The sequence below is a fragment of the Pituophis catenifer genome, unplaced genomic scaffold (genome assembly GCF_029215685.1).
Source record: "Pituophis catenifer annectens isolate HBS135680 unplaced genomic scaffold, rPitCat1.0.hap2 SCAF_1, whole genome shotgun sequence".
Classification (NCBI taxonomy): domain Eukaryota; kingdom Metazoa; phylum Chordata; class Lepidosauria; order Squamata; family Colubridae; genus Pituophis; species Pituophis catenifer.
In genome coordinates this window covers 344,172,909-344,282,360 of record NW_027256881.1, presented here as the reverse complement: position 1 = coordinate 344,282,360, position 109,452 = coordinate 344,172,909, and the positions used below count along the sequence as shown (strand labels likewise).

The following is a 109,452-nucleotide window of genomic DNA, read 5'->3' as shown; positions in this document are numbered from 1 at the left end:
AAGGAAGGTGGAAGGAGAAAAGGAAGGAAGGAAAGGAGGAAGGAAGGAAAAAGTAAGGGAGGGAGGAAGAGACAAAAAAAGAGGGATGGAGAGATGGAGGGCGGGAGGGTGGAAGAGACAGAAAAGAGAAGGAGGGAGGGAGGAAAGGAAGGAAGGAAAAATGAGGGAAGTGGGAAGAAAGGAAAAGGAACAAGGACGAGGGAGGGAGGGAGGAGGGAGGAGAAAAAGAAGGCAGGAAAGGAAGAACAAAGTAAGGGAGGGAGGAAGAGACAAAAAAAGAAAGAAAGGGCAGGAGGGAAAAAGGAAGAGACGAAAAAGAGAAGGCGGGAGGGAAGAAAGGAAGGAAGGAAGGAAAAATGAAGGAAGTGGGAAGAAAGGAAAAGGAACATGTAAGGACGGAGGGAGGGAGGAAAGAAAGAAGGAAGAAGGAAGGAGGGCTTAGAAAACTTAGAACTACAACTATTGATCTAAATTTTGGCCCTTGGAAATGGGAGGCAGGAAGGAAATGAATTAATTTTTTCGGAATGCAGCAAAATTCCTGAATCTTGTTTGGCCCTTGAAGGTTGCAAGGAAGAAACTGGCCAGCAGAGGGCACTGTTTGCCCGGCTATACAGGTAGTCCTCGACTTACGTCCATAGTTGAGCCCAAAGTTTCTTGCTAAGTGAGACATTGTTCAGTGAGTTTTGTCCTATTTTACGACCTTCCTTCCCACAGTTGTTAAGGGAGTCACTGCAGTTGATAAATTAACTTGGTTGTTAAGTGAAGTGGGCTTCCCCGTGGACTTTGCTTGTCAGAAGGTTGCAAAAGAGGATCACATAACTCTGGGACGCTGCAACCGTCATAAGTATGAACCAGTTGCCAAGTGTCTGAATTTTGATTATGTCATCATGGGAGGCTGCAACGGTCGTGAGTGTGAAAAATGGTCATAAGTCACATTTTTCAGGGCTGTTGTCACTTTGAACGGTCACTAAATGAACTGTTGTAAGTTGAGGACTACCTGTATAGCATTGTAATTAAACTACTTTTGTGCCCAAGTATGGCGGTAGAATCCTAGAATTCCGAATGTCCTGCAGTGAGTTGGCCATGGTGAGTTAGTCATGTTAAGTTAGCCATGATGAGTTGGCCATGACAAGATGGCCATGATGAGTTGGCCATGGCAAGTTGGCCATGAGGAGTTCGCCATTGCAAGTTGGCCATGAGGAGTTAAACATGACAAGTTGGCCATGATGAGTTGGCCATGTCAAGTTGGCCATGAGCTGGCCATGTCAAGTTGGCCATGATGAGTTAGCCATGTCAAGTTGGCCATGATGAGTTAGCCATGTCAAGTTGGCCATGGTGAGTTAGACATGGCAAGTTGGCCATGAGAAGTTAGCCATGGCAAGGCGAGTTAGACGTGGCAAGTTGGCCATGAGGAGTTAGCCATGGCAAGTTGACCATGAGGAGTTGGCCATGGCGAGTTAATCATGGCAAGTTGGCCATGATGAGTTGGCCATGTCAAGTTGGCCATGATGAGTTAGCCATGTCAAGTTGGCCATGGTGAGTTAGACATGGCAAGTTGGCCATGAGAAGTTAGCCATGGCAAGGCGAGTTAGACGTGGCAAGTTGGCCATGAGGAGTTAGCCATGACTAGTTGGCCATGGCGAGTTAATCATGGCAAGTTGGCCATGATGAGTTGGTCATGGCAAGTTGGCCATGAGGAGTTAGACATGGCGAGTTGACCATGAGGAGTTGGCCATGACTAGTTGGCCATGACGAGTTAACCATGGCAAGTTGGCCATGATGAGTTGGCCATGACAAGATGGCCATGATGAGTTGGCCATGGCAAGTTGGCCATGAGGAGTTAGCCATGGCAAGTTGGCCGTGGCATGTTGGCCATGTCAATTTGGCTGTGTCAAGTTCTCCCATTCCCAAGAAGAAGAACCTCTTCTCCAAAGCACCTGAAGGCAGAACAAGAAGCAAAACGGATGGAAACCAATCGAGGAGAGAAGCAACCTAGAAATAAGGAGAAACTTCCTAACAGTGAGGACCATTAACCAGCAGAACAGCTTGCCACCAGAAATTGCGACTGCTCCATCACTGGAGGTTTTTTAAAAAAACCTGGACAGCCACTTGCCTGAAATGATCTAGGGTCTCCTGCTTGAGCCAGAAGACCTCCAAGAAGACCTCCAAGGTCCCAACTCCGTTATTCTATTACACCAAATGAATGGTTTGGGAGGTAAAGACTTTGAAATCCCCTAAAGACAAGCAGAGGAGGAAAAACAGCTGTATCTGCAGCAGGGTGGATTTGATTTAAATCGAGTCGAGTAAAAAGACTTGATTTAAATCAACTCGATTTAAATCATAATTTTTAAAGACCAACTGTCAACTCTGCTACTCCTTTGACCCGCTGTTGACTCACCGATAGTCCCAGTGTTGCAGAATATACAGCCTCATGCTACATAACTTGGTAGTAGAGCCTTGGTAGTACAGTGGTCCAAAGCACCCTGTTATTAAGACAAGCTGCCTGCAATTACTGCAGGTTCGAATCTCGCCAGGCTCAAGGTTGACTCAGCCTTCCATCCTTTCTAAGGTAGGTAAATTGAGGACCCAGTTGTGGGGGCAATAAGCTGACTTTGTATAAATATACAAAAGGATGAAGGCTATTGCTTAGCGCATTGTAAGCCCCCCTGAGTCTTCGGAGAAGGGCGACATATAAATCAAAATAAATAAATAAATAAATAAATAACTAAGCTCCATTTCATGCTGAATAAACTCAATTATTTATGTATCTTAAATAGAAAACTATCTTACGATAGATTTTTACCCCAAAAGTTTTTTTTATTAAAATAAATTTGATAAAAATCAAAAAAATCTGATTTAAATCAAAAAAATCTGATTTAAATAAAAAAAATCCGATTTAAATTAAAAAAATCCAATTTTTTTTTATTTTTTTTTAAAAAAACATTGATTTTTATCCACCCTGATCTGCAGCCATTCTCTCCTGCCCCTGTTACACCGGCCTCTTCCCATCAACCTTCCAAAAAAAAAAAGAAAGAAAGAAAAGAAAAGAAAACCAGAATATTTATTGAAGTTGCAAAGGGCAGAGCTGCTGGAATGTGGAAAGACAAATAGCTGATTGACGGTGATGATTTACCAAAAAAAAAGAAAAAAAGAGATTTAACCTTCTAGGTTTGCCAGCCAGCTAGGAAAAGTTGGCTCTGCCCTGTTTTTCTGGGTAGATAAACAAGATATTTCTGGGCTCCAGTTCAAAAAGGAATCCCTGCCAACTTTGGGCAGGTTGCATTCCTCTTAAAGGGACAGCGCCCAGAAGTTGGCAGAGATGGCGGCTTCAATTCAAGCAGAAGAATTGTCTCCTGCTTTGGGGGGGGGGGGGTTGGACTAGATGACCTTCAAGGTCCCTTCCGTTAAATCTGTTAAATCGCTTTAGAAACCAGTTCTGGGTCTTGGATTTGAAAATGAAAGAAAAACACCCCCCAAATTCTCATTTTTCGGTTTGTGTGAACAGAGGGATCTGAAGATGGGGGTCACCTTTGGCTTAACCCAATAGCCGTCGGCTGGTTTGGTTTTTTTGTTTTTTTTAATACAGGTAGTCCTCGAGAGTTTGTTTAGTGGCTGTTCAAAGTTACGACGGCATTGAAAAAAAGGGACTTCGGACCGTTTTTTCATACTTAACGACCATGGCAGCCTCCCGAAGGTCACGAGATCAAAACTCAGGGGCTTGGCAACTGAAATGTACTTGTGACATTTGCCTCTCCTGCTCTTTCTCTCCCTCCCTCCCTCTCACTCTTTCTCTTTTCTCCCTCCCTCCCTCTCTCTCTTTTCCTCTTTCTCTCTTTCTCTTTTTCTCTCCTTCCCTCCCTCTCTCGCTCTTTCTCTCCCTCCCTCTCTCTCTTTCTCTCTCTCTCTCCCTCCCTCCCTCTCTTGTTCTTTCTCTCCCTCCCTCTCCCTCCCTCTCTCTCCCTCTTTCTCTCTCTCCCTCCCTTTCTCTTTCTCTCCCTCTCTCTCCCTCCTTCTCTCTTTCTCTTCCTCCCCCTCTCTCCTTCTTTCTCTCTTTCTCTCTCTCCCTCCCTCCCATTCTCTCACTCTTTCTCTCTCTCTCTCCCTCCCTCTTTCTCTCTTTTCTCTCTCTCCCTCCTTCCCATTCTCTTGTTCTTTTGCTTTCCCTCTCTCCCTCCCTCCCTCTCTTGCTCTTTCTCTTTCTCTCCTTCCTTCTCTCTCGCTCTTTCTATCTTTCTCTCCTTCCCTCTCTCCCTCTTTCTCTTTCTCTACCTCCCTCCCATTCTCTCTCTCTCCCTCCCTCCCTCTCTCTCTCTTTTCTCTCTCTCTCTCTGTCCCTCCTTCCCATTCTCTTGCTCTTTTTCTCTTACGCTTTCTCTCTCTCTCTCCCTCTCCCTCTCGCTCTTTCTCTTTCTCTCCTTCCCTCCCTCTGTCTCCCTCTTTCTCTCTTTTATTCTCTCACTCTTTCTCTCTTTGCTTTCTCTCTCTCTCTCTCTCTCCCTCCCTCTCTCTTCCTCTTCCTCTCTCTCTCTCTCTCTCTCTCCCTCTCACTCTTGCTCTTTCTCTTTCTCTCCTTCCCTCCCTCTGTCTCCCTCTTTCTCTCTTTTATTCTCTCACTCTTTCTCTCTTTGCTTTCTCTCTCTCTCTCTCTCCCTCCCTTCCTCCCTCTCTCTTCCTCTTCCTCTCTCTCTCTCTACCTCTCTCTCTCTCTCTCTCTCTCTCTCTCTCTCTCTCTCTCTCTCTGCTGCCCCCTGGTGGTCATCAGGAGCTCAGCCTCATCAGCAACAAGCTGGATTTGAACTCCATCCAGGACTTCAAACGTGTCGCACCCCTGCTTTGCCCAAAATCACCAAAAGGAGACTTCTCGAAAGCCGCTTTCTGCACTTTCTCAGAAAACCCTGCTCCTCTTCTCCCCTTTTTTTCTCCTCCGTTCGGAAAAAAGCTGAACCTGCTGGCTGGTTGGGGAAGAGCCAGATACAGATCGCGACAGCCGGCTGGGACCAACCAGCGAGTCTGAAATCATTTTGTGCCTCTGAAACAAAAGCCGGCCGCCTCCTTTTCTTCGTGTCAGCTCAAGCGAGGAGGAACCAGCTGGCAAAACCTCTGGGCCCCTTTTCCCCTGTCCAAGGTCCAAGTGTCCAAGGACACTGGCCAAGGGGACGGCCCCCCCGGAGAAATTTACAGGTGCCTGCAAAAAAAAAAAAAACACCCAGGAAGAAGAAGAAAAAAAATCTGTGCCGCTGAATTTATTGCATGTTTGCTTCCTGGTGTAGATTCCTCAACTCTGCAGAGAGAGAGAGAGAGAGTTCTTCAACCACTGGCTTCTCTGGCCAGAGTGGCAGGAAGCGATGGCCGCACCAGGCCAGCGGACAGCCAAAGCCAAGGCCGCTCTGCCCCCCCATTACTACGAGGGCTTCTTGGAGAAAAAGAACCCGTGGGACCAGGTACCTTTCTCTGGCTTGCTTCGGGAGAAGAAACGGGGGGACCAAAGAGCATGGGAAAACCAGAACGGAGGCTCTTTGGAAGCTCTTCACATCTGGGGGAGGGAAATACAGCTGTTTTTCCTCCCGGGGAGATAAGGGTAGGGGCTGAATTTTAATCGCGGGTGGTGGTGGTAGTTTCAAACACCCTTGTCTGGCATATCAGGAAGTGTAAGAGTATGTGAGAAAGACTTTGAGAGACTGACGAAGGATTGATTCCTAGGAATGGACAGATAAGAGGCGGCGTAGCCCTCAGCTGTACAGGTAGTCCTCGACTTAACAACAGTCGGTTTAGTGACGTTTGAAGCTACTACGGCACTGAAAAAAGGTGACCGATGACCGTTTTTCACACTTAACGACCGTTGCAGCATCCCTGCAGTCACGTGATTTACATTCGGATGCTTGACCGCTGGTTCCTATTTATGACGGTTGCAGTGTCCCGGGGTCACGTGATCCCCTTCTGACAAAGCAAAGTTGTTAAGATTCCCTTAACAACTGTGTTGTTACTAATTTAACAACCACAGTGATTCACTTAACACGTGCGGCAAGAAAAGACGTAAAACGGGGGGGCAAAACTCACTTAACAAACGTCTCACTTTTGCAACATAAATTCTGGGCTCAGTTATGGTCATAGGTCAAGGACTACCTGTATAATGGATAGAGAAAGAGACTCAGAAGGGACCCTCCCTAGTTTCTCAGGCTTTAATGGAGACAGGCTGGGTGGGGAAGGTGAATGGTGCCTAGGGAACAGTCAGATAAGAGGCAGCATAGCCTGAAGCTGCATAACAGATGGAGAAAGAAGCTCAGAAGAAACCCTCCCTAGTTTCTTTGGATGTAAAGGAAACTCGGGAAGAAACGCTGCCTTGGGAACAGTCAGGTAAGAGATAGCCTAGCCCTCAACTGCATAACAGACGGAGAAAGAGATTAGAAGGGACTCTCCTTAGTTTCTCAAACTGTAAAGGAGATGTGGGGGGGGGAGATGCTGCCTAGTGAACGGTCATATAAGAGGCAGCATAGCCTGAAGCTGCATAACAGATGGAGAAAGAGATTAGAAGGGACTCTCCCTAGTTTCTCCAGCTGTAAAGGAGATGGGGGGGGAGAGATGCTGCCTAGCAAATGGTCACATAAGAGGCAGCATAGCCTGAAGCTGCATAATAAATGGAGAAAGAGATTTAGAAGGGACCCTCCATAGTTTCTTGGGCTCTAAAGGGTGGGGGAATGCTGCCTAGGGAACAGATAAGAGGCAACATTGCCTCAGCTACATAACAGGTGGAGAAAAAGACATAGAAGGGACCCTCCATAGTTTCTTGGGCTCTAAAGGGTGGGGGAATGCTGCCTAGGGAACAGATAAGAGGCAACATTGCCTCAGCTACATAACAGGTGGAGAAAAAGACATAGAAGGGACCCTCCATAGTTTCTTGGGCTCTAAAGGGTGGGGGAATGCTGTCTAGGGAACAGATAAGAGGCAACATTGCCTCAGCTACATAACAGGTGGAGAAAAAGACATAGAAGGGACCCTCCATAGTTTCTTGGGCTCTAAAGGGTGGGGGAATGCTGTCTAGGGAACAGATAAGAGGCAACATTGCCTCAGCTACATAACAGGTGGAGAAAAAGACATAGAAGGGACCCTCCATAGTTTCTTGGGCTCTAAAGGGTGGGGGAATGCTGCCTAGGGAACAGATAAGAGGCAACATTGCCTCAGCTACATAACAGGTGGAGAAAAAGACATAGAAGGGACCCTCCATAGTTTCTTGGGCTCTAAAGGGTGGGGGAATGCTGCCTAGGGAACAGATAAGAGGCAACATTGCCTCAGCTACATAACAGGTGGAGAAAAAGACATAGAAGGGACCCTCCATAGTTTCTTGGGCTCTAAAGGGTGGGGGAATGCTGCCTAGGGAACAGATAAGAGGCAACATTGCCTCAGCTACATAACAGGTGGAGAAAAAGACATAGAAGAGACCCTCCATAGTTTCTTGGGCTCTAAAGGGTGGGGGAATGCTGTCTAGGGAACAGATAAGAGGCAACATTGCCTCAGCTACATAACAGGTGGAGAAAAAGACATAGAAGGGACCCTCCATAGTTTCTTGGGCTCTAAAGGGTGGGGGAATGCTGCCTAGGGAACAGATAAGAGGCAACATTGCCTCAGCTACATAACAGGTGGAGAAAAAGACATAGAAGGGACCCTCCATAGTTTCTTGGGCTCTAAAGGGTGGGGGAATGCTGTCTAGGGAACAGATAAGAGGCAACATTGCCTCAGCTACATAACAGGTGGAGAAAAAGACATAGAAGGGACCCTCCATAGTTTCTTGGGCTCTAAAGGGTGGGAGAATGCTGCCTAGGGAACAGATAAGAGGCAACATTGCCTCAGCTGCATAACAGGTGGAGAAAAAGACGTAGAAGGGACCCTCCTTAGTTTCTCAGGAGATGGGGAATACATTTTAGCTAGGGAACAGTCAGATAAGAGGCCGCATAGCCCTCTGCTGTATAACGGGTGGAGAAGGAGGTTCAGAAGGGACCCTCCCTAGTTTCTCAGGCTGTAAAGGAGAATGAAATAGGGACAAAATTGTACTTTATTTATTTATTTACTTTGTCAAGCATGTATTAGATAACAGATACAAGTATAAACATGGTTATGAATACATGAGATGGATACGAATAAAAGAGAACATTAGGACAGGGACGGTAGGCACATTGGTGCATTTATGCACGCCCCCTTACAGACCTCTTAGGAATGGGGTGAGGTCGACAGTAGGCAATCTAAGGTTAAAGTTTTGGGGGTTTGGGGATGAAACCACAGAGTCAGGTAGTGCATTCCAGGCATTGACCACTCTGTTGCTGAAGTCGTATTTCCTGCAGTCTAGTTTGGAGCGGTTTATCTTAAGTTTGTTTCTATTGTGTGCTCGTGTATTGTTGCGGTTGAAGCCGAAGAAGTCATCGACAGGTAGGACATCGTAGCAGTTAATTTTGTGTACTACGCTTAGGTCAAACCGAAGGCGGCGTAGTTCTAAGTTGTCTAAGTCCAGAATTTCAAGTCTGGTGGCATAAGGTATCCTGTTGCGAGCGGAGGAGTGGAGGACTCTTCTCGTGAAATATCTCTGGACTCGTTCGATTGTATTAATGTCCGATATGCAGTGCGGGATCCAGACAGATGAGCTGTATTCGAGAAATGGTCTAGCAAAGGTTTTGTATGACCTAGTTCGCAGTACGATATTACCGGAGAAGAAGCTACGCAAGTTTAGGTTAACAAATCTTAATGTCTTTTTGGCAATGTTGTTACAGTGAATCCTGGTGCTTAGATCATTAGAGATGAGTCCTCCAAGGTCTTTGACAGAGTGAGGGTACTTGCAAGTTTCTGTCGCTTTATTATAAAGTAGAATGAGCCATTCTGGTCAACTTTCGTGACGTGAAAAGAATCTAATGCGAGAAAATTGAGAAACTGTGACAAACTCTTCGGCCTGGCTGTCACGTGCCTCAGTGGCCGATCGGTGTCATTCAATTGGACTTTGCATTTTGTACGTCTCGGGTTTGTCCTGATTTTATGGTGGGTTTTTAAAATTTGAAATTGGTTTTAAATTGAAATGTTTTAAATTATGGGCCAAACTTATTTAATTATTTTAAATCTCTTTTAACTTTTGTGTACAAATGTTTTACTTTGGCTGCTCACCGCCCTGAGTCCGAAAGGAGAAGGGCGGTATAGAAATTTGATAAAATAAATAAATAAATAAATAAAATAAATAACCGCACGTTTTGGTAACTTACAAAAATATCAGATCGTGACGGAACGGAAACGTGAGCCCATTATGCGTAATGGTTAAAGTGCTGGCCTCGAAAGCAGGAGGCTGTGAGTTCTAGTCCCACCTTAGGCATAATAGCTAATTGACAGCTGTGGCAAGTACAAATAAGGTCATAAAATGGGGCCAAACTCACAACAAATGTCTCACTTAGCAACATAAACTTTTTTATGGCCCAATTGTGGTCGTAAGTTGAAGGCTACCTGTAAAACATGGAACTTCAATGGAATGTTTTCTCTCTGGAAATCCCAGAAATTGTGCGCGCGCATACACACACCAATGTCCAATCTATTGTTGACTTCAGGGGGAGGGCAAAAAAGTCAAGATGGCAGGCGTGACTGTGAGATCAAAGCCCTTACCGTTTCAAGAGAATCCCACTCCTCTGTTCTCTTTTTATTTTAATAGGATTATAAGAAGTACTGGGCTGGCCTTTGGGGCTCCACACTGTATTTCTACCACACCAACAGAGAAAGTCAGGTAAGTACAGGGTGGTGTTGCGTAGTGTGTGTAAAGTGCCATGAAATGTATGCTCCAGGCATCAAGAAGACGAGCTGTGAGAGCCAAGGCCACTTTTGCAAGTGTTTGCCAAATCCAAAGACTTTTTCTCATAACAATACAAAAAGACTCCATTGGACAATGTGACCTGCTCTAATAGGGGGAGGGAGAATCCAATATTTTAACTATGTGGCTTTGCGCGGGAATTAGCTAGATCTGGTTTTGCCCTCATCGGTGCCGAAACGATGTACTCAATAAAGTTTTGCATTCGGAGATTGGATCGTCTAGTGTCTTAAGACCTTCCTATGTTTGAATCTTGAAAAAAGTTGTTGGGCCAAATAAGAAACCGTTAGACTGGGTAGAACAGGGGTGGGCAACTGTGGCCCTTTTACAACCTGTGGACTTCAACTCCCAGAATTCCTGAGCCAGCCGTCCACAGGTCATAAAGGGACCATATTTGCCCACCCCTGGAGTAGAAGGAAAAAGGCTAGCTTTGGCAGCTGACTTGGATAAACTGCAACCTTGAGGACTAGAAGCTTGGAAACCAACTTTTTTACTCGTTCTTCCTCACCTCCAGTATATTGAGAAAATTGATCTGACTGACTTGGTCTCCCTGGCCGAAGACAACTGTCCAAGAAGCATGAGTCCCATGTCTACAGAAAAACCAGGGCTAACTCTCAGGATGTGGAACCAAGAAGTAAAGTTGAGGGTAATGTATTTTATTTATTTCTCTCTTTTTTTGTTAAAAAGGGATTATTCCACCTATCATCTTCTTCTTTTTTTTTTAACTTTAAATCCCGGTCAGTATTTTTATCGTGCTAGAAAAAAACTGGATTAATCTAGATCCAGGGGACCCCCGGATCTAGAATCTAAATCACAACAAAACAAAATTAATTCTAGAATTTTGCAGGCTCCGTCACTGGAAGATCTTCAGCTAAGATTGGACATCGGATTTGTCCGAGATAGTTTGATGAGTCTTGTGTGGGCTGGAGGTTGAACTAGATTACTAGAAGATCTCAAGGTCTTTTAACAACTCTACGGCTCTAAGATTTCATGATCTCCAGGGTTGCTTCCAACCTTGTGACTCTATGATTACAAGATGGCCAAGGTCCGTTTCTTCCCTGTGACTCTATGATTCCATGACTTCCGTTGCAACCCTATTACTCCATGATCCCATGATCTTCAAAGTGGCTTCCAACCCTCTGACCCTGTGATACCATAGCCTCACTTCCAACCCTGTGCTGTGACTCTATGATGCCAAAACCTCCATTGGAACCCCTAGAACTGTGATTCCATGACCCCCAAGGTCCTTCCAACCCTGTGACTCTGTGATTCCATGACCTCCAAGGTCCCTTCCAACCCTTGGACTCTATGATTTCACAACCACTGTTGCAACCCCCCATAACTGTGATTCCATGACCTCCAAGGTCCCTTCCAACCCTTGGACTCTATGATTTCACAACCACTGTTGCAACCTCCATAACTGTCATTCCATGACCTCCAAGGTCCCTTCCAACCCTTGTACTCTATGATTTCATGACCTCTGTTGCAACCTCCATAACTGTCATTCCATAACCTCCAAGGTCCCTTCCAACCCTTGGACTCTATGATTTCATGACCTCTGTTGCAACCTCCATAACTGTGATTCCATGACCTCCAAGGTCCCTTCCAACCCTTGGACTCTATGATTTCATGACCTCTGTTGCAACCTCCATAACTGTGATTCCATGACCTCCAAGGTCCCTTCCAACCCTTGGACTCTATGATTTCATGACCTCTGATGCAACCTCCATAACTGTGATTCCATGACCTCCAAGGTCCCTTCCAACCCTTGGACTCTATGATTTCATGACCTCAGTTGCAACCTCCATAACTGTGATTCCATGACCTCCAAGGTCCCTTCCAACCCTTGGACTCTATGATTTCATGAGCTCTGTTGCAACCTCCATAACTGTGATTCCATGATCTCCCTTCCAACCCTGTGACTCTGTGATTCCAGGACCTCCAAGGTCCTTTCGAACCCTGTGACTCTATGATCCCACAATTCCAATTCTGACATCATGCGTACCTTACATGGGCTTTGTATTCCCTTTACAGATGGAGAGCCTGGAACAGCAGGAAATGTGGAAAGGTTTTATACTCACCATGGTGGAGGTAGGGGGGGTCATTTATTCTCTGCCAGCCTTCTTAAGCAAGAAATCATTTTCTGGAAGGTCTTGTACTTATTTATTTTAAATTCAGACAAGAGTAGCAGGGTGTCAATACTTAAAATGGAGTGACTCGTATTTATGACGGTTGCAGTGTCCCAAGGTCACGTGATCCCCTTTTTGCGACCTTCTGACAAGCAAAGTCAATGAGGGGAAGCCAGATTCACTTAGCGACCGCCTCGTTCACTTAACAACGGCAGCAATTCGCATAACAACGGTGGTAAGACAGGTTGTAAATGGGAGCAAAGCTCCTTTTTAACAACTGTCGGGCTTAGCTACAGAAATGTTGGGCTCAGTCGTGGTCGTAAGTCGAGGACGACCTGTAATTATGTGATTTTTTTTTCCATCCAAATTAAATAGCCCTGGAACAAACGTTAAGGTGATTTGCGCAGGCAGTCCTCGACTTACAGCAGGTCATTTAGTGACCATTCAAAGTTACAACGGCACTGAAAAAAAGTGAATGACAACCGGTACCTTCTATATAGGTAGGACCGTTTTTCACACTTACGACCTTTCTGGCATCTCCATGACCCACATTCAGACGCTTGGCCACCGACTCATACTTACGACCGTTGCTGTGTTTCCGAGGTCATGCGATCCCCACTGACCAGCAATGGGGTCAGTCAATGGGGAAGCCAGATTCATTTAACAACCACCTGACTAACTTAATCAAACGGCGGCGATTCACTTAACGACCTGCGGCAAGAAAAGTGGTAAAACGGGGCAAAACTCACTTCACAAATGTCTCGCTCAGCGATAGAAATTTTGGCCTCAATTTTGGGCATCGTAAGCCGAGGACGACCTCTGAATGTTTTTAAAAACGTAGATTTTTTTTATGTTGGGCACCAGCTCAGCCTGTCTTCTGTGATCCTTAGATGAAGATCCCGGAATCCGTGTCGTTGTTGCCGGGACACCTGTACAGGTTGTCTGAAGCCTTGGAGAAGGAGCAAGAGAGGCGATCCAACCTCAGCGTGACCCTCAAAAGGGAAGAGAAACTGCCCAAGTGAGTAAGTTGTGAGCTGCTGGCGGCGTTTGTTCACACAAACTTCTGATGAAGATCGGGAGATGCCTTCTTCGTGCGTTTCTTTCAAAACCCGCGAATTGCATTACTGTCACATCAAGCCAGTTTGGTGTAGTGGTGAAAGGGCCAGTCTAGAAACCAGGAGACAGTGAGTTCTAGTCCCGCCTTAGCTGTGAAAGCCGGCTGGGTGACTTTGGGCCAATCACCAGGAGACAGTGAGTTCTAGTCCCGCCTTAGGCATGAAAGCCGGCTGGGTGACTTTCGGCCAGTCACTAGGAGAATGAGAGTTCTAGTTTCACCTTAGGCATGAAAGCTGCTGGATGACATTGAACCAGTCACCAGGAGACGGTGAGTTTTAGTTCTGCCTTAGGCAGGCTGAATGACTTTGGGCCAATCACCAGGAGACTGGGAGTTCTAGTTCCACCTTAGGCATGAAAACTGGTGGGGGATATTGAACCAGTCACCAGGAGACGGTGAGTTCTAGTTCTGCCTTAGGCAGGCTGAATGACTTTGGGCCAATCACCAGGATGTTGTAGACAAAATAACGGACTAGGCCAAGCTCTCCAATGCAGGAAAAAGTTTATTGTGCACGGTTCAAACAGTCCAAAGACAAGAAAAGGGTCTGAACGCTGATGGCTTCTTCTGGCCATGTATTTATACAGTTTAAAGGCAAAAGTATTACAGAGAGTGATGCATTTTACACGTAGAAGCTACCCTTTAATCTATCTCTAGGAAAGACATAACAGCCCCGTTCCCACAGGCTCAGGTTTTCAGCTCCGGAGCTCAAGACATAATAAAAAAGGAGATAAGGGGCTAGGAGATGCCACAAGGGCAATAAGGAAGCCGCACCCCTTATCCAGGGATATGCATGACATTTGGGATGCAATAAACATTAAACAACAGGATGTATCTGTTTAGGGTCAGTTTGCCCTTTTACAATTCTGTACCTACGTCAAATACCGTTTGTCATCTCAGCACCTTGGCACGGAAGAGGCACTTCTGTCTTGACCAAAGATTTGGACTTCTAATATTTGAGTTTTGTCCCAATATCGAATCTTAGCCTGGCTCATACCCCCCTTTGTGACTCATCTGAGATAACCAGACGAGTCACACCTCTAAGTCCTCTTCCTGCTGGAGCCTTCTATAATCCCACATAGCCATCACCTGAGCAGTAGTCTTACGTTCCACCAGCAAGGATAGACTTTTAGAGATAGTTTTAACAAACAGAGGTAAAATACATGGGAGAAAAATACACCCTGCAGCTACTAACCCCACCAGGCCAAAAATAGCCTGCAGGCCAGGTAACTTTGGCCACCATCCTGAAAACATGTCCTGTAAATTAAGACCTTTCCAAGTCTGGACTGGCACATGAGCTATTTCAACCATTTTGTCTGTTATTTTCTTAATAACCTTTCCGCTTTCATCAACTTCTATACAACAGTTAGTCAAATTAAACTTTCCACATACCCCTCCTTCCTTGGCTAACAAATAGTCTAAGGCTAACGTATTCTGCATAAGATATGTCCTTGATTTGACACTCTCCCTAGCTAATTGAGTAAGACCTTTTACAGTTTCGTTGGTAATGATTTCAACCACCGCTTGCAGACGAATTAAACGGTTCAGAATGTATATAGGGGTCCGATAGCCATACATGCCATCTTCCGCCCATGTAGCTGGTCCATAAACCTCAATAATTCGCTCTGCAGGCCATTCTTCACTCCCCCAACTACGTTGGTTACCTCCAACCTTAACCTTTCCTATTGCCGATGTATCTACATGCCTTCTTTGTCTTAAGTTTCCCACCTCATCATACACCGGGACACCTAACACCTGTCGGGTTTTAAGGGGAAGCAAAAAGAATCCTGGTCCAATTATTCCCAGGACACAAGCTCCACACCAAGATTTTGGTAGAACCCCATATGCCATTTTACCACATATCCAGTATAGTCCATCAGGAGCCAGCCATTCAAGGGTCTGATTATCTGGATCCTTTAAAAAAAGATAGCCCGTTTACCTTAAACAGGGCCATTTCATCAGTTCCCTCCGTGGCATTACCTCCTGACCACCATACCTTACTTTCCCATTTTCCTGTACATATGAGGTTTCCTACCTGATGACAGCCTGCCACAATTTTTCTCTGGAAACAAACATTCCCTACCAAACTAGCAGTCAAAGTCCAGTCTCCATCCTTACCCTTATTATATGACAGATTACCCTTATAATCCATTTCTAAAACTTTGGAATAATTTAATTCCTGGGCTTCCCATGGCCATTTTTCTCCCATGTTAGTTCCTCCACATACAAAACAATTCGATATATTCAGAGTGTGGGCTATGTCTTCTGCCAATTTGACAAAGGTATTTGTTACATAGCTAGGGATTTCGGGTATATTCAGCTTTTCCCTTTTCAGATAATATTACAAGGGGACTTCAGGATTTATTACCAAATAATGTACTAGCACCTCCTCTATAATTTTCACGTCACACTCTACCTTACAGCTTATACATAAAACACAATCAATACAGTGAGTGCAACAACAACACTCACACCCACAATTACAAAACCAACACATTTAAAGAAAATTCTCTTTTCTGTTCTTTTGCATCAAAAGGTAGCTTCCAGGGTATCCTAAGCAGGGACTTCTTTCATCTATAAGAGGTTCACACTCCGCAGCCGGTTGGGAAATATTAGGGATCGGAACGACTGAGAAATCAAATGGGCCCTGGTTGTCCACAAAACCATTGCTTATATCTGTAAAACACAATAATCAATAAAGCTACTACCCCAATTACTCAAAGTGCCCACACCCAATTTTCCTCCCACATGAATCCACAATGATCTTCAATCTTTCGTCAGGATCCAAGTTCCGGACTAATTCAAGAGAGCAGGTGCTCCATCCTCTTTTTAGCTTACAGCGGGTTACATCAGCAGATATACATCAAGGTAACCTATATATAAAATACAAAAGCTTTCTTTAAGCACATTCAAATGTCAGTTTTGTTGGATGTTGTTTGTCCACGGACACTTTCCAGCCGGTGTCAGCTGCTGCCTTGACTCGTGTCCGATGAATCCATGATTTTGATTCTGCAATCTTAATAGCAAGTGGAGAAGTCATAATACCAATAAAAGATCCCTTCCATCTTCCATTTGGTCCCCAGGTTCAAATGAGTGACAATAAGTTCATGTACCATCCCCATATTCCAACCCCCCCCCTTTATGACCTAACTCAGGCCACCTAACATACATATTTACCTTAATTTACCATATTTACATGGTCGGGTGGAATAAACCTCCAATACCTGTAAACAATCATGCTCAGAAACAGACTCCGTAGGCAACAAAGTTGCTGGATTTAATCGGTTAGACACCACCAGACACACCTGTGGATTCTCACTCCTAATTACCTGATATTTTGTCAGCCTTTGCCCACTAATCCACAAATGTCCCTTAGTATCCAACACAGACTGCTCCTCATGAGGGGAGTGCATGAGTATAGGACAAGAAAAAGTAAGTTTATTACAATTCCGAATCAATTCTGCACTTGCAGCCAGCACCTTCAAACAGTGGGGCCAGCTTTTTGCCCCCCCATCCAATTACAGCAAAAGCTAGCTAGTCCTAAAAAGCTTCTCAGTTGTCTTTTTGTTCGGGGTTCTGCCAGCATTAGGACCGCCCTTTTCTGCTCTGGTCCTAAAGCTCGATGACCCTTATATTGTATCCCAAATATCTAACTTTCCTTTTCACCAATTGAGCTTTCTTTTTTGATACCCAATAACCACACTCTAGTGACAAATCTAACATCATCGTGCATTCATCTTAGTATTATCCCATCATAAATCCTCTGTCAGTCCTGTTGATCCAAACATCATCAACATATTACAGTATTGTGTCTCCTGGTTGTTGAGGCACATAATACTGTAAGTCTCTAGCTACCGCTATTCCAAACAATGTGGGGGAGGTCTTAAATCCCTGAGACAGCCGAATCCCAGTATATTGCATTTTCATTCCTGTATAAGGATTCTCCCACTCAACATGCAAACAGTGGCTGGCTTACGGGGTAAATGGGAATTGTAAAGAATGCATCCCTTAAATCAATAACAGAAAACCACTCAGCCCGGGGTGGAATTAAACTTAACAGGGTATATAGATTCAACACGGCCGGGTGTAAAGTTACCGTGCCCCGGGCTGTAAGACCCATCTAACTATTTAATTGGGATAATTGGAGTATTCCAGGAGGACTAAATAGGCACCAGAAACCCCGCTTCCAAATCTCTGAATGCTTTCATAAATAGCACAAATAACTTCCCAAGAAACGGGACGCTGCCTTATACTCACAGACTCCACTCCAGGTTTTAGTTCCACCCCCACTGGAGGGTGGCGAGCTGCAAAACCCGGCAGGTTATCCTCAGCGCACATCAAACAACCTCCAAATCTCCTCCGGAGAATGCCTTATGGTCATTCTCTAACTATCTTCATCAAAAGAAATTGTTGCCCCTAATTTGCTCAGCATATCCCTGCCTAACAATGGAATAGGGCACTCAGGAATGTACAAAAATTCATGCTGGATTTCAGCTTCTTTAAAATCACACATCTCTGATTTCAAGACCTGCCGCCCCATGGCTTGCCCTGATACCCCCTGGACCAGAATTTTATGGGATCCGGGGGGCTGCAATCTGCTTATTTACAACTAATCTTCCTGCTCCCATATTTACCAGAAACGTTCTGTACTGACCCCCTAGTTTCATTGTAACTAATGGCTCAGGCGGGGGTTCTTCCAAGCCTGGTCCCCCTCAATCTGACCAAGTCATGTCTGCCAATCCAATACTTTCTGCTCAAACCTCTCCTCTGTCCTCGCTCTCCCCTTCTCCCAGAGAGCTGCCCACACATCCCTGACCCAAAATCCGCTCTTCTCATCCCTCTACTTCTCACCATCTGTCTTGGGCATTCCTTTTCCCAAGTAATTCCTTTTCCCAAATAATTTTATTTCTATACCACCCTTCTCCCGAAGGACTCAGGGCGGTGTACAGCCTATTTTGTTAAAAAAACCAGACAAACACCAGAAAGGAGAAAAAAAGTTTTAAAAGCATCTCTTTTCCTCTTTCTCCCCTCCAGAGGAAGGGGGGGGGGAGAAAAAACCCCTTGCATCCCACTTCGCAGTGCCCCTGCCAACAAACCAGCCTCTTTATTCATCCGTGCCTCCTGCTCTTTCTTCTCCACCTACAGCCCCCACAGCCTCCAAATCATCATCATCATCATCCCCCTCTCCCTCACTCTGACTGCTACCTCTAGGCGAATGACTCCCCTTGACTTCACGCCAGGATCACTCATACGCCTCTGATTTCCTCCTCCGCTCCCTCCAGCAGCCCCCTTACTTTTCCTGCCTGCTCAGATACACATAACCCGACTGTTTCAGCCCTACATTGCAATAAATCCTCAGCTTTTTTCAACAGGGCTCTCACCCATTGATCAATATATTGAAATTGATCAGGATATTTATCCTGATTCACTACAATCACTCCCCACAACTTATCCACTGTTCCTTCCCTTAACCATCCCTGAGGAGGAGGGGGTCAGCCCATCTCCCTTTGTGGCCACACATGTTTACATAAGAATTTTAATTGATCCTTTGATCCTTTCGGATAGGAAGGGTTGCTAAAATACTTGTCAAAACCTTTTAACATGCATGCCAATGGAGTATTTGGCACGCTCTGAACCCCATCCCTTCTACCACACTGCCATCGACTCATAGCCCCGGAAACTCACGGCGACTAATGAGAAATGCGATGGCTTAACCACCCACACAACCTGACATGGACTTCATTAGGGTAGCCACCCCGAGTCCGAGGGAGTGATCAGGTCCCTCCGTCTGCCTTCAAATGAGGCAGGTACAATTCTTTTACAATATACTCACTTAAAACGCTCCCACTCCGTAGATTCCTGGCCAGGAATTTGTTCAGACCACCTTTCCTGCACCGCAGGGTTCTTGGACTCGATCAGAGCACCGTTGGGGCCATGGGGGTATCGCTGCTGTCTCCCGGAGACGTATCTCCGTGGCGCCTGGAGAATGTTCAGGAGCGACCTCCCGATGGTCCCAAGGGGTCGAAACGGTCCTCAGCGAAATATCGCCTTGCACCCAGTCCCGGCGGAGTCGCCAGCTGTTGTAGACAAAATAACGGACTAGGCCAAGCTCTCCAATGCAGGAAAAAGTTTATTGTGCACGGTTCAAACAGTCCAAAGACAAGAAAAGGGTCTGAACGCTGATGGCTTCTTCTGGCCATGTATTTATACAGTTTAAAGGCAAAAGTATTACAGAGAGTGATGCATTTTACACGTAGAAGCTACCCTTTAATCTATCTCTAGGAAAGACATAACAGCCCCGTTCCCACAGGCTCAGGTTTTCAGCTCCGGAGCTCAAGACATAATAAAAAAGGAGATAAGGGGCTAGGAGATGCCACAAGGGCAATAAGGAAGCCGCACCCCTTATCCAGGGATATGCATGACATTTGGGATGCAATAAACATTAAACAACAGGATGTATCTGTTTAGGGTCAGTTTGCCCTTTTACAATTCTGTACCTACGTCAAATACCGTTTGTCATCTCAGCACCTTGGCACGGAAGAGGCACTTCTGTCTTGACCAAAGATTTGGACTTCTAATATTTGAGTTTTGTCCCAATATCGAATCTTAGCCTGGCTCAAGGAGACTGGGAGTTCTAGTTCCACCTTAGGCATGAAAGCTGCTGGGTGACATTGAACCAGTCACCAGGAGACGGTGAGTTCTAGTTCTGCCTTCGGCATGAAAGCAGGCTGAATGACTTTGGGCCAATCACCAGGAGACTGGGAGTTCTAGTCCCGCCTTAAGCATGAAAGCCAGCTGGGTGACTTTGGGCCAATCACCAGGAGATGGTGAGTTCTAGTCCTGCCTTAGGTGTGAAAGCTGGCTGGGTGACTTTGGGCCAGTCACTAGGAGACTGAGAGTTCTAGTTTCACTTTAGGCATGAAAGCTGGTGGGTGACATTGAACCAGTCACCAGGAGACGGTGAGTTCTAGTTCTGTCTTCGGCATGAAAGATGGCTGGGTGACTTTGGGCAATCACTAGGAGACTGAGAGTTCTAGACCCGTCTTGGTGACTTTGAGCCAACCCACCTCAGGAGTGGGTTGTTGTTGTAGTAGGAAAAATAGGAGGAGGAAGTTGGGTACCTTGAGTTACTTATAAAATAATAAAGGCTGGATCAACATCCAATAAATAAATATAAGAAGGGGCAGATAGAGCAGCTATGGAACCAAGTGCTTTCTGTTGACCAAAAACCTTGCAGTGTCGCACACTCTTAAGGTTGGTTGGTTCTTCCTTCCTTCCTTCCTTCCTTCCTTCCTTCCTTCCTTCCTTCCTTCCTTCCTTCCTTCCTTCCTTCCTTCCTTCCTTCCTTCCTTCCTTCCTTTTTCTTTCTTTCTTTCTCTGTCTTTCTCTTTCTCTCTCTCTTTCTTTCTCCTTCCTTCTTTCCTTCCTTCCTCCATCCCTCCTTCTCTCTCTCTTCCTTGCTTCCTTCCTTCTTCCTCCCTATTTTTTATTTATTTTCCTTCGTCTTTCTTTCTTTTTTCTTTCTTTCTTTCTCTTTCTTTCTCCTTCCTTCTTTCCTTCCTCCCTCTACTTTCCTTCCTTCCTTCCCTCCTTCCCTCCCTCCCTCCCTCCCTCCCTCCTTCCTTCCTTCCTTCCTTTCTTTCTCTCTCTCTTTCTTTCTCCTTCCTTCCTTCCTTCCTCCCTCCCTCCTTCTCTCTCTCTTCCTTGCTTCCTTCCTTCTTCCTCCCTATTTTTTATTTATTTTCCTTCGTCTTTCTTTTTTCTTTCTCTTTCTTTCTCCTTCCTTCTTTCCTTCCTGCCTCTACTTTCCTTCCTTCCTTCCTTCCTTCCTTCCTTCCTTCCTTCCTTCCTTCCTTCCTTCCTTCCTTCCTTCCTTTCTTTCTTTCTTTTTTTCTTTCTTTCTTTCTTTCTTTCTTTCTTCTCCCAGCTGTTTCTTCCAGGTCTCCAGAATGGAAGCTGTGGCCCTTCTGGAGCAGAATGAAAATTACGGCAACATGTTGCTGCGTCCCGGACAGGATGGGAAGAGTTTCTCGTTGACCGTTCGGCAGAAGTTGCATGGGTGAGTTTTCTGTTTTTTTTTTTAATTTACACACACACACACAGAGTCCCAGCAATCCTAGGATCCCAGTTCACGAATAAAAATGCTCAGAACAATGAAACATTAAAATGCCCAAAATAAAGAATGTTCAGTCTTTCAAGATCTGGTTACCGGCAGTTCTCGACTTACGACTTACTTCCTGCCTTTCGGACATCTGTCTACAGAGAACAATGAGCTTAACCTACTACAGGTAGTCCTCAGCTTACAACAGTTTGTTTAGTGACCGTTTGAAGTTACAACGGCACTGAAACAAGTGACTTCCGACCGTTTTTCACACTTAACGACTGTTGTGGCAGCCCCATGGTCATGTGATTTGCCTTCAGAACGCTTGACATCTGACTCACATTTATGACGGTTGCAGTGTCCCGGGGTCACATGATCCCCCTTTTGCAACTTTCTGACAAGCAAAGTCCACGGGGAATCCGAATTCACTTAACAACGGTGTCACTAATGTCACAATTGCAGTGATTCACTTAACAAATGCATCAGGAAAAGTTGTAAAATGGGGCAAAACCCCCTTAACCAATTTCTCACTTAACAACATAAATGTTGGGCTCAGTGGCAGTCGTAAGTCGAGGACTACCTGTATTTTGCCTTCTGACCTTGGAAATGGCCTAAATGAAATTTACGCCCCAGGGTGAAATTTAAGAAGGGACAGAATTCGAATTCCGTTTTGTGTTCTTTGCAGAGCCGTGAGTGTCAAGCACTATAAAATCAACGTCGTCGGTGGGGAATACATCATCGTTATGGAAAAGCCGGTAAGGGGACCAGGAGGGTTACGGGGGGGTGGGGGGGTGATGGAAGGGTTTTTAGAAAAGAAAGGAGTGGAGAATAGAACTTGCTCAGATACCTTTTTCAAGTTATTTGTTTAAAATATACACTTTTTAAAATGGACAAGCTCCCCAGGTTACTAGATCTCATGCAAGTGGGGAAATATGTGAAAAGCTTGCATGTTCTCAGCTGAACTCTTGCAGCATATGGCAACCTCATGGTTATAGGTGGGTTTTTTCTTTCCTTCCTTCCTTCCTTCCTTCCTTCCTTCCTTCCTTCCTTCCTTCCTTCCTCTTCTCCTCCTTTATTTCCATCCTTCCTTCCTCCTTTGTATCCTTCCTTCCTCTTCTCCTTCCTTCCTTCCTTCCTCTCTATTTCCATCTTTCCTTCCTTTCTTCCTCACCTACCTCTCCTTCCCCTTCCTTCTTCCCTCCTTTCTTCCCTCCCTCCCTCCCTTCTTTCTTTCCTTCCTTCCTTCCCTATTTCCTTCCTTCCTCCTCCTTCCCCTTCCTTTCCTCCCATCTTCCCTCCCTCCCTCCCTCCCTCCTTTTCTTCCTTCCTTCCTCCCTTCCTTCTCTATTTCCTTCCTTACTTCTTCCCTTACTTCTCCTTCTCCTTCCTTCCTTTCTTCTTTCCTCTCTCCCTCCTTCCTTCCTCCCTTCTTCCCTTCCTTCCTTCTCTATTTCCTCCCTCCCTCCCTTCCTTCTTTATTTCCTTCCTTTCTTCCTCCCCTACTTCTGCTTCCCCTTCCTTCTATCCTCCCTTCTTTCCTCCCTCCCTCCTTTTCTTCCTTTCTTTCTCCCTTCCTTCTCTATTTCCTTCTCTCCTTCTTTCCTTCCTTCTCCTTCTCCTTCCTTCCTTCCTCCCTCCCTTCTCTATTTCCACCCTCCCTCCCTGCCTTCTCTATTTCCTTCCTTTCTTCCTCCCCTACTTCTGCTTCCCTTCCTTCTATCCTCCCTTCCTTCCTTCCTCCCTCCCTCCCTCCTTTTCTTCCTTCCTCCTTCCCTCCCTGCCTTCTCTATTTCCTTCCTTTCTTCCTCCCCTACTTCTGCTTCCCCTTCCTTCTATCCTCCCTTTCTTCCTCCCTCCCTCCTTTTCTTCCTTTCTTTCTCCCTTCCTTCTCTATTTCCTTCTCTCCTTCTTCCCTTCCTTCTCCTTCTCCTTCCTTCCTTCCTCCCTCCCTCCCTTCCTCCCTCCCTCCCTTCCTTCTCTATTTCCTTCCCTCCTTCTTCCCTTCCTTCTCCTTCTCCCTCCTTCCTTCCTTCCTCCCTCCCTCCCTCCCTTCTCTATTTCCTCCCTCCCTTCTCTATTTCCTTCCTTTCTTTCTCCCCTACTTCTGCTTCCCCTTCCTTCTATCCTCCCTTCCTCCCTCCCTCCTTTTCTTCCTTCCTCCCTCCCTCCCTTCTCTATTTCCTTCCTTCCTTCCTTCTCCCATCCCCAGCCATCTGAACTCCAACACAAGGCGGGAGTAACTCAAAACAGCTGAGAGTTTTCAAATGTCTTGAAATTCCGCTGTCATGTTTTGAGTTTTTTCAGCTGACTCCAGGAAAGCTTTGGCCCCTTCTCCATTCCCACGCTTTTCTCCCCTCTCAGAATTACTGCTCCTCCCTCATGGCCGTGCTTGACTTCTTCATCACCAAGACGAAGGGCATCCTCGTGCCACTCAGCGTGGAGAAGAGCTACGCCATGGCGCTGGGTAAGCCTCCCCCATATATCTAGAATTGTTTGGGGCGCTGGAGAGCAAAGGGGAGAAATAGCAGGCAATCCTCGACTTACGACCACAACGGAGCCCCAAATTTCTGTTGCTAAGCAAGACAGTTCAGTGAATCACTGCCGTTGTTAAGTTAGTCATTTGGTTGTTAAGTGAATCCAGATTCCCTATTGGACTTGTCAGACGGTCGTAAAAGAGCCTGTTAGTACAGTGGACTAAAAGCATTGTGATTAACACCAGCTGCCTGCAATTACTGTAAGTTCAAATCTCATCAGGCTCAAGGTTGACTCAGCCTTCCATCCTTTCTAAGGTAGGTGAAATGAGGACCCAGATTGTGGGGGGCAATAAGCTGACTTTGTATAAATATACAAAAGTATGAAGGCTATTGCTTAACGCATTGTAAGCCGCCCTGAGTCTCCGGAGAAGGGCGGCATATAAATCAAAGCAAAAAAAAAAAGGGGGGGATCATGTGACCCTGGGGACACTACGACAATAATAATAATAATAATAATAATAATAATAATAATAATAATAATAATAATAATAATAATAATAATAATAATAATTTTATTTCTATACCGCCCTTCTCCCGAAGGACTCAGGGCGGTGTACAGCCAATTTAAAAACACAAGACACAACAATAATTAAAAATTAAAATAATTAAATAGATTTGGCCGATTTAAAACCCCAAAAATTTAAAAAACCCCAATTTAAAATTATTAAGTTGATAGCCCGGCCTGGCGGAACAACAGGATCTTCAATGCGCAACGAAACACCCGGAGGTCGGAGATCTTGCGTATTTCCGGGGGCAGTTCATTCCACAGGGCTGGGGCTCCCACAGAGAAGGCCCTCCCCCTGGGTGTCGCCAGCCGACATAACTTGGCCGATGGCACCCTGAGGAGACCCTCTCTGTGGGAGCGAACTGGTCGGTGGGAGGCTATTGGTGGCAGAAGACGGTCTCGGAGGTACCCGGGTCCTAAATACGAACCACTTGCCAATCTTCTGAATTTTGATCACGTGACCACGGGGATGCTACAAAGGTCGTAAGTGTGAAAAATGGCCCTAAGTCGCTTTTTTTTCCAGTGCCGCTGTAACTTGGAAGGGTCACTAAACGAACGGTTGTAAGTCGAGGACTACCTGTAAGTCAAAATGTGATCAGAAGTCAGAAGCACCTCCCCATTTTCTACCGGGACTTCTTTCCTTTGCAGAGGTCATGGAGACGGATCAGGAAAGCGAGCAGAGCATGTCGGAGTCCCCCTTGGAGCCTGAAGACCCCCAACCACCTGGTAAAGGTACCTTGATGCTAATTCCGTGGCTGAATTCGCACCTGGATCATGGAAGAATCTGTTTTACTTCCTGCTTCAAATTGGCCCATGAATGCTATGACGCTTCCACAAAATTTTCTTTGCCAAGAGATAGTTAGAACGGAATGGAATGGAATGGAATGGAATGGAATGGAATGGAATAGAATAGAATAGAATAGAATAGAATAGAATAGAATAGAATAGAATAGAATAGAATAGAATAGAATAGAATAGAATAGAATAGAATAGAATAGAAAATATGGAATGGAATGGAATGGGGGGGGCAGAGAGAGGACCCCACAACAGTGGGGCTAGCTAGTCACTTGAAACCCCTCCCCCCACTTGTAATAATTCAACACTAAATGGCTATTTGGGGATTTCCTTCCTCCACCTTCGGGTGTTTTAATTATCATTATATAATATAATCTTGAAATGCTTATCCCTAATTTTATTTTTCAGTTTCTCAGGTTAGGATTTAGACGTTGTTTTCTTTATCGGTTGTGTTATATTGTACCCTGCCCTGTCGCGTTTTTTGAGGGAGATGGCTGCTTTAGAAATATGAAATATACATAGGCAATAGCACTTAGACTTATATACTGCTTCACGGTGCTTTACAGCCCCCTCTAAGCAGTTTACAGAGTCAGCCTTTTGGCCCCCAACAATCTGGGACCTCATTTTACCCACCTCTGAAGGATGGAAGGCTGAGTCCACCTTGAGGCAGTCAGGATCGAACTCCTGGCAATGGGCAGAGTTAGCCTGCAATACTGGATTCTCACCACTGCACCACCACATAGAGATTGATGATATAGATAGAAGATAGATAGATAGATAGATAGATAGATAGATAGATAGATAGATGATAGATAGATAGATAGATAGATAGATAGATAGATAGATAGATAGATAGATGATAGAGATAAAGTAAAGGTAAAGGTTCCCCTCGCACATATGTGCTAGTCGTTCCCAGCTCTAGGGGGCGGTGCTCATCTCCGTTTCAAAGCTGAAGAGCCAGCGCTGTCCGAAGACGTCTCTGTGGTCATGTGGCCGGCATGACTCAACGCCAAAGGCGCACGGAACGCTGTTCCCTTGCCACCAAAGGGGGTCCCTATTTTTCTACTTGCATTTTTTACCTGCTTTCGAACTGCTAGGTTGGCAGAAGCTGGGACAAGTCACGGGAGCTCACCCCATTACGCGGCACTAGGGATTCGAACCGCTGAACTGCCGACCTTTTGATCAACAAGCTCAGTGTCTTAGCCACTGAGCCACCGTGTCCCTTATGAAAGAGATAGATAGATAGATAGATAGATAGATAGATAGATAGATAGATAGATAGATAGATAGATGATAGATATGATTGATTGAGATAGCTGACAGATATGGTTGATAGATAGATAGATAGATAGATAGATATATTTGATAGAGTTTGATTGAGAGAGAGAGAGAGAATTAGATGGTAGATGATTTATGGATGGATAGATAGATGTAGGTTGATAGATTGATAAATTGATACATAGATGGAAGAGAGAGAGAGAGACAATTAACAGATGGTAGATAGATGATAGATGGATAGATGATAGATAAGTATAAGTAAGTATAATTTTATTTCTATACCGCCCTTCTCCCGAAGGACTCAGGGCGGTGTACAGCCTATTTAAAAAAACAATACAAACATCAATTAAAAATTTAAAATTATTAAATAAATTTGGCTCAATTTAAAACCCCAGAAATTTAAAATACCCCAATTTAAAATTATTATGTTGATAGCCCGGCCTGGCGGAATAGATAGATAGATAGATGATAGATAGATAGATAGATAGATAGATAGATAGATAGATAGATAAATGGCAGATAGATAGACAGACAGATAGACAGTTAATGGATCGATCAGCTTGGCTGGAATCTCCCCACTATAGGTTGTCCTCAATTTATGACCATAACTGAGTCCAACATTTCAAATGTCTCATTTGCCAAATGAGACAGCTGTGAAGTGAGTTTTGCCCCCTTTTACGACCTTTCTTGCCACAGTCCTTAATTGAATCATGGCAGTTGTTAAAAGCGATCCAGGCTTCCCTGTCAAATTTGCTGGTCAGAAGGTCGTAAAGAGGGAACTCCTGACCCCAGGAACCCTGCAACCGTCACAAATATGAACCAGTGGTCCAGTGCCCGAATTTTTGATCCCGTGACCCTGGGAATACTGCAGCGGTCTTAAGTGTGAAAAGCGCTTTTTTCAATGCCGCTCTCACTTCGGACGGTCACTGAACGAGTCGAGGATCACCTGTACGTCTCTCCATTTGCCTGCAGGCGAACTTGTGAAACAAAAGAGCGTCGAATCGCTGAATTCGAATTGGCCGTCCCAGCCTCCTCCTCTGCCACCGATCGTGCCCATCCCGCCTCCACGCTGGGCATCGGCCCCCCAACCCATTCATGTCTACGAGGAGGAAGACCCTCCGCAGAAGACGTACGTGAACAAAGAAGGTGAGTGGAGAACGGCGGATCACGCGAGTGATATTACAATCCCCAGCGGAACAACAACCCTGGCAGGTAGGCCAGGCTGGAAGTGAGAGCGATTTTAGAATGCAGGCATTTGGAACAGGGTTGAAATGCTCTGAAGTCTGCTACCGGTTCGCTTCGCATGTGTAGTGCGCACCAAACACATGCTTTATGCGCATGTGCACCACAAGCGCTATCACGCAGCCCTGAAAAAGGAGGAGTGTTGTGGCCCGTCAGCGGCCTGTGCAGATTGTAGCTGATTCAGACAACGAGGAGGCTGGTGGGGTGCTGTGTCAGCAGCCTGTGCAGCTGGCGCTCGAGTAGGACAGTGAGGAGGCTGGAGAAGATGTGGTGCCAGAGGCGGGGATTCAGCCAGGGCCTTCAGAACCTCCAGAAACTCCTCAAAGTGAAGAGGACGAAGAGGAGGAGCCTCTTCTCGATGCACGGGCGTGCAAAGCTGCCAAAAGGCAGGAGTGGCTCCTCAGGAGGAAGACTCCTCGAGAGTAAGGCTTGGGGCTAATTGGCCACTTCCTTAGCCTACTTAAGAAGGAACACCACTTGCAACAAGCTGTAGAGAACAACTTTAGTTCACTCTCCTTCGTGTCTGCAAAATCGCTTCTGGGCTTTCTGCCAACTTTAGTAAGACTGATTATCTTATCTTAGAATTCTGGTAGGCTGTTAAGACAGTTCATTAACAGCCTTTGAATGATAAAGACTAAGTTATTTGAGTAAAATAAGCTTTGTATAGAGTTTGTGTGTGCTGCGTTCTTTGGGGTCCGTAGCTGAGGCAGAACAAGGATTAAGAAGCCTTTTCTGAGTCTGCAAAGGTAAGTAGAACAGCGAGGGGGAAGGAACAGCTGTGCCGCACAATTTAGATTCGCTAATAACCAGGATTTCCTGCTTTCTAGCGAATATAAATCGCACGGCACAGCTAATCATCGGAAATACCGGATCGCCTAGACCAGTAGCCTTTTTTTTTTTACTTCAGATTCGCCCGAACTCGTAGCATTTATTACTACCGGTTCAGGCGAACCGGTCCGAACCAGTAGCATTTCATCCCTGGTGTGGAAAAAATCAAAATGGATGCCATAATTGTGAAATTTGGAATTTTTCAGCTTTTGGAAAATTTATGTTATTTTTTTTTTTAATTAACCTGTTTAATCGTTAAATTATTCTGATTTTTAGCGTTCATTTTATTGATTGTATCGTACGCCACCCAGAGCCCCGCTCTTGAGGGAGTGGGGCGGTTAAGAAATACAAAATATAAATATATAAATAGAGTTTGTCAAAGGCTGTTTCCTGTTCATATGGGCAACTCCAGGGGTCTGATTTTGGATTTCAAGGAGGCCTTGACTTACGACGGAATGTTTAGCGACATTCACAACTGGAACAGGGCCCTTAGGGCCCATAAAGCACTCCTGGCTGTCATAAAACAGGGTCTGATTTGGGATTCTAGGTAGTCCTCGACTTAAGTCTGTTCTTTTAATGACTATTTGCAATTGGAACAGGGGCTTTATAGCCAAACACTCCTGGCTATCATAAAACGGGGTCTGATTTGGGATTGCAGGTAGTCCTCGACTTACGAACGGTCATTTAAAGACTATTCACAACTGGAACAGGGTGCTTTATGGCCCTGTTTCTGGCTGTAATAAATAATCCCCTGGTCACATGACTGCATTTCAGATATTTGCCAACCTGTTTGCATTTACAACCAGTTGCCAAGTGCTTTGTGATGATGTGATCATCTTTTGTGATTTTTTTTCCCCCCGCTGGCTTCTCCAGAAAGTCATTGGGGAAGACGGCAGGGAAGGTTGCAAACAGAGGAGATGTTGGATTTGAGGTTTGTTCCTCCAGCGGAAATCTGGTAAAAAATGCTAGTTTTTAGGACTCATGACCCCAATTAAGGGTTGTTAAGTGAATCCCTGCAGTTGTTCAGCTAGTAACACGGTTGTTAAACGAATCTGGCTTCCCCATTGACTTCGAAGGGGATCACGCCAGGGGTGAAATGTAAAATTTGTTACTACCGGTTCTGTGGGCGTGGCTTGGTGTGGGGGGGTAATGTGACTGGGTGGGCGTGGCCAACTTTTTTTTTTTTTTTTACTTTTCAAAGCATTTTTTCTAATGCTTTGAAAAGCCTCTGCCGATCAGGCAACTCAGCTGGGATTGTCAGAGACTTTTCAAAGCATTTTTTTTTACCACCTCTTCGGCCAAGAGGTTGCAGAAAAAAATGCTTTGAAAAGCCTCTGACGATCCCAGGTGAGCCACGTGATCATCAGAGGCTTTTTTTTTTTTTTTTTTACTTTTAAAAGCATTTTTTCGTCGGAAGAGGTTGTAGAAAAAATGCTTTTAAAAGTAAAAAAAAAAAAAAAAGCCTCTGATGATCTTGTGGCTCAGCTGGGCATGGTTGGGGGAGGGGGGACACAGGGATTTTTGCTACCGGTTCTCCGAACCACCCGCCGCCATCACTACTGGATCACACGAACCCTGCACTCGGCGTCCGTCATAAATAGGAGTCAGTCACCCGTTTGGATCACATGAGTTCAGGGATGGTGTAACGGTCGTAAGTGTGAAAAACGGTCGTAAGTCCATTTTTTTCAGAGCCATTGCAACAAACTGTTGTAAACCGAGGACTATCTGGACTTTTTTTTTTTTTTTAAATGAAATTTTCTGCCGTGAGAACTGAGGTATATTTTCTCTATCTTTCCACCTGGTGCAGGTGCAGTGTGGGACGAACCCGGGGACCAGGAGGCGAGGTGGAAAGGGCCCCCACCACCTGTTCGTGTACCTCCCAAACCACCAAAAAGGCCACCGAAATCCGGTACGGTTTGGGAGACTTGGGTCCTCGTGTCAATTATTGTCATCCAGCGACAAAAGCAACAAGCTTTTGTCCAGATTTGTTCGGTAGACAGGACGATGCTCAGGGTAATATATCCAAAGAGCCTTGAGCTATGAACCCTGGTGTCTTTCTTTAAAAAAAAAAGAAAAAGGATTCTGGTCCTCATGATTCTGCCAATTTAAATAGGAGCATTGGATGTTATGTGCTAAGCAGGGGTGGGTTCCACTTACCTTTACTACCGGTTCACATCGCACCCAGGTGCTCTTCTGCACATGCCCAGAAGCTTCTGTGCATGCGCAGATCGCTTATGGTGACGTCCGGGTTAGTGGGCGGAGCCTCCCGCCGGTTTTACTACCGGTTCTTACGAACCGGTCTGAACCGGGGGCAACCCACCACTGGGGCTAAAGGCAGGTAATGGGACAGTGGGCAGGATCTTTTCTAAGGCTGAAGGAGGACTTAGGGCCTAGGGCCATGATGGCAAACCTATGGCACGCGTGCCACTGGTGGCATGCAGAGCCATATTGATGGGCACGCAAGCGTTGCCCGAGTTCAGCTCCAGCACACATGCACACGCTGACCAGCTGATTGTTGGCCCTTCTGGGCCCAACGGAAGTCGGCAAACGGGCTGTTTCCGGCCTCCGGAGGGCCTCCAGGGAGGCGGGGAAGGCTGTTTTTGCCCTCCCCAGGTTCCTAGAAAGCCTCTGGAGCCTGGGGAGGGCAAAAAACTGGCCTAACGGGCCCACCATGCCATCACATGCCAAAAGCAGGGGGAACATGTGAGGGGGGGGTGTCCACGCACGCATGAGTTTGTGGGGGGAGCAGGGCACATAGAATTATGGGTGTGGGCACTCCCCCAGCTTTTGGCACGCGATGGCAAAAAGGTTATCACTGGCCTAGGGCAAATCTCTCTTCCTGGTGTTACATGCAGTTGGAATTTGGGGATATCGTCTGTCCTTGACTTACAACAGTTCGTTTAGTGACCATTCAAAGTTACAGTTTAAGATAGGATAGGATAGGATAGTATCAGTGGTGAAATTCAGTCGGTTCTATCTGGCTCGGGCAAACTGGTAGCGCCGGTGGCAGGAGGCTCCGCCCACCCGCCCAGATGACATCACATCCTGTTTTCGACCCTCTGTGCATGTGTGGAGGAAGCCAGGGGTGGGTTCTACTTACCTTTACTACTGGTTTGTAACAGGGCCGTGGGTGTGGGCTCGCTTCGCTCACGTGCATGCACGCTCTTCTGAGTCAGGGTCGGTGGGCGGAGCCTCCCGCCCGTTTTACTACTGGTTCTATAGAACCCGTGCGAACCGGGGGCAACCCACCACTGGAGGAGGCGCGTGTGAGCATAGCGAGCGAGTAAGCAAGCGTGCTCACATTTGCAAACCGGTAACAAAGATAAGTGAATTTCACTTCACTCTTCTTTGTGGCAGCCCCAGAGATACTGGAAGACTGATATCCTGTCTCCCCTAGTCCTTCTTTTCATCAAACTAGACATACCCAATTCCTGCAACCGTTCTCTATAAATTTTAGCCTCCAGTCCCCTAATCCTCCTCGTTGCTCTTCTCTGCACTCTTCCCAGAGTCTCCACATCTCAACATACATTTTTTTAAATCTCTTAAAGGCAGCTTACTCGAGGGTAAATCTTCCCCCAGAAATGATGTACCCTCCACCAAAGAGAAGACTCCGTTATTCAGAAGCACCACTACTGGTAAGTTTAGTTTATTATTGTCCATAAATCCACTTACTGGATTCCATCAATATGTCATTAATCACAGGTAGTCCTCGATTTACGACCACAATTGAGCCCAAATTTTCTGTGGTCAAGTGAGACATTTGTTAAGTGATTAACGGGGTTGTTAAGTGAATCTGGCTCCCTGTTGACTTTGCTGGTCAGGAGTTCGCAAAAGGGGATCGCGTGACCTCAGGACGCTGCGCCCGTCATAATTACGAGTCAGTTGCCAAGCGTCTGAATTTTGATCGCATGGCCGTGGGAAACGCAGCAACAATTAAGAGCCTTGGTGGCGCAGCAGATTAAAGTACTGTTAAGTAACACCAGCTGCCTGCAATTACTGCGAGTTCAAATCTCACCAGGCTCAAGGTTGACTCAGCCTTCCATCCTTTCGAGGGAGGTAAAATGAGGACCCGGATTGTGGAGGCAATAAGCTGACTTTGTATAAAAAAGAACACCGCTTGGGGGGCCCGAAAGCCCTACTAAGCAGGTATATACAAAAGTATGAAGGCTATTGCTTAACGCATTGTAAGCCGCCCTGAGTCTCTGGAGAAGGGCGGCATATAAATCGAACCAATAAATAAATAAACAATCGTAAGCGTGAAAAAAACACTCATAAGTCGCTTTTTTTCGGTGACGTTGTAACTTTGAATGGTCACTAAACAGACGGTTGTATGTCGGAAACTATCTGCAGGCATTTTTTTTTTTTTACTGGCAAATTGCAGTCACGTGGCTTTGGAACGGTGCAACCTGTTAAAAGGTAAGCGAAGTTGTTCAATTTGTGGTCACGTGACTGCAGGAGGGGGGCGATGTGACCGTTTTACAGCAATCTGTCCAGCGTTACAGTATTGTAAAAACCCCTGTTCTGTGGCTGTCGTAATTTTGGACGGTTGTGCAGCTGGCACTTGAGTCGGACAGTGAGGAGGCTGGAGAAGATGTGATGCCAGAGGCAGGGACTCAGCCAGGGCCTTCAGAACCTCCAGAAGCTCCCTTAAGTGAAGAGGACGAAGAGGAGGAGCCTCTTCTCGATGCACGGGTGCACAGAGCTGCCAAAAGGCAGGAGTGGCTCCTCAGGAGGAGATCTCCTCGAGAGTAAGGCTTGGGGCTAATTGGCCACTCCCTTAGCCTATTTAAGGAGGAATGCCGACTGAGGCAATTTGCAGGGAACAACTTCGTTCACATACCTTCGTGTCTTGTCTTGCTTATCTTAGCAGCTTCCTGCAAATTGCTTCTGGGCATTCTGCCAACCACAGTAAGCTTTCAGTTATTATTCTTTGAATTCTTGGAGGCTATTAATGCAGTAAATTAACAGCCGTTGTTGTAAAAGACTGATTTATTTATTAAACTAAAGTTTGAACGGACTTTGTGTGTGCTGCGTTCTTTGGGTTCTGTAGCTGGGGCAGAACAGGCTGTGTGTTGCTGACATGTTATTTCTCTTTGCAGAGCTGACCGAGGAGCTGAAACGCAAACTTGAGGAACGAAGGGCCAAGATGGAGAATTAAAAGACGGCGGACATTTTGTTTAAAGAATCCATACGGTGACAAGGAAGAGACAAAACGACAGAACTCCCAACCAAATCTACCTCTGGATCCCTCTGGAATCTGCTCTCTTGGGCGAACCAGCGATCCTGTTTTGCGGGAAGATCAGATCGTTTAACGGACCGGATCAGAAAACCCACCCTTGATCTGGCTTTGAGACCCTCCTTCGTAGCCATTGGCTGGGCTGCTGTGATGTCACAGCCAGCGCTGATCCCACAGTTAAAAGTTAAGAGGGGATTTGAAGTGGATTTGAGGAGAATTCCTAAAAGTGGCATGAAGAAAGAACCGAACAGTCTCGGATCCAGGAAATAATTAACCAGTGGAACGACTTGCCACCAGAAGTTGTGGCTGCTCCATCATTGGAGGTTTTTAAGAAGAGACTGGAGAGCCATTTGTCTGAAATGGTATATCTCCTGCCTGAGCAGGGGGTTAGACTAGAAGATCTCCAAGTTCCCTTCCAACTCTGTTATTCTGTTAAGGCTAACCGGACTCTTTTTTTTTTTTTTTTAATTTGATTTATATGCTGCCCTTCTCCGGAGACTCAGGGCGGCTTACAATGCGCTAAGCAATAGCCTTCATCCTTTTTGTATATTTATACAAAGTCAGCTTATTGCTCCCACAACTGGGTCCTCAATTTACCTACCTTAGAAAGGATGGAAGGCTGAGTCAGCCTTGAGCCTGGCGAGATTCAAACCTGTAGTAATTGCAGGCAGCTGTTCTTAACAACAGGGTGCTTTAGACCACTGTACTACCAAGGCTCTTGAGAAGAGATCGGCAAAATCCAATCACAATTCTGATTCCAAAGTTTGAGGAAGTAGGAGGAAGTGGCACTAACAAATCAAGAGGACTAGAAGATCAAGGGGAATTTACAGGACCCTTGGAATATTCTTGGATGGATGAACTTCACATGATTCCTGCAAAACTAAGCCTTGGTCCACCCAACCACACTTGCAAATCCAGGGCAACGCAACAACACACTTTCGCTGCGTTTATAGGAAAAACAAATCTCACACGAAGCAGAGTTGTGTGACACGCCACAGGGAGAAAGTCAAGTGACACGGGTGAACGCCAATCGCTAGGCCGAAACGGAGAAGCAAAATGACCAATGTAGGATTAATTTACACCCCGCCAGCCATGATTTCAGCTAACTGGCTTCAAATGGTAGATTGCAAGCCTCTAAGACTCGGTTTATACTTCGAATATTGCATCTGGATTTGGTTGCAATGATGTAAAAAAGATTTTGAGATTCTAGAAAGATTGCAGAGAAGAGCAACAAAGAGGATTAGGGGACTGGAGGCTAAAACATGAAGAACGGTTGCAGGAAGTGGATGTTGTCCAGTCAAGTAAAACGAAGGACTAAGGGTGATATGATAGCAATATTCCAGTATTTGAGGAGCTGCCACAAAGAGGAGAGGGCCAATTTATTTTCCAAAACACCAAAAGACAGGACAAGAAACAATGGGTGGAAACTAATCAAGGAGAGAAGCAACCTCAAATTAAGGAGAAATGTCCTAACAGTGAGAACAATTAGTCACTGGAACAACTTGCCACTAGAAGTTGTGGGTGCTCCAACAATGGAGGTTTTTAAGAAGAGATTAGACATCCATTTGTCTGAAATGGCATCAGGTTTTCTGCTTGAGTAGAGGGTTGGACTAGACGACCTTCAAGGTCCCTTCCAATAACTCTTGTTATTCTGTAATTCTGTTATTCTATTCTCCAAAGCACCCGAAGGCAGGACAGGAAGCAATGGATGGAAACTCATCAAGGAGAGAAGCAACCTGGAACTAAGGAGAAATTTACTGACAATGAGAACAATTAATCAATGGAACTCCTTGCCACCAGAATTGGTGGGTGCTCCAACACCAGATGTTTTCGAGAAGAGACTGGACAGCTGTTTGACTGAAATGGTAGAGGGTCTCCTGCTTCAGCAGGGGGTTGGACTAGAAGACCTCCAAGGTCCCTTCCGTTATTCTGTTATTCTGGAAATGGGGTCCTTTGCCACCTGTTCTTCCAGCACAGGTTTACTCAGAAGTGTGCAAGAGAGCTAGCTGGGTTTTCCAGCTTTCTCTTGTCTTCTTCTTAACATCTGGAATTCAGTTAGTGGCCGGGAGATTGCAGGGTCCTGGTGGATTTATTTGAAATCAATCAAATCCAATTATTTGAACAGTGGGGAGGCTGCAACGGTCCTAAGTGTGAAAAACGGTTGTAAGTCTCTTTTTCCTGTGCCGTTGTAACTTCCAACGGTCACTAAACGGACTGTTGTAAATCGAGGACTACCTATATAAGGCCACATTCCTTAAGCCTTCATTGATCTAATAAATAAAGCCCCATTCATCTGAAAAGTAATTTTCCCCACCCTGTTAATCCTGAACTACCAGCCCTTCATGGCCAAATTCACAGACTATCCCATGTGGCTATTGTTTCCTGGAACACAATAAAAAGAAATATTTTCTGGTCTTCATCCTTGTCTGAATATGGGGCACACTCGGTGTGTGTGCATGGGGTAGTGGGTGTTCTGACATGCACAGAGCTAAACTGGTTTGTTTGCTGGTGCGATAATCATGTTTCAGGCAATGCTTTTCTATTTCCCCGTCATAAATTCAATTTTTAAAACTAGGGATGTCTTGCAATGCTGATTAGCGAAACAAAGCAGTTTAGGGAAAGAACCTCTTCTTTTGGGGAAAGAGAGGGAGGGAGGGATGGAGAGAGAGAGGGAGAGAAGGAAAGGGAGGGAGGGAGGGAGGAAGAAAGGAAGGGAAGGGAAGGAAAGAGAAAGGGAGGGAGGAGGGAGGGAAGGAGAGAAGGAAAGAAAGGAGAAGGAAAGGAAAGGAGACGGAAAGGGAGGGAGGGAAGGAGGAAGAAAAGGAGGGAAGGAGAGAAAGGGAGGGAGGAGGAAAGGAAGGGAGGAAGGGAGGACGAGAAGGGAAGGGAGGGAGGGTAGAAGGTGGAGGGAGGGAAGAAGAAAGGGAGGAAAGTGGAAGGATAGGTGGAGGGAGGGAAAGGGTGGGAGGAAGGAAGGAGAAAAAGAAGGAAGGATGGTAGGGGTAGGGAGAAAAAGAAAGGGAGAGGAAGGAAGAAACGAGGAAAGAAAAGGAGAAGATTAAGTGGAAGAAAAGAGGGAAGTGGGGCAGAGGAAGGAGAAAAGGAAAGAAAAAATTAAGAAAGGGAGGAGAGGAGAAAGAAGAAGGAAATGGAAAAAGAGGAAGAAAGGAAATGGGGAAAAGGAAGGAAATGATGAAAGAAGGAAGAGGGACAGAGTTTTTTCCCCTTCAGTTGCCATGGCAACATTGACATGACCACATACATGTCCAAAGGGGCCAAGCGTGCAGTGAACCCTACTTTAATAATTTTCATCGACCACCCTGAATTTTTAATCAACCGTGAACTCGGATGTAAGGCTTTCTAAACTAGGAGAGGCACAATATAGTCCCCTGTCTTGGAACCGCTCAATCTCTGAGACAAAATCAATATTTTTCACTCAGGGCATCCAAAGGAATCAATGAAAACTGAACAAGCAAAGTTGTTTTTATTATTTTGGCATTCACTGCCCGCTCTCAATTATAAATCTATTAGCTCCAGGGACAAAAAAACAGTGATGAAGTTATCAGGCTAGAAAGCGGGAGAACGTGAGTTCTAGGCCCGCCTTAGACATGAAATCCAGCTGGATGATGCTGCACCAATCACCAGCAGACAGTGAGCTCTAGTCCCGCCTTAAATATGAAAGCCGGCAGAGTGACTTTGGGCCAATCACCAGGAGACAGTGAGTTCTAGTCCTGCCTTAGGCATGAAAGATGGCTGGATGACTTTGGGCCAATCACCAGGAGATGGTGAGTTCTAGTCCTGCCTTAGGCATGAAAGATGGCTGGGTGACTTTGGGCCAATCACCAGGAGACAGTGAGTTCTAGTCCTGCCGTAGGCATGAAAGATGGCTGGGTGACTGGGCGAATCACCAGGAGATGGTGAGTTCTAGTCCCACTTTAGGCATGAAAGATGCTGGGTGACTTTGGGCCAATCACCAGGAGACAGCCCTAGTCCCGCCTTAGATATGAAAGCCAGCTGGGTGACTTTGGGCCAATCACCAGGAGACAGTGAGTTCTAGTCCTGCCATAGGCATGAAAGATGGCTGGGTGACTGGGCGAATCACCGGGAGATGGTGAGTTCTAGTCCCACCTTAGGCATGAAAGCCAGCTGGATGACTTTGGGCCAATCACCAGGAGACAGTGAGTTCTAGTCCTGCCATAGGCATGAAAGATGGCTGGGTGACTGGGCGAATCACCAGGAGACGGTGAGTTCTAGTCCCACTTTAGGCATGAAAGCCGGCTAGGTGACTTTGGGCCAATCACCGGGAGATCGTGAGTTGTAGTCCCGCCTTAGGCATGAAAGATGGCTGGGTGACTTTGGGCCAATCACCGGGAGATGGTGAGTTCTAGTCCCGCCTTAGGCATGAAAGATAGCTGGGTGACTTTGGGCCAATCACCGGGAGATGGAGAGTTCTAGTCCCGCTTTGGGCATGAAAGTCACTTGAGTGACTTTGGGCCAATCACCGGGAGATGGTGAGTTCTAGTCCCGCCTTAGGCATGAAAGATAGCTGGGTGACTTTGGGCCAATCACCGGGAGATGGAGAGTTCTAGTCCCGCTTTGGGCATGAAAGTCACTTGAGTGACTTTGGGCTAATCACTGGGAGATGAGTTCTAGTCCTACCAGTTGGTTGACTTTGGGGCCAATCTTTTTCTCTCTCAGCCCAGCCCACCTCACAGGGTGGTTGTGTTGGAGAGAAATAGGAAGAAGAACCTGTGTCAGATACATTCACCTTATTGAGTTAAATAGAATAACTGCGACTTTGCTCTGGGCCCTTCAGAAAAGAAAAACGGAAAGGAGGATTGTCTAATGAGGAACCTGCAAGTCTCCATCTTAAAAAGCTGAGTAGAAAAGTCGAAAAAGGATTTTTATTTATTCATTTATTGGTTGTCACTTTAAGATGTACGTTGGTTAGGATGCCAAAAGCTAAGCGTTGTGGATTCCACTTGTCTTGACTGGCACTTTTCCCAACTTCTGTGACTTTTTAGATGTCTGGACTTCAATTCCCAGAATTCCTCAGCCATCCAGTTTTTTTTCTATGCATCTTGTGGTACTGGGGAGATAGTCCTCGACTTACAACCGCAATGGGGATCAAAGTTCCTTTGCTAAGTCAGGCAATGACTTGTTAAGGGAGTCACCCCCAATTTAACAACCTTTGCTGCCGTGGTTGTTAAGCGAATCACTGCAGTCGGTAAGTGAACCATGTGGTCGTTAAGCAAATTTGGCTCGCCTCATGGCTTTTGCCGGGAGGTTGGGAGGGAAGAGGGAGAGAAGGAAGGAGGGAAAGAAAGAAGGAGGGAGAGAGAAGGAAGGAAGGAATGGAGGGAGGGAGGGAAGAAAGGAAAGAGGGAGAGAGGGAGGAGGGAGAGAAGGAAGAAAAGAGAGGGAAGGAAGGTAGGAGAGAGGGAGGGAAGGAAGGAAAGAGCGAGGGAAGAAGGAGGGAAGGAGAGAGAGGGAAGGAAGGTAGGAGAGAGGGAGGGAAGGAAGGGAAGGAGAGGGAGGGAGGGAAGGAAAGGAGGGAGAGGGAAGGAAGGAAGGAAGGAAGGAAGGAAGGAAGGAAGGAAGGAAGGAGCGAGGGAAGAAGGAAGGAATGGAGGGAGAGAGGGAGGGAGGGAGGGAAAGGGGAGGAAGGGAAGGGAAGAAAGGAAAGAGGGAGAGAGGGAAGAGGGAGGGAAGAAAGGAAAAAAGGAGGGAGAGAGAGAGAGAGAGGGAAGGAAGGAAGGAAGGAAGGAAGGAAGGAAGGAAGGAAGGAAGGAGGAAGGTGGGAAGATCACAAAGGGTCAACAGTTCTATCCAGTGAACCCAGGTACAACTGTTGTAAATTCATCCTGGTTGCCAAGTGCCCAACATTTGGTCACATGACCATGCAGTTGCTGTGACGGACATAAGTCCGAGGACCTGGCCTCAGTCACGTTTTTCAGTGCCATTGTAACTTCAAAGTATCACGAGTTCCCCAGAAACACAGGTATGAGTATGGTGAGGTGGTTTTTTTCCTGTTAGATCTCTACTTATTCACAGGCCGGCAGGCGTTTGCTGCTTATGGAGAAATCTGAATTTTATTACGAAGGCCAGAAGCTGGTTGAAGGATGAGACATTAAAACGAAGAAAAATACCAACAAATCTCATTTTGCCATGCGGATTAACCTCCCTTGATCTGGCCAAATCTATCACCTTCGTTGCATTTCTGAATTATTTCTTTCATTTGGCTAACATGTTGCTTTGGCAATTCCACCTTTAAACGAGTTTGCGCAGATTCCCCAGAAAAGAGCTGATCGAATCAACATCGCAGCTCTCCTTCTAAAATAAAAGGTAAGTTTCTCTCCCTCATGGAGGAGAAAAAGACGCTCGAGGAAGAGCAACATACTTTTGGGATATCCAAGGTTTGAGGTGGGCCTACCGGTAGTCCTGGACTTACGACGACAATTAAGCCCCAAAATGTCTGTTGCTAAGGGAGACAGTTGTTAAGTGAGCTTTGCCTCATTTTACAACAATTTCACATGGTCATTAAGTGACTCTGGCTTCCTCATTGACTTTGCTTGTCAGAAGTTCGCAAAAGGGGATCATGTGACCCTGAGGGGGAACACTGCGACTGTCATAAATGTGAGGCAGTGGCCAAGTGGCCGAATTTGGCGAAGTGGGTTTTGCCTCATTTTACGACCTTTCTTGCCACAGTTTGTTAAGCGAATCCCTGCCGTTGTTCGTGGTACACGGTTGTTAAGCTTTGATTTTGCTTGCCAGAAGGTCGCAAAAGGGAATCACGTGATACTGAGACCATCATAAAGGTAATCACAGGTAATCCTCAACTTACGACTGTTCATTTAGTGACCGTTTGAAGTTACAACAGCACTGAAAAAAGTGACATGACCATTTTTCCCACTTACGACCGTTGCAGTATCCCCATGGTCAAGTGATCAAAATTCAAATACTTTTGGCAACTGACCCCCCATTTATGACAGTCGCAGTGTCCCCTCGGGTCACGTGATCCCCTTTTGTGACCTTCTGACAAGCAAAGTCAATGGGGGATGCCAGATTCACTTAACAACTGTGTCACTAATTTAACAACTGCAACTGTGGCAAAAAATGCCATAAAATGGGCTAAAATTCACTTAAGTGTCTCACTTAGCAACAGAAAGTTTGGGCTCAATTGTGGTCGTAAGTTGAGGACTAAATGTATGAACCGGTTGCCAAGAATCTCAATTTTGATCACCTGACCATGGGGAGGCTGCAGCGGTTGTTAAGTGTGAAAAATGGTCGTAAATCCCTTCTTTCAGTGCCCTTTCAGTCACTAAACAAGCAACTGTAAGTTAAGGATTATCTGTAGTTGTGACTTTTTCTGCATGTAATATTTTTATTACTGTCTCTTAGTATTTCACTGCTTTATGGTTTTGTTATTGTGTATGTATGTTATAATTAAGATTAACAATAAAGTTATTTGCTTACTTACAGTACTGAACAACGCTATCAGAGCTTGGAAGCTAAGCAACATTTGGTCAGGTTAGTCATTGGATGGGCGACATCAAGGAATGGCAGGCTTCTAAATCCCACTGTTAAAAGTCGGAAAAACTTCACGGAACAAAATTACAAGCCCTTTTGATGGAGTTACCAAGGATGTTATCACCAAAAGCGGGGTTTCCCAACCTCGGTCACTTTAAGACGTGTGGACTCCAACTCCCAGAATTCCCCCACTAACGGTTGCTAAATGGAACAGTGGTAAAGTGAAGTCTTATCGGTTGCCTGGTGCAAAACAATGGAGAGTCTCAAATATCTGCAAACTGATTATACGACAGCTTCTGATTTCCTTTCTAAGCAGCCTTTTATTCAGAAACGTGAGGACTAGAATCTTAGTTTATTCGCGACTAGAATCTTTAGTTTTTTTTAATTCTTGAGGACTAGAAACTATTTTTTTTTTTGAGGATTAGAATCTTAGGTTTCTTCTTGAGGACTAGCATTTTAGTTTATTCTTCCGGATAAAATCATAACTCGAATAATAGCGACGGAAAAAACTGTTTTCTCCTCTCGAGACCGTTCGGAAGAAATAACCTAGCTTTCGCAAGCCGACAGCCAAAATTCAGACAAATCCATTGTTTATCATTTGAAGCAACATTCCCCTTTTCCAAAATCCAGCCAAAAAAAAAAAAAAAAGAGAGAGATTTTGGATTGGGTGAGTAATTCATTCAGGCCAGATTAAAGAGTTTTGCAGACTTATTTTTGCAGAATTTTGCTCTCTGCAACGGTAGTGGCTTGTCTTGGTAATTTTGAGGGAAATTTTGGGGTGTGAGAGGTCAGAAAACCAGAAAATGCACAGTGCTTCTAATGTCCTTTTTTTTTTTTTCAACAAATTTTCGTGCTACACGAGAGGCGCCATCTCGTCACCCCACTGACGGCACCGGATAACCGAGGGGGAACCCCGGGATTAAAATCCATCAAGGGCACCATTTTTTTTTGCAATCCCATCTAAATCATCTAATATCTTCCAGATAACATCTTTTAAGTCTCCACGATGACTGCTTAAAGCGGGGGGGGGGGGGGTCTCCAAACTGGGGCCATTTTAAGACTTGTGGACTTCAACTCCCAGAATTCCTCAGCCGGCCATGTTTGGTTTGAAAGACATCAAAATGGCTTCCTCGACTTGGTGCCAAGGAGCTGGACTTCCAAAGATTCCCTCTCTATGGTTTCCGTCCTGTAGGATGAATTATGGATCCAGGCACCTTAGAAGTCTCTGGTCCCATGGTTGGAAGATGGATCTTCGCATCCCAGGACTATAGAGGCAGGTGCCACTTATGGACCACGCTCTCCATGCTGCCTAGGGAATTCTGGGAGTTGAAGTCCATGAGGCTTAAAGTTCCCAACTTTGGAGACCCCTGGGTCCAAAACCTGGAAGAAAAAAAAAAAAGAAGATATATTGGTGGTGTGTGTTTTTTTTTTTTTAAATACAGTGGGGTCTGTGACCGTGAATGGACTGTCTCTCCGTCTTGGAAAGGAGGAACGTGACGGGCGTCACTAAGTGAGGCTGGTAGTGGAACTGCTAGTCGCGCTGTTGCGCTTCTGAAGGCATTTGACGGCGCTGGGAACTTGCAAACCGGAGTAGACGTGGAAGCTGCCACACCACACCTGACCAGAAAAGAAAAGAAAAAACGAAAATAAGCTTGGGGGAAAAAAATTTGCAACAGGTCCAAAGAATGATAGAAAGTCAAGAGATCACAAGGAAAACAAGGAGGCTGCTGTAAAACTCTAAAAAGTAAGGTGTCTGTTTGTCTGTCTTATCTATCTATCTATCTATCTATCTATCTATCTATCTATCTATCATCATTTAACGACCTCATAATCCCTTGTGGGGTGGAATCTGGGCAACTGAATGGAGCTGAATATTTACTGGCCGGATGCCTTTCCTGTCACCAATGCGGAGTTTTGTTCAGCAGATATATTCTCATTGTGCCCAGAGAGAGAAATATCTGCCTCTACCTAGGATCGAACTCACAGCCTCCTAATTGTGAGGTGAGAACTCCACCTCTAGAATACAGCAACACACACACACACACACACACACACACACACACACACACACGTATATATGTATGTATGTATATGTGCATACAGGTCAAAAGTCTTGGTGGCCACAAGTGCACTAAGAGCCGCCCCTCTGGAATTTTTGCAGGACATAGGTCTGCCATTTTGACTTTTTTGACCTCCCTGTCATGGATGCTCCTCCTGAGTGATGCACTTATCTTCAGAGCTAAACCACTCTTGCTACACGTTTGTTTTGGAAGGGGAAAAATGTGAATTTTGTATCGGTCTGCGAGAGAGGGGAGAAAAGGGAAGATTTTGGACAATGCCGAAAAGATTCCTGCTGTTTTCCATGATTTTTTTTAGCGCTCCATTGAAAAGTGTAGTATTTTGATAGGACTGATTATTGCTTTTTTTGTTTTTTGGATGGCTGCTATGTAGGATCGATGTATCCTTCCTTCCTTCCTTCCTTCCTTCCTTCCTTCCTTCCTTCCTTCCTTCCTTCTCTCATCTTCCTTCCTTCCTTCTCATCTTCCTTCCATCCTTTCTTCCTTCCTTCCTTTCTTCTTTCCTTTCCTTCCTTCTCATCTTCTTTTCTTTTCGTCTCTCATCTTTCTTCTTTCTTTCCTTCCTTCTTTCCTTCCTTCCTTCCTTTCCTTCCTTCTCATCTTCCTTCCTTCTCTCATCTTCCTTCCTTCCTTCCTTCCTTCCTTCCTTCCTTCCTTCCTTCTCTCATCTTCCTTCCTTCCTTCTCATCTTCCTTCCATCCTTTCTTCCTTCCTTCCTTTCTTCTTTCCTTTCCTTTCCTTTCCTTCCTTCTCATCTTTTCTTTTCTTCTCTCATCTTTCTTCTTTCTTTCCTTCCTTCTTTCCTTCCTTCTCATCTTCCTTCCTTCCTTCTCATCTTCCTTCCTTCCTTCCTTCCTTCTCTCATCTTCCTTCCTTCCTTCTCATCTTCCTTCCATCCTTTCTTCCTTCCTTCCTTTCTTCTTTCCTTTCCTTCCTTCTCATCTTTTCTTTTTGTCTCTCATCTTTCTTCTTTCTTTCCTTCCTTCTTTCCTTCCTTCCTTCCTTTCCTTCCTTCTCATCTTCCTTCCTTCTCTCATCTTCCTTCCTTCCTTCCTTCCTTCCTTCTCTCATCTTCCTTCCTTCCTTCTCATCTTCCTTCCATCCTTTCTTCCTTCCTTCCTTTCTTCTTTCCTTTCCTTTCCTTCCTTCTCATCTTTTCTTTTCTTCTTTCATCTTTCTTCTTTCTTTCCTTCCTTCTTTCCTTCCTTCTTTCCTTCCTTCTCATCTTCCTTCCTTCCTTCTCATCTTCCTTCCTTCCTTCCTTCCTTCTCTCATCTTCCTTCCTTCCTTCTCATCTTCCTTCCATCCTTTCTTCCTTCCTTCCTTTCTTCTTTCCTTTCCTTCCTTCTCATCTTCTTTTCTTTTTGTCTCTCATCTTTCTTCTTTCTTTCCTTCCTTCCTTCTTTCCTTCCTTCCTTCCTTTCCTTCCTTCTCATCTTCCTTCCTTCTCTCATCTTCCTTCCTTCCTTCCTTCCTTCTCTCATCTTCCTTCCTTCTCATCTTCCTTCCATCCTTTCTTCCTTCCTTCCTTCCTTTCTTCTTTCCTTTCCTTTCCTTCCTTCTCATCTTTTCTTTTCTTCTCTCATCTTTCTTCTTTCTTTCCTTCCTTCTTTCCTTCCTTCTCATCTTCCTTCCTTCCTTCCTTCCTTCCTTCCTTCCTTCCTTCCTTCCTTCCTTCCTTCCTTCCTTCCTTCTCATCTTCCTTTTTTCCTTTCTTCTTTCATCTTCCTTCCTTGTCTTGCCACAAGGTGATTCTTCTGCATTATTCTATTTTTAATTGCCACATACTGTGGGATGGCCAGACTCAGAATGGGAGTTGGCCCATTTATAAAGTATTAATTTAATGAATTAAATTTAACCAATTAAACCAAATTCAATTATTAAATTACATTAAACTGCATCAAATTAAAATTAAATTAAATTGCATTATTCAACTAAATCAAACTAAATTAAATTATCAAGTGAAACTCATTAAATTAATTAAATTTAATCAATGGGATTATTCAATTTAATCCATTAAATGACATTTAATTATTCAATTAAATTAGGTAGACATTTGTCGTGAAGGGCTGGAGAGAAGACAGAGATTTAACAATCGTCTTCAAATACCTGCAGGAAAGTCACATCGGAAGACGGACTCTAATCCTTATGGGTTCCAGACCCCAAACACATTTAAGATTTAAGTTTAGTAGATATTGTGGTTGAATGAAAGAAAAACTTCTTAACAATAAGAGCAGTTTGCGTGCCTGGTGAAACCCAATGGGATGTATTTAAATACAGGCTGGACCACCATCCAACGGGGGGATATTTTAATCTGGACCCCTGCACAACAGAGGAGGGTGGACTGGATGCCCTCAAGGGTCCCTCCCACTTCCAAGGTTCTATAATTCTACACTTCTAATTTCTCACCTAGCTGAATTTTATTGTGCTAGTGTAGCATACTCTAGATTTAGATATGGAGAAAGAAAAAAAGGAATGATTTCTAATCCTTTAGAGCCTAGATGTACATAATCAATAAATATAAATCAGCCATCCAGAGATTCTTTGCAGAGTGAGATGGGTGGCATATCAATTTAATAAATTAATAAATATAAATCAGCCACCCTAGTGTTGCTTTGCAGAGTGAGATGGGCGGCATATTAATTTAATAAATTAATAAATATAAATCAGCCACCTCAGAGTTGCTTTGCAAAGTGAGACAGGCAGCATATTAATTTAATAATTTAATAAATTTATGGCGGGGTATGTGGTTCTGTCACTTCATCCAGCATAATTCACTTCCTTGATCCAATCTATTAATTGATCTCCTTTAAGTACGGTAGTTCAATAGATCTCAGCTTTTCCCGTCCTCCAGCAAAATCCCACCACAAGGACTAGAATCTTGTATTTTCACAGTATTTCAAAGATCTTCATCGCATGTTAGAAACCCCACAAGTTTCTTCTCCGCTACCACTTCCAAATCTCTTACCATAAAGGCCGGGAGAACCGGTTGGGTAAATTTGGCCCGAAACGTGTGAAGCAACTGTTTGGTTTTGGCGTTGTAGAACGAGAGGAATCCTGCAAAAGAAGGAAAAGGGAAAAAAAGGGGGGCTCTTGAGGGATGAGGGAAAGGAGAGAATGTGGACAAGAAGAAGTAGAAGGGGGACCACAAAATTTATCTATCCCAATCTGACAGGGAAAATTTGGGGAAGTCCCCCCCCCAAAAAAACCCGTTATTACGCCTTCCTGGCATTTCTAGAGGCAGTCCTCGACTTATGACCAGCATCGGAACCAGAATTTCCTTCGCGAAGCAAAGTGGTTGTTACTGAGTGAGTCGTGCCCAGTTTGGCAAGCCAGTAACATGGTTTTAGGTGAATCGGCGACTTTGATGGTCGCAAGCGTGAAAAACGGTCCTAAGTTGCTTTTTTTTTTTTTTGCACCGTTGTAACTTTGAAACAAAACAGTTTGTACTTTCGGGATTACCGGCCTCCTCCCCGAGAGGTAAAGAAGTGGCAGTAGTGTTCTAAGGTAGACTGCTCCTCCACAGGGATGCTCCGTTCGGCTAGCCAAAGCTCTACCAAATAGCCACGCCCATAGTCCTGACTGGCCACGCCCACCACAGGAACCCATTAGAGAAAAGGCAAGCCCCTCCCCTCCCCACCATGACCTCATATTGCCTATCAAAGGGGCGGAGTCAAAACCATCAAGATGCTAAATACGTGCTCACTCTCCAAGCCCCTCCCCTTTATACCTGTAATCTGTTTAAATACAGGTAACCCTTATTATTATTTCAATTTATTTCCCACCCATCTAGTCATAAGAAATTACCTTCGTGAAAATTGCAATAGACGCCTAGAATATCCGGAACTGGGATGTCCAAAATTTTAGCCTTGTTGTTGTGTTTGGCTGTGAAGCTGACCTGCAGCCAGTTATTCAGATGAAGGCACCAGGAAGAAGAAGTTTTGCCCAGCTGGTCAAACTTGCCCAAAGTCCGATAAGCCACGCCCACCGCAAAGGCCTTGCTGTCCCGGTCGTAACGCACCTCCCAGTAGTGGTCACCGCTGTCAATCAGAGTGTCCCCTGCAACGGGAAGAGTTATCGAGCCCTTGGATTGGTTGATAAATCCGTTTCCTTTGTTTTCATTGGCTAAAATCAATGCGTTTCTCAAGCTCAAGGACTTTAAGATGTATGGACTTCAATTCAATTTGTTTTATAAATTGGGGTGTTTTAAATTTGTTCGTGGGCCAAAGTGTTTAATGTATTTTTAAAAGTTTTTTTAACGTTTGTATTATGTGTATTTTATCTCTTGGCTGTTCACCGCCCTGAGTCCTTCAGGAATAGGGCAGTATATAAATTTAATAAATAATAATAATAATAATAATAATAATAATAATAATAATAATAATAATAATAATAATAATAATAATAATAAGCCATGGCTGGGGAATTCTGGGAGTTGAAGTCCATGCTTCCTAAACTCGCTGATCTTGAGAAACTGGCTAAAATAAACCTAAATCTGTGTTTAATGCAGTCTTTCTCAACTTTTAAGATGTCTAGACTTCAACTCCCAGAATTCCCCAGCTACGTGCTTCAAAGTATGGGGAATTGTGGGAATAACCACAAAAAATTGAATTAATTTAATTTTAAATTTAGGAACTTTATTGTTTCAATGTTTTATACTATATTTTATTTAATATCCGTAAAACGGCTGGAGTCGGCTTGGGCCAGATGAGTGGCATACAAGTTTGATAATAAAATAAAATAATAATATAAAATATAAAACAAACCCAGCACAAGACAGTTGCAATGTGTGACTTTCCTAGCCAAAGTTATAGGCCTGACTAGAAGACCTCTGAGGTCCCTTCCAACTATGGCATTCTGTTAAAAGTCACTTAAAAGTGACTTTTTTCCTCCCTAAACAAAAATCAAGGCACGAGGAGAAAAAATACCAATGCAATCCTAACAAGCTAACAGAGATTGTGAGCCAGGATGGAGCTAAAATTATCTCCCTGAACTTTTAAAAATAATTATTAAGCCAGGAATCTCCAATCAATTCCCATCAGCTGCAAATTTAGTTCCTGGCCCCACCCACTTCTCTGAGCTCTGTAGCTCCGCCTCCTACAGAAGCTCCGCCCTCACCTACCCATCACAGTCCTTGTCTCTACTGGAATTCTGGGAGTTGAAGTCCACGTTTCTTAAAGTCACTGAGCTTGAAAAACTGGCTAAAATAAACCCAGAGATGGGATTCAGCCGGTTCGGGCAAATCGGATGCTAATTTTACTTCTGGTTCGCCGAACCGATAGTTGAAAGGACTGGCTGGCACCACCCACCCCGCCCCTCCCCTTCCAGGAGTCTCCATGCGGCCCATTTTGGATGCCAGGAAAGTGCAGGGCCCGCGCGGAGGCTCTGGGAGTGCGAAAAACAGGCCTCTTGGAAGTTCTGGAAGTCTGGAAACAGGCCTGATTCTGGCCTACGGAGGGCCTTCGAAGCCCAGGGGAGGCTGTTTTCGCCCTCCTGGAGGCTCAAGAAAAGCCTCTGGAGCCTGGGGAGGGTGAAACACCCCCCCCCCGCCGTGGTGCAGGAGGCCAAGTAGGCCACACCCACCATGGCCATGCCATGCCCACCCAGCAACTGGGCAGAGAATCAGTCGCTAAAATTTTTGAATCCCACTCCTGAATAAACCTATGATAAACCTGGATTTCTGAGTTTAACTCAGTGTTCCTTAACCTTGGCAACTTTAAGATGTGTGGACTTCAACTCCCAGAATGCTCAGCCAGTGTTTGTCGACTTACCGAATGTTTATTAAGCATCCCCCACCTCCCCTAGAGAATGAAATATTTTGGGGGATATTAAAAGAGGCAGAATATTAAATTTCCCCTAAAGGAGAAATGGAGGAACATGTTCTTAAAGGCAGAAAGCAGGCCCAGTCTTCCTGGAAAACAGCTCTAGCAGAATCCTGAAGTCTTTAGAGACGGATATTTTGTACCCATTAAGAAAGCCAGGCCACCCTATTCATAAACAAAATACCTTCAGCCACAGCTCCCACAAAAGGCTGAAGCTGATGGGATTAAAATGTAAAAAAAGAAAGAAGCCTAAAATCTACATTTTCCCCACCCAGCTCCAAGGACAGGGCATGACCTCCTAGCCACAATGGGAGTCGGGCAACAATAATCAGAATACTAAAAGCAGTGGTGAAATCCAAATTTTTTTATTACTGGTTCTGTGTGTGTGTGTCTTGGTGGGCATGGTGTGTCTTGGTGGGAGTGTCTTGGTGGGCGTGGCAGGGGAAGGATACTGCAAAATCTCCATTCCCTCCCCACTCTGGGGCCAGCCAGAAGTGGCGTTTGCTGGTTCTCCGAACTACTCAAAATGTTCGCTACCAGTTCTCCAGAACCTGTCAGAAGAGCCTGTTAGTACAGTGGACTGAAGCACTGTTATTAACATCTGCTGCTTGCAATTATTGCAAGTTCAAATCTCACCAGGCTCAAGGTTGATTCAGCCTTCCATCCTTTCTAAGGTAGGTGAAATGAGGACCCAGATTGTGGGGGCAATAAGCTGACTTTGTATAAATATACAAAAGTATGAAGGCTATTGCTTAACGCATTGTAAACCGCCCTGAGTCTCCGGAGAAGGGCGGCATATAAATTAAAAAGCAAAAAAAAAAAAAACAAAAGGAAAAACCTGATGGATTTCACCCCTGACTAAAAGGGCACACTGAAACACAGGTTAAAGTACATTTCACAACAGGCATCTCCATTGCAAAGCCCCAAAGAGTTTATAAAAGCTCACGTATCTCAACCCTCATTTTGTCAGCCACCCCAGAAACATGCTGCTGTCACTGAAGTTTCCAGCTTCTCACTAAACAGAGACCTCCTTACCTGCAACTTGCCTCCATTTTATTTCCTGTGTCTTCCTCCCTGGACCAGATTTTTCTTCTAACACCCCCAAGATGACCCAGGATACTGACGAGATCCTTACCTAACACCGTGTAGGATTCGGCGGTGAATCGGTCTCTCCCTCCGCGGCCTGTCGGCATCCTTTTCGGAGACTGGACACACCTGTGGATGAGAAAACCCAGAGGAGGACATATTATAAATGTATGCAGGTAGTCCTCGACTTACGACCACGATCGAGCCCAAATTTTCTGTTGCTAAGTGAGACACTTGTGGAATGAGTTTTGCCCCATTTTACGACTTTTCTTCCTGCATTTGTTCAGAGAATCACTGCAGTTGTTAAATTAGTCAGGCGGTTGTTAAATGAATCTGGCTTCCCCGCTGACTTTGCTTGTTAGAAGTTCACAAAAGGGGATCCCGTGACCCGGGGACACAGCAACCGTCATAAATACGAGTCAGTTGACAAGCATCTGGATGTAAATCACGTGACCATGGGGATGCTTCACCGCATTGTAATTGTAAAAAATGTCCTAAGTCACTTTTTTCGGTGCCATTGTGACTTTGAACGGTCACTAAATGAACTGTCGTAAGTGGAGGACTACCTGCATTCATTTAATGGCAGTATTTATCAGCCTAGCTTGAGAATGACATAAAGCAATCCAGCCGAAGTTCAATTCTTTATCTGCTCCCACCATAGAGACAGACTCTTGCCAGAGTTAAGCTACACAGGTAGTCCTCGACTTACAACCGTTCGTTTAGTGATCATTCAAAGTTACAACGGCACTGCAAAAAGTGACTTAGGACCGTTTTTCATACTTATGACCTTGCAGCATCCCCATGGTCACGTGATCAAATTTGAAGCTGACTAAATGAAGAAATAAACCAGCAAAACCCAGCAAAGATCTTACCTGGCTGGAGAATTAACCGGGGAGGCGGTTCGGCCCTTCCCGTCCTTTTCTCGCGCTTTCATGTCTTGTACCTTCCCACCCATGGCGTCCCATTCCACACTCAAGTCTTCCACCTTGAGGTTCAGGTGGCTGGTGCTGCCATCCAGGCGGTACATGAAGGCTGGGAAGAGAAGAAAGAAGGAAGATGCTTCCATGTTCACATCTAAAGTCCCTTCCTCCCTCCCTCCTCTTTTCTTTCCTTTCGTTCCCTTCATCTTTCCCTCCTCTCTCCTTTCCTTCCCTTTCCTTCCCTCCTTCCTTCCTCTTTTCTTTCCTTCATTTCCCTCCCACTCTTAATTTCTCCTCTCATTTCCTTCTTTCCTTCCTTCCCTCTCTCCCCATCCCTTCCTTCCTCTTTTCTTTCCTTCCCTGTTCCCTTCCTCTTTCCCTCCTCTCCCCTCCAGCTCTTAATTTCTCCTCTCATTTCCTTCTTTCCTTCCTTCCTTCCCTCTCTCCCCATCCTTTCCTTCCTTCCTTCCTTCTTGCCTTCCTTCCTCTTTCCTTTCCTTCATTTCCCTCCCATTCTTAATTTCTCCTCTCATTTCCTTCTTTTCTTCCTTCCTTCCCTCTCTCCCCATCCTTTCCTTCTTTCCTTCCTTCCTCTTTCCTTTCCTTCATTTCCGTCCCATTCTTAATTTCTCCTCTCATTTCCTTCTTACCTTCCTTCCCTCTCTCCCCATCCCTTCCTTCCTTCCTCTTTCCTTTCCTTCCCTGCTCCCTTCCTCTTTTCCTCCTCTCCCCTCCAGCTCTTAATTTCTCCTCTTATTTCCTTATTTCCTTCCTTTCCTTCCTTCCTCTTTCCTTCCTCTCCCCTCCAGCTCTTAATTTCTCCTCTCATTTCCTTCCTTCCTCCCTTCCTCCCTCCCTCCCTCTCTCCCTCCCTCCCTTCCTTCCTTCCTCCCTCCCTCCCTCCCTCTTCTTCCCTCCTACTCCTAATTTCTCCCTCTTTTCCCATTCCTCCCTCCCTTCCTTCCTTCCCAATCTTGATCCAAGATCCCCATATTGTTTCTGCTTTAATGACCGCAGAGGTCACCGAACAACCTGAACCACAGGGCATATACTGAGGACTAGCTGTATAGTCAATATTTATAAAATAGTTTTAGCCTTTTCTGCGGATTTCCTAGTCTGCTCTACTTACTGGGAGGGACAATTTCCTGCAATGCACAACTTCACTGATCAACGAAGCAAGTTAACGGGAAAGACCTTTAAGACTATCTAGCTCAACCCTCATTCTCCTTTCCTCTTGGCGTTGTTCAAGTTCAACCCAGGCTTTGATCACCCAGATGCAGTCGCCATTTTGACTTTTTTGACCTTTGCTCCAGATGCTCCTGAGTTTAACATTATTGGGATCACAAACCTATATTCCCCATAAATCCAAACTAGGAAACCACAAACACCAGAATTGGAACTTTCCAATCCTGGCTAATCTTTAATCTGGGCTGGAAATCCACACTGCCACCCCCCCCACCTATGCATAAACCATCTCTTGGGGTTGCCCACCTCTTGTTTCCAAAGTGACCGGCTCCGAAAACTCTCCTGCCACCGCTTTGTTGCAGGCTTTGACTCGAAAATTCATGTACTTCATGTCAAATTTCAACCCTGTAGAGATGGAGCAGCAAAGAGGAAGTGAAGGGAACCTAATATTTATCTACCGTGTTTCCCCCGAAAGTAAGACCCTGTCTTATATTTTTTTGAACCCCAAAATAAGCGCTTGGCCTTATTGTCACGAGGTCTTATTATTTTGGGGCGCATGGAGCAAGACGGGGCTCCTCTTGCCATCTTACCTGATTTCCAGTTCTGTCTCCCTAACCCTAATCAGTGGAAATGGCGGGGACCGGATGCGCATAAATTTAAATATTTTCAGGGGTGGGGCTTATTTTAGCGCATCTGCTCAAAAGCCCAATTGGGCTTATTATCAGGGGATGTCTTATTTTTGGGAAAATAGGGTATTTCAACCACCATATAGGATCTCCTGCTTGAGCAGCTCCCTTCCAGCTCTATTCTGATTGATTGATGTCATGGTGGTTTGTGCAAAATGTCATCGGAATCAGGATTCAAATAATTTAACCGGTTCTCTGCCCTAATGACTGGCTGGGTGGGCGTGGCCATGGTGGGCGTGGCCAGGGGGTGTGACAGGCAGCACTCGGCCTCCTGAACCCCCCTGGGAGCAAAAATGGGTTTCGGGGGGGGGGGCGCACCACATTCCCCCCGCACCAGGGGTGGGTTCTAAATTTTTTTACTACCGGTTCTGTGGGCGTGGCTTATTTTTGGGGTGTGGCTTGGAGGTCATGTGACTAGGTGGGCATGGCTAGCTGGTCAGAGTCATTTCTGGAAGGTCCTCGCACTTACGACCAGTCCTCGTACTTACGACCCGACTCATTTGTTTGCTTTTAACACTGATCAGCTGTAGGGCGGCCCTTTGAAGTCCCGCGGCAAGAATTTAAACAGTTTTTTTCCCTCTAGTCATCAGCTGGGACTCAGGAGGCAGCAATAGATTGGGGGTGGGACCAAATAAAAGGTAAGAATAACGTGGGGGGGTGGGAGAGCGGAGGGGGGGAGAACCGGTTCGGTGACGTCATATCGTCACCGCTACCGGCTCGGCTGAACCGGACCAAACCGGGAGGAACCCACCACTGCCCCGCACCCCGTTTTGGACCTAGTAGGCCTCCCTGCAGCCTCCTGAGAGCAAAATCGGGCCACGGGGGAGGGGGGGTGCTGCGCCCCCCCCCGTGCCCCATTTTGGGCCTAGTAGGCCTCCCTGCAATTATCTGGGAGCCAAAACAGGGCACGTGGGGACTCCCGGAAGGGACAGGGAGGGGAGGGGCCAGCCAACAATTTAAAAACCGGTTCGCTCAAATCGTCCCGAACCGGCTGAATCCCTCCACTGATCGTAATGAGCATGACATCATCATGGTTTGTTCCAGACCTTTTTAGCATCCTCAGACAAGGTGCGAATTCCAAATCTCTCTGTCGGGATAGCGGGCAAGATAGTCACCTACCTGCCTAAGAGGGAGGGTGTTTGACCTCCCCCCACCCACAGGTAGGAAAATTTGAACCCAGCTCTTGTGTCCCAACCTGCTTGGCCTTACCGGACAGCGTATACTCGGTTTGTCTGATCCCTTCAATAACCATCCAGGGATGGTCTTCCTTGACCCGTGGAGGCCCTTCAAAGTTGGTCTTGCGATATTCCATCACGTAATGGTCGATCTTGCTATCTTCTTCCGGCATTTTCCAAACAAGTGTTACGCAGTTGTCGGCCACCAACGATTCAGCCACATCTATCTCAGGAGCGCTGGGAACTACGTTTCAAATCGGGGAGATAAAAGAAAAGATTCGCAATCAGGATTCTCGTTTCGGCCTCATCAGGGACTAGTCCCTTTTCCCTAGGAGATTCAATTGCCTCTTCAAGTTCTACATCAGTCACTCAAGGTAGAGGGAATGAGGATTTTTGAAAATTACTAACTCTCCCCATGGCTTTAATAAACATGTGCTAATTAGTTTAAAAATTGTTAAAGACCATAATGGGAAAATTGTATTTCAGGTTTTTGGGGGAATTCAATCCAATTTTAATTAATTCCATTTTTATTTCCCCCAGTTTTTGAAAAGGTTGATTAATACCTGGATACCTTTTAAAGCACAGTTTTTCAAATTTGACTACTTTAAGATGTGTGGGCTTCAATTCCCAGAATTCCCTTTCCAGCCAGCATGCTAGCTGGGGAATTCTGGGAGCTGAAGTCCACAGATGCTGATTAGGGGAGTTGAAATTCAACCATCTTAAAGTTGCCAAGTTTTAAAAAAATACTGCTTGAAATCCTTACCAAGACTAACTTTAAGTATATATTACAGAATAAATGAGTTGTCTGTTTTCTAATAAATTACTTTAATAACTGAGTTTTTAGCTTTTTACCTCAGCTAATGTTTTTACTTTCCTGGGTAAGGAACTATGATTCCTGCACATCAACTATGGCCTGTTCTCCCTTCTAATGACAACTCCAATATCATTGCCAATCAGATGCAGTTACATGATGCTTCACTTAATGACTGTGCTGCTTAACAACAAATTTTTTGGTTCCAATTATGGCTGTAAGTTGAGGACTACCTGCAAACCAATTTGGTGTAGTGGTTAAGGCACTAGGCTAGTAAACCAGGAGATGGTGAGTTCTAGTTCCAATTTAGGCATGAAAACTGGCTTGGTAACTTTGAGCCAATCACCAGGGGACTGTGAATTCTAGTTCCAATTTAGGCATGAAAGCTGATGGGTGACATTGAACCAGTCACCAGGAGACGGTGAGTTCTAATCCCACCTTAGGTGTGAAAACCAGCTGGGTGATTTTGGGCCAATCACCAGGAGACTGGGAGTTCTAGTTCCACCTTAGACATGAAAGCCGGCTGGGTGACTTTGGATCAATCACCAGGAAATTGTGAGTTCTAGTTCCAATTTAGGCATGAAAACCGGCTGGGTGACTTTAGATCAATCACCAGGGGACTGTGAGTTCTAGTTCCAATTTAGGCATGAAAGTTGGCTGGTGACTTTGGGCCAATCACCAGGAGATGATGATTTCTAGTTCTGCCTTTGGTATGAGGGCTGGCTGGGTGACTTTGAACCAATCACCAGGAGACGGTGAGTTCTAGTCCCGCCTTAGGCATGAAAACCAGCCCGGTGATTGGGCCAGTCTTTCTCTCTCAGCTCAGCCCACCTCACAGGATTGTCGTTAGGGGAAAAACAGGAGGGGGAAGGAATATTATATATATTCACCCCTGTGGGTTACTGATAAAGTAAGAAAGGTGGGATTTTTAAAAAAAATCTAGTAAAAATACGCTTGGTGAATGCACCCTGGCTGTGAACCATGGACTTGGTAGTCTTCGGCTGGAAAAAAAAAAATTACCCTAGCTTGCAGAAGTAAAATCACATTTTCCAATTCACCTGGCAGGAATTTGAGAGTCTGTAGCATTTGGCGCTCCTGGGCAAAATCCACCATCAAGTGGCTCATGTTGTCAGTTACTTTAGCCTTGAGCGAGAGGCGGAAGGCCGGGGCCATCGTCACGCTACGGAGGGGAAGGAGAGGCGAGTTAGAAAGGTGCGCCATCAACCCCCCCCACCCATCGCACCCCTGCCAACACGTCTTCCGCAGCCTAGCGAGAGGGATCAGAGAAGGCGACATGCAAAGAACCCAGCGCCCCGGATCCAACCTGGCAAAACCTTATCGGCCAAAGTGTCTACAAAGCATGTGCAGAGTTCTGAGGGTAAACCTTCTGCAGGGTCTGCCTCCAGGGCAAAAGCCAAGGAGCTTTTTCTGAGCATGCGAAGAGTGACTTGCCTCACCAAGCGACCGCCTCCCGCCAAGGACATGTAGGAAGATGGGCTGGCTGGCCGAGACAATGGGAAGTCAAGGGGACGCTGGGGCATGGGCAGAGTGCACTTCCCCTTGCCTACTTGGAGGAGGGCAAAGGAATCTCTCTTAAGGGCCAGCTTCAATTTCGACTACAAATCAGCGTTTCTCAACTTAATGATTCTAAGATGTCTGAACTCCCAGAATTCCCCATTCTCTGCTGGCTGGGGAATTCTGGGAATTGAAGTCCAGACATTTTAAACCTATTTTAAAGACATCATAGCCCCCCCCCCTTTCCCCACCCCAGAGGAAATAACAATGCCAAAAGCTGACTTTTAGCGGCCAGGTGTGCCTACCTGTCCTTGATCTGTTTAGCAGCCTTCGAAGCAGCGCAAGGAAGATGGAGAAAGAAGGGAAGGAGAAGAAGAAAGAGAAAAGGAAGAAGAAAAGCAAGGAAGGTATCACAAAGACGAATTAAAGAAGCATCGCTTATGTTGATTTTAGACAGGAAGCTCCCCAGGAAGCATGCTAAGCTGCCGTCCACTGCATGCATGCAGAATATCATTCTCACCACCCTCTGGCTTCCCCTATGCTTTTTAATCCTCCCAAGAACCCTGAGAGGTAGGCCAGCGGTGAATTAAAAATGTAATAAAACACCCAACTATTGTCCAAGATCCATCCGAATTCAGGCCTTTTTTTATCCTCCCCCAAAACCCTATGAGGCAGGCAAGGGCGAATTAAAAATACAACACAGGTAGTCCTCGACTTACAACCGTTCATTTAGTGACCGTCCAAAGTTACAACGCTGCGGGGAAAAAAGTGACCTCCAAGCGTTTTTCACAGTTACGACCGTTGCAGTCGTAACTGTGAAACTGTGAAACCATCACATAAACTGTGATGGTTATGTGATCAGAATTTGGACACTTTGGCAACTGACTCACATTTATGACCGTTGCAGTGTCCTGATCATCTTTTATGACCGGCTGACAAGCAACGTCACAGGAGAAGCCAGATTCACTTAACCACTATGTCGCTAACTTAACAACCGCAGTGACTCACTTAACAACGGCGGTAAGGTAGGTCATCAAATGGGGCAAAACTCACTTAACAACGGTCTCACTTACTGACAGAAACTTTTCTCTCTATTGTGGTCGTAAGTCAAGGGCTACCTGCACAAGCCCCCCCCCCAAATATCGGCCAATGAAAGTTATAGTTTGGGATCCATCCAAATTGGGGGCGTTTTTTATCCTCCTAAGAACCCTGCGAGGTAGGCAAGGGTCGATCAAAATAAATAAATAAATAAATAAATGAGCCCCTCTCCAAATGTCGTCCAACCCACGTGATAGGCTGGGATCCATCCAAATCTGAGGTCATCATGGCGTTTGGGTCCATGTTCTCCAAAAGGGGGTTGGAGGAGAGTACCCATCATCCACAGCCTCCGATTTGTGAGGGATCATGGGAGTTGTAGCTGTCCCTCAGCATACCAGTTTAGAAGGATGCACCATTAAGGCATCGTGGAATCTCTTAGCACGTATTTATTTAACCAACGGCTTTGAACCCCTTGCACCGTTTGTTCTGTAATTACGTGTGCGTGTACACACGTGTGCACATGCAAAAACACACGTGCGCTCACACACACAGAGCTAAGAATTATTTTTACCTGGTAGAAGTCATGATTCTCAGCTCCTTGGAGGGTGTGGTTGGCGGTTTCTAACAGCTCCTCTGAGCTTTCCAAAGCTTTTGTGCACGCTGCCAGCTGGTTCTGGGTGCGAAAGACGAACAGAAAAAGCATTTTGTTGTTTTGTTGTTCCGCCAGGCTGGGTTAGCAACATAATTTTAAATTGGATGTTTTAAATTTTTGGGGTTTTAAATTAAGCCAAATTTATTTAATATTTTTAAATTATTTTAAATTGATGTTGATTCTGTTTTTAAATAGGCTGTACACCGCCCTGAGTCCTTTGGGAGAAGGGCGGTATAGAAATAAAATAATAATAATAATAATAATAATAATAATAATAATAATAATAATAATAATAATAATAATAATAATAATAATAATAATTATTATTATTATTATTATTATTATTATTATTATTATTATTATTATTATTATTATTATTTCCCCCCACATACGCACACAAGAGAGGATGTTAGTAAAAATAAGAACAAATTGAAAGAGTGAGCGAAGAGAAGTTTGGCTTGCTCCCTTTTCGTTTTCTGGCTCTGAATTCCCATTAATGTTATTTATTTATTTTTAAAGAAAAAAAAAATCTGGATTTTGATTCAGGGACGGGGTCAAAGGGAGGGATTGGCTGAGAGACCCGGGTCCAAGTCAACATTCTGCTGCATTTTTGTCTTGAGAAACTCGCTGGCGCGAGATGGAGAGGGACTGCAAAGCTCGGGTACAGTTTGAAAGGGAAACAGAGAAGATGATGTTTAATTAATAATAATTAATAATGAAGCAGGCCACTAGCGATAACACTAGTGCTGCCTCTTGGTTGTAAATACATAGGTGACCCCTAGGGGGCAGCAGCACCAAAGATCCTAGAATGGGAGTCTCCAACCTTGGCAACTTTAAGACTTGTGGACTTCAACTCCCAGAATTCCTCAGCCAGCTTTGCTGAATTCCTGGCTGAGGAATTCTGGGAGTTGAAGTCCACAAGTCTTAAAGTGGCCAAGGTTGGAGACTCCCATTCTAGAATGCTCAAACTTTCGGGAAAGCCCTAAGTTGAGCCTCCCTGTTCAAGCGCAGTCTACCTTAAGTAGCCGCCCTTGGAGGCCCAAACCTATCAAACAGCGTTTTTCAACCTTGGCAACTTTAAGAAGGGTGGACTTCAACTCCCAGAATTCCCCCAACCAACGTGGATCTCTTTTATCGTCTTCTCAGCCGTGGATCCTAAAACCCATAACGCACAGCCTCTCTTTCGCGGAGCGGCCTTTACCTGCAGCTCGTAAGTCCGGCTGGCTCGATCTTGTTTGATTTTCATCAACATCCCTTCCTTGAGCTCATCCAGCAGGATGTAGAGAGACTGGAACTCGGCTTCTAGGTCTTCTTGAACCCGATTCGAATTGCTCTGGTTGGGAGAAGACAGAAGAGGAAGGTGGAGGTAGTTTTGCCCTGATGGGATGGGAGAATGGCAGGCTCCCTCCTTTGTGATTCGGGGTGTCGAACAGTGTGTGTTTGTGGGGGGTTTAGGAGAAACTCAACCTGGTGTCCAGTGGTGGGATTCAAATAATTTTAACAACCGGTTCTCTGCCCTAATGACTGGCTCGGGTGGGCACGGCCATGGTGGGCGTGGCCAGGGTGTGTGACAGGCGTCACTCGGCCTCCTGCACCCCCCTGGGAGCAAAAACGGGGAGTGTGGGGATTCCTGGAAGGGGCAGGGAGGAGCACAGCCAGCCAGCAATTTAACAATTGGTTCGCCCGAACCGGCCTGGACCAGCCCAAACCGGCTGAATCCCACCACTCCTGGTGTCTCTCAAATACCCAAATCCCACCTCTTTGCTAAATTTCCATGTTGAATAATTCCCCGAATCTTGGAGAACTCAAAATGGGCAGTACTGTGACCCTCTAAAAGAAATTCAGATATAGTTTTTTTTAGGACGACTTTCCGTAAACAAAAATAAAAATAACCAGGAGGCAGTGAGTTCAATCCCGTCTTAAGTAGCAAATCCGGGTGGGTGACTTTGAGCCAATCACCAACCAGAAGACGGAGAAGAGTTCTAGTCCCGCCTTAGGGATGAAAGCTGACTGGATGAATTTAGGCCAATCACCAGGAGATGATGAGTTCTAGTCCTTTCTTAGGCGTGCAAGTCCAGCTGGGTGACTTTGGGCCAATCACTAGGAGACGATGAATTCTAGTCCTGCTTTAGACATGAAAGATGGCTGGATGAATTTAGGCCAGTCACCAGGAGATGGGGAGTTCTAGTCTTTCCTTAGGCGTGCAAGTCCAGCTGGGTGACTTTGGGCCAATCACTAGGAGACGATGAATTCTAGTCCTGCTTTAGACATGAAAGATGGCTGGATGAATTTAGGCCAATCACCAGGAGATGGGGAGTTCTAGTCCTTCCTTATGCATGCAATCCAGCTAGGTGACTTTGGGCCAATCACTTGGGCCAATCACTAGGAGACGGTGAGTTCTAGTCCCGCCTTTGGTGTGAAAGCTGGGTAAGGAATTTAGGGCATTCCTTCTCTCTCAGCCCAACCCACCTCACAGAGTTGTTGCTGAGGGGAAAATAGGAGGAGGAAGGAGGATTATTCCATATGTTTCCCACCTTGAGTTACTTATCAAATAATAAAGACTTGATAAAAATCTAATCAATCAATCAATCAATCAATCAATCAAGAACATTGATTTTGCCAGCGATGGTGCTTTCAGCTATGCTCATCATTCAATAAAACACCAGGTGAGCCCTGTTGCATCCAGAACACCTGGATAAACCATTTTAAGATTATATCTCCCGTCTTCCCCAACCCCCATTACCTCCACATTTTGAAGCATCTGCTTGAGCAAATAGATGAAATTTTGGATCTCTTCGTTCTTCACCGCGAGGGTCGTGACGATCTTCCTCAGGTCATCCTGTCCCCACCCAAAATGGGAAAAATATATATATATATATATACAGAATAACTGGTGTTAATCTTGGATTCTCGCTTTCTATCCTTTCCCAGGCTCAAACAGATCGATATATGGCTTAAATTGATTTTAAGCTTCTCGATTCTTCAGTGTTTCTCAACTTTGGCAACTTGAAGATAGGTGGACTGCAACTCCCAGAATTCCCTATGTTATGATGGCTGGGGAATTCTGGGAGCTGAAGTCCACCTATCTTCAAGATGCCAAAGTTGAGAATCACCGAGTTTAACCATTCGCCTACAATAAATAGATTGAAACTCCCTTTTTCACTTCAGAGACCTTTCTTTATTATTTCTATTTATCAGGTTTGAGGACGACGTTATCCATTCAGTCATGTCTGACTCTTGGCGATTCTATGGGCCTGGTGGTCTCTCCACATCTTCCCCTTTTGCACTACTTCTTTGAGTTGTCAAATTATTTTCAAACAATGTTCAAAGAAGAATGGGGTCAAACCAGGGGTGAAATCCAGCAGGTTCTGACAGGTTCTGGAGAACCGGTAGCGGAAATTTTGAGCAGTTCGGAGAACCGGCAAATACCACCTCTGGCTGGCCCCAGAGTGGGGTGGGAATGGAGATTTTGCAATATCCTTCCCCCAGGAGTGGGGAGAGAATGGAGATTTTGCAGTATCCTTCCCTCAGGAGTGGGGTGGGAATGGAGATTTTGCAGTATCCTTCCCTGGAGTGGGGTGGGAATGGAGATTTTGCAGTATCTTTCCCTCAGGAGTGGGGAGGGAATGGGGATTTTGTAATATCCTTCCCCCAGGAGTGGGGTGGGCCTGGAGATTTTGTAGTATCCTTCCCTCAAGAGTGGGGTGGGAATGGAGATTTTTCAGTATCCTTCCCCCAGGAGTGGGGTGGGAATGGAGATTTTGCAGGAGCCTTCCCTCAAGAGTGGGGTGGGAATAGAGATTTTTCAGTATCCTTCCCTCAGGAGTGGGGTGAGAATGGAGATTTTGCAATATCGTTCCCCAGGAGTGGGGTGAGAATGGAGATTTTGCAGTATCCTTCCCTCAGGAGTGGGGAGGGAATGGGGATTTTGCAATATCCTTCCCCTGGAGTGAGGTGGGGATGGAGATTTTGTAGTATCCTTCCCCTGCCAGATCCACGAAGCCACACCCTCCAAGCCACACCACGCCCACCAAGCCACGCCCACAGAACCAGTAGTAAAAAAAAAATTGGATTTCAGCATTGGGTCAAACTATTTTCCAAAGGCAGGACAACAATGGATGGAAACTAACCAAGGAGAGAAGCAACCTGGAACTAAGGAGAAAATCCCTACCCTGTTTCCCCCCAAAATAAGACATCTCCTGATAATAAGCCCAATGGGGCTTTTGAGCGCATGGCAATAAGTCCCAGCGCTTATTTCGGGGTTCAAAAAAATATAAAACAGGGTCTTATTTTTGGGGAAACACGGTAACAACGAGAACAATTAACCAGTGGAACAACTTGCCACCAGAAGTTGTGGGTACTCCATCACTGGAGGCTTTCAAAAAGAGACTGGACAACCATTTGTATGAAATGGTATAGAGTGTGCAGCGTTCTTTGGGGTCCGTAGCTGGGGCAGAACACTCCCCCTCGAGCAGCGCGTTGGACTAGAAGACCTCCGAGGTCCCTTCGAACTCTATTGTTCTATGTTCTATGCTCTGGCTGGGGTCAGCTTTGATGGTGTCCAGCCAACGTGTTCTTTGACGGCCTGGTTTCCTTTTGCTGCTAACTCTTCCCGACATAATTGCTTTCCCCGGTGAATTTTCCCACATGACATGTCCAAAATAAGTGAGATGCAGTTTTGTGATTTTTGTCTTCCAGTGACATGTCTGGTGTTATGCGCTCCAGGGCTTTGCTGTTTAAGCAACATGGAAGAAACCTCTCCGGCACTACAGCTCAAACAGCTCTAATTTTTTCCTCTCTTGCTTTCTTTTTTTAAGGTCCAACTTTCATAACCAAAGGTAGCTACGGGGAACGCATTATAGCGGACTAACTACATTTGATTGCCGGGCTGATGTCCTTGTTTTTCCGTATTCAGTTCATGTTCAACGTTGCGGGGTGACCCAGTGCGATCCTATGTTTTATTACTGGGCTGCATTTACTGCTTTGATCTGCCAGCCTAGAAAAGCATTGCTCATCTCACCTGAGTGGCTCTGGCCAGTTTAAGAATAGAAGAAGAAGTAGACCTAGATGAAGACAGAAGACAGAAGAGAACAGAAGAGAAGGGAAGGGAAGAGAAGGGAAGAGAATATAAAACAGAAGAGAAGAGAAATAGAAAATAGAAAAAGGAAGGGGAGGGGAGGGGAGGGAAGGGAAGAGAAGAGGAAGAGAAGGGAAGAGAATATAGAACAGAAGAGAAGAGAAATAGAAAATAGAAAAAGTAAGGGAAGGGGAAGGAAGAGAAGAGAAGGGAAGAGAATAGAGAAGAGAAGAGAAGAGAAGAGAAGAGAAGAGAAGAGAAGAGAAGAGAAGAGAAGAGAAGAGAAGAGAAGAGAAGAGAAATAGAAAAAGGAAGGGAAGGGAAGGGAAGGGAAAAGAAATAGAAAATAATAGAAAATAGAAATGGAAGGAAGGGAAAGGGAAGAGAATATAGAACAGAAGAGAAGAGAAATAGAAAATAGAAAAAAGGAAGGGAAGAGAAGAGAAGAGAAGAGAAGAGAAGAGAAGAGAAGAGAAGAGAAGAGAAGAGAAGAGAAGAGAAAGAAGAGAAGAGAAATAAAAAGTAGAAAAGGGAAGAGAAGAGAGGAGAAGAGAAGAGAAGAGAAGAGAAGAGAAGAGAAGAGAAGAGAAGAGAAGAGAAGAGAAGAGAAGAGAAATAGAAGATAGAAAGGGAAGGGAAGGGAAGGGAAGGGAAGAGAAGAGAAGAGAAGAGAAGAGAAGAGAAGAGAAGAGAAGAGAAGAGAAGAGAGATAGAAAATAGAAAGTAGGAAAGGGAAGGGAAGGGAAGGGAAGGGAAGGGAAGGGAATATAGACCAGAAGAGAAATAGACAATAGACAATAGAAAATAGAAAATGGAATAGAGTAGAGTAGAGTAGAGTAGAGTAGGGTAGGGTAGGGTAGGGTAGGGTAGGGTAGGGTAGGGTAGGGTAGGGCAGGGCAGGGCAGGGCAGGATAGAATAGAATAGAATAGAATAGAATAGAATAGAATAGAATAGAATAGAATAGAATAGAATAGAATAGAATAGAATAGAATAGAATAGAATAGAATAGAATAGAATTCTTTATTGGCCAAGTGTGATTGGACACACAAGGAATTTGTCTCTGGTGCATAAACTCTCTATGTACATACAAACAACAAAGTAATATAATCATAAAATACCAAGAGGAGAAGGCAATAGGAAAGATGAGAAAGATAATAATGATAATAATACAGCCCTACTCCATGGGTAAATATAATCTGCTGTCTAACCTTTAGAATCTCATCCATTGTCTATTTAATTTGCAGGGAGTCACTTTCAAAAATATAACATAAAGCACAGGATTAAATTTCCACAAATGATTTAAAGCTGTCGCTGTTCTTGTTGACCAACACTGGCCAGCTAGATTTTTTAAACTATATTTAAATTTTTATTTAAAATATATTTAAATACTTTATATTTATGCCTAGTCTTCCAACGTTTGACCTTAACCTGCACATTGTACTTATAAGCTTCAATAACATTTCTTCATGCAGTTGCAGTATGTCTGTTATCCCCTATTAAATCACTAGTATTTTAATATTTTAGTAATTATTCAATATTCCACCATAAATCCAATATCCCCATTGTTTAAAAACACCAATAAGACCTATCATTAATCAAATTTAATCAATCCTGGCATTATATTCCCAATCCCCTAAAATTATAAATTTCAATATATTTTTATATATTGTTGTTAATAATAATAATAATAATAATAATAATAATAATAAGTCCTTGGTTAGGACTCGAGCTGCTGAGCTATTAACCAGCCTCAAAGGCTGTGAATCTCACTAAAGATTAACTAATAATAATAATAATAATAATAATAATAATAATAGTTAGGTTACCACATCATAGACTTCTACCTTCTAACTTTAATTTGCTTGTGATTACAGTAAATTCTATTATCTATCTACTAGTATATATATTCTACTGTTTCCAGAACTCATTATATTCATTTATTGGTACAATTTCAATGAATGTCTGTTCAATATTATGTTGCCTTTGCCACAGACAGGCTAAACTAGATAATTTCGGCAACATTGTCTCAGATGCTTTCTTATTTCTTGATATGGTAAGATTGTCATAAAGTTTGTTTAGATTCTTCGCTTTCCAAACCTTTCAAGATTCAACAACTGAGCCTGATTTGCGAGTTTTGTCAGGTTTTTTTTAAATCGTTAAATGTTTTAACACTAGTAAACTGCACCGATTCACTGGGAGTTGGGCTGAATCCATTATAAATAATAATAATAATAATAATAAGGGGGGGCGGGGGAGGAAATCTAGAATGGTTTCTCTTTACCTCAGGGCCTCTCAACCTTGACAACTTGAAGACTTCAACTCCCAGAATTCCCCAGCCCCCAACCTACCTCACAGGATTGTTGTTTCAGGAAAACGTGTGTGTATGTATGCATGCACGTGTATTTGTATATATACACACACACACAATGATTTATTTATTTATTTATTTATTTATTTATTTATTTATTTATTTATTTATTTATTTATTTATTTATTGGTTCGATTTATATGCCGCCCTTCTCCGGAGACTCAGGGCGACTTACAATGCGTTAAGCAAGAGTCTTCGTACTTTTGTATATACCTGCTTAGTAGGGCTTTCGCCCCCCCCCAAGCGGTGTTCTTTTTTTATACAAAGTCAGCTTATTGCCCCCACAAACCGGGTCCTCATTTTACCTACCTCGGAAGGATGGAAGGCTGAGTCAACCTTGAGCCTGGTGAGATTTGAACTTGCAGTAATTGCAGGCAGCTGGCAGCTAAGTGCTACTTAACAAGCACTTTAGTCCGCTGCACCACCAAGGCTCTTATGACAGTATACACAGCAAACGAGATGACCATGCTGGATTTCGTATCCCAAATCACTAGTCGAAAACTTCCCAAGCGTTTAGGACTGCGTGATGTATCGGCGGATTATGCGAGCAGATCCCTATTATTATTATTATTAGCATCCTAGGTATCAACCAGCCAGTGGTGAAATCCAAATTTGTTTACTACTGGTTCTGTGGGCGTTGCTTGGTGGGCGTGGTGTGGCTTGGTGGGCGTTGCTTGGTGGGCGTGGTGTGGCTTGGTGGGCGTGGCTTGGTGGGCATGGCAGGGGAAGGATACTGCAAAATCTCCATTCCCACTCCACTCTGGGGCCAGCCAGAGGTGGTATTTGCCGGTTCTCCGAACTGCTCAAAATTTCCGCTACCGGTTCTCCGAACTGCTCAAAATTTCCGCTACCGGTTCTCCGAACTGCTCAAAATTTCCGCTACCAGTTCTTCAGAACCTGTCAGAACCTGCTGGATTTCACCCCTGCAACCAGAGGTCGGTCTCACGTACCTTTGCTACTGCTTCGCTGACGCACACACGTTCGCTTCACTCACGCAAGCACCATGTCTGCGATGCACAGATTGTATTTGATAATGTCCGGGTGGGTGGGCGGAGCCTCCCGCTGCCGCTGTTACTGATTTGCCCGAACCGGGACAAACCGGTAGCAACCCACCACTGGTATCAACCAAGTACCTTCTTAAGATGTATGATGTTCCGAGTAGCATTATTATTATTATTATTATTATTATTATTATTATTATTATTATTATTATTATTATATTTAATCTTTGATTCTTAGCCTGGGACTGGTAAAAACTGAACAGTTCAAGCCGTAACCAAGGACTTAAGAGCTATTCAGGTAGCATCTGAGTATATAGGCAGTTCTGGGTAGGGAGGGTTTTTTTTTTTTTTTTTTTTTGGTTGTGGTGGTTGTTTTGCAAAGTCAGAATATTCTATGGAGTCTATATGTCTATATGTCTATGTGTCTATATGTCTATGGAGATTCTCAGTCATCCAGGGCATGGCTGTCCCAAAGGTGCTTTTTTTCAGGAGGCAACTGGACTTTCTGTTTTTTTCTCTGAAGATGTTTCGCTTCCCATCCAAGAAGCTTCTTCAGCTCTGACTGAATGGTGTGGAAAGGAAGGGATAGGATAGGGTAGGATTGGGTAGAGTAGAGTAGGGTAGAGTAGGATAGGGTAGGGTAGGGTAGGATAGGATAGGGTAGGGTAGGGTAGGGTAGGATAGGGTAGGACAGGACAGGGCAGGGCAGGGCAGGGCAGGACAGGACAGGACAGGACAGGACAGGACAGGACAGGGTAGGGTAGGGTAGGATAGGGTAGGACAGGACAGGGCAGGACAGGACAGGACAGGGCAGGACAGGACAGGACAGGACAGGACAGGACAGGACAGGACAGGACAGGACAGGACAGGGCAGGGCAGGGCAGGGCAGGGCAGGGTAGGGTAGGGTAGGATAGGATAGGATAGGGGGGATCGGGGATGGAATGGAATGGAAGAGAATAGAATAGAATAGAATAGAATAGAATAGAATAGAATAGAATAGAATAGAATAGAATAGAATAGAATAGAATAGAATAGAATAACAGAGTTGGAAGGGACCTTGGAGGTCTTCTAGTCCAACCCCCTGCTTAGGCAGGAAACCCTATACCCACTTCAGACAAATGGTTATCCAACATCTTCTTTAAAACTTCCAATGTTGGAACATTCACAACTTTTGGTGGCAAGCAGTTCCACTGGTTAATTGTTCTCACTGTCAGGAATTTTCTCCTTAGTTCTAGGTTGCTTCCCTCCAGCAATTCCAACACTCCAAGTGATCTTGATTCGATCTCTCTGACAATGCACCCGAGGTCTGCATTGGCTTTTTCGGCGGGGAGCCATTCTATTTCTATTTGCAGATCTTGTATTTTGTGATTTTCCTTCTCTTCTGCTGTCTCCTCGTACTGCCACACTCGCTATCTCTACCCAGACTTTTTTGTCATTCTTATCAACAATTGTTAAGTCTGGGGAAGAATGTCTCTGACAGCGTGCAGAGTGCTTTTTCTTCTCCTCTGCGCATAATTTGCATCTGCAACACTGGGTCTCATTTTATATTTTTTTAAAAATTTCCTGCCACTTTGCACTTCAGGAATTGAGAACGGCCAATCTTTCTCATCTCAAGAATTTATCTCTAGTTTTTAAGACTATCAAATGCCATATTTCCTCTGAGAGCTTAGCAGCCTCACACGGGCTTTTTTTTGGCCTTTTAACCTTAACACAACATCCCTGTGAGGTAGGACAGGCTGAAAGATAATGATTATCCCAGATCACTTAGTTCACTCAATTTGGATTTCCTCTTTCCTGCTTTGCTGTTTTCCAAAATTCAGAGTCCATATCAGTTTTGGCTAAGGTGAGGTAAGGAACGGAAAGAGTGAAGGAAAGGAAAGGGAAGGGAAGGGAAAGGAAGAGAAAGGGAAAGGGGGAGGGGAGCGGAGGGGAAGGAAAGGAAAAGAAAGGAAGGGAAGGGAAGGGAAGGGAAGGGAAAGGGGGAGGGGAGGGGGAAGTGAAGGAAACTGAAGGAAAGGAAAGGGAAGGGGAAGGAAAGGAAGGGAAGGGAAGGAAAGGAAAGGAAAGGGAAAGAAAAGGAAGGGGAGGGGAGGGAAAGGAAAGAGAAAGGGGAAGGGGAAGTGAAGGAAACTGAAGGAAAGGAAAGGGAAGGGGAAGGGGGAGGGGAAGGAAAGGAAGGGAAGGAAAGGAAAGGGAAAGAGGGAGGGAAAGGAAAGAGAAAGGGGAAGGGGAAGTGAAGGAAACTGAAGGAAAGGAAAAGGAAGGGGATGGGGGGAGGGGAAGGAAAGGAAGGGAAGGAAAGGAAAGGGAAAGAGGGAGGGGAAGGAAAGGAAAGAGAAAGGGGAAGTGAAGGAAACTGAAGGAAAGGAAAGGGAAGGGAAAGGGGGGAGGGGAGGGGAGGAAGGGAAGGAAAAGGAAAGAGAAAGGAAAGAGAAAGATATTTCCTCTTTCTTGCTCTGCTGTTTTCCAAAATTCAGAGTCCATATCAGTTTTGGCTAAGGTAAGGTAAGGAAAGGAAAGACGTAGACATAGACAGAAGAGAAGTGAAAATAGAAATGGAAGGGAAGGGAAGGGAAGGGAAGGGAAGAGAAGGGAAGAGAAGGGAAGGGAAGACAAGGGAAGGGAAGGGAAGAGAAGGGAAGAGAATATAGAACAGAAGAGAAGAGAAATAGAAAAGGGAAGGGAAAGGAAGGAAAGAGTGAAGGAAAGGGAAGGAAAGGGAAACGGGGGAGGGGAAGGGAAGGGAAGGGAAAGAGGGAGGGGAGGAGAAGGGAAGAAAAGGAAAGGAAAGGGAGGGAAGGAAAGGGAAAGGAAAGAGAAAGGGGAAGGGGAAGTGAAGGAAAAGGAAGGTAAGGAAAGGAAAGAGTGAAGGAAAGGAAAGGAAAGGGAGAGGGGATGGGAGGGGAAGGGAAGGGAAGGGAAGGGAAGGGAAAGAGGGAGGGGACGGGAAGGAAAAGAAAAGAAAGAAAAGGAAAGGGAGGAGAGGGAAGGGAAAGGAAAGAGAAAGGGGAAGGGGAAGTGAAGGAAAGTGAAGGTGAGGAAAGGAAAGAGTGAAGGAAAGGATTGGAAAGGGGGAGGGGAGGGGAGGGAAGGGAAGGGAAAGGAAGGGAGAGGAAAGGAAAGAGAAAGGGGGAGGGGGAGGGGAAGGGAAGGGAAAGGAAAGGAAAGAGAAAGGGGGAGGGGAAGGGAAGGGAAGGGAAGGGGGGAAAGGGAAGGGAAGGAATTTTCCTTAGGCTCCTGTAGTGTTTTCCCTCATGAAAACACCTTCGAAGAAAAGAATTGGTCCCTCCCAGCTCCAAAGGACTACAGTTCCAATCACTCCCAGACCGTGGCAATGATGGGCATTGTGAGCTGACTTGACAGAAGACTATCCATACCAACCAATTGTGCAGAATCTGAGAAAGACATCTTCCTACATACCGCGTCAGAACCGTCTGCATCCTGCCCCCCCCCCAAAAAACAACATTAAGATTCTAGTCCTCATGGCTTTAATCATAGCACGGATGGAAAGAAGAATAGGCCGTGCTGAGGCAGGGCTAGCCGAAGCTTTTTTCCAGCGTTTCAAGCAAGGCTGAAAAAATAGGGACTACAAACCAGTTATTTCACTAAAGGGTTTCTCTTTCTGAGTCTTTCCAGAACAGCTCGGTTCTTACCTGGACTATGTCGGACTACTGGATGAGGTTTAAGAGCAGAAACCTGCAAGATTTTTAAAATTCCATGCTTGCATTTAGAAATGTAGCGGCTCAAGCCACTCCCTTGGAGCTCAAGGCTCCAAGAGAGGGATCTTGGAGTCTTAGTGGACAACCAGTTAAATATGAGCTAGCCCTGTGCAGCGGCAGCCAAAAAAGCCAATGCAATCCTAAATTGCATTAAGAGAGGAATACAATCAAGATCAAGGGAGGCACTAATACCCCTCTATAAAGCCCTAGTAAGACCACACCTAGAGTACTGCATCCAGTTTTGGTCACCACACTATAAAAAAGAGGTTGAGACTCTGGAAAGAGTGCAGAGAAGAGCAACCAGGATGATGGGACAGGAGGTTAAAACATAAGATGAACGGTTTCAGGAACTGGGCATGGATAGTCTAGTGAAGAGAAGGACCAGGGGAGACAGGATAGCATCTTCCAATATTTGAGGGGCTGCCACAGAGAGGAGGGGGGTGGGCAAGCTATTCTCCAAAGCACCTGAAGGCCAGACAAGGAATAACGGATGGAAACTGACCAAGGAGAGATTCAACCTAGAAATAAAGTGGAATTTTCTAACAGTGAGAACAATCAACCCATGGAACAAAAATTGCCTTTGGAAGTTGTGGGAGCTTCATCACTGGAGGCTTTCAAGAGAAGAGTGGACTGCCATCTGTCAGAAATGGTGTAGGGTCTTCATGCTTGGGCGGGGCGTGGGGTTGGACTAGATGACCTCCAAGGTCCCTTCCAACTCTGTTAATCTGTATCCCTGTTCAACAGAATTTCTGCATGAAAGGAGTTTCCTTTTAAATTTGTGGGGAGAGGTCATCACCGGCTGCTGCAATCCGATCGAAGAGCTAGGTTAACCTTCCAAGGTGTGGCTGCGGGTGGGGTGGAGGACTTAAGACCCCGACCCCACCTTTCCTTCCAGAACCTCAGCAATCCCATCCACCCAGGGAAAAACACAACCCCATCTCAGGTTGGCTTATTCTGCTTTCAACCAAAACCTTCTTCAAAAACCACGAGGACTAGGATCTTAATTTAATTTTCCGGAGGGTGCAGGAAGGTCTCCCAGTCTAACCCTAACCCTCCAAATGCACCCTTCCCTCCCAAAATAGGCATCCTCTCGAACGACCCTTTGCAAAGAGAGCAGGGAAACCCATGCTCCTCGGCCTTTCTCCTCCCCCAACCCTCCCCCTCCCTTGCCGGTTGGACGGCGGTTCTAAAAACACAAGTCCAGCAATGACAAAGCAGAGATGGAGAGTCCAGGCTGGAGATGGGTGGAGAACCAGCTGCAGAGCAGTCCTGGCTGCAGGACGCTCAGGGACCGACCCAGACAGACAGACAGACAAGCCCAGACAGACACCTCCCTCTTCCTCCCTATGGGGACAGCTTGGATCCATTAGCCCTGCCATCCGATACCCTCCTGGTCCAGCAACTGCTGCATCCCTGCCTTAAAGCATCCTTACCTTTTGGTCTTCCATCTTCCAGAGCTGGCCTGGAAAGGGAGCGAGCTTCCGGGTTGGGGTGGTGGTGGAGGATTCCCAAAGCTTCTGACCCCCTCCAGGAGCTCCTGGGCGGGCGTTTGGGAAGGAAGAAAGGGCCTGCCTACTAATTCCTCACCCCCCCTCCTCTCCCCTCCCTTCTCTGGAATTAACAAAGCTGTTGGAAGCTGTTGAACTCACAAGCTTTCCTGTCTGCGCAGCTGCAGAGGGATGTTGGGAAATGTAGTCAAGCAGAGAGAGTGAGAAGAGAGAGAGAGAGAGAGAGAAGGGGGGGAGAAGGGGAGGGGGGAAGAGAGAGAAAGAGTAAGGGGGAAAAAAACCCCTGCAAGAGTGAACAAAGGATTTGGCATGTTGAGCCCAAACCATTATTTTTTTTTTTAAATTGAAGCTTTAACAGTATATCTGGGTTTGTCTCCTTTCTGGCTAACACATACCCAATGTCAGGATCCCAAACTTGGTTTGAATCAGAATTAGGATAGAGCTGCTGGAAGGGACCTTGGAGGTCATCTAGTCCTGCCCCCTGCTCAAACAGGAGATCCTATACAGACAAGGAACTGTCCAGCCTCTTCTTAAAAACTTCCAGGGATGAAGCACTCACACAACTTCTTGGAAGCAAGTCATCCCAATTGTCTTCGCTGTTAGGAAATTTCTCCTTAGTTCCAGGTTGCTTCTCTCCTTGATTAGTTTCCATCCTTTGCTTCTTGTCCTGCCTTCAGGTGCTTTGGAGAATAGCTTGACTCCCTCTTCTTTGGGGCAGCCCCCCAAATATTGGAAGACTGCTATCATGTCACCCCTGGTCCTTCCTTTCTCTAGACTAGCCAAACCCAATTCGTTCTTCGTACGTTTTAGTCTCCAGGCCTTTAATCGTCTTAGTTGCTCTTTCTCTGCACTTTCTGTTTGTTTAATCTATGTTATTATTATTTTTTTCTATTATGACTTTTGGTCTGGCAAAACACAGGTCTTTTATTTAATGGAGAGTTTATAGAATCATAGGACCATAGAATGGGAAGGGACTTTGGAGCAGGGGTGAAATCCAAAATTTTTCCCTACCGGTTCTGTGGGCGTGGCTTGTTGGGGAAGGATACTGCAAAATCTCCATTCCCTCCCCTCCTGAGTGAAGGATACTGCAAAATCCCCATTCCCTCCCCTCCTGAGTGAAGGATATTGCAAAATCTCCATTCCCTCTCCTCTCCAAGGGAAGGATACTACAAAATCCCCATTCCCACCCCACTCTGGGGCCAGCCAGAGGTGGTATTTGCTGGTTCTCCGAACTACTCAAAATATCCGCTACCGGTTCTCCAGAAACTGTTAGAACCTGCTGGATTTCATCCCTGCTTTGGAGGTCTTCTAACGGTAACAGAGTTGGAAGGGACCTTAGAGGTGATCTAGTCCAACCCCCTGCTCACGCAGGAGACCTGTACTGGGGATTTGAACCGCCGAACTGCCGACCTTTCTGATCGACAAGCTCAGTGTCTTAGCCACTGAGCCACCTAGTCAGGCTATTATCATCTAGTCCAATCCAGGGGTGAAATCTAAAATTTGTTACTACCGGTTCTGTGGGCGTGGCTTGGTGGGGAGGGGGTAATGTGACTGGGTGGGCGTGGCCAACTTTTTTTTTTTTAACTTTTAAAAGCATTTTTTCTACAACCTTAAGAGGTTGCAGAAAAAAATGCTTTTAGAAGCCTCTGATGATCAGGCAACTCAGCTGGGATCGCCAGAGGCTTTTAAAACCATATTTTAATCCTACAGCCTCTTCGGCTGAAGAGGTTGTAGAAAAAATGCTTTTAAAAGCCTCTGACAATCCCAACTGTGCCGTGCAATCATCAGAGGCTTTTTTTTTAACTTTTAAAAGCATTTTTTTCGGCCGAAGAGGTTGTAGAAAAAATGCTTTTAAAAGTAAAAAAAACAGCCTCTGATGATCGCGCGGCTCAGCTGGGCATGAGGGGGGGGGGGCGCAGGGATTTTTTGCTACCGGTTCTCCGAACCACCCGCCTCCATCGCTACCGGATCGGTCGATCCGGTCCAAACCAGGAACATTTCACCACTGGTCCAACCCCTATTCAAAGCAGGAGTCCTTATATACCATCCTAGGCAGTGGTGGGTTATTCCCGGTTCAGTCCGGTTCGGCCGAGCCGGTAGCGGTGACGATATGTCGTCACTGAACCGGTTCTCCCCCCCACCCACGTATGTTACTCTTACCTTTTATTTGGTCCCACCCCCAATCTATTGCTGCCTCCTGAGTCCCAGCTGATGACTAGAGGGAAAAAAACTGTTTAAACTCTTGCGGGGCTTCAAAGGGCCGTCCTACAGCTGATCAGTGTTAAAAGCAAACAAATGAGTGGGGTCGTAAGTGCGAGGACATTCCAGAAATGACTCTGACCAGCTAGCCATGCCCACCTAGTCACATGACCTCCAAGCCACACCCACAAAATAAGCCACGCCCACAGAACCGGTAGTAAAAAAATTTAGAACCCACCCCTGATCCTAGGCAAAGGGTTGTCCAATTTTTACTTGAAAAACCCCTGCGCTCATAACCCTCATAAATCATGAATTGATTTCTTAACTTGGTTTGGCTGGTAGTGTGAACGGTTTGGCTCCATTTTTTTAAACAGGGACGGGGTTCCCCGTTGTGTGAACTCAGGTTAGTTTGTGACGTCTCGAATGACGCAAGAGAAGGTTGATGGTCTACGGAGCTGCTAGATTAAACGCCTTGCATCATGGCAGCCTGGAGATAACAAAAATTAAAATTAAAGCGCCTCTTTGCCTCTGGAATGAAAAGCTTCCTGTGCTTTTATATAAATCATGATGGTGATAATTGTTGTGGTCCGCCAGTAGCCTGGCGGAGCTGGCAGCGGAGTCGGACAGTGAGGAGGCTGGGGAGGACCATGGATCAGTCCTGGAGTCTGGGGAAGGCCCGGATGAGGGCTCTGCGTCGGAGGCAGAGATGGGGCCAGGGCCATCTGGGAGCAATGCGCAGACTCCGCAGCATCCAGAATCGGATATCAGAGAGGCAGAGGAACAGGAGGAGCCTGTTCCTAGTGCGTGCTTGCACAGAGCTGCCAGAAGGCACAAACAGTTAAAACAAAAGGGACAACTCGGGAGTAAGGCCTGGAGATGATTGGTCCCTCCCATAAGGCTTAAAAGAGGAGCAAAGGCACGTGGGCCCTTTGCAGGAAAGCAACGTTGTTAATTCTGATCCCTGTTTGATTCTGGAATCCGTGTGGCTTCGCCAAGTAGGTCTTTGGCAGCGTGTCAAGGGAGATAAAGGTGGGTGATTATCCCGAAGGACTTTTTGCAATTAATTGGGACTCAGCTGTGAATGAACGTAATTCCCAGCTGTTGCAATAAAAGAGGTTTTTGGGGCTACTCGTGTGTTTTAATGACTCAGGAAGCCTAGGTCACAACAATAGTAGTATTTGAGGGGCTGCCACAAAGAAGAGGGGGTCAACTTATTCTCCAAAGCACCTGAGGGCAGGACAAGAAGCAACAGATGGAAACTAATCAAGGAGAGAAGCAACCTGGAATTAAAGAGAAACTTCCTAACAGTGAGGACAATTAACCAGGGCAACTTCTAGCCTCCAGAAGTCGTGGGTGTTTCATCACTGGAGGTTTTTAAGACTGGACAAGCCACTGGTCTTAAATGGTTTAGGGTCTAGTGCTTGAGCCGAGGGCTGGACTAGAAGACCCCTTAGATCCCTTACAGCTCTATTCTGATTGATTGATGTTACCAAATTTTATAAAGCCAATCATGAGGATGAGAACATCTGCCTCTGCCTTAGGCATGAAAGATGGCTGGATGACTTTGGGCCAATCACCAGGAGACAGTGAGTTCTAGTCCCGCCTAAGGCATGAAAGATGGCTGGGTGGCTTTGGGCCAATCACCAGGAGACAGTGAGTTCTAGTCCCGCCTTAGTCATGAAAGATGGCTGGGTAACTTTGGGCCAATCACCAGGAGACTGTGAGTTCTAGTCGCGCCTTAGTCATGAAAGATGGCTGGGTGACTTTGGGCCAATCACCAGGAGATGGTGAGTTCTAGTCCCGCCTTAGTCATGAAAGATGGCTGGGTGACTTTGGGCCAATCACCAGGAGACGGTGAGTTCTAGTCCCGCCTTAGTCATGAAAGATGGCTGGGTGACTTTGGGCCAATCACCAGGAGACGGTGAGTTCTAGTCCCGCCTTAGTCATGAAAGATGGCTGGGTGACTTTGGGCCAATCACCAGGAGATAGTGAGTTCTAGTCCCTCCTTAAATTCTCATCCCGCCTTAGGCATGAAAATCTCCTGGGTGACTTTGGGCCATTCCCTCTCTCTCTCAACCCAACCCACCTCATAGAATTGCTGTTGTGGGGAAAACAGGAGGAGGAAGGCGGTATTAAAATAAAATAATAAAATAAAATTTAAGAAAATATAAGTGGAATCTTTCCTGCAGATCAGGGGTGGAATTCTACCAGTTCAGACAGGTTCAGGCGAACCAGTAGCTCCAACGATCAGCTGGGAGCGAACCGGTTCGTCCCGACAATCAAATGGGCTCACCTGCCCCGTGCTATTTTCCTACCTTCATCTTCTCAGCTGATTCGCGCGGTTGAGCGGATTGCCGCTCGAATCAGCTGTGTTACTCCTCCGAAGAAACCAGGAAGTGAAGATTTCTCCAAACCGCGCGTGCGGGTGCAAATCGCGCGATCACCGAACCGGAGGATCCCACCACTGCTGCAGATCTGGGTCTGGGCCGTAAACACCCTGGTGAGCACTAGAGGGCAGCCAAGAGGTAGTTTTCCTGCATTTCTGGGCAGCGGTGTTTTGTTTTGGAATTAATATTTGGCTTGATTCGTTACTTTATTTAATTTATAAGTTTGATTGCCTTAATGCAGGGCGTCCCAACCTTGGCGACTTGAAGAGGTGTGTGGACTTCAACTCCCAGAATTCCCCTAGCCAGCATATGCCACAAAAAATGGCAACTCGGATATTGTTTGTTTGTTTGTTTGCTTGTTTTATTAAATTTATATACCGCCCTACTCCCGAAGGACTCAGGGCAGTGAACAGGCACAGAATAAAATACATAAATACAAAAGTTAGAAAAAATTTAAAACCAAATTCAATAATTTAGCCCAAGACAATTAAAAACCCCATAATTTAAAACAAATTAAAATTTCAGTTTAAAAAATTAAAAAGACAGGGGAGAAAATTAGGCCAGGCCGGCTTGCTGGAATAGGAGAGTCTTAAGAGCACGGCGGAAAGTGCACAGATCCGGGATCCTCTGTATCTCCGGGGGAGCTCGTTCCAGATAGTGGGTGCCCCCACAGAGAAGGCCCTCCCCCTGGGGGCCGCCAGTCGGCAATGTTTGGCCAACGGCACCCGGAGGAGCCCCTCTCTGTGAGAGCGTACCGGACGGTGGGAGGCTGTTTGTGGTAGTAGGCGGTCCCGTAAATAACCAGGTCCTAAGCCATGGAACGCTCTAAAGGTGGTAACCAATACCTTGAAGTGCACCCGGAAGACCACCGGGAGCCAGTGCAGCTCACGCAGGAGAGGATATTGATGAATCTGCATTGCTCTAACGTCCTACCCCAAAGCCGGAAGAGATTAGGGGTGGGAGGGTCGAAGTGAATTAGGCAGTTGTTAAAATGAATCTGGTTTTCCCCATTGAGTTTGCTTGTCAGAAGCTCGCAGATGGCGATAAGGTGACCTCAGGACGCTGCAACGATCATAAATACATGTTGGTTGCCAAGCACCCAGATTTGTGGCCATGGGGATGTCGTAATGGTCATAAGTGCGAGGACCAGTCGTAAGTCATTTTTTTTTTCAATGTCCCTGTAACTTTGAACAAACGATGTTGAGGCTTTGTAAAAAGTGCAAAGAAGAGCAAATAAGATTAAAGGCCTGGAGACTAAAATAGGAAGAACGGCTGCAGGATTTGGGTTTGGCCCAGAGGTGGTATTCAGCCGGTTTGCGCAAACCGTTGGTGGAAATTTGGCCAAGGTCGCCGAACCGGTAGCGATGGCCAGCCGGTCACGCCCCCGAACCGGTCCCCCGATTGCCGCTCATTCGCCTAGCCCACTATGTTCATCGCCGCCATGTTTTTTGTGCCCGCACATCCCATTGCCTTGCAAGTCCAATGGGATGCGCAGGCGCGAAGAACATGGCGGTGACGGCAGCAGCTTTTTCCGCGACCTCCGGTACTCTTCGGCAGCCTGCGGCCAGCTGCCACAGCTGCATAGCGGCTGTCAAAGAGGCTTCTTTGCCAGCCACTTTCCAGCAGTGGTGGCTGACTGTGGGCTGCCGAAAACTGCAGTCAGCTTGTCTTCTGGACTCTGGACCAGCCGCCACGGAAGGCAAGCAGCCCGAACAAAGAGGCGGTGGTGGGGGAGGAAGCATTGCTAGGGCCAGGGTCGCTAAAGAAGGGGAAACAGTGGTGACTGGTGAAAGGAGGGCATCAGAAGTGGGTTTTCAGCAGGTTCTGACCAGTTCTGCAGAACTGGTAGCGGAAATTTTGAGTAGTTTGGCGAACCGGTAGTAAAAATTCTGACTGGCTCCACCCCCATCTATTCTCTGCCTCCCGAGTCCCAGCTGATCGGGAGGAAATGGGGATTTTTGCAGTAACCTTCCCCTGGATTGGGGAGGGAATAGAGATTATATAGTATCCTTCCCAGTGGTGGGTTCCTCCCGGTTCGGTCCGGTTCGGCCAAGCCGGTAGCGGTGACGATATGACGTCACTGAATCGGTTCTCCCCCCCCCACCCCCCCACATTATTCTTACCTTTTATTTGGTCCCACCCCCAATCTATTGCTGCCTCCTGAGTCCCAGCTGATGACTAGAGGGAAAAAAAACTGTTTAAACTCTTGCCGCAGGACTTCAAAGGGCCGCCCTACAGCTGATCAGTGTTAAAAGCAAACAAATGAGTCGGGTCGTAAGTGCAAGGACTGGTCGTAAGTGCGAGGACCTTCCAGAAATGACTCTGACCAGCTAGCCACGCCCACCTAGTCACATGACCTCCAAGCCACACCCACAAAATAAGCCACGCCCACAGAACGGGTAGTAAAAAAAATTAGAACCCACCCCTGATCCTTCCCCTGTCACGCCCACCAAGCCACACCCACCAAGCCTTGCCACGCCCACCAAGCCACACGCACAGAACCGGTCGCAAAAATTTTTTGAAACCCACCACTAGTTTGGCCACTCTAGAGAAAAGAATGACTTGGGTGGGGGGGACATGAGAGGAGTCTTCCAGTATTTGAGGGGCTGCCCCAAAGAGGAGGGGATCCATCTATTCTCCAAAGCCCCAGAAGGCAAGACAAGAAACAATGGATGGAAACCAATCAAGGAGAGAAGCAACCTGGAATTAAGAAGAAACTTCCTAACAGTGAGGACAATTAACCAGTGGAACTGCCTGCCTCCAGAAGTTGTGGGTGCTCCATCACTGGAAAATTTTAAGAAAAGACTGGACAGACACTTGTCTGAAATGGTATCTTGCTTGAGCAGGGGGCTGGACTAGAAGACCTCCAAGGTCCCTTCCAACTCAATTCTGATCAAATCAGGCACTGCATTTGCAAGAGTTGCAGCTAGGCCAATCCATCTCATGGCCACTAGGAGGCGCTTCAAGCTAACGAATTGAGAATCCATCTAGCCAATCGCTCACCTTTTCTGTTACTTCCTATATATATATAAATAATATATGATTTATCCAATAAGATCTGATTCATCAATTGTGGTCGTGAGCCAAGAACTACCTGCAGTCCTCAATTTATAACCTTAGCAACCGTCTTAAGTTACGAATGGATCTCCCGAAAGGTGGATACGATCCCCTTCCGAAATTAGACTTTTGATTTAGAATTAACTTTATTGTCACTTTAAATGTACACTCATCAGCATCCATTAAAACGAAATTTCGTTGCATGCAGCTCTCAAAGGGTCACTGCCCCCCAACGGACACTACATAAACATGACAAATAAATGGACATATAAATAAATTTGTTTTGCATATGCCTACATAGCCACGTCCACAGTCATGGATTTGGGGAAATTAGTGAAATGATGGCTTCTCTAAAAGACTCTTGGGTGCAGGAGAACAGTTGTCGGTGTGTTTGTGCATGTTTGTGTATGTTTATGTGGCCATAGAGATAGTCCTCGACTTACGACGACAACGGAGCCCAACATTTCCTTCGCTAAGGAAGACAGTTGTTAAGTGAGTTTTGCCCCGTTTACGACCTTTCTTGACACAGTTGTTAAGTGGATCACTGCTGTTGTTAAGTCAGTAACCCGGTTGTTAAGTGAATCCGGCTTCCCCGTTGACTTTGCTTGTCGGAAAGTCGCAAAAGGCGATCACGTGACCCCAGGACACTGCGACCGTCATAAAAACGAATCAGTGGCCAATTGTCCGAATTTTAATCATGTGACCCGCGAGGATGCTGCAGCAGTTGTAAAGTTTGAAAAACTGGTCCTAAGTCACTTTTTTCAGCGCTGTTATAACGTCAAATGCATTGGTGGGTTTCAAATTTTTTTACTTTCGGTGGGTGTGGCTGGGTGGGCGTGGCATAGCTTGGTTTCAGTTTCAGTTTTCAGTTTATTTAGATTTATATACCGCCCTACTCCCGAAGGACTCAGGGCGGTGAACAGCCAAGATAAAACACATACAGTACAAAATAAAAAAAAAAACAATTTAAAACGTATTAAATAAATTTGGCCCATACTAATTAAAATACCCGTTTTTAAAAACAAATTAAAATTAGACAATTAAAAAGAGGTAATTGGTGGGCATTGCAGGGGAAGGATACTGTAAAATCTCCATTCCCTCCCCAATCCAGGGGAAGGTTACTGCAAAATCCCCATTTCCTCCCGATCAGCTGGGACTTGGGAGGCAGAGAATAGATGAGGGCGGGACCAGTCAGAATTTTTACTACCAGTTCTCCAAACTACTCAAAATTTCCGCTACCGGTTCTCCAGAACTGGTCAGAACCTGCTGAAACCCACCTCTGGTTGAATGGTCACTAAACGAATCGTTGTAAGTCGAGGAGGATAGCTGCATTCATTTGATCATTTGGTGTCGCTTGCAATATGTTTCCCTCTGTCCTTGCCTTCTTACTCTTTTAATATCTGTAAATCGCTCAGAGTCAGCGGGGACCGAGGTGGTGATAAGAGACACGGATCGAATAAAAATGAAAAACAACTCAGCAAGCAATACATTTTTAAAAAACGGGGGATTTATCTCGAAATAATAACTTGTGGCGGTTGGCAGGAGATTCTCAAAGGGGCAACCGACTCGTTCCTACATATCTCTACTTGCTCACAAGTTCAAGAGCATTTACAAATGGGACATAAATGTTTCTTCCGATTGTAGCGTTCAAGGAGAGGAGAGAGTCTGATTATTTACACCAAAGATGCTTTTTCTTTTTCTTTTTTTTTCTTTGTTTTTCTATTTCCCTTTTATTTTTTAAAAGTTCAGCCAGTTTCTTTTGTTTTCTTTTGTTTTTTTTAATTTTAAAACAAACTATTCGTTCTTAAAAAACATTTAAAACAAATATAAGAAAAACATACAAGTTTCTCTTAATCAAAGACAAAATTACATATACAGTACATATACAGTACTCAACTTCATCTATTGACTACTTTCTATTATTATATATACATATATACATACGCACAGTGACTTATTTCCTTTTCTATCCATCTGACAGTGCTGTTTTTAATTATGTTGATTTCTTTTAAATTTCATCTTTAACCATTCCCCCTCCTCTGGTTTATCCACTGGTATCTATTCCATATTGTGAAGTATTTTGAGTCTTCCTTGTTCTGTAACTCTAAAGTTAGTTTAGTTAAAAGGTGCTTTTTCAAGAGGCGACTGGACTTTTTTCTTTGAAGACTTTTTTTTCGCTTTTTTCTTTGAAGAGGTTTCGCTTCTCATCCACGAAGCTTCTTCAGCTCTGACTGGATGACGGGGAACGCTGTTTCAAACTCAATTTCATTGTGGGCCGCATCAGGGCTGTAGTTGACCTTGGGGTGGGCTGGGGTGGCCGATTGGGTGGGTGTAGTCAGCTGGGTGGGCGTGGCCAGCTTGACACCACTCACTGGGGGTGGCCGACTCGGTGGGTGTGGCCAACTCAGTGGGCGTGGCCAGCTTGACGCCACTCCCCAAACTGCTGGCATGTTTCCTTTTTGCATTGGGTAGACCGGGTGATCTGTCCCCGTCCACACACACACACAAACACAGCCAGCCAAGGGTTAAGGAAACACTTTGGCACACACCCAGGTCTTTATCTCCAACTTGGCAGCGATATACACACCGTCTGCCAAGTGCATTTATTTCCACAAAACAGAAAGATAAGATACTTAGCGTACAAAAGTCCAATCATAATAATATTCCTCTCAGCAGTTCCGGACGAGGCTTTAGTGACTATCCAAGGTTTACTTTTGTTCGTCACAGGGATCGCTGGCCACCACCCTCTATTATATAGTCTCTGGGGTGTGGTCCAGTGACTCAGTTCTAATCCCTAGCACGCCTCCTGAGCTGCTGCAATCGTTTATCACGCCTTCGGAGGCGTGCGTCCAGGAATGATGTCTCTCCCTCGCTCTCATCCGAGACACCTGTCTCTCGGCTAATCTCCTCTCCCTCGGCCGGCACCTGAGACAGTGCCAGAGGGGAGGGGCCTGGAGAGGGAGGCCTGGCTGACTCCTCTTCCTCATGCTTGGAGCTTTCTTCCTCCGATGGGACAGGCTCAGAGGGCGGGGCCACAACACCGGGCCGAAGCGATGAAGCGGGCCAGCCAGTGGTGGCATTCAGCTGGTTCAGACCAGTTTGGGCGAATCGGTAGTGGCTCGTGCCCCGCACGCAAGCAAAGTGATAAGCAGAAGGCGCACTCTCACATTTTCGGTACGTGGCGAACCGGTGGTAAAATTATGTGAAACCCACTTCTGGGGCCGGCCCCTTACATTTTCCAGGATGGCCCCGCTGTCCGGATCTGATCACATTCACAGACTGGATCCGGCCTGCAGGCCTCGAGTTTGAGACCCCTGTTTTAGAGGGTCGTTGAGGCCACTTGGAGGTTTAATCTGTCTCCTCAGGGTCACCTGAGTGGTGCAAATGGGTGTGGAGCCTTCTTGGCTGCAGGCAGTGGTGGGTTCCAACCGGCTTTACTACCGGTTCTCTTCGTGCACGCTTCGCTCGCATGCGCGCCAAACTTGCACTCCGTGTTAGGTATCTGCCCAGCTGAGGCACCTATCAGCTGGGCTAAAAAAGAAGAAATAAAAGGTAGGAATAAAGCGAGGGTGGGCAGGAGGGCCCAGCTCCCAGACAAAGAGAACTGGTTCAGTGACGTCACATCGTCACTGCTACCGGCTCGGCCGAACCGGGCCGAACTGGGAGGAACCCACCACTGGAGACAGGCGCAGGCTGTTTGGAGATGAGTCTGTGCTGCCTACATCTCAAACTGAAGCACAAATGGTTCCACAGCTCCACTGCCATTTGCACCACTCAGGTGACCCCTGAGGACACAGACGAACCTCCAAGTGGCCTCAACGGCTCCCTTAAAAAGGATGTAAATGACCAGCTGTCCACAAGGAGTAGAAATCCTTCCACAGAAGTCTGTCCATGTGTTCTTCAATTAAGGAGTTGCCAACATGTCTTCTGAGTGCTAGTTGGTATTTCATGCGGTGGTGGGTTGCCCCCGGTTCACACCGGTTCTATAGAACCGGTAGTAAAACCGGCGGGAGTTCCGCCCCGGCCCCCGCCATCATCAGAACGCTTCTGCGCATGTGCAGAAGAGCGTGTGTGCGCACGAGCGAGCGAGCGAAGCGAGCACGCGCACACGGCCCCGTTGCGAACCGGTAGTAAAGGTAAATAGAACCCACCCCTGGTTTCATGGATGTGCTTCGCTAGTCTTCTGCCCATTTATCCTACATTTCTAGATTCCTTGCCAGCTTTTCTGGAAATTCCTGGAAGGGTACATAATCAATCAACCAGAGCCAAGACTAAAAACATGGCTTTTTTTTACATACAGATGGCCACTTTTTTTATTCCTTGATGCCAGGGGTGAAATTCAGCAGGTTCTGACGGGTTCTGGAGAACCGGTAGCGGAAATATGGAGTAGTTCGGAGAACCGGCAAATACCACCTCTGGCTGGCCCCAGAATGGGGTGCAGTGGTGGGTTCTTCCCGGTTCGGTCTGGTTCGGCCAAACCGGTAGCGGTGACAATATGATGTCACCGAACCGGTTCTCCCCCCCCTCCGCTCTCCCACCCCCCCACACATTATTCTTACCTTTTATTTGGTCCCACCCCCAATCTATTGCTGCCTCCTGAGTCCCAGCTGATGACTAGAGGGAAAAAAACTGTTTAAACTCTTGCCAGGGGGCTTCAAAGGGCCGCCCTACAGCTGATCAGTGTTAAAAGCAAACAAATGAGTCAGATTGTAAGTGCGACTCTGACCAGCTAGCCACGCCCACCTAGTCACATGACCTCCAAGCCACATCCACAAAATAAGCCACGCCCACAGAACCGGTAGTAAAAAAATTTAGAACCCACCCCTGATGGGGTGGGAATGGAGATTTTTTTTTTTTTTTTTTAAATTTGATTTATATGCCGCCCTTCTCCGGAGATTCAGGGCGGCTTACAATGTGCTCAGCAATATTTTGCAATATCCTTCCCCCAGGAGTGGGGAGGGAATGGGGATTTTGCAATATCCTTCCCCCAGACGTGGGGAGGGAATGGGGATTTTGTAGTATCTCTCCCCTGCCATGCCCAGCAAGTCACGGCCCCAGAACCGGTAGTAAAATAATTTGAATTTCACCACTGCTTGATACTGTTTTTCGTCTATTTTTTTTCCAGGACGAACCTTCCTTCTTCCGTCCACGCCTGCATTTTTCAGTGGCCACCAAATCTTCCTCCTTGTTTTTTCTTTACTGTAACTACAAGCGAAGGTTCCATTTATCTTGATTAGCGGAGCGGTTAGGCCTAATTTTTCAAACGGCGCTAATCAATTAGAAACTGGTCAGAGTGAAAGAGAGAGAGAGAGAGAGAGAGAGAAAAGGAGAAGAAGAAAATGGTTTAGGTCTGAGCTGTAAAAATTGTTGGCTGAGTTGCAGGCGGAGGAACGCGTCTGAAAAAGTCTAAAAGGGCCATTGGTAGAAGAAGTGGCGAACCGGTCCTGAAAAGTTGAAGTTGCACTTGATGGATGGGAGACCACAAGGAGATGACATGGATGGAGGCTAGGCTAACTTTATGATACGTGGGCTTCAGCTCCCAGAATTCCTCATGCTGGCTGGGGAATTCTGGAAGTTGAAGTCCAGCTATTTTAAAGCATGGTGGCTAGGGAATTCTGGGAGTTGAAGTCCAGCCATCTTAAAGCATGATGGCTAGGGAATTCTGGGAGTTGAAGTCCAGCCATCTTAAAACATGCCAGCTAGGGAATTCTGGGAGTTGAAGTCCAGCCATCTTAAAACATGCCAGCTAGGGAATTCTGGGAGTTGAAGTCCACCCATCTTAAAGCTTGCTGACTGGGGAATTCTGGGAGTTGAAGTCCAGCCATCTTAAAACATGCCAGCTAGGGAATTCTGGGAGTTGAAGTCCAGCCATCTTAAAACATGCCAGCTAGGGAATTCTGGGAGTTGAAGTCCAGCCATCTTAAAGCATGCTGGCTGGGGAATTCTGGGAGCTGAATCCCACCGATCTTCCAAGTTGGCCAGTTTGAAAAACAATGATTTGGAACATTTGGTCAATTTCACCCGGATCTTGGTTTTTGAAATGGATTTCCAACTCAGTTTCGTTTCAGCTGCTGCTTGCAAAGCAGCTCTTTTGATAATATGTTTTTCAGCACAGCAACATCTGTCTAATGCCTTTTGAAGCAGGGAGGGAAAATGAATATTTTTCTGGCTCTCGTCATGGCGGTCATCCCAGCAGGAAAGCTGCCTGTGCCAAAATTCCCTCTTCTCAGCCAGATTTGCTCCAACACTGGAGGTTTTTAAGAAGAGATTGGACAACCGTTTATCTGAAAGGATATAGGGCAGTGATGGTTAACCTTTTTGCCGTCGTGTGCCAAAACCGGGAGGAGCATAGGGGGGGTCACGTGTGCCCACACCCATAATTCAGTACGCCTTGCCCCCACGCGCATGCACGCGTGACACCCCTGCGCTTTCCCCGCTTTTGATATTCGATGGCACGGTGGGCCCAGTAGGCCTGTTTTTCGCCCTCCCCAGGCTCCAGAGGCTTTCTTGGAGTCTGGGGAGGGCAAAAACAGCCTTCCCCACCCTCTCCAGAGGCTCTCAGAGGCTGGAAATAGCCTATTTGCCAACTTACGGCCGTTTTTCACACTTACGGCCATTTGCAGCATTCCTCCCGTAGTCACATGATTAAAATTCAGCCGCTTGGCAACTGGCTCGTATTTATGACGGTTGCAGTGTCCCCGGGGTCGTGCGATTTCCTTTTGCGACCTTCTGACAACCTTCTGACACCCCGGAGAGGGTGGGGAAGGCTGTTTTTGCCCTCCCCAGGCTCCAGAGGCTTTCTTGGAGCCTGGGGAGGGCAAAAACAGCCTTCCCCACTTTCTCCGGAGGCTCTCAGAGGCTGGAAATAGCCTATTTGCTGACTTCCGGTGGGCCCGGAGGGCCTGAAAATCAGCTGAACTAGGGCAACGCTTGCGTGCCCACAGATATGGCTGTGCATGCCACCTGTGGCACGCGTGCCATAGGTTTGCCATCACGGGTATAGGGTTTCTTGCCTGAGCAGGGGGTTGGACTAGAAGACCTCCAAGGTCCCTTCCAACGCATTCATTCATTATACTGTTATTTTAAGGTTTTACGACTGTCAGAAAAATGTAATCAAAGAGGGCCTTGAAGTCAAATGCAGTCCTCCGAAATAGTCCGGAATACAGGTAGTCCTTGACTTACGACCACAATTTAGTCCAAAATTTCCATTGCTAAGCAAGACAGTTGTTAAGTACGTTTTGCCTCAATTTATGACCTGTCTTTCCACAGTTGCTAAGTGAATCACTGCAGTTGTTAAGTGATTCCCACACGGTCCTTAAATGAAACCGGCTTCCCCATTGACTTTGCTTGTCAGGTGGTCGCAAAAGGAAATCGCACGATCCCGGAGACACTGCGACCGTCATAAATACGAGCCAGTTGCCAAGCGGCTGAATTTTAATCATGTGACTACGGGGGGAATGCTGCAAACGGCCGTAAGTCAATTTTTTTTTGAATTTTTATTTCTCATAAACATGTCTTAAATGTAGTCTCTTATCCATTGTTAATCATACATATTCTCTTTTGACTTTCATATTAGTTCATTCTTCATCCTAAAAAATTAAAATGCACTCGAGGTTGCTCTTCTACCATTCCATCTCCCTTATTGTACAACAATCCTTCTTCTCCTTCTCCTCTCTTTCCCTTCCCTCCCTTCTTCTACCCTCTTCTACTTTCTTCTTTCCTCCTCTCCCTTCCTTTCCCCCACTCCTCCCTTCTTCCTCCCTTTCTGACCTTCTCTCCTACTCTTTTATTTCCCCTCCCTTTCTTCCTCTCCTTTCCCCTTTCTTCTGTTCCTCTCTCTCCTTCCTCTCTTCTCCCCTCCTAGCTATCCCTCTACTCCTTTTTCCACTCTCTCTCTAAAAAAGTAAGTTACGTTTTTTCCAGTGCTGTTGCAACTTTGAATGGTCACTAAATGAACCGTTTTAAGTCGAGGACTCCCTGCACCTCAAAGCAACAAAGAAACAAACAAACACAGAATTAAATAACACGCATGCCCGTTTCCCCACCCTTAGAATTCTTTATTATTGTTATTATTATTTGCATTATTCTAAGGACAAATAGATATATCTAAGAAGAAAAGAAGTCGATCTATTCCTTTCCAATCCCTGAGATCAAATCCCAAGATTTGGAAGAGAGTTTTTTTTCTCCCTTCCATGTAATCCAGAAGGTATTATGGGATGGGGAGAGGCACACACTAGCTAGAACAATACTTTGGCTACCTAAGGAGAAGGAAGGGCTCCCTGGAGAAGAGCCTAAATGCTGGGAACGACGGAGGGCAAAAGAAGAAGGGGACGGCAAAGAACGAGGAGGCTGGATGGAGTCACTGAAGCAGTCGGCGTGAGTTTAAATGGACTCCAGAGGATGGTAGAGGACAGAAAGGCCTGGAGGAACATGGTCCATGGGGTTGCGATGGGTAGGACACGACTTTGCAACTAACAACAACAACAAGTTTAATGAAAAGAAGGACCTGGGGTGACGCGATAGCAGTCTTCCAATATTTGAGGGGCTGCCACAAAGAAGAGAGGGGATCAATTTATTCATCAAAACACTTGACGTCCCCCAAACTCCACTGAAGACGTTACCTAGTCTGGTAACGAAACTTTCAGAAACCAACCCACGAGCTCAGAGAACGAAGCTTCACCCTCAAAAGTTCATAACATCGGGCATGGTGCTTAACGAACACCAGGACTTACAGCCGAAATTCCAGACTCAATTAACGGTCGTAACTCGAGGGCTACCTGCAGGCTGCATTTCCCTGCATGAGTCACCGATCGAGCGAGCAATTGCTTCCCGGAAATGACTCTTAGCTAAAAAAATAAAATACGTTTTATATGATTTAGAGTGGCTTTTTTTGTTTTAAAGTTAATGGAGCGATGAAGAAGAGGTGATTCTCTACCTTCCGCGCTTTAAAAATAAATGTAATTTACAGGAACTGGGTATGTCTAGTTTAATGGAAAAAGGATTAGGGGTAACATCATAGCATTGTTCCAATATCTCAGGGGCTGCCACAAAGAAGAGGGAATCAAGCTATTCTCCAAAGCACCTGAAGGCAGGACAAGAAGCAACGGGTGGAAACTAATCAAGGATCTTAAATTATCTTAAATTGGGGCCAAATTAATATATATCCTTTTAATTGTTTTTTAATGTTTGTATTGTATGTTTTTATCTGGCTGTACACCGCCCTGAGTCCCTCGGGAGAAGGTGCGGTATATAAATTCGAAATAAAATAAAATAAAATAAAATAATAAAATAAAATAAAATAAAATAAAATAAATAAAATAAAATAAAATAAAATAAAATAAAATAAAATAAAATAAAATAAAATAATAATAAAATAAAATAATAAAATAAAATAAAATAAAATAAAATAATAAAATAAAATAAAATAAAATAAAATAAAATAAAATAAAATAATAAAATAAAATAAAATAAAATAAAATAAAATAAAATAAAATAAAATAAAATAAAATAAAATAAGGAAAGAAGAAACCTGGAATTAAGGACAAATTTACTGACAATGAGAAACAATTAATCAGTGGAACAACTTGCCTCCAGAAGTTGGGAATGCTCCAACACTGGAGGTTTTTAAGAAGAGGATGGACAATCATTTGTCTGAAGTGGTGTAGGGTTTCCTGCCTAAGCAGGGGGTTGGACTAGAAGACCTCCAAGGTCCCTTCCAACTCCGTCATTCTGTTCTATTCCAAAGCTGGCTTGTCACAAGGCAAGGGATGAAAAATATGCTTTCGGGCAAGGCTCCCGTCTCCTGCCTTCTCCCATCCCTTGCTTGCCTGCCAGCACTTCTAATAGACTAATTGGATTTTTAATGGTGGTAATTAATGGGGAAACTTCATTATGAGCATGTGTGACATCTAGCTGCAGGCGGCTTTACGACTCGGGAGGGAAGGGGGAGACGGGAGGATCCAGGGAGGGAGATGGACTGGGAAAGAAATGGAAAGGCAGATGGAAGGCAGTGGCTTCGCACTGCTGCAAGCCAGTAATCTCTGGCAGGAGAGATGGAGATCCTGGCTTCACATCAGCACCGAGGTTCATTTTGACTCTGACGGCTGCTTGGATGCATCCTCTGGCAGTCAGACCCATCGCCACAGCTTCTCTGTTCAAGCCAAAAGAGTTTGAAGACTGGGTTCACACTTCTGGGGGGTGGGGGGCAGCCTGCAGGCAGCCTGGGTCTCGTTTACGAGGCAAAAGGGGGGATTAGAGGAGGAGGAGGAGGGAGGAGGAAGAAAGGAAGGAAGGAAGGAGGAGGAGGAGATGGAGAAGGATGGGAGATGAGAATGCGATTAGGAAAATATTAGAATGTGCAGAAATGAACAGATTAATGCTTGCAATTAAGGAGAAAGAACAAACTGAATATGATAAGATAGGGGAATTATTTTATCAATGGTTAGAGAATAAAAATGGAAGCTGGAAATAAGAGGAGGAGATTAAAGAAGAGTAGAAAATATGTTAAGATAGAGATGTAAAAATATAATTATTACTATGATTCTTATTCTTAATATTATTCTTATATTCTTATTAGAAGATATGTTATGATAATTGTTATTACTATGATTATTATTCTTAATATTATTATTATATTCTTATTAGAAGATACGTTAAGAGGGGGAAATGAATAAGTTTACTAAGCTCAATTGTTCAATATATTACAATTGTAAGATCAGAGAATTAATATCAAGGTAATGAATGATGTTGTAAATTTTGATGGTTATTGCACAGAGATGTTTGTACCCAGATGACACACTGTTTAAGGGAAGATGGAATGTTTATATTTTTTTTAAATTAAAAAAAGGAGAAGGATGGGAGGAGGAGGAGGCAAGGAGGAAGATGAGGAGACTGAGAAGGAGGACATGGAGAAGGATGGGAGGAGGAGGAGAAAGAAGAAAGGAGAAGGAGAAAGGAGGAGGGGAGGAGGACAAGAGGAGGAGGAGAAGGAGAAAAGTAGAAGGAGGAGAACGAGGAAAGGAGGAGGAGAAAAAAGGAGGAGGAGATGGAGAAGGACAAGAAGGAGGAAAACAAGAAGAAGGATAAGGATGGGAAGAGGAGGAGAAAGAAGGAAGGAGAAAGGAGAAGGAGAGGAGGACAATAATAAGAAGGAGAAGGCTAAAAGGAGAAGAACAAAGAAGGAGGAGGACAAGGAGGAGAAAAAGAATGAGAGGAGGAGGAAAGAAGGAGGAGAAGAAGAAAGGAGAAGGAGAAAAAGGAGAAGGACTAGAAGGAGGAGGACAAGGAAAAGAAGAATGATGGGAGGAGGAGAAAGAAAGAAGAAAGGAGAAGAAGAAAGGAGAAGGAGGGGGGAGGAGGAGAGGACAAGGAGGAGGAGAAGGCTAGAAGGAGGAGAACAAGGAGAAGGACGACATGGAGGAGGACGAGGAGGTCGTAAAATGGGCCAAAACTCACTTAACGACTGTCTTGCTTAGCAACTGGAAATTTTGGCCTCAACTGTGGTCATAAGTTGAGGACTACTGTCCTTGCAAAACTGTCGCCTACTTTTATTCTGGCAGTCACCATCCCCATAATATTGGGCTAAAAATGGCAGAGGCCTTGTCCGGGCTCAGTTTTCTCTTCTTCAGCATTCTCATTTTTTGCCGTCTCTTCTTTTTCTTCCTCAGCTTTTGATGGAGGGCAGTCAGACCTCATTCTCACTTAAAAAAAGTGATTCACTTAAGAACTGCAGCGATTTCCTTAACCATCATAGTAAAAAAAGGGCATAAAACCAGGCAAGATTCACTTAAACAGACGCCTCGCTTAGCAACAGAAACCCTGGTCTCAATTTGGGTCATAAATTGAGGCAACCTTTATTTATAATAATTGAAACTCCAGACTGGAAGCAGTTTAGCAGCTTCTCTAAATCTTGTGGCGCTGAGTTCCTCAGGTTATACCAGCCAGCATTTGATTGACAGTCGGCCATACTCCGTGAATATGGCATAAGATTTGACCTTTTTATGGGGGCGGAGAATCAGTTCTGGTGGATTGTATTTTTCCCATTTGATTTCTCATTTCTGAAATAAAGTAGATTTTTTTTTTTTTGCTCAATTTTTCCCCCCTTGTACTTCTGGACCTTCCTCGGCCCTGACGGGACGACAGTTGACGCCCCCTCCCCACTCCGGATTCTAGTTTCTCAAATGGCTTTGAGATCTGATTAGGAACAAATTCCCACCACCAACTTGACAGATGCTGCTACTCAGACTCTTCTCAAAAGACTGACATTCATGGATAGATCCGCTTCAATCAAAGCTTTCCTGAGAATTTTGATTAGACCAGCTGCTCAACAACAGACAAAAACCCCTAAAGAGATAGAGCGATGGGGTTTTTTTTCCTTTCCTTTCCTTTCCTTTCCTTTCCTCTTTCTCAGTTTTTCCTTCCTCATTTTCTTCCTCCCTCCCTCTGTCCTTCACTCAATTTCCTTCCTTCCCCTTCCCTTTCTCATCTATTTATTTTTCCTCCCTCCCTTCTTTCCTCCCTGTCCCTCCTTCCCTTCCCCACTCCCCTTCTCCTTCTGTTTCTTATCTATTTATGTCGTTTCCTTTCCCGTCACTCTTTCCTTCTTTCCTTTCCTTTCCTTCTCTTCTTCCCTCTCTCCCCTTCTCCCTTCCCTCTTCCCTTTCCTCCCCTCCCCTCCTTCCCTCTTTCCCTTTCCCTTCACTCTTTCCTTCCCTTCACCCTTTCCTTTCCCTTTCCTTTCCTTTCTTTTCCTTTCCTTTCCTTCCCTTCTTCCCTCTCTCCCCTTCTCCCTTCCCTCTTCCCTTTCCTTCCTTCCCTCTTTCCTTCCCTTCATCCTTCCCTTCCCTTCACCCTTTCCTTTCTTTTCCTTTCCTTCTTCCTTCTCTCCCCTTCTCCCTTCCCTCTTCCCTTTCCTTCCTTCCCTCTTCCCTTCCCTTCATCCTTCCCTTCCCTTCCCTTCTTCCCTCTCTCCCCTTCTCCCTTCCCTCTTCCCTTTCCTTCCCTTCCCTCTTCCCTTCCTTTCACCCTTTCCTTCTTTCCTTTCCTTTCCTTTCCTTTCCTTTCCTTTCCTTTCCTTTCCTTTCCTTTCCTTTCCTTTCCTTTCCTTTCCTTTCCTTTCCTTTCCTTTCCTTTCCTTTCCTTTCCTTTCCTTCTTCCCTCTCTCCCCTTCTCCCTTCCCTCTTCCCTTTCCTTCCCTCTTTCCCCTTCCCTTCCCTCTTCCCTTCCCTTCACCCTTTCCTTTCCTTGAATTCTCTTCCTTCTTTCACCCTTCCCTTCCTTTTCTTCCTTTCCTTTCCTTTTCCTTTTCTTTCCCTTCCCTTCTTTTTTTCCCTCCTCCTCTGCAATTTCTGGCCACTTCAATCCCTCTTCCTGCCCCTGTCCCCCCCCCATGGCCACAACTCCATCCTTTTATCCATTTCCCACCATCAAGAAGTGAGGGGTCTTTTCTCCTCCTCCCCACCCCCATCACAACTTCTCCTGATTTCAATTGTCTAAAGAGATCCAGAGGGACCTTGGAAGGGGGGGGGTCTGTGCAATCTCTCCACCCCCTGCCGAAAACCTGAATGGTGGGAGGGGTCGTTCCCTCTACCCCCCCCCGAACCCTCCCCTCATCCATTTAACGATTTGCTGGAAATTACTTCCAATGTCACCCGCTGCGTGGCTTCCTCAGAGCTGCTGGCACGCCAAGGGGCACCCGAGCAGATGTCTTGACGTTCGGATGATTAATTCCACCATTGCCTCCCTGCCCTTCCTCCCCCCAGATCCCCCCCACCTCCCTCGCCCCCCCTCATGCCACCCCCTTTCTCCTTTCAAGGCCTTCTGCCACATTGACATCATTGCCTCCTGGTTTAAAGGGACTTTTGAAAAATGCAGACCCCTCCCCAGCCAGGAAAAGGCGCCATGTGGGCGCAGGCTGTCACCAACTTGGCTGGGAGAGGGTGGCAAACAATGCAGGGCTTCTGATTGACAACACACACACACAATCACACACCCAACAATCTCAAAGAAATTGTGCCAAGCGAGGGAAAGAGCCATTGCATTAAACCAGGGTCTCTGCAACCTTAAATACTCCAAAAGAGCCATTTGGATCTGTTTCCCACAGAAAAGAAAACACCGGGAGCCACAAAACCTGGGTGGGCGTGGCCAACTCGATGTCACTCATTTCCACCAGTCACATGACCCCCCCCCAGCCACGCCTACCCAGCCGGTCATTAGGGCAAAGAAGGAGTTGTTAAAAAACACTGGGAACCACAAAATCCTTTTGACATATCTCTCTCCCTCCCCACACTCTCTCCCTCTCTCTCTGTATCTCTCGATGTGTGTCTCTCTCCCTCTCTCTCTGTATCTCTCGATGTGTGTCTCTCTCCCTCTCTCTCTGTATCTCTCGATGTGTGTCTCTCTCCCTCTCTCTCTGTATCTCTCGATGTGTGTCTCTCTCCCTCTCTCTCTGTATCTCTCGATGTGTGTCTCTCTCCCTCTCTCTCTGTATCTCTCGATGTGTGTCTCTCTCCCTCTCTCTCTGTATCTCTCGATGTGTGTCTCTCTCCCTCTCTCTCTGTATCTCTCGATGTGTGTCTCTCTCCCTCTCTCTCTGTATCTCTCGATGTGTGTCTCTCTCCCTCTCTCTCTGTATCTCTCGATGTGTGTATCTCTCCCTCTCTCTCTGTATCTCTCGATGTGTGTCTCTCTCCCTCTCTCTCTGTATCTCTCGATGTGTGTCTCTCTCCCTCTCTCTGTATCTCTCGATGTGTGTCTCTCTCCCTCTCTCTCTGTATCTCTCGATGTGTGTATCTCTCCCTCTCTCTCTGTATCTCTCGATGTGTGTCTCTCTCCCTCTCTCTGTATCTCTCGATGTGTGTCTCTCTCCCTCTCTCTCTGTATCTCTCGATGTGTGTCTCTCTCCCTCTCTCTCTGTATCTCTCGATGTGTGTCTCTCTCCCTCTCTCTCTGTATCTCTCGATGTGTGTATCTCTCCCTCTCTCTCTGTATCTCTCGATGTGTGTCTCTCTCCCTCTCTCTGTATCTCTCGATGTGTGTCTCTCTCCCTCTCTCTCTGAATCTCTCGATGTGTGTCTCTCTCCCTCTCTCTCTGTATCTCTCGATGTGTGTATCTCTCCCTCTCTCTCTGTATCTCTCGATGTGTGTCTCTCTCCCTCTCTCTGTATCTCTCGATGTGTGTCTCTCTCCCTCTCTCTCTGTATCTCTCGATGTGTCTCTCTCCCTCTCTCTCTGTATCTCTCGATGTGTGTCTCTCTCCCTCTCTCTCTGTATCTCTCGATGTGTGTATCTCTCCCTCTCTCTCTGTATCTCTCGATGTGTGTCTCTCTCCCTCTCTCTGTATCTCTCGATGTGTGTCTCTCTCCCTCTCTCTCTGTATCTCTCGATGTGTGTCTCTCTCCCTCTCTCTCTGTATCTCTCGATGTGTGTCTCTCTCCCTCTCTCTCTGTATCTCTCGATGTGTGTCTCTCTCCCTCTCTCTCTGTATCTCTCGATGTGTGTCTCTCTCCCTCTCTCTCTGTATCTCTCGATGTGTGTCTCTCTCCCTCTCTCTCTGTATGTCTCGATGTGTGTCTCTCTCCCTCTCTCTGTATCTCTCTCTCCCTCTCTCTGTATCTCTCAATGTGTGTCTCTCTCCCTCTCTCTCTGTATCTCTCGATGTGTGTCTCTCTCCCTCTCTCTCTGTATCTCTCGATGTGTGTCTCTCTCCCTCTCTCTCTGTATCTCTCGATGTGTGTCTCTCTCCCTCTCTCTCTGTATCTCTCGATGTGTGTCTCTCTCCCTCTCTCTCTGTATCTCTCGATGTGTGTCTCTCTCCCTCTCTCTCTGTATCTCTCGATGTGTGTCTCTCTCCCTCTCTCTCTGTATCTCTCGATGTGTGTCTCTCTCCCCCTCTCTCTGTATCTCTCGATGTGTGTCTCTCTCCCCCTCTCTCTGTATCTCTCGATGTGTGTCTCTCTCCCTCTCTCTCTGTATCTCTCGATGTGTGTCTCTCTCCCTCTCTCTCTGTATCTCTCGATGTGTATCTCTCTCCCTCTCTCTCTGTATCTCTCCATGTGTGTCTCTCTCCCTCTCTCTCTGTATCTCTCAATGTATGTCTCTCTCCCTCTCTCTCTGTATCTCTCGATTTGTGTCTCTCTCCCCCTCTCTCTGTATCTCACTGTCTCTGCCCTGGCCGCTTCTCCATCCCCCTCCGTCACCCTTACCTTCTCAGGCCAGGTGAGGAGTGACTGGGAGGGGAGGGCAAGGGGTGGGGCCAGCCAGTGGTGGGATTACCTGACAGGGAGCCACAGCAGAGGGCCCAAAGAGCCGCATACGGCTCCGGAGCCGCAGGTTGCTGACCCCTGCATTAAACCAAGGATCTCCAAACTTGGTAACTTAAAAGACTTGTGGACTTCAACTCCCAGAATTCCTCAGTCATCCTCACCTCACGCTTATGACCTTCACAGCATCCTGGAGTCATGTGCTTCCCATTTGCGACCTCCCTAGCCAGATTCCGATAATTACAATTCGCAGTCCTGCCATGTCTCACTTAACGATAGTGAGAAAAAGATTTTCAAAAACGCAGGTTTTTAAGGGAGCTGTCATGTGAACGCACCACTTAAGGACTAATTTCCCAGTTTTCCATTGCGGTCGTGAGCCAAGGACGACCTCTTTTCTATGACACTGCTTGTGCCCTTTCCTCCCCATCATGCCTCTTGCATGAGACTTTCACCCAGGCGGAAAGAGAGCGTATTAACGTATTTCCGCCTCAAATTCTGTCTGTCCAACTTGTAAGGCTCAAGTTTCAGGCCTGAAGTCACGTTGGTGTTGGTGACAAGATTAAAACCGTTTGTTTAGTGACTCAAGTTACAATGGCCCTGAAAAAAGTAACTTATGACCCCGTTTTTCACACTTAACAACCATTGCAACCTGGAGCTAAGGAGAAATTTCTTGACAATTAGAACAATTAACCAGTGGAACTGCTTGCCACCAGATGTTGTGAATGCTCCAACACTGGAAATTTTTAAGAAGATGTTGGATAACCATTTGTCTGAAGTGGTGTATGGTTTCCTGCCTAAGCAGGGGGTTGGACTAGAAGACCTCCAAGGTCCCTTCCAACTCTGTTATTCTATTCTATTCTATTCTATTCTATTCTATTCTATTCTATTCTATTCTATTCTATTCTATTCTATTCTATTCCCCTGGTCACACGATCAAAATTTGGATGCATGCCAACTGGTTCATACAGGTATTCCTCAAGTTACAGCCACAATTGAGCCATAATGTCATTAAGTGAGAAATTTGTTAGGTGAGCTTCGCCCCATTGTATGGCATTTCTTGCCGCTCTTGTTAAGTGAATCGCAGCCGTTCTTAAAGAAGTCACAAAGTGAATCTGGTTTCCCCATTGAAGGTCACAAAAGGGGATCAGGTGATCCTGGGAATACTGCAACCGTCATAAATGCGAGTCAGTTTTCAAGGATCCGGATGTAAATCCCGTCACTACGGGGATGCTGCAACGGTCATAAGTGTGAACTATAGTCCTAAATCACTTTTTTCCAGTGCCATTGAAACTTCAAACGGTCACTAAAGGAACCGTTGTAAGTCGAGGATTATCTGTATTTATGACAGTAGCAACGTCCCAGGGGTCACGTGATCCTCTTTTACGACCTTTTGATGGGGAAAGCTAATGGGGGAAGCCAGATTCACTTAACAACCGTGTTTCCTCGCTTAACCACAATGGCGATTCCCTTAACCACTGTGGCAAGAAAAGTGGCAAAATGGGAAAATATTCACTTTACCAAATGTCTCACTTAGCAACAGAATTTGGGCTCCCTTGCAGTCGTAAGTCAAGGACTACCTCTATTTATGTCGGTTGCACCGTCCCAGGGAATAACATTATCTCCTTTTGCGACCTTCTGATGAACAAAGCCAGTGGGGGAAGCCGGATCCACTTAACAACCTGTGTTTCCTCGCTTACAATGCCGGCGGATTCGTTTCACCAACGTCTCGCTTAGCAACGGAATGCTTGGGCTCCCTTGCGGTTGTAAGTCGAGGACCGCCAGGAAAGGAGGCTGCGTCTTCTCCGCGGAAGGGCGTTTTGAGCGGAGGGACGCTAATTGTTACCGACAGGCAAGGTCCCCATCCCATCCATAATTCATCCCTAAGAAGTCTTCAAGCATGTCGGATTAATAATGTATCAGACAGCTGGTACCCAACAAAGCCCAAATCCTTGGCTAAAAATATACCCCTTAGCTGCCTCCCCGCAACGTTCCCCTTTCGGTTCCAATTAGCCAACCCAAATACAGGTAGTCCTCGACTTACGGCAGTTTGTTTAGTGACCGTTCCAAGTTACGACGGCACTGAAAAAAAAGTCACGAGTGTTTTTTTTTCACTGTTATCACCTGTATAACATCTGCCGGATCAGGTGAAAATTCAGACGCTTAGCAATGGGTTCATATTTATGACGGTCGTAGCATCCTGGGGGAGGTCCTGCGATCCCTTTTTGCGTCCCATGGAGAAGCCAGATTCACTTAACAACCGGGTTGCTAATGTATCGACTGTTACCAATTCCCTTAAAGAACGGTGGGGGAGAAAGGTCGTAAAAACGGGGCAAAAACAAACGGCTCGCTGAACGAGGAGAAATTTGGGCTCCGTTGTGGTCGTAAGTCGAGGACGGTTTGCTAAGGGAAACGTGATCGGTGAGTTTACCTCATTTAACGACCTTTCTTGCTCCCGTGGCTAAGTGAGTCACTGCATGGTTGTTAGAGGAATTTGGCTTCCCTGTTGACTTCGCTTGTCCGATAGTCGTAAAAGAGGATCATGTGAGACACACCCCTCCCCGGCCAGGACATTGCAACCGTCATAAGTAAGAGTCAGTTGCCAAGTGTCCAAATTCTGACCATGTGACCATGGGGGGGATACTGCAACGGTCGTAAGTGTGAAAAATGGTCATAACTCGCTTGTTTTAATGCTGCTGTAATTTCAGTCACCAAATGAACAGTTGTAAGTCAAGGACTTACCTGTATTCCTATTTGGGCAGCAGTGCAAATTCATGCATTCTGCGAAGAATCATTGCTTGGTAATTCAATACAGGTAGTCCTCGACTTACAACCATTCATTTAGTGACTGTTAGAACGGCACTGGAAAAAGGGACTTATGACCGTTTCCCACACTTACGACCGTTGCAGTATCCCCGTGGTCACGTGATTTACATTCCGATGCTTGACAACTGGTTCACATTTGTGACGGTCGCAGTGTCCTGGGTTTACGTGATCAGAGGTGGTATTCAGCCGGTTTGTACCAGTTCGTGCGAATTGGTAGCGGCGACTGCAGGTGGGCTAGCCCCAGCATAATGCCGTGCTATTTAGCCACATTTTCAAGGCCGGGCACCTACGCAGAAGGCGCAAAGCTTGCGTGCGCATACAGGGCGAACAGGTGGTAAGAATATGTGAAATCCACTGCTGTACGTGATCCCGTTTTGCGACCTTCTGACCAGGAAAAATCCACGGGGAAGCCAGATTCACTTAATGACCACATTACAACTTTAACACCTTGCAGTGATTCACCTCACACAGGGGTCGACAACTTTAAACATTCAAAAAGCCATTTGGATCCATTTCCCACAGAAAAAAAAACACCGGGAGCCACAAAATTTTTCCCGTGCCTGACTATTTCCTGAGAGGCCACAGAACTAGCATATGTAGTGAATTAAATGTTCTGTTTTTTCTGAAACTTTTCTTTTCTTGGATTTATCCATGGTTGGCCTACCGGGGGTCAAAAAGCTTAATAATTCGCATGCTGGCGGGTATCACACATTGGCGGTCGTAACGCATATTTTGAGCAACAGGGAGCCGCAGCAGTGGGATGAAAGAGCCACATGCGGCTCCAGAGCCCCTGGTTGCTGACTCCTGACCTAACAAATGTAGGAAGAAAAGTCATAAAATGGGGCAAAAAACTCACTTAAGAAATTTCTCACTTAGCAGCATAAATTATAGGCTCAATTGTGGTCGTAAATTGAGGATTACATGTAAAAACATTTATCTTTTTTTTTTTTAGTGGCAAAATCAATTAATGAGTCCTTTCAGTGGAAATTTTGTAAAGAAATTGAGGAAACAGCCAGACGGTATTTCCCAGGGAAGTCTGTGTCGTTTGAGTTTCCTTTTTTTTTTTTTTTTTTGGCTTGCCAACGCATGTAAATGGTTGTGACATAACAAATGGATCAAGTTATTGTTATGAAGTGCCAGGTTTGTTAATTGCACAACTCTGGAAAAAGGGAAACTGCATTTTTCATTGGATTAGTGGCATATTAAAGTGTGGGAAATTGCTAGGTTGAAGCATGAGCATGTATCAAAGAGCTCGGGGGAAAAAAAAAACCTTTTTGCAACGCAGGATGAATTCGCTCAAATTTAATTACCATTTATTGGCTCTGTTAGCAATGTTTATCCTCCAATATTTGTCTGTTTAAGTGTGTTTCTGGACAGAAATGTTGGGTATCGATCTTTGAAGTGTCTGTTTGCAAAAGAGCATATGATTATTTGTAAATTGGGGGGATCCAGAGAATGCGGGAATGCGGGATGCGGTGGCTCAGTGGCTAAGACGCTGAGCTTGTCGATCGGAAAGTCGGCAGTTCGGCGGTTCGAATCCCTAGTGCCGCGTAACGGGGTGAGCTCCCGTGACTTGTCCCAGCTTCTGCCAACCTAGCAGTTCGAAAGCAGGTAAAAAATGCAAGTAGAAAAATAGGGACCACCTTTGCTGGGAAGGTAACAGCGTTCCGTGCGCCTTTGGCGTTGAGTCATGCTGGCCACATGACCACGGAGACGTCTTCGGACAGCGCTGGCTCTTCGGCTTTGAAACGGAGATGAGCACCGCCCCCTAGAGTCGGGAACGACTAGCACATATGTGCAAGGGGAACCTTAACCTTTACCTAAAGAACAAAATGGCGAATTTCTTCTCTGCTTATGCTATGAAAGAGCGAAAAAAAATTGCTGAAGGATGCCTTTAAATCTTTTGCAGGTAGTCCTCGACTTACGACCACAATGGAGGCCAAAGTTTCCATTGTTAAGCGAGACATTTGTTCAGCGAGCTTTGCCACAACTTTTCTTGCCGCCGTTGCTAAGTGAATCGCTGCCGCCGTTAAGTTAGGAACAAGGTTGCTAAGTGAATCTGGCTTCCCTGTTGACTTTGCTTGTCAGAAGGTCGCAAAAAGAGGATCACGTGATCCGGGGGATACTGAAGCCGTCATAAATATGAGGCAGTTGCCACTGAATTTGGATCACGTGACTATGGGGATGCGGTAGAACGGTCGTAAGTGTGAAAAATAGTCTTAAGTCACTTTTTTCCGTGCAGTTATAACTTTGAACAGTCACTAAACAGTTTTAAATCAAAGACTACCTGTATTTTGATCTTCAGGCATAATTACCCCCATATTACAGATGGGATAACCGAGGCTGTCAGAACAGACATTCATTTTCCCATCATCGTAACAGCTACAGGTAGTCCTTGACTTATAACAGTTCCTTTAATGGCTGTTCGAAGTTATGACGACACTGAAAAAAGTGACTTATGACTGTTTTTCACACTTACGACCATCGCAGCCTCCCCATGGTCATGTGATCCAAATTCAGACGCTTGGCAACTGGTTCAGATTTATGACGGTTGCAGGGCCCCGGGGTCGCATAATCCCTGTAAAGTTTCCGAAAGATGCCCTAATTAATTCACGAGCCATGAGTCAAACTTCAAAAGAAATACAGTCATTTATTAGGAGCACCATTTCGGCAATATTCGGATGCAGTTAGAACTAATCCCACGTAGATTTACGTTCCCCTATGACCCTGTCTCTCCCCTCCTCTCTGGCCACGTCGTAAATCAATTCTCCAATTAACCACTTTGGCTGGCTGTGAAATCCAACACCCTCCTTCTGATTGCGGTCAGGAAGAATGTATGGAATGTAGCTTCAGTTAGGGAAATCAATCAGCTCTATCAGTTCTCCCTCCCTCCTGCTCATGGCAACTTGAAAGCTTTGCAAGTTGACATTCGGCTCCCCTCACTTCCCGAGGGCGACCTGCGCAAAGGGGACCTTATGGGACCTTCTGATGAGCGAACTCAACGGGGAAGGCAGATTCACTTAACAACCATGTTATTAACTTGATAGCCGCAGTGATTCACTTAACAACTGGGACAAGAAAGGTCATAAAATGGGACAAAAACCTCACGTAATAACTGTCTCGCTTAGCAGCTGAAATTTTTGGGCTCAAAATTTACCTGTGCTGTTTTCCTCCACAGTTCAGCCCTGTGAACCAGAGTACCTGCAAACCTCTAATCCCCCATCCTCTCAAAAAAAACAAAAAACCCCAAAACCCCCAAAAAGAATTGTGTAATTTTGCACTACGGTGCTGTTGTTGTGGCCTCTGTTTGCAATGTCCCGCGAGGAACTGTTATTCAGCTGGCCGTAACATGGTTCCTGCCTCTTCACCTTGAAGCAACAAAGGACACAGCTGGCAGGTAGGCCCGTTTCTATGGAGACCGGTGTCCTCCAGGAGACACGGCTGGGATGGACTCGGGACAAAAAAAGGGAAGTGTGTAACAAGACTGAATTGTGCATCGCGCACTGCGCGGCACACACAATACTGATCAAAGCCCAGGAAAGTGGTTTGTCTCAGGAGGTTTGAACCAACTTTAGCCATCCTGATTCCATATTCCTGGCCCACAAAGAGCTGCTCTAAGAGAAGAGATGCCCCATGCAATGCATGATGGGAATATCCCAAATTGCAGCCTGCGGGGATCGAAATGCATTGCTGGCAGGATCAAGCGGCTTTTGATTATTGGTTTGGTTTGAAAGTGTATTTCCTTTCCAGCTTACCTTTCTTTCGGAATATAAAGTGGCACTTTGTGTTATGCCCTCTGTCCATAACAAAAAAGGAAGGAAGGAAGGAAGGAGGGAAGGAAGGAAGGAAGGAGGGAAGGAAGGAAGGAAGGAGATGAGAAGAAGGAGGGAAGCAGAGATGGTATTCAGCAGGTTCTGACCAGTTCTGGAGAACCGGTAGCAGAAATTTTGAGTAGGTCAGAGAACCGGTAAATACCACCTCTGACTGGCCCCGCCCCAATTTATTCTCTGCTTCCCGAGTCCCAGCTGATCGGGAGGAAATGCGGATTTTGCAGTATCCTTCCCCTGGAGTGGGGAGGCAATGGGGATTTTGCAGTATCCTTCCCCTGGAGTGGGGTGGGAATGGAGATTTTACAGTATCATTCCCCTGCCACACCCACCAAGCCACACCCACCAAGCCACGCCCACCAAGCCACACCCACAGAACCGGTAGTAAAAAAATTTGAAACCCACCACTGGAGGGAGGGAGAAAGGAGATAGGGAGAAGGAGGGGAGGAAGAAAGGAAGGGGAGAAGAGAAAGGGAGATAGGAAAGGAGGAGAGGAAGAAGAGGAAGGAAGGAAGGAGATGGAAAGAAGGAGAGGAAGGAAGGAAGGGGAGAGGAGAAAGGAAGAGAGATAGGAAAGGAGGAGAGGAAAAAGAGGGAGGAAGGAAGGAGATGGAAAGAAGGAGAGGAAGGAAGGAAGGGGAGAAGAGAAAGGAGGAGAGATAGGAAAGGAGGAGAGGAAGAAGAGGAAGGAAGGAAGAAGATGGAAAGAAGGAAAGGAAGGAAAGGGAGAAGAGAAAGGAAGAGAGATAGGAAAGGAGGAGAGGAAGAAGAGGAAGGAAGGAAGAAGATGGAAAAAAGGAAAGGAAGGAAGAGGAGAAGAGAAAGGAAGAGAGATAGGAAAGGAGGAGAGGAAGAAGAGGAAGGAAGGAAGAAGATGGAAAAAAGGAAAGGAAGGAAGGGGAGAAGAGAAAGGAAGAGAGATAGGAAAGGAGGAGAGGAAGAAGAGGAAGGAAGGAAGAAGATGGAAAGAAGGAAAGGAAGGAAGGGGAGAAGAGAAAGGAGGAGAGATAGGAAAGGAGGAGAGGAAGAAGAGGAAGGAAGGAAGAAGATGGAAAGAAGGAAAGGAAGGAAGGGGAGAAGAGAAAGGAAGAGAGATAGGAAAGGAGGAATGGAAGAAGAGGAAGGAAGGAAGGAAGGAAGGAGGGAGATGGGAAAGAGAGGAAGAAGAAAGGAAGGGGAGAAGAGAAAGGAAGAGAGATTCTATTCCATATTCTATTCTATTTCCTATGCCATACCATCAGCACAATTATTATTATGGTTGGTTGCTGTATTTGTCATTTGTATTTGTCAGGCTGTATTTGTCATATTCGTCCCCCTCTCGAGTCCTTCCGATGGGATAGGCTGGCAGATATGGATGTTTAATAATATCAAGGTATCATTGTAGGACGTCAGCTGTTCCGAGTCAAGCTGCCTTTTGCAATTGACCGATGGAGATTTTTGTCAATGCCGACGGTGCTCAAGCGGTGCCCCCAGATGTTCTGGGATTTCACCCAGGCGCCCATCGCTCTTGGGACTGCCTTTGCTTTCTTTTGCCAGAGTCGTTCTACTTCTCTTGGCAAGTCTTCGTATTTTGTGTTCTTCCCCAATTATTTTTCATTTATTTTTTTGCTTTCTTCTCCACAGTTATTAAGTCTGGCATATTATGTGGGGCCTGTCTGTTTGAATTATGCAGTCCCAGAGTATTACTTGGTCTGTTACGTGGTCGAACCAGTTTTGCAGGCCAACGCAAGCAAATTTTGCTTACTCTGGCTGAAAGCAGCTCCGAACTGGCTGGCCAAAGGCTCTTTGGCTCTATCCTCATGACTCATCTGCTTTTCCGGTCTGCGGCTCTTTCTAGCTTGCGAAACGGACAGGCCCCACCTGTACTCCTTACAAAGAAAGGAAAATGAAGACCGGTTGTGGTCCCGCCAGCAGCCTGCAGAGCTGGCAGCGGAGTCGGACGGTGAGGAGGCTGGGGAGGACCGTGGGCCAGTCTTGGAGTCTGGGAAAGGCCCGGACAAGGGCTCTGCGTCGGAGGCAGAGATGGGGCCAGGGCCATCTGGGAGCGATGCGCGGACTCCGGAGCCTCAAGAGTCGGACAGCAGAGAGGCAGAGGAACAGGAGGAGCCTGTTCCTAGTGCACGTATGAGAAGAGCTGCCAGAAGGCAAGAGCAGCTAAAGCAAAAGGGACAACTCAGGAGTAAGGCCAGGAGATGATTGGCCTTTCCCAGAAGGCTTAAAAGAGCAGCAAGGGCTCTTGGGATCTTTGTAGGAAAGCAACATTGCTACATTTGTTTCTTGTTGGATCTCTTGCTTCTGAACTTCATAGGGTTTTGCCAAGAAAAGGGTGCCAAAGGTTGGTGATAAGGCCGAAGGATTGTTTATGAAGGATTTGTTTTGGACTTAATTTGGACTAAGCTGAGAATGAAGTAATTCTCAGCTGTTCTGATAAAATATGTTTGTTTAGGACTGATTGTGTCTGGTAATACCTACTTGAGCCTAGGTCACAACAAGACCTCAGGGCTTTCTGAGTTTCGCTATCTTCCTTGCAGATGTTTCATTACCTAACTGGGTAACATCATCAGTACGGATGGGTGTGAGGTTTTTCCTCCCTGTTTATATACAGGCAGCCTTCAGCCTACGACCAAAATCAAGCCCAAAATTTTCATTGCTAAGTGAGACATTGGTGAAGTGAGTTTTGCCGCATTTTACGACCTTCTCTGCCACTGTCGTTAAGTGAATCATTGCAGTTCTTAAGTGGGTAACGTGCGGTTATTAAGTGAATCTGTTTTCCCCACTGACTTTGCTTATCAGAAGGTCCCAAAAGGGGATCATGTGACCCTAGGACACTGTAGCCGTCATAAATACAGGCAGTCAACTTCAACTTACAACCACAATTGAGCCCGTTGCTAAGTGAGACATTGGTGAAGCGAGTTTTGCCGCATTTTACGAGCTTTCCTGCCACTGTTGTTAAGTGAATCGTTGCAGTTAAGTTGGTAACACGGTTGTTAAGTGAATCTAGTTTCCCCACTGACTTTGCTTGTCAGAAGGTCGCTAAAGCGGATTGAGTGACCTTGGGACACTGCACCCGCCATAAATATGAATCAGTTGACAAGCATCTGAATTTTGATCAAGTGACTGTGGGGATGCTGCAATGGTCGTAAGTGTGAAAAAATGGTCATGTCCCTTTTTTCAATGCCCTTATAACCTCAAACGGTCACTAAGTGAACTGTTGTAAATTGAGGAGTAACTGTCTTGGTTGGGGTGGGAGCTTCTCGTTGGTAGTTCCTTAATTAAGGTATTGCTTTCTGCTTGACTGTTTGTCTGGTGTTAATCCCTGCTTATCCGGATATGGGTTGCTGGAGAGGATGTGTTTGTTTCCTTCTTAGCTTTTTTACTATACCTAAGAGCAAACAGGTGGCAAACCCCTCACTCACTAGCACTGATGATGTTACCTACATGGGTAATGAGATACCTGCGAGAAAACCCCCAAGCACCAAGGACTCCACAGTTCAACTCTGAGCTACGTAAATTCTCTTCTATTGAAAGAAAAATGAAACACAACCACACAGAGGCGAAGAGACGCAGAAGAACCTCAGTGTTTAATGGAAAGGAAGGAACTTTTTCTCTTGGTGAAGGAAACAGAACACACTGGACGTACAGAGGGAACGGCCCACTCACAAAAAAGTACAAGACAAAGACACAGAGAAGTGGAAGAAGAAGGACATCAGGTCCAAAGCATCTTTCTTTCTTTCTTTCTTTCTCTTTCTTTCTTTCTTTCTTTCTTTCTTTCTTTTCCTTCGTTCCTTCCTTTTTTCTCTTTCTTTCTCTTCCCTGCCTTCTTTTCTCTTTTTTTCTTTTTCCTTCCTTCCTTCCCCTTTTTTCTTTCTTCTCCTTCCTTCCCTTCTCCTTTCTTCCTTCCTTTCCTTCTTCCTTTCCTTCCTTTTTTCTTTTTCTTTTTCCTTCCTTCCTTTCTCTTTTTCTTTCTTTCCTGTTCTCCTTCCTTCTTTCCTTATCTTTCTTTCTTTTTCTTCCTTTCCTTTTTTTTCTTTCCTTCCTTCCTTTCCTATCTTTCTCATCTCTTTTTCTCTTTCTTTCTTTCTCTTTCTTTCTCCCTTCCTTCCTTCCCTTCCTTTTTCTTTCTTTCTTTCTTCTTCACCTTCCTTCCTTCCTTCCTTCCTTCCTTCCTTCCTTCCTTCCTTCCTTCCTTCCTTCCTTCCTTCCTAATCTTTCTTTCCTTTTTCTTCATGGAAGAAGACAGAGAGGTGGCATAGGACCACCATTATGTTTAGCAAGGGAAAACACCATATAATGAGAACCTCATTCTTTCATGTTTCATTTCTGGAGAATTAGAGAAACGTGGATTGTTCCTTGTTTTCTCCTCAAGGTCCGTTTCTCCTCCCGTAAAGCCTGGACCAAGAGATCTCATGAAAAAGAAATGAAGGAAACCAGTAAATGGACCAGTCCAACCAATTTCAGCCCCAGTGTAGACATTGCGAATATACAGTAGATAAAAATGTTGTCCTATTTTCCCCGCACCACAGGTCCTCGGACTTACGTTGCTGGTGAAGAAGAGGAAGACTCCCATCTTCTTCTCACACTTCCTTGCATAGCCAACCCATCCTCAAAATTGCTTAGCATGAGGCCAAGTTCAAATGGGAAAAGACAGTACAGGTAGTCCTCGACTTACGACCACGATTGAGCCATATTGCTAAGGAAGACAGTTGTTCAGTGAGTCTTGCCACATTTTATGACCTTTCCTGCCACAGTTGTTAAGGGAATCACTGCGGTTGATAAGTAATTAACACAATTGTTAAGTGAATCCGTTTTCCCCATTGACTTTGCTTGTCAGAAGGTCGCAAAAAGGGATGGTGTGACCTTAGGATGCAGCAATGGTCATAAATATGAACCAACTGCCAAGCGTCACATGACCATGGGGATGTTGCAAAAGTCGTAACTGCGAAAAACGGTCATGAATCATTTTTTTTCAGTGCCGTTTGAACGGTCACTAAATGAAAGGTTGTAAGTTAAGGACTATCCGTACAGGGGATCTGTTTTCTAGCTTGTCGGAGAATTCAGAGAGGCAATTTGAGGGGATTTTGAATGCCCACCGGTCTTAGACTTACAACCTCAATTGAGCCCAACATTTTCTGTTGTTAAGTGAAATAATTGTTAAAAGAGTTTTGTTCCATTTTACGACTTTCTTGCCCCGGTTGTTAAGTGAATTACTGCAGTTGTTAAGTTAGTATCACGGTTGTTAAGTGAATCTGGTTTTTCCCATTGGCTTTGCTTGTCAGAAGGCCACAAAAAAGGGTAACGGGACCCTGGTACACTGCAACCGTCATAAATACGAATCAATGGCCAAGTGTCTGAATTAGTAACCTGGTTGTTAAGTGAACCTTGCTTCTCTGTTGACGTACATATGAACCAGTTGCCAAACATCTGAATTTGGATTACATGACCACGGGGATGTTCTGAAAGTCGTACCTGTGAAAAATGGTCATAATTTTAAGTGACTTTTTTTCAGTGCCGTTGCAACTTCGAACGGTCACTAAATGAACTGTTATAAGTCGAGGACGACCTGTACAACCAGATACCTATGGTTTTCTTTCTCCGGAGTGGAATTCAAACAGAGAATTGTTGGGCTGCAAAGGTGAATTCAGAAATAAAACGGAAATCTCATCACAGTGATTGAGATGTTGGCTCCGGCCTAAACCCCTGGAATTCAGGAGTCTCCAACCTTGGCAACTTTAAGACTTGTGGACTTCAACTCCCAGAGTTCCTCAGCCAGCAAAGCTGGCTGAGGAACTCTGGGAGTTGAAGTCCACAAGTCTTAAAGTTGCCAAGGTTGGAGACTCCTGCCCTGGACCCCTGCCCCTGCCCTAAAGGGTCAAGACTCCAGGGCAGGGGTCTTGACCCTTTAGAAATTAAGAGTTAGAACCCAGAGGGTCTCTTGGGGAGTGGGGATTAATAACCACACCACAACATTTTGATCTTTCGAACTGTTCCAGAGCACCTCACAAACACTCTGGGTAATTTGCTATATCGCTCCACCCGGATGTGTGGACTTCAATTCCCAGAATCCCCCATGGTGGCTGGGGAATTCTGGGAGTTGAAGTCCACCAGTCTTAAAGCAGCCAAGGTTGAGAAACATCGAGCCAAGCGTATCAGATTTCTTGAGAGCTACATGAAGAACAAGAAATTACAATTAGGGCTTGACTTACGACCAAAATTAGGCCCAGAATTTCCACCGCTAAGCAAGGTGGTTGTTAAGCGAGTCATGTACGATTTTATGTCATTTTTTGGGCCCGATTGTTAAGCGAATCAGGGCAGTTGTTAAGTGAATCCTGCGGTGGGTAAGCGATTCCATCTTCTCCGATTGACCTTGCTGGTCAGAATCTGGCTAGGAAGTTTGCCAACGACACTACGACCGTCATAAATACAATCAAATTTTGATCACGTGACCTACTGTCGTAAAGGCGAGGAAAGCGGTACGTCAGTTTTTCCGGCGCCGTAACTTCAAACGGTCACTAAACGAATGGTTGTAAAGTCGAGGACTACTGCAGTCACAACTCTGGGATACAGGAAGTCCTCGACGTACGACCACCATCGAGCCCAAGATTGATGTTGCTAAGCGAGACATTTGTTAAGTGAGTTCTGCCCCGTTTTACGACCTTCCTTGCCACCATTGTTATGTGAATCCCTGTCATTGTTAAGTGAGTCACACGGTTGTTAAGTGAATCCAACTTGCTGGCCAAAAGGGGATCACGTGCCCCCCCCCAGGACACTGTTTCTGTCGTAAATATGAGTCGATTTCCAATGGTCGGAATTTTGAATCACGTGACCACGGGGATGCTGCAACGGTCATAAGTGTGAAAAATAGACACTTTTTTCACTGGTCATTAAATGAACCGTTGTAAGAAGCAAAGAGGCACCATTATTGCTTGAAAACAGGAGAGGAAGAAGTAGGGAAGCCTCTTTCCAGGGAGAGAAGACCCCCATCAAAAGGGGGAGGTTGTCTGAAAGTCACTGGCGAGACCCCCTTTTCCGGTTTGGACGATGATCGGAGCCAATTGTCTGAATCCGGAGCGAGTCCATGGACCCGCATTCAGTTTATATTACGCAGTCTGAACCGCCAACGGGATACAGCAAAGAAAGGTGCTC

At 45.6% G+C, this 109,452-nt stretch overlaps 3 protein-coding genes across 5 annotated transcripts in view; 1 reads left to right on the top strand and 2 right to left on the bottom strand.

Moving 5' to 3' along the window:
• The first annotated feature begins 4,762 nt into the window (after positions 1 to 4,762).
• STAP2 (signal transducing adaptor family member 2) lies at positions 4,763 to 36,197 on the top strand. 3 transcript variants are annotated; one of them, XM_070944588.1, is made up of 13 exons: positions 4,763 to 5,441; positions 9,674 to 9,745; positions 10,341 to 10,472; positions 11,861 to 11,917; positions 12,846 to 12,973; positions 20,994 to 21,125; positions 21,853 to 21,922; positions 23,529 to 23,631; positions 24,855 to 24,932; positions 27,252 to 27,425; positions 30,157 to 30,258; positions 31,898 to 31,984; positions 33,449 to 36,197. In XM_070944588.1, exons 1-13 carry the CDS (start codon positions 5,346 to 5,348, stop codon positions 33,505 to 33,507), a joined length of 1,290 nt encoding a protein of 429 aa, XP_070800689.1. In that variant the 5' UTR covers positions 4,763 to 5,345; the 3' UTR covers positions 33,508 to 36,197. The 3 variants fall into 3 exon arrangements, with proteins under 3 accessions (XP_070800689.1, XP_070800681.1, XP_070800695.1); XM_070944580.1 differs by having other exon boundaries at positions 24,855 to 24,938; XM_070944594.1 differs by lacking the exon at positions 27,252 to 27,425 and having other exon boundaries at positions 24,855 to 24,938.
• Positions 36,198 to 42,621: 6,424 nt separating this feature from the next.
• On the bottom strand, positions 42,622 to 77,260 carry FSD1 (fibronectin type III and SPRY domain containing 1). The gene is made up of 13 exons (XM_070936696.1): positions 77,189 to 77,260; positions 60,827 to 60,922; positions 59,285 to 59,416; positions 58,003 to 58,104; positions 56,699 to 56,721; positions 55,937 to 56,058; positions 54,102 to 54,311; positions 52,513 to 52,611; positions 50,974 to 51,133; positions 50,151 to 50,230; positions 47,001 to 47,252; positions 46,162 to 46,250; positions 42,622 to 42,732 (listed from the first exon to the last, which is right to left on the bottom strand). The coding sequence occupies exons 1-13, from the start codon at positions 77,258 to 77,260 to the stop codon at positions 42,622 to 42,624; spliced, it is 1,548 nt and encodes a 515-aa protein (XP_070792797.1).
• Positions 77,261 to 109,401: 32,141 nt separating this feature from the next.
• The window catches only part of SHD (Src homology 2 domain containing transforming protein D), a 52,063-nt gene continuing 52,012 nt past the window's right edge, over positions 109,402 to 109,452 (bottom strand). Inside the window, exon 6 of the mRNA XM_070936683.1 lies at positions 109,402 to 109,452. This exon is cut by the window's right edge and continues 142 nt beyond it. Coding sequence (XP_070792784.1) covers positions 109,402 to 109,452 — 51 coding nt within the window.

Coding starts and splice junctions, on each gene's coding strand:
- STAP2 (XM_070944580.1), top strand. CDS start 5,346: ATGGCCGCACCAGGCCAGCGGACAGCCAAAGCCAAGGCCGCTCTGCCC. Junction 10,473..11,860: donor ACCAAGAAGTAAAGTTGAGG/GTAATGTATTTT, acceptor TTCCCTTTACAG/ATGGAGAGCCTGGAACAGCA. Junction 24,939..27,251: donor CCCCCAACCACCTGGTAAAG/GTACCTTGATGC, acceptor ATTTGCCTGCAG/GCGAACTTGTGAAACAAAAG.
- FSD1 (XM_070936696.1), bottom strand. CDS start 77,260: ATGCAGATTCATCAATATCCTCTCCTGCGTGAGCTGCACTGGCTCCCG. Junction 59,417..60,826: donor AGATGCTTCAAAATGTGGAG/GTAATGGGGGTT, acceptor TCTCCCAACCAG/AGCAATTCGAATCGGGTTCA. Junction 50,231..50,973: donor CCGGTTAATTCTCCAGCCAG/GTAAGATCTTTG, acceptor TCTCATCCACAG/GTGTGTCCAGTCTCCGAAAA.